Source organism: Leucoraja erinacea, chromosome 3 (genome assembly GCF_028641065.1).
Source record: "Leucoraja erinacea ecotype New England chromosome 3, Leri_hhj_1, whole genome shotgun sequence".
NCBI lineage: Eukaryota > Metazoa > Chordata > Chondrichthyes > Rajiformes > Rajidae > Leucoraja > Leucoraja erinaceus.
In genome coordinates this window covers 101,058,429-101,194,479 of record NC_073379.1, presented here as the reverse complement: position 1 = coordinate 101,194,479, position 136,051 = coordinate 101,058,429, and the positions used below count along the sequence as shown (strand labels likewise).

Here is a 136,051-nt window from a genome sequence, read left to right as displayed (position 1 = left end):
CTCCATATTTGTTATATAATAACTCTGGTAATCCTTTTCTTTATTCATGGTACGCATTTGAATTTTAACTTTCTCTCCAGTAATGTCCAACCTTCTCATCAAATTCTCTGTGCAAAAAGTAGCTGAACTCCCATGATCCAGAAATGCATATGTTTGCAATACTACATTAGTTTCCCTATTTCTCACTTGTACTGGTAAAATAGAGAAAATGCATGCTTTCTCTCCGGCCCCAATATGTGCAGTTACTTGAGGCGAGGTGATAGCATTTACATCCGCTGACTCCTTTTTCTGCTCAGTAAGATCTGGCTCTTTCTTTACAGTATGAAGCACATCAGGATGATTTTGCTTACATTTGTCACAAATTATTGGACACTTACAGTCTTTTACCATGTGCCCCTTCTTTAAACATCCATAGCAGATTCCATTCCTTTTTAAAAGGTCCGTCTTTTTTTCATATTTCTTTTCCTTAAATTTACGACACCATCTTATGGTGTGACCTACTTCATCACAAAATGGACAGAATTCATTCTTTCTGGTCGGTGCATCCTCTTTGGCACCACCCAACACCTTCTCAGGTATTATATTGGTAGCAAAATTGTTTTTTGTTTAGTTTTGACATAGGTAGAACCCTTATAAATTGCAAGTGACTTGGCTTCTTCAATAATCCCGCTGCATGAATCTGACATGTACCGTACTTCTCTTTCTAAATATTCCACCAGGTCTGGTAGCCTGGCTACTTGTTTGCTCTTATCACGTATTTCACCTGCCCTATCTCTCCACTTTTCTCTCATTCTTCTGGGCAACTTGCTAATGATGATTCTCATATTACTTGAAAGATTAATTTCCTCCATATAGCCAAGATTTTTCATCGAGCTGCAACATCTTCTCAGAAATATTGCATATTCACTCAATTTATCCACATCTTCTGGCTTGATTTCTCTCCAATCATGGGCCTTTTCAATGTATGCATTCGCAATCCTCTGTTCATCACCAAAACGTTCCTTCAATAATCTTCTCGCCTTTTTATAGCCCTGGTTGTCTGGCTCCATCTGACAACTTTCCACAAGCCCCTTCACCTTTCCTTGTGTGTACTTCACCAGAAACCGTAAGCGCTCTTTTTCATCCTCAACTTTCTTCTCTAATACCTCTTCCAGTGCCCTCACGAAAGTTTCATATTCTAAAGGATCTCCAGCATATGTAGGAATTTCAACTGGTGGCAAAATGAGAGATTTATTTTGTCGAGCTATAATCTCGTTGAATTCAGATTGCTTATGCAGCAGTGCCAATAGACCAACCTGGCTCCCTTCTCCTTGGTCCACTGGTCCTTCTCGAGTTTGTACGGATGTTCTTATAGTAGCTAGTTTCGGTCTAGCACCCATTTGCTGAGCTGAAGGTTCACTCAACCTATTTAGGTTTTCCAATCCAAGGTATCCTGTGGACTTTGACCGTGGAATCGATTCAACTGCCAATTCACTCTGAGCAGGTCTGGCTCTCTGTCTAGAGCTTATCGCCTTTGATGATCTAGAGCTGCATCTAGACCCTTCACTTTCCAGTATGTCCCTTCTGGCTTTAGCCACCTTCAACTTTGTATCTAATTCCAGTTGTTCCTGACATCGCGCCATTTCTTCTTGCTGACGGGCCATCTGTTGCATCATCTCCTCTTGCTGTCGCTTTGTCTCATCTTGCTGTCGGGCCATCTCATGTTTCTTCTTCATAGCATCCGCTTCTATTGAGAGCGCTGCTAACTCAGCCTTTGCTCCCAAACGAGCAGAAGCCCTCGAAACCGAACTGGCTAAGCTACCAGATTTACGGCCTGATCTTTGTGAAGATACATTTGAGATACTATCTCCCGGTTCTATTTCATCACCTTCTTCTTCTGGCTTAGTATCTTCTTTTCTGCTACCTTTACTTTTGCTAACTTGCTCTAACCATCCTTCTACAACTTCTTTGGATTCATCATAATACTCCGTATTTTCACAATCCCACTTAAAATGTCTTTCACGCTCCTCTTGAGAACGCTCTGCCTCCAGCAGTGTGTCCTGCTTCTCTTTCAGCTCATGGTTAAGGCTACTTATCAGGCGTAATTTCTCTTCCACCTTGTCCTGGTTCTCTTCTGATTCCATGAGTGTCTTCACACTTTCAAACAGCCTTCTAATCTTCTTCCCCAACTTGTTCCTATCCAATTCAGCCTCCTTGAGAACATGACTTCGACCTTTCTCAGTGAGTTTAAGTTGTCTGGCTGGTCTTTCTTCACCACCATGTGGCTCTTCTGGCATAGCTCTGCCCTCATCTTCCTTCATGATTTAAAAGAGGTCTTGGCAGATTGCCAAGTCTTTAAATTAGTCGAAAAAAGTCTCTGCTTCTGAGTGACTTTATTATTATCAACAATTTCTTCCAAAACTAAAACATACTGATAATGTAGAGAACATCTCTCTAATTCCAGGTGCAAAATAAATGATGCTAATTCCAATGGAATGCTCCTTTATCTCTTTGATTCAAAACAATCCAAGGTCGGTCTGCCTTTCCCAGACACGCTGGAGAAAACAGCTTGTTGAGCTCTGTTACAGAATTCTTTCAATTAAAACCGTAATTTTAATTCAAAAGGTAATAATCAATTCGTACTCACAATCCAGTGATACGTCTTCCGATGCGTTCCGATGCTGTTGATAGACCTCAAGGCTCTTCCTGGCCGAGATCTTCTTCAGTTCCACGATTGGAACCAATCTTCTTTGGCTGCACCTCTCCTAGGTCTTAGCCTTCGTCCTGCTCTGGCCGCACCTCTCCTAGGTCTTAGCCTTCGCACTTCGATCTTCTGTCCCTATCTCAGGGACTGGTATTTACCCCCGCCGGAGGTTCGCTTTTACTTATCTTCTTCTTCTTCTTCTGTCCCAATCTCTGGGACTGGCAATTACCCCCTGCCGGAGGTATCCTTCGACTTAATGTAGCGGCAGATTTTTCAGATCTTTCAGGAAATTAACTCCCTAGCCACTAATTGGACGAGAGGGGATAAGGGGAATATCTTCGGTACGCATGCAAGCTGCCTCAGAGACTTTCAGAGCTTCTACTTTCATAAAGCTTCAGCACACAGTCTTTTAATGAATATTTTCTTTATTGTAGATATAAAACAGTAAGATACATCCAAGGTTTTCCGACTTGTTCCAGCAATCTTCTTCGAACTCCAGCGCATTGCTTCAGATACTAGAAAACTCCTCGTGTCTTCTTCTTCACATGAGGCTTGACATGCTTGACCTGGACATGGTCGACATGGGATAAACCTTCTCCCTCTCCTGTCCAAAACGAATCCCCAACTAAACTAACACGCAAGCAGTTAAGCTGCATAAACACGCCCCAAGACACGTCATAAAATCCCACCCACATTATAACGGGCTGGCTAAAATTTAAAGAAACATGCCATCCACAATGACATGCAAAATAGGCCAAATGGCACTCCAGCTTGCTCTCTGGGCACAACAGGTTCTACCAGTGGAGACACCCTGGCAAGCAGGAGGCGCTCAAACAGCTTGTAGGTTGTGCACGAGGGAGATGGGTCAGTAACTGGCTGGATCATCAGCAGATTTGCCAGGCTTGAGGATGGTGGTGACTTTAGACACTCTCCAGGCCTTAGGGATAATTCCACTACAATGGACATGGGTGGTCATAGGAGATTGCAACCCGACGTGCACAAACAACTAGATGTAGTGTTTTGGTGTCACTTTTGACCTTGCAATGAAGTGTCATCCCTTCTACCTCCCATGGGAATTCACCTCCATCATTGTGACTGCAGACTACATTCCACACATGTGGAGGTGAGTGTGTCCTTACCAAGACCTTACGAGTGTTCCCTAACCAGATGCCGTGTATGAACCAGGAGATCCTCAAGCTACTAAGGAGCAAATCTGCGGCGTTCAGGTGAGGTGATCCAGAGACATACGAGAGGTCCAGGTATGACCACCAGAAAGTAAACGAGAATGTTAATCGCCTGCAGAACATTCTCTAGGGGGAGTAGGAGCAGCCGGAAGTTGTTGTGCAGATTGGCACAAATGATATAGATAGGAAAAGGGACAAGGTCCTGCAGAGTGAATACAGGGAGCGAGGAAAATAGTTCTAAAGGACGACCTGGAGGATTGCTCCCAGAGCCAAGCACAAGTCAGGGTGGGAAATGGAAGATAGATTAATTTGTGACTGAGGAGTTGGTGCAAGAGGCAAGGATTCAGATTTTTGATCCATTGGGATCTCCTCTGGGGCACAGGTTACCTGTACAAGAGGGGTGGTTTGCACCTGAACTGCAAGAGACCAATATCCCGGAGGCCAGGTTTGCTAATGCTGTTTGATTGGATTTGGATTGGCAGGATGGTGGGATCCAATGCAGGAGTGAGGAAGGTGAGAGGCTGGAAGACAGTAAACAAGGCGATAAAAAACAAGTTCAACAGATGGGAGAGGTGGGAGGATGGCAGGCAGCGAGGAAGGACTGGTGGATTGTTGCATTTATTTCAATGCCTGATGGGTACGGCAGATGAACTCAGTGCGTGGGTAGGTACGTGCGACTGGGACATTATAGCTGTATATAAACCTGGTTCGGGAGGGACAGGACTGGCATCTTAATGTTCCAGGGCACAGGTGCTGCAGATGAAATAGAGGTGAAAGTAAAAGAGTCAAGTCAAGTCAAGTCAAGTCAAGTTTATTTGTCACATACACATACGAGATGTGCAGTGAAATGAAAGTGGCAATGCTCGCGGAACAACAAAACAACCAAACAAATTATAAACACAATCATAACACACATATTATTTTACATAATAAATAATAGAAGGAAAAACGTTCTGTACAGTTAGTCCCTGGTGAGAAAGGCGTTTACAGTCCGAATTGCCTCTGGGAAGAAACTCCTTCTCAACCTCTCCGTTCTCACTGCATGGCAACGGAGGCGTTTGCCTGACAGTAGCGGCTGGAACAGTCCGTTGCAGGGGTGGAAGAGGTCTCTCATGATTTTGTTTGCTCTGGAGTTGCACCTCCTGTTGTATAGTTCCTGCAGGGGGGTGAGTGAAGTTCCCATAGTGCGTTCGGCCGAACGCACTACTCTCTGCAGAGCCTTCTTGTCCTTGGCAGAGCAATTCCCGAACCAGATGGTAATGTTCCCGGACAAGATGCTTTCCACCGCCGCTGCGTAGAAGCACTGGAGGATCCTCGGAGACACTCTGAATTTCCTCAATTGCCTGAGGTGGTAAAGGCGCTGCCTTGCCTTACTCACCAGTGCTGAGGCGTGTGATGACCATGTCATATCCTCAGAGATGTGGACTCCCAGATATTTAAAACAGTTCACCCTATCCACAGGATCCCCATTTATACTCAATGGAGTGTACGTCCTCGGATGATGTGCCCTCCTAAAGTCCATGATCAGCTCCTTTTTGTTTTTTTGATGTTCAAGAGGAGGCTGTTCTCCTGGCACCAGAGTGCTAGATCAGCCACCTCCTCCCGGTAGGCCGGGGTAGGGGAGGGGTAGTTGCGTTACTGACTAAGGACAATGTAAGGCAGTAGTTAGAGATGACATTACTGGTGGTTTGTCTAGTGAGGCCAGAGCTGAACAAATAAAAAGTGGATGATCACCTTATTGGGAGGTGGGCAAAATTGCTGGAGAAACTCAGCGGGTGAGGCAGCATCTGTGGAGCAAAGGAATAAGTGACGTTTCGGGTCGAGACCCTTCTTTAGACTGATGTGGGGGTGGGGGGGGCGGGATGAAGAATGGAAGAGGAGGAGACAGTGGGCTGAGGGAGAGCTGGGAAGGGGAGGAGAAAGCAGGGACTACCTGAAATTGGAGGTCAATGTTCATACCGCTGGGGTGTAAACTGCCCAAGCAAAATATGAGGTGCTGCTCCTCCAATTTGCGGTGGGACTCACTCTGGCCATGGAGGCCCAGGAGGGAAAGGTCGGATTCGGAATGGGAGGGGGAGTTGAATTGTTGAGCCACCGAGAGATCAGGTTGGTCAATGCGAACTGTGCGGAGGTGTTGGGCGAAGCGATCGCCAAGCCTGCGCTTGGTCTCACCGATGTAGAGCAGTTGACACCTAGAGCAGCGGATGCAATAGATGAGGTTGGAGAAGGTGCAGGTGAACCTCTGCCGCACCTGGAAAGACTGCTTGGGTCCTTGGATGGAGTCAAGGGAGGAGTTAAAGTGACAGGTGTAGCATTTCTTGCGGTTGCAAGGGAAAGTACCAGGGGAGGGGGTGGTTTGGGTGGGAAGGGACGAATTGACCAGGGAGTTACGGAGGGAGCGGTCTCTGCGGAAAGCCAAAATGGGAGGAGATGGGAAGTTGTAGCCAGTGGTGGGATCCAGTTGGAGGTGGCAAAAATGTCGGAGGATTATCTATGTGAGAGCTGGTGGGGTGGAAAATGAGGACAAGAGGGACTGCCCTTGTTATAAGTGGGGGGAGGGGGGGGGGTCGGTGAGAGAGCAGAGTTACGGGGTATAGGACAGACCCTGGTGAGAGCCTCATCTATAGTCGAAGAGGGGAACCCCTGTTCCCTTAAGTATGAGGACATCTCCAATGCCCTCGTGTGGAACACCTCATCCTGGGTGCAGATGCAGCGTAGACAGAGGAATTGGGAGTAGGGGATAGAGTCCTTACAGGAAGCAGGGTGAAAATAAATGTAGTCCAGATAGCCATGGGAGTCAGTGGGTTTGTAATTGGGAGTGTACTATATACTTCTGAATAGTCAATACGAATTAAAGGAACAAATATGCTGCCAGATTGCAAGGATCAGCAAGACTAATAGGGTTAAACATAGAAAATAGGTGGAGGAGTAGGCCATTTGGCCCTTCGAGCTGCACCGCCATTCAATATGATCATGGCTAATCATCCAACTCAGTATCCTGTACCTGCCTTCTCTCCATACCCCCTGATACCTTTAGCCACAAGGGCCACATCTAACTCCCTCTTAAATATAGCCAATGAACTGGCCTCAACTACCTTCTGTGGCAGAGAATTCCACAGATTCACCACTCTCTGTGTGAAAAATGTTTTTCTCATCTCAGTCCTAAAAGATTTCCCCCTTATCCTTAAACTGTGACCCCTTGTTCTGGACTTCCCCAACATCGGGAACAATCTTCCTGCATCTAGCCTGTCCAACCCGTTAAGAATTTTGTAAGTTTCTATAAGATCCCCCCTCAATCTTCTAAATTCTTATCTGAACAGGGAATAATTGTAACTTTCCCAATATAGACTGGGACTGCCATTGTGCCAAGGCCTCAGACCAGGTGCAACTTATCAAATGTGCTCAGGAAAGTTTCCTTAGGCAATATGTGGAGGGCCTACAAAGGAGAGGGCAAAAACTGGTCTTACTCCTGGGAAATTGGGAAGGGCAAGTGGCTGAAGTGTCAGCGGGTGTGCCTTTTGGGACCTGTGACCACAGTTCCATTTGGTTACAAAACAGCTCTGGAAAAAGACAAGGTGGGCCCTCAAGCTAAAGGTCTAAAATAGGACAAGGCCAACTTTGATGGTATTGGACAGGAACTTGCTAAAGTTGATTGGAGGAGGATGTTTCCAGGCAAAGGGACATCTGGAAAGTAAGGTGCTTGTGAAAGAGTAGTGGTGAAATTTCAATACATGCATGTCCCTGTTAGCAGCTCTCTAAGACATTGATTAGGCCACATTTGGAGTATTGCGTGCAGCTCTGGTCTCCCCCATTATAGGAAGGATATGGAGGTTTTGGTGAGGGTGTAGAGGAGGTTTACAAGAATGTTGCCTGGACTAGGTGGTTTCAGCTAGAGATTTGATAAACCTGGATTGTTTTCTCTGGAATGTCAGAGGTTGAGGGGATACTTGATCGAAGTATTTTAAAATTTTGAGAGGCTTAGGTAGGGTAGACAGAACCTTTCTCCCAGTGTGGAAATGTCAAATAATAGGGCATTTAGCTATAGTTGAAGAAAGGGCCACCATTTTCATTCCTGTGCTGTACTGTTCTATGTTCTATAAATCTCCTGGGCCTAATCAGATGCATCTGAGGATGCTATTGGAAGACACTGGAGAAATTGAAAGAGGCCCGGATGAGATATATGAATCATTAGATGGATAAAGTGCCGGATGACTGGAGGGTGATTAATGATGTATCTCAATTTAAAAAGGAAAAGCCTAGGAACTCTCAAAAAGTGACCTTAACGTCTATGTTAGGTAAGTTACTGGACATAATTCTGAGGGATAAAATATATATATGTATTTGGATAGACGGTTTGATTAGGCGCAGTCAGCATGATTTTGTATGTGGGAGATCATATCTTACAATTTTGATTGAATATTTTTGGGAAGTATCTAATAAAGGTTGACAAGGGCAGGACCATAGATATGGAATATCTGTATGGAATATAGCAAGGCCTATGATAAGGTTTTGCATGGTAGGCTGCTCTGGAAGGTTAGATTGCATGGGATCCAGGGAGAGGAAGTTAACTGGATACAGAATTGGCGTCATGGAACAACACGTGGGTGGTGGAGGGTTGTTGCTCGGACTGGAGGCCCGTTACTAGTGGTGTGCCTCAGAGATCGGTTCTGGGTCTATGCTGTTTGTGGTTAGTATCTACAGCTTAGATTAGATTGTACAGGTGTAATTAGTAAGTTTGCTGAGGACCCTAAAGTAGGTAATATTATAGACAGTGAAGTTGGTTATCAAAAATTACAGCAAGTTCTTGATCAACTGGGCAAGTGGACTGGGGAATGGCTAACGGAATGTAATGCAGATGAGTGCGAGGGCAAGCTTGCATTTTGGGAAGATAAACCAGGAAGGACCTTAGCAGTAAAAGGTAGGGACCTGGAAACGTTTGTGGAACAGAGGAAACTAGAAGTACAGATGCATTGTTCTCTGAAAGTGGCATTGCAGGTGGATAGGGTGGTAAAGAAGGATTTTGGTAGAATGGCTTCCATCAGTCAGGGTATTGAGTACAGAAGTTGCGTTACACATTACGTTACAGTTGTAGAAGACATCGCTGAGGCCACATTTAGAGCACTGTACTCACTTTTGGTTACACTGCTGTAGGGACAATGTCATGAAGCTGGAAAGAACGCAGAGAGGATTTAAGAGGATATTGCTAAGGATGGCCTGCGCTATTGGGAGAAGTTAGGCAGGCTTGGACTTAATTCCTTGGCGCCCAGGAGGCAGAGGGGTGATCTTCTGGAGGTGCATAACATTATGAAGGGGAAGAGAAGGATGAATGCACAGAGTCCTTTACCTAGGGTAGGGGTATCAAACATGAGAACATGGGTATAAGGTGCAAGAGGCAAGATATAATGGGAATCAGAGGGGTCACTTTAATTTAGTTTAGAAATACAGTGCGGATCTATTTAATCTAAACCTTTTCACACAGAGGATGAATGGTATATGGATCGGTTGTCAGATAAATTATTAAGGCAGGTACAATAACATTTAAAAACCATTAGGACAGGTTAATGGATATGAATGATTTAGAGGCACAAGAGCCAAATACAGGCAAATTGGATCATTAGGCTGAAGGGCTGAAGGGCTGTTTTACGTGCTGTATGACCTGTGATAAATATCCCGGTCTATCCTTTGACAACCTTCTTCACTTTCAACAATCCAAGTTCAAGTTCAAGTGAGTTTATTGTCATGTGTCCCTGATAGGACAATGAAATTCTTACTTTGCTTCAGCACACAGAACATAGTAGGCATTTACTACAAAACAGATTAATGTGTCCATATACTATAATATAAATATATACACACATGAATAAATAAAATGATAAAGTGCAAATAACAGATAATTGGTTATTAATAATTAAAGTTTTGTCCGAGCCAGGTTTAATAGCCTGATGGCTGTGGGGAAGTAGCTATTCCTGAACCTGGTTGTTACAGTCTTCAGGCTCCTGTACCTTCTACCTGAAGGTAGCAGGGAGATGAGTGTGTGGCCAGGATGGTGTGGGTCTTTGATTATACTGCCAGCCTTTTTGAGGCAGCAACTGCGATAAATCCCCTCGATGGAAGGAAGGTCAGAGCCGATGATGGACTGGGCAGTGTTTACTACTTTTTGTAGTCTTTTCCTCTCCAGGGCACTCAAGTTTCTGAACCAAGCCACGATGCAACCGGTCAGCATGCTCTCGACTGTGCACCTGTAGAAGTTAGAGAGAGTCTTCCTTGACAAACCGACTCTCCGTAATCTTCTCAGGAAGTAGAGGCGCTGATGAGCTGATGAAAATCCCATTAATTTTTGTGTCATCTGCAAACATTCATCAGCTCATCTACATTTTTGTCCAAGTTATTTATCTATACCACAAACAACAGAGACGTGGTAGATTAAATTCAAAATTGGCTTAGCCACAGCAGTGAAGGGTCTTATTCTGATGTCTTCCACAAAGATCAATACTGGTACATTTTCTATTTGTGTTATATATCCAAATGATTTGGACCAAATTATCGTTTAGTAAACTTAAAGGTGACACAAAATTGGGCGGTTATCTCCAGAGCACCAGAGGCTAAAGGAGTAACTTGATAGAAATGTATATAATTATCAAAGGCATGAATAGGGTAGAGTATTTTCCTCCAGAGTAAAATGTCAAATACAATAGAACTCAGCTTTAAGGTGATTGGGAAAATATTTAAAGGAGATTAAAGGTTTTAAAACACCCAAAGTCTGGAAAAGAGTCCCAACCTAAAATATCACCTATCCATTTTCTCCAGAGGTGGTGCCCAACACATTGAGTTACTCCAGCACTGTGTCCTTTCCTGGAAAGCACAGCCCAGAGAAGTGGTGGAAGCAGATACGATAGTAATGTTAAGAGGCATTGAGACAGAGGTAGGGAATGGAGGGATATAGGGCATGGCTGTATGGTAACTCAAATGTCACTGTACATTAACTGGTATATGTGACATTAAACAGACCTTGAAACCTTGAGCAGGCAGATGTGCAGTTTAAATGGGTGTTATGGCCACGACAGACATCAGGGGCCAAAGGGCCTGTTGTTGTGCTATACAGTTCTACATCCAATGACGTTAACGTCACAGTTAACCAAAGGTCCTGAGGGATGCAACACCCATCATTTTCTTAATATTAAATAAAAATGCCGTTTACTTTTCAAACAGTGTGCCTTTAAACAGACTCAAAATCTCCTGACAACTTGAGAAACCTTTTTCTTAAAGGCAAATCAGTAACAGCTAAAAAATAAATGCCAGCAGATGGCACTATAAGCATTACATATTATTCCAAGTTGACCAAAAACTGCTTCATGAAATAATTTTCTGTACCTTCAATCAAACTTGAGTTCTCTTGTCATTTTAAATCTGAACCAAAACTAAGTTTGTTTCATCCCAGAATAGAATACTTCAACTAGCTCTTAATAAAATAGACTAATTTAATGAATGTATAACTAAATAAACAGATCTTGGTGAAAAACAAACAGCTGGAGATCAGGCCAAATCTGTGGAGAGCAAAACAAAACCAACTATTGAAGTCAATGCCCTTCATCAAAGCTGGGAAGGTGTGTTGCAGACAATTATTTTTAAATTATGGCAGTAAGATAGAAAAGAAAAAGAACAAATTAAAATAAAATATTCAGCAACATCTGCGGATAAGTAAAAAAATGGATCCTTGAAAATGTTGTATTTTATTGAGGCATAAGGTACTAAGTTGGAATAAAACATAATTTTATTACTGATTGGTCCTTAGAATTTTTTTTCATGATTCATCAAGATCAGTGGGGTCATTATCCACAGGAACAATTTCATAATCTACACAATCTTGGAAGACAAAAAGTAAAGCATCCTTTAGATCCAAAGCCATTGTTCACACTCCAGTAGTGTAGAATATCATATCCTTGAGAATTAACCTTCAGTCTTTGGTATTATTCAGCTGTTTTTTTTTTTAACATACTTAGTACCACATTCACACCAGATCCGTGATTCTCCAATGTATCTTGCAGGTTTTGTGTATCTCCTTCCATGAAGACAGGTATATACTTCCATTGCCATCAGTTTATTCTCTATTAATAACTTGGCCTCTTAGCATCAGCTCTAAGAGGCCTGCATTTAGTTTAGAGATACAATACAGAAACAGGGCCTTCGGCCTACCAAGTTCACGTCACCATTGACCACTCACTCACACTCATTTCTATGTTATAGGTCAGTGGGGGCCACCTGGTGGGGGCGCTGCAAGCCGGAGCAGTGCCAGCAGTGTGTCAGTTTTGTTTCAACTTTTATAATTTTTTTAGTGTGTTTAAATGTATGTTTAAATGTTTCCTTGTGCGTTTTGTGTGGGGTTGGTGTAGGGGGGGGGTAAGGGGGAAACCGTTTCAGTTCTCCTCCTCCACGGAGAGTCGACTTTTTCCACGTCGCCTCCCCTGTGGCCTAACAGCAAGGATCGGTGCGGCCTTTCCTGGAGACGCTCCCGGGGCTTCAGCGGCGGGCGCAGCGTGGACTCTCAGCGTGGAGCGGGCGAGCCCTCGTTGGGGGTCGCTGGAGGGGAGCACTCTGATTCGTTGGACTGCGGCAGCCGGCAGCCTGAAGCCGTGGTCGGCGGAGCTCCAGCTGGCGCGGCATCTGCAGCCCGTGATCTCACGTTGGGGACCTGGGGGAAGAAGAAGCTTCCACTGCAACTGCCGGCCCCCTGCCTACTTCTACCGCGGGCGCGGCATGGACTTACCATCGGGAGCGGGGTCCCTTGCTGGGGATCCCCGGAGGGGAGCTTCGACTTCGACTGCCGGCCCTGCAGTCTGTGGTGCTTCTGGCTGCGGCGCAAACTTTAAATCTTCGACCGCCGGCCTGCGGCCTACACCAGCCTGAAGCTGTGGTCTCCGGTGGGGGAGGCACCGATTCAGGACTTGCCTTTGGCCTCCCATCCATCTGGACGCCCGCAGCGGCGACTGCGGAGGGTTGAGGTCCCGACCACGGGGGAAAATGGAGGAGGACTGGCCAATTTTTGTGTCTTCCACCACAGCGATGAATGCTGTGGTGGATGTTTGTGTTAAATTGTTATTGTGTTTTGGTGTGTTCTTCCTCATTGTACCGCTGCTGGCAAATTCATTTCACTTGCACTTTATGTGCGATGTAACAAATAAAACCGTATTGTATTGTATCTCACTCTCAACACATTAAGGGAAATTTTATGGAGGCCAATAAACCTACATACATGCACATAGTTGGGATGTGGGAAGAAATTGGAATGCCCCCAGGGAGAACGTACAAACTACACACAGACAACAGCCAAGATCAGGATTGAACCTTGGTCTCTGATGCTATGAGGCCACAGGCCTACCGACTGTACCATTGTGCTGTCCTTGCTAGTCTTTTAACTTTTCCATACCTATGAAATGAACTGCTATTTTCTGAACTAGTTTGTTCCAACAATGTCCAATGCAAGTGGTCAAAGGTCAAGGCAAGACTGGGATGGAAGCTGCTGATGACTGGAAGCTCAATTGCTCTAGTGAATTAATTAAAGGTATTTAACCAAGCAGCCACTGATGTGTATTTGGTTTCCCAGTGTCGAAGAGACCACATCATGAGCATGAACAGCCCCGTTGCAGATGCGTCCACATTGTGGGGCTGGAAACTGGAAGTATCCTAAGCTAATTCTGCTACCACCATCATCTATTGCAACAAGTGTTGGCTCCCACTGATTGTCGCCGGAAGCTTCCATCCTTTTCAGGACAGAAAATGACAGCGATATCAACATTTGAAACATGGAAGATGGACACAAAAGCAGCATTAATACAATGCCCTAAACCGGATACAGCTCAAAATGATATGCTGCTCAACTGGAAGTCATGTTATAGACAATAAACAATACATGCAGGAGTAGGCCATTCAATGTGATCATGGCTGATCATCCCCAATCAGTACCCCATTCCTGCCTTCTCCCCATATCCCCTGACTCCGCTATCTTTAAGAACCCCATCTAGCTCTCTCTTGAAAGTATCCAGAGAACCGAACTTCACCCCCATCTGAGGCAGAGAATTCCACAGACTCACAACTCTGTGTGAAAAAGTTTTTCCTCATCTCTGTTCTAAATGGCTTACCCCTTATTCTTAAACTGTGGCCCCTGGTTCTGGATCCCCCCAACATCAGAAACATGTTTCCTGTCTCTAGCGTGTCTAATCCCTTAATAATCGTATATGTTTCAATAAGATCCCCTCGCATCCTTCCAAATTCCAGAGTATACAAGCCCAGTTGCTCCAGTCTATCAACATATGAGTCCCGTCATTCCAGGAATTAACCTTGTGAACCTACGCTGCACTCCCACAATGACATGAATGTCCTTCCTCAAATTTGGAGACCAAAACTGCACACAATACTCCAGGTGTGGTCTCACTAGGGCCCTGTACAACTGCAGAAGGACCTCTTTGCTCCTATACTCAACTCCTCTTGTTCTGAAGGCCAACATGCCATTCACTTTCTTCACTGCCTACTGTACCTGCATGCTTACTTTCAGTGACTGATGAACAAGGACCCCCCAGATCCCATTGTACTTCCCCTTTTCCTGACGACACCATTTAGATAATAATCTGCCTTCCTGTTTTTGCCTCCAAAGTGGATAACCTCACATTCATCCACATTAAACTGTATCTGCCATGCATCTGCCCACTCACCCAACCTGTCCAAGTCACCCTGCATCCTCATAGCATACTTTTCTCAGTTCACACGGCAACCCAGCTTTGTGTCATCTGCAAATTTGCTAATGTTACTTTGAATCCCTTCATCTAGATCATTAATGTATATTGTAAATAGCTGCAGTCCCAGCACTGAGCCTTGCGGTACCCCACTCGACACTGCCTACCATTCTGAAAGGGACCCGTTAATCCCTACTCTTTGTTTCCTGTCAGCCAACCAATTTTCTATCCATGTCAGCACCCTATCCCCAATACCATGTGCTCTAATTTTGCCCACTAATCTCCTATGTGGGGACTTTATCAAATGCTTTCTGAAAGTCCAGGTACACTACATCCACTGGCTCTCCCTTGTCCATTTTCCTAGTTACATCCTCAAAAAAATTCCAGATCAGTCAAGCATGATTTCCCCTTCGTAAATCCATGCCGACTTGGACCGATCCTGCTACTGCTATCCAAATGTGGTGCTATTTCATCTTTTATAATTGACTCCAGCATCTTCCTCACCACCGATGTCAGGCTAATTTTGCCTACAGCGCTACAGGTCTCTCCGATGCCGAACCAGCAGGTCGAGGAACAGCTTCTTTCCGGCGGCTGTCACTCTACTCAACAACGTACCTCGGTGACTGCCAATCACCACCACCCCCCCCCCGGACGCTTATTATTATTTATTCAAATCGTTTGCTATGTCGCTCTTCCAGGGAGATGCTAAATGCATTTCGTTGTCTCTGTACTGTACACTGACAATGACAATTAAAATTGAATCTGAATCTGAATCTGAATCTAACTGGTCTATAAATCCGTTTTCTCTCTCGAACCTTTCTTAAAAAGTGGATACCATTAACTACCCTCCAATCCACAGGAACTGATCCTGAATCTATAGAACATTGAAAAATGATCATCAATGCATCCATGATTTCCAGAGTCCCCTCCTTAAGTACCCTGGGATGCAGACCATCAGGCCTTGGGGATTTATCAGTCTTCAGTCCCATCAGTCTACCCAATGCCATTTCCTGCCTAATGTGCATTTCCTTCAGTTCCTCCATCACCCTAGATCCTCTGGCCCCTAGTACATCAGGGAGATTTGACCCCTCTTCAGTGAGGACTCAAACAAAGTACCTGTTTGGCCGCATGTGGTGGAAAGGGATAAAAGGGCAGGTGTTGCATCTCCTGCAATTGCTTGGGAGAATGCAACAAGGAATTGTCCCTTCAAAATGGTAAAAGCATTGGAGGGGATGTGTCAAGTGATGGAATTCTGTTGAGAGAGGAAAAAAAAATAAAAATAATGGAGGATAATCTGTTCAATATTGGGTTGGTGGAAGGAGAGGTCATGTAGTTCAAGTTGTAGGTAGATGAGTATATAATGCAGGAAATAAAGGAGACACTATTGAAAGCCCCATCTAGTTTGGTAGAGAAGCTAGAATAACAGGAAAACAATGAGATATCTCAAAATCATATCATCAGAACTAACAGAAATAAAGAAACTAGGTAAATTGAAAGGAGTCCAAGGTGGAAGGAGTTGTAATTGTGTATCTCAAATCTCCCATCATTAGCATTAGGGGTGGGGGTGGTGTCACGGTTGACCTGAAATTTACCAAGAGGAGCAACATAAATTCCGTAGCTATTGTTGTTAGTTTAAGAATGACTGCCAGCAGCGAAAGCATTTCTCCGCGCCACAAGAAACATTGGGTATGTGATGGAACACACACCACTTATCACAACAGTACTAAAGCTACTCAACACCAAAGATCTTAGTGCAGAGCAAGATAGTTCAGTCCGTGAAAAAGCCGTAGTAGGTCATGGGTAATCTTTAGCGCCATTTCTGTAACCGACCTCCGTCTCCGCTCTAGTATCTTTGCTTTGGTCATGACTGAGTCAGGGGAAAGAGGAACAAGAGATATAGACGGTACTAAGGCCAAATGAATGGAAGATATGCCTATAAATCCCATTTCCCTTTCCCTTGACTGTCAGTCTGAAGAAGGGTCTCGACCCAAAATGTCACCTATTCCACTCTATGACCGTTGCTTTTGTCGATCTGTCCGCGCGTTCGCTCGCTCTTGGTGCCAGCGCTTCTCCGCTCAGACTCCGCCAAACATACACATACAGCATGTCCGGCAGATCGTTGTGGGCCGAGACCAGGAGCAGGGCGAAGGATGACATCAAACGGGTCATGGCAGCTATCGAAAAGGTCGACCCAACATATCACCTATTCCTTCTCTCCAGAGATGATGCCTGATCTGCTGATTTACTCCAGCCTTTTGTGTCTGTCTTCGGTTTAAACCAGCATCTGCAGTTCCTCCCTGTGCAAGGTACGTGCCGTTTTAACTGAACGCATAACTGAAGTCGGGTTGGGTCAAAGATAGGGTTGGGTTTACTGAAATTACACTTGTGTTTATACATAGTTCCCCCCATCTCAGGGCGCCATAATATTTCGGACACATGGCTACGCAGGTGTTTGTAATTGCTCAGGTGTGTTTAATTACCTCCTTAATGAGTACAAGAGAGCTCTCAGCACCTAGTCTTTCCTCCAGTCTTTCCATCACCTTTGGAAACTTATAGTGCTGTTTATCAACATGAGGACCAAAGTTGCGCCAATGAAAGTTAAAGAAACCATTATGAAACTGAGAAACAAGAATAAAACTGTCAGAGACATCAGCCAAACCTTGGGCTTCCCAAAATCAATTGTTTGAAACATTGTTAGGAGGAAAGAACACTGGTGAGCTTACTAATCGCAAAGGGACTCACAGGCCAAGGAAGACCTCCACAGCTGATGACAGAAGTATTCTCTCTATAATAAAGAAAAATCTCCAACACCTGTCTGACATCAGATGGTCAGGTTACAGTTTGTCAAGAAGTACTTAAAAGAGCAACCACAGTTCTGGAAAAAGGTCTTGAGGATATCAGAGTGACGGCAAGAGCAAAGTATGGAGGAGAGAAGGAATTGTCCAAGATCCAAAGCATACCACCTCATCTGTGAAACATGGTGATGGGGGTGTTACGGCCTGGGCATGTACGGCTGCTGAAGGTACTACCTCACTTATCTTCATTGATGATACAACTGCTGATTGTAGTAGCATAATGAATTATGAAGTGTATAGACACATCCTTTCTGCTCAAGTTCAAACAAATGCCTCAAAACCCATTGGCCGGCGGTTCATTCTACAGCAAGACAATGATCCCAAACATACTGCCAAAGCAACAAAGGAGTTTTTCAAAGCTAAAAAATTGTCAATTTTGGAGTGGCCAAGTCAATCGCCCGATCTGAGCCCAATTGAGCATGCCTTTTATATGCTGAAAGGAAAACAGAAGCATGAGCTAAAGATTGCTGCAATGCAGGTCTGGCAGAGCATCTTCAGAGAAGCCATGCATCAGACTTCAAGCAGTCATTGCATGCAAAGGATATGCAACAAAATACTAAACATGCCTCCTTTCATTTACATGACATTGCTGTGTCAAAAAACTTTATGGTGTCCTGAAATGGGGGGGACTATGTATAAACAGTTGCAATTTATACATGGTGAAATTAAAATGTATAAAAATGGCCTTTATTAAAATCTGACAATGTGCACTTCAACCACATGTGATTTTTTTTTTCCTATTACAAATCTCAAATTGTGGAGTACGGGGACAAATAAATAAATGATGGGTCTTTGTCCCAAACATCATGGAGAGCACTGTGCATCAGCTGCTCACCATTCATTGATAAGCAATTAGTGATGGCCACATTCCATGCACACATACATTTTGCTTGGCTTACAGCATAATAAATAAAAGCCATTTTCCCCAGAAAGAATACTTCGAGGTTGCTGTTTTAAGTCAAGAACATTTTCTTATACTATGAAAACATGGAAAGTTGCACAATGATTATCACATTTTAATAGTTGTACAAAATGTACTAATTTAATAAATCACAAGACTTCTCACATATGCAAAGTTGACATTTTAATGTATATTTTAAATAAACTGCTTACATTACATGTGGAATGGAGGCATTGTGGCTCATTTTTTTTTAAATCAGTATAAACACTCCTGCGGTATTTCCAGTTTCAATGGTCCAAACTAAAGATTTACTGTGCAATTCCAAAATCAAAGACATTCACAACTGCTATAAGAGGCCAATGAGAATTTTACACATTCCTGTTAGGTTTTAATTCCATCCATTCTTATCAAGTGTAGCATGTGTTTCCCAAACAACTTGAACAACTGGCTTTTAACTGCATTTATCGGGGATATGAAAGGAAGATAATAAAATTATCAATGAGGATTTCAAAGCATTAAGTCAATCATTTTACCTGGCACACTTTAATACCAAGACTATAAGAACGACATACATAAAATGGAAATACTACAAGAATTTATTTTGGGGGCTAGGAACATGGAAGCTATCAGTTTCAAATAAATTGTTTTACAAGGATTGAAATTTCACTTTACTAATTTTTCTCAAAATTAAATACTGTGATATGTTTATACCAAGGTCTTTGTATTAGTATAATACAAATATTCTATATGCAAGTATATAGCATTTGTTATAATTTTGAAAAAGCCATCTTTATTTTTTGAATTAATTGCAAAGTTTTTGAGTTTGTTGAAACTAAGTGGACATTAAATATCTATTTAGGTGCTACATATGTTGCCACTGTGTCAATGATGAACATCTTGCATTGATTACAATTTGTCATCCACTGCTTTGATTTTAAATTAGAAATGGGGCACTTGAATGTGATTTTGGAACAGTGATTTCTATTTTCCAACAGAGAACTTTGATTGAAATGTACAAAAACAATGTAACACAAAAAAAAATATTGGAGCATTTTTTTTGAACTATTATACAACATATGAGGTCAGGCCTCTAATATGCAATGCAACTCATTGGAGATAAGACAGACACTTGCAATAATGTATGCTTGTTTCAACAAAGGCTTGAACACACCAATTTTACAGTACAACTAACATCTTTCCAAAAATTTAATGGATTAGATGTAAAAAGCAAGACATCTTCATGCTTTAAAGTACTGATTACCAAGTACACAAAACTGAATAAATTAAGACAAGTACTGGGCTCCTGCACAAAGCATCAATCCAGTAGGTGCTACACAACACATTTTAAATTGGTGAAGGCAGCTTTGGTGTAAACAGTGTGGTCAATTAATATTTAAATTTGCTACAACAACTGCAGAATGGTTTCCGAAATTCAAATCAAATTGCAATATAACTTTTAATGCTAAAAATCTACTTTAGTGTGGTTGCTAAGGAACAAGTGCTGAAGTATTTTGTGGTTTGAGGTTTGAATTTGGCATCGAATCAAAATTGGGATCCTCTAAATAGAATCAAAAATTAGAGTCAAACTGTAATTATACATAAAAATACAAAAGTTCCCTAACCATATGTTATTAGTGTTTATGGACATGTCCCTTCATTTTACAAAGGAAGTTTGCTAACAAAGATTTGGATTTACAGGCACTCTAACATCCATGGAACTGATATGAAAAAAATCTGGTTGCAGACCAATCTGCAATCCTATCACAAAATCTTCATCCTATCACAAAAGACCTGCAAATTTTGCAAGGCTACATTTGCATTACTCAGTTATTGTTGAACAGCTTAAAAAAACAAAAAAACAGGCAACTCAGTGATGTTAGGCACCTCAAATTTAATTTCCCCCAAAATGGTTAACAGCATGGCACTTATTCTAATAAAATTGTAAATACCCATGAAACTGCCAATTAAATTTAATTTTAATTTTGGACAAGTAGTCAGTACTAGAAATATCTCACGTTTCAGAGTTTGCACCAGAGTAACTTCACAGACATTAGAGAACTATAACACTAAAAGTTACCAATTCTCAAAATTAACATTTAAGCACATGCTCATTGCATAATGGGACGGTTGAAGTAGACACATGCGACAGTGATTGCAACACTGGAAATTCCAAATCTCTCGACTGACATTATAATTAAGACAATTTATATTTTAACAGCTGGCTTCAAAGCCTTCCAGAACAGGTCAAAGTTTTGATGTTGCAGTAAGTTAATATTTTGTGGGATCTGAGGATGTATAGATCTAAAGCAAGTAAGCAACATCACTGGTTGATTGTTTATGACTGCATGAGATGTACGAAGCAACATACCATAAATTAAATTTAAAATTAAGTAATAATTACATTGCTGGTGTCAAATACTATCCTGCATCATTGATAATACAATTTATCAATGTAGATAGTAGTTTCCTGACTTCGGGTCTATTTGAATAATGATAAAAACATATCCAAATCAGGATATGATGATTTAAGCTTTTTGTAGATAATGGATCCATAAATTATGAATGCAAATGCATCTAACATAATAGTTCTAACTATTTGACAAATAATCTTCTTTTGTGGAATAGAGAATGTCTAAAACGGGAATAAACCATCCATATAAAATGACTGAAGTGCAAATCAAGCTCAGTGTGAATCACTTCAGTGAAGAGTACCGGATGGATGCCATGAATAATTTGGCCTTGTTTTCATTCGCACCTAAATTTAGATTAGAAGAGCAGGTACTATAGGTACAGCATGGCTGAAGATAACAGAATTTGACCAGATTCAACCAAACAATTTGGCAAGTTTTCCAAGATTCATTTGTAAACATAATGCTTCCACTTTCAATTGGCAGCATTTTGAAAAGACAGAGAAATACAAATTATTCATCTTAATATTTATCCAAAACATTTCATCTTTCAACCAAATAACTTAAATGTTCCCACATGATACATTATCCATTATATCAACTGAAATACAATGCACTGGTTTAAGTACAGAGGCTTCACAAATTCAAATAATTTCTTTGTGCTGTTTGATGGTTGCAGTGTTGTTAAATACATGTTTTCAATTAATTTCTGGCACAGGAGAACATATCTTAAATAAACTAGTACATGCAGGTGACTGGTTCTTTGTATATATTTTTTTTCTCCAAAAATACTTTAAAGTAGTATACAAATAAGTCTCCTACATGAAGATTAATTTTCCCAAAACTATAGATCTCTTTCAAATTTTGCACGATAGCAATATTTCCTTGTTAATAAAGCTGATAAATCACTTGAAATGGAAAGGCTTCAATTTCCGAGGAAGTGGTACATTTATCGGAAAATACCTACAGTAACACAGGTGTTTTGTCCTGAGCATTTGGTTACTGAGAGTAGATTTCTCTTTTACCTCTCGAGACACACACAGACACACACACACATACACAGACACACACACAGGGAGAGAGAGAGACACACACACACACACACAAACAAGAAAGAAAGGCCACTGTTAGTTTCCCAATTGCATCGGAAAATGGGAAGCCTTATGTGGCTAATGGTCACTATATTAAGTATACATAAGCAAATATTTTAAGGCATGGGGCACAGGGGCTGATAATGTTGTATTCATTTTAGCCTATGGTTTGAAATTGCAGCACATTGTAAAGATTCAGGCAGTTTGTGGTGCCCGTCATTTTGTTCATTCTTTAAATCTCCCAACATTTCTATGAATACTCCAAGAAGGTGCAAATTGCCTTAGGAAGCTTCCATCACTTAAGGCAAATGTTTAAATCAGTAAAATACATAGAAAGTTTTACATACATGTACTGATTCAACTGTTGCAGTGTTTGTTAGTGCTATCAATTGTTAATGTACAAATCAAATCAGGAGATAAAGGTCAGTCCAAGTATTTTGTCTAATGTGATGAATTTGAATAAACAAAAATGAGTAAATGAGTAAAAAGGATGGAAATTCTAAAACAAAAAGCATTTCACAAGAAGGGTGTGGCATAGTTCAGGTGTTTCAGGAAGTAACAGAACTCAAAATAATAAAACCTCTGAAAACATTCAGAAATTTCAGACACCATTCCTAGTATAATGTTTCCCAAAAATTCAAAATAAATTAGCTTATTACACATCTCCTTCTAATCACGTGTCAATATTGCAAATGTCCAGCGAGTTGTAATGCCATTACTGCTGTTGTTGCTGGTCATAATCAGCTATTAGTCTCTTTATGTGAGCCAGCTTGTTATGCAGATATTCACATCTTTGTTTCTCTTCATGGTAGTTGGGACTATTCTGAAGACAAAAAAAAATGGCAATCAAATTTTAAGGTATGTTTCTTGTTTCAATCCATGTCATCAGTTATCAAAAACAAACATTATCCATGACAAATATTGATTATATTTTTAATGGCTGGGCACTTTTAAAAGGTATTATAATGATGATAATTAGATGCCATTCGATACACAAATAATAGGAAGAAACAAATTAACAAATTACTCAACTTTAGGATTTCTCTCTCCAATTCCCTGCACCAAACACAACTATTATTCTTCACACTCAAATATTCATTTTTTAGTAGATATTTCATAGACCATCCAATTGTTCTGCAATTAGTATGTTTTGTGCATTTTAAACACTCCATGGGGTTTGGTAATTTTATGACGCACATTTATTTTTAATATTCTTTCCCACTATTTAGTCGTTCAATCATATTATATATTTATTTATATAATTCAATGTCAATTATTTTATTATATAAAAATTAAAAAATGAATTAAAAAAATTGCAAGTCATCTTTCTCTAACACAGATTTTATTATTTATTTTTTGAACAATAGATTCTTTTAATAATCAGGTAGCAATATTTTTTAAGTTAAATCTCTTTGTAGCAGGGGGATTTAATGCTAAAATTAATATAATATATTTTAATTTTCACGGTCTCTACACGGTTTGTTATTTGTTGCTCATCAAAACTGCAATTCACATAATTAAAAATCATTTTGCATTTTGAAGTTTTCAAAATTTCAATCCATGTTGCACATTAGGTCTGATTGTGCTGATGCCCAACCTGCATGTCCTTCCAGAACAACCACAATGTGGTTGCAACATGCGGCAATGTGCATGTTAGCTATTGCGTTGTTGCAGTGCTGAATAGACCATGGAGGTCAAATTGTGTCAGAACTACCTTCGGTTGTCCTTAAAACTGCACTGCATAAGATTGCACCTCCCCTGTGGTTGCAAAGAAAGAACACAAGAAACATGTGCCAAATCTAGCACTATAGTTTCTATAGAATGGAATTCAAATTAAGGATCTCCTCATCCAAGTATATGGCCATTTACATCAAACAGTGATTTGTAACATTGCAATTGGACAAAGAAGAGTGGAATTGGCAAACATTGGCACTCATTGACAAACATCTGAATTAAAGTGACAGCAAAAATGTTTACTTTTGTGGATTGGGTAATTATGTTCTGAAATGCATTGGGTTTGTCAAGAAATAGTCAACCGTGCAATCAAAAGGGAATTGAATTAGTTAAAAAGGCAAAAAAAATAATCAGGAGTAAGGAGAGTCGGATTAATTGGATTGATCCAATTAGGCTCATAATTTACACTATGGCCAAAGAGCTTTCTTTATTGATCTAATTAGTGATTCCGTAACCCAAAACTCCCTCTGTGCTGCAAAAGAATGCTGTGTTTTATTTGGCATTCATACCTTAAATTGATTCAGGCAGGGGCTAATTAATGCACAAACATTTTTAGGAAAATCTGCATATACTTCAAAGAATGTAGTATAGCGATTTGATACTAACGCAATACAACCTGGAAATGACAATGTGAAAAGAGTGCATTATTTCAAAAATAATCATCAACCTTTGTAATTTTCCAGTATTCTTGCAAAACTTCTTCATCAATAACCTGCAAACAAGAAGAGATTGATTACATGATCCATAATATTGCAGAGTTAAGGATATTACACAGACCTTCAGCATCAATGTACCATTGTTTAAAGCAAGAATGCATTGCCTATTTTATATTTTCTAAGGCACTGACTTGGAAATGAATACAAATTACCAGTGATGTGAACATCGAGAAACATTTATTGGAAAAGCTCTAAATACCTCTCCTGCAATTTATGTTTACATAATTTGTATTTGTTTCTCCTTCATGTTTACAATTTGAGTGAACTACACTTGGCTTGATAACACAGGAGAGAATTTTTAATTCTGTCATGCATGTGAACGATTCCTAGTATCTCCTTACTGGGTTACAAAATGTATAATTTTTTTACAGATACTAGGACATTAAAGCAAAATGTTAGTTTCATGATATATCCAATAGAATGTTTATCATCAATATTATTTAATGTACTTTAAGAGCACATCTTGGGTAACCAGATTTAAGGGATAGAAGCTGATGAAAGTATTAGGATGATGTTGTGCATGTGGACTTCCAGAAAGATTTTGATCAGGTTCAGAAAGATTTAATCAGGAAAGTTAAAGCACATGATGCAAAAGATAGATTAACAGATGAGAAAACTTGGTAGTATTGTGAACTGTGAAGAGGATTGTGATAGAAGGTAGACAAAAATGCTGGAGAAACTCAGCTGGTGAGGCAGCATCTATGGAGCTAAGGAATAGGTGATGTTTCGGGTCAAGACCCTTCTTCAGATTGATTCTGATAAATCGCAGCAGGTTGTAACCAGAATGGTGGAATGCGCAGATCCACAGAAGTAGTTTATATGGACAAATGGGAGGTGGTGCATTTTGATAAGAACGAAGAGCTGCAATATAGAATAAAGGTTTAGTCCAAAGGGTGCGTGTGAGCAGTGGACCAGGGATATTTAGGTTTATTTTTCTCATGTATACAAAGGTACAAGGAAAAGCTTTTGCTTGCTTGCTATCCAATCAAATCAGATAATGCTATACACAAATACAATGAAGCCAAACACATGTACAAAAAGTAGAACAAAGAGAACAATACCAGAGTGCAGAATGTCATCCATAGGCACAAGATGGAATGAATGAATACTTCCTGCTACAATTTCTGTTTGTTTTGCTATTGAAAGAATGTCATTAAGCTGATAGAGGTGCAAACAGATTTGAGGATGTCACTGGGACGGAAATGTTTGAGTTGTGAGGGGGCTGCATTAACTCGGATATTTCTCCCTGCAGCACACAGTGCCTTTCATAATGTTAGGGACAGGCCCATCATTTATTTATTTGCCTCTGTACTCAATAATTTGAGATTTGTAATAGAAAAAATCCCATGTGGTTAAAGTGCACATTGCCAGATTTTAATAAAGGGCATGTTTATACGTTTTAATTTCACCACGTACAGCTGTGTTTATATAAAGTCCCCTCCATTTCAGGGCACCTTAATGTTTGGGACACAGCAACGTCATGTAAATGAAAGTAGTTATGCTTAGTATTTTGTTGCATATCCTTTGCAATGACTGCTTGAAGTCTGTGATTCATGGACATCACCAGTTGCTGGGTGTCTTATCTGGTGATGCTCTGCCAGGTCTGTATTGCAGCCATCTTTAGCTTGTGCTTGTTTTGGGGGCTTGTCCCCTTCAATTTTCCCTTCAGCATATAAAAGGCATGTTCAATTGGGTTCAGACTGGGTGATTGACTTGGCCACTCAAGAATTTACCATTTTTTAGTTTTAAAAAACTCCTTTGTTGCTTCAGCAGTATGTTTGGGATCATTGTCTTGCTGTAGAATGAACCGCCGGCCAATGAGTTTTCAGGCATTTGGTTGAACCCGAGTAGATAGGATGTGTCTATACACTTCAGAATTCATCATGCTACTACCATCAGCAGTTGTATCATCAATGAAGATAAATGAGCCAGTACCTTTAGCAAGCAGCCATACATGCCCAGGCCATAACACCATGGGGAGAAGGCAGGCACGGGTTATTGATAGGGAACAATCAGCCATGATCACAATGAATGACGGTGCTGGCTCAAAGGGCCGAATGGCCTCCTCCTGCAACTATTGCAGTATAATGTGGATAAATGTGAGGTTATCCATTTTGGTGGCAAAAACAGGAAAGCAGACTATTATCTAAATGGTGGCCGTTTGGGAAAGGGGGAGATGCAGCGAGACCTGGGTGTCATGGTACACCAGTCATTGAAGGTAGGCATGCAGGTGCAGCAGGCAGTAAAGAAAGCGAATGGTATGTTAGCTTTCATTGCAAAAGGATTTGAGTATAGGAGCAGAGAGGTTCTACTGCAGTTGTACAGGGTCTTGGTGAGACCACACCTGGAGTATTGCGTACAGTTTTGGTCTCCAAATCTGAGGAAGGACATTATTGCCATAGAGGGAGTGCAGAGACGGTTCACCAGACTGATTCCTGGGATGTCAGGACTGTCTTATGAATTCAAATATTTGGGAATTGAAATTACTAGAAATTACCAGGATATGTTTAAAGCCAATTATAATCCTTTACTCAAGAAATTGAATAATCTGATTAAATTCTGGAAAACACTTCCGATGTCCTTAATAGGCAGAATAAATGCTATTAAAATGGTTTTCTTACCACAAATTCTATACCTATTTCAATCAATACCTATATACCTCCCAAAAAAGTTTTTCAAAAAATTGGACTCAGACATTACAAATTTTATATGGGATTATAAATCCCATAGAATACAAATAGCACACCTTAATAAACGAAAAGAGCTGGGGGGTCTAGCGCTCCCTAATTTTATGTATTATAACTGGGCAGTAAATATTAAAAATATGATTCACCTGCTGGACAATTCTGCACAGCAGGCGGACTGGATGGTAATGGAAAAAGGGGACTGCTCCCCGAGTAATATAGGAGCGATCATCCTCTCACCAACAAATTTGAATAATAAAAATTATAATAAAAATCCAATTATACATAACACAATAAGAACATGGAAACAAATAAAACAGACTCTAAAATTAAGAAACCTATCTTTTTTAATACCAATAGTCAATAATCCATCGTTTAAACCATCAATCATAGACAAATCATTTATACAATGGGAAAGAATGGGAATTAAAACGCTCGAAGATCTGTAGGAATTAGGGAATTTACTGTCATTTCAACAACTACAACTGAAATATAATTTGAAAAATAACCAATATTTTAAATATCTTCAAATCTGTGATTATTTGAAAAAATACACAAAAGACTATCATAATATGGCTTCCGACTTATTGGATGAAGCAATGAAGACCAAGGCGGAATCAGCTAATTTAATATCGTACTTATATAACATCATTTTAAACATAGAAATACCCACAACAGATGGAATTAGAAAAGATTGGGAACAAGAATTAGCTATAAAAATCTCAAAAGGGACCTGGGATAATCATTTACTACAGGTGCATAAATGTTCGATCAACGTACGGCATACGCTCATCCAATTTAAAACATTACATAGATTATATTATTCAAAAACTAAATTAAATAAAATCTTCCCTAATGTTTCACCAATCTGTGATAAATGCCTATGTCAAGAAGCTACCATAGCGCACTCTTTTGTTTTTTGTACAAAAATCCAAAAATTCTGGTATGAAATATTTGATATTTTTTCAAAATTGATCAAAATAAAACTGGTACCAAAACCAGAATGGATTATCTTCGGAATATCGGAAGATAACCCTGAATTAAACGTGTTTCAGAAGAATTTATTTAATTACGGGCTAATAATGGGAAAAAAAAAGCTTATACTTAAATTCTGGAAAAATGCGCCGACACCAACAATAAAAATGTGGATATCAAATATGTTTGAAACATTACACCTGGAAGAGATGAGATTCCTCCTAGCAGGTAAAGCAGACCAATTTCAAAAGACGTGGTCTATGTTTCTGGACCTATTACAAGTATGAGGTGCAATAGTAATCTAAAAAAAAAACCAAATATATAAATGAGCGGAATCAGGACCTGGTAACGGGAGGTAAAATAACAAAAACAGACTTGGTTGGTAGTCCCCTCTCTGCGGAGTTTAATGTTATAATAGAGCGATTGTTTCTACTTTCTCCTTCTTTTCTTTCTAGGGTCTATTTTCTCACTTTACTTCCTTCTCTAACTTCTTTCCTAAGGGGCTTTCTTTTCCTTACACTCTCGCACTGCACGATTCTCTTGCACTTTCTTTACTTTCCTAACTTCTACTTTTTTTCTTAAAGCTCTAAAAAAAAAAAAAAAAAAATGAAGCGGTATAAAAAATGTATCAAGATATATGTGTTGTGTAGAATTGTAATTTACCGTACTTCTAATAAAAAAATAAAAAAAAAAAAAAAAAAAAAAAAAAAAAAAAGGACTGTCTTATGAAGAAAGACTGGATAGACTTGGTTTATACTCTCTAGAATTTAGAAGATTGAGAGGGGATCTTATAGAAATTTACAAAATTCTTAAGGGGTTGGACAGGCTAGATGCAGGAAGATTGTTCCCGATGTTGGGGAAGTTCAGGACAAGGGGTCACAGCTTAAGGATAAAGGGGAAATCCTTTAAAACCGAGATGAGAAGAACTTTTTTCACACAGAGAGTGGTGAATCTCTGGAACTCTGCCACAGAGGGTAGTTGAGGCCAGTTCATTGGCTATATTTAAGAGGGAGTTAGATGTGGCCCTTGTGGCTAAGGGGATCAGGGGGTATGGAGAGAAGGCAGGTACGGGATACTGAGTTGGATGATCAGCCATGATCATATTGAATGGCGGTGCAGGCTCGAAGGGCCGAATGGCCTACTCCTGCACCTAATTTCTATGTTTCTATGTTTCTATTTTCTATGTGATTTTTTTCTATTACAAATCTCAAATAGTGGAGTACAGGGGCAAACAAATAAATGTTGGGTCTTTGTCCCAAACGTTATGGAGGACACTGTATGAAGCTGAAAAATGACCATAGTTATATAACATTTTGAATGGCATTGAAGTGAATAGCCTGTCACAACTCCAGTGCAGAGGAATCTAAAACTAGATAGTTTTAGATTCACCTGAAATCATAGGTTTCAGGTGAGAGGGTAAAGATTTAAAAGGCACAAGTTTGTCCACACAGAATATGGTGAGCATGTAGAATAAGCTGCCAGATGAGGTGGTAGAGGTGGTTACAATTATGACATTTTAGAAATTTGAATGGGTTTGTGGATCAGAAAGGTTTAGAGAGATATGGGGTGGAAACAGGCAAGTGGAACTTGGCTGGCATGGACGAGTTAGGCTGAAGGACCATTTCCACATCATATGACTCCATGACTGGGATTGAAGTTGTGCTTTGAAGACTTATTTGAAAAATTATGTTTTGAAAAATTGTACTTAGTGTCAAATCAACCAATTTCAAACAAAATTACAAAGCTCATTTATGGCAAAATTAGAAGACCTAAATATGTAATTTGATTTTAATTACAACTAGACAAATAGCCCAAATAATCATAATGACAGACAGTGTTTCAATTTCCGTAACTAAGCTTATGTGAAAGAGTTTTGCATGGTTATTATAACTGTTTCCAAAATTTTTTTTTGGCCATTTCAATATTTATTGGAAGGTAAATATATACATCATTAATTCCATATTTCAGTGAATTTGAGCAAGGCTAAGAGCCAATGTTGTCTATTGCAAATTGCAATAACTGCAACACAAAATGGTTATAATTTCCACCATCAAATTAAGCTGGTTGGTTTCAACACTCACCCATTACCCCAAGGTCCAGAATGGAGTCTTATATGAAACAATAGACTATATACTTGTTCAAACTTTGCTTACTCACAAATGCATTGTGATGTGGGAAAATTGTAGTAAAGGTTTGTTCCTATGAATTACTAAACCCCATCTGTTATTTAGCAGAATGCTGGCACTTGACAGGATAAAAAGAAAAATATCTTGTTGCCGTGCACTAGAACCATTGTTACACTTTCAATAGATTTGTTTAAAAGCGAGAAGAAATTCTGAAGTCAGCTACTTGACCACTAGGCTGACATGTAAAGTGAGTTTGGTTCAATTAGTCTCATTTGCACTTGGATTCAGAAGATCAAAGGAACTCAAACCAAAAAAAAATCTATTTGACTAGACAGGTTAAATGCAGCAACGATGTTTCCAGTGGCCAGGGAGTCCAGAACCAGGGGTCAGCCCAAGGCTAAGCAAGCCATTTATGACTGAGATTAAAACAAATTTATTGCAGAGTGTTGAAATCTCTACGACAGAAAGGAACTGATTTTTTGTTTTTGGTTTTATATAAACGGTCTAGTGATCAAGAGATACAGTGGGAAACCTGGATCAACATATTGAACTTGGAAGATAAACGACGATCACTTTGCCCGAGGGAGTGGACTCAAAGCCAAATGGTATTCTGCTTCTGTTTTTCAAAGTTTCTCTATTGGCGCTTTAGTATGGGTTGACTGGTCTGTGACAACCACAAGAATGAAAAAAAATAAAATCATACCAATTTTCCCTCAAAGATTTAAAAAAAAACAAAAGCTTTCACATCTATTCCATTTCACCCAGAATAAACATGCATGTACTTCATCAGAACCCGAGTGTTTACTTCATCATTCTCTCTTTTGTCACATGGTGAAATATACATGTGAAAATCTGAATTTAATATGAATGAAACAAATTCTGTTCAGTAACATTGGGTCACAGAAACATAGAAAATATGTGCAGGATGAGGCCATTCAGCCCTTCGAGCCAGCACCGCCATTCATTGTGATCATCCCCAATCAATAACCCGCGCCTGCCTTCTCCCCATATCCCTTGACCCCACTAGCCCCTAGAAATCTAACTCTCTCTTAAATCCATCCAGTGATTTGGCCTCCTGTGGCAGGGAATTCCATAAATTCACAACTCTCTGGGTGAAAAAGATTTTTCTCGCCTCAGTCTTAAATGACCTTCCCTTTATTCTAAGACTGTGGCCCCTGGTTCTGGACTTGCCCAACATTGGGAATATTTTTCCTGCATCTAGCTTGTCCAGTCCTTTTATGTTTCTATAAGATCCCCCCCTCATCCTTCTAAACTCCAGTGAATACAAGCCTAGTCTTTTCAATCTTTCCTCATACGACAGTCCCGCCATATCAGGGATTAATCTCATGAACCTACGCTGCACTGCCTCAATCACAAGGATGTCCTTCCTCAAATTTGGGTCCTTGGACCATGACCCCACAGACAAGCATCAGACCTTAATATCACACATCATTTCTGATTTTATTACTTCCGGCTCCGCCCTCTAAAGCATCCAACCTTATTGTTCCCCAGCCCCGCACGGCCCGATTTTATCTTCACCCCAAAATCCACAAACAGAACTGTCCTGGCAGACCCATTGTTTCTGCTTGTTCATGTCCCACCAAATTAATTTCCACATACCTCAACTCCATCCTATCCAACATCATCTGCTGTATCCACTATTCCAGGTGTCAACTTCTGTACATCGTCGAGACCAAGCGCAGGCTTGGCGATTGTTTCCCTGAACACCTCCGCTCAGTCCGCCTTAACCCACCTGATCTCCCGGTTGCTCAGCACTTTAACTCCACCTTCTATTCCCAATTTGACCTTTCTGTCCTGGGCATCCTCCATTGTCAGTGGTACACCCCAGCTATATGAACATTGACTTCAAATAGCCCTTGCTTCCCCCCTCTCTCTCCATCCCCTCCCCCTTCCCAGTTTTCCCACCAGTCTTACTGTCTCCGACTACATTCTATCTCTGTCCCGCCCACTCCCCTGACATCAGTCTGAAGAAGGGTCTCAACCCAGAATGTCACCCATTCCTTCTCTCCAGCAATGCTGCCTGTCCTGCTGAGTTACTCCAGCATTTTGTGTCTACCTAACCCACACTGAGAAATTAGTTTGTGTCTGGAAGACAGCCTCAACAGCTTTGCACATAAGGAGATTATAACCTGGAATGACACTTAACCAATTTAGATGTTGTTATACCAAAAGTGTGGAAGAGCTTGTACCAATACCTTGTACTCTTCAGTGTTAGGAGAGAGACGCCTCCGTTCTGCATCCAATTGCAAAAATCGCTTGGTTACCCTCTCTAATCTGGCATGCAAACTTCGATATTCACCATACTCTGCATTAAAGTCCTCTTTGTAGTTTTGTCTCTGTTCATGTGACACAATAGTTGCATATTTGCTGTTGGAGAAAATAAAATAATTATGAATGTTACACAGTAAGTATCTATTTGCTTTGTCATCTACATTACAAAGGTTTGTTTTTCATTACTTTGGATAAATGACGATGGCAAGAAACAAGTTATAAAAAACACTTTGCACACTAGGTGGCTCCTCTATTCTTCTGAATATTTCCAACGTGTGATGACACTAACAAAAAAATGCATTCAAAGAACATGTAATTAATAATTGTTGCTCATTATGGAATTTTGATCCAATCTTGAGGAAGTGTGGATGTTTCAATTACCTAGATGAGCCAAATTGCTACCAAGTTTATTTCAATACCAAGAACAAGACAAAAACATGGGTGTTATGGCATTGGCTTTATGGATGCAATAACAACTTTTTAACTCTTGTAAGAATAACCCATACCAATTTCATAAACACATTACTGGAAGCAGGGTATTTTTATTGAGTTTTATTGATACTTGTATACTAGCATACTAGTATAGATGCCGTTTGAAGAAAAAACAAAACAAAACAAAGAGTTAAATTGTAGGCAACCTGCTAAAAGCTAAAATCTACCAGGGTTATTTGCTCTAGATGTCATTAGTCGGTCCAAATTTAGTAATGGTGATTTTTTTTCTCCATTACTTAATCCAAAATCTTTATTCGTCAGAGTTTAAAGAACTTACAGGAAATAAGGGTGTCATTCTGGCTGGAGGTCTGTGACCAGTAGTATTATGCAGGGATTAGTGTTGGGACCTGTTGTTTGTGATATTAATTACTGATGAAAATGTGGGTTGATTAGCAAGTTTGCAGACGACACAAAAATATTGCTGGAGTTGCAGACAGTCAAAGATTACAAGATTACAACATAGAAACACAGAAAATAGGTGCAGGAGTAGGCCAATCGGCCCTTCGAGCCTGCACCGCTATTCAATATGATCATGGCTGATCATCCAGCTCAGTATCCTGTACCTGCCTTCTCTCCATACCCCCTGATCCCTTTAGCCACAAGGGCCACATCTAACTCCCTCTTAAATATAGCCAATGAACTGGCCTCAACTACCTTCTGTGGCAGAGAATTCCAGAGATTCACCACTCTCTCTCTGTAAAAAATGTTTTTCTCATCTCAGTCCTAAAATATTTCCCCTTTATCCTTAAGCTGTGACCCCCTTGTTCTGGACTTCCCCAACATCAGAAACAATCTTCCTGCATCTAGCCTGTCCAACCCCTTAAGAATGTTGTAAGTTTCTATAAGATCCCCCCCTCAATCTTCTAAATTCTAGCGAGTACAAGCCGAGTCTATCCAGTCTTTCTTCATATGGAAGTCCTGACATCCCAGGAATCAGTCTGGTATAACATAGACCAGTTATAGATATGGGTGGAGAAATACCAAACAGACTAATCTAGGCAAGTGTGAAGTGTTGCACTTGAAAGGTCAAATGCAAGGGAAAAATGTAACTAGAGGACCCTTAACAGTATTGGCACAATATGGATCTTGGGATACACATCCAATGAAGTAACACAAATAGATAGAGTGGAAAAGGCAGAATTGTTAAGCTTGGCATCTTGGTTCAAGCATTTTGTATCAGCAGCAAGACACCATGTTGCAGCTTGAAATCTTTGGTTAGGCAATATTTGGAGTATTGTGTGTAGTTCTGACACATCCATTACATGAACGATGTGGAGGCTTTGGAGAGGGTACAGAAGAGGCTTACATGGATTACAGAGTTGAAGTATAAGGAGAGGTTAGACAAACTTGGATAGTTTTCTTTGGTGTGTTAAGAGGCCGGGGAGTAATCCGATAGAAGAAAAAAAATCACGATGGACGTACATAAATTAAATAGTCAGTCTTTTTTTTACAGGGTAGAAATGTCAAATTAGCCTCACTTTAAACAGAGAGGAATTAAGTTTTAGGGTGTGTGCAGGGCACATTTTATTTAAAAATACAGGATGAATGGTGCCTGGATGTGCTGCCAGGGAGGGTGGTGGTGGAATTAGATATGATCATGGTGTTTAAGCAGCTTTAGAAATGCAGGGTTGAGGAATATTGATCTTGTGCAGGCAGAAGGGATTAGTCTAATGTGGCATCATGCTAGGCACAGACATCATGGGCTGAAGGGCCTGTCCCTGTGCTGCACTGATTTCTGCTCACTGTTGCCCGACTAGCTAAGTGTTTCCCAGATGTTGGTTTTATATTTCAGATACCCAGCATCTTTGCACTTAAAAAAAAAATCAAAATCAAAATGTTTACACTCGCTCAGCAGATCTGTCTGCACCTGTTGCAGAGAAACAGAGCCAACATTCGCAGGCTTATAAGGTTAAAAAAAAAGATCCATTCAATTGTAGCAGAGGGCAGGACCCGAGCATATAGTTTCAGAATAAGATACTCCGCATTTAAGACCAAGAAATATTTTTTTGTCACAGAGAGTTGCCAGTCACTGGAATTCTTTGCCCCCGAAAGGTTGGAGATCAAATTCTTGAATGCATTTAAAACAGACAGATTTTTAATCTGTAAAGGAGTTAGGAATTGTGGGGATAGGACAGGATAGTGTATAGCTATGATCTTATTGAAATCCCTGGAATCTGAATGGTATACACATATACCTATTTCTTCTGGTCTAGATTCACAAGGCTATTTTAAGGGAAAATTGTCCATTCATCTAAATAGTCACAATAACCTTTTATAAGATATTAATAATATCTATCATTCACATGAGGCATCATATTGCATGAAAATGGGGTGCCACACTTCTCTACTTTACAACAATGACGTTTTCAAAAGGACTGCATTGGTTATGAAATGTGTGTGGTCCTGAGATGTTGTAGTCCTGTGAAAGGAACTTATTTTGCATACAGATAAGAAAGAACAAGATCAAAGAGCCTGTTCATCAAGTCCCATTTTTAATAAGCTACTAGACCAGGTGCGGACTTGTTGGGCCCCGTCCCCCACTGCAATATTCCCCCACTCACCCATAGCCCCAAACTGTGCACGCACGGCTGAGGGGTTCCCTTTGTGACGCAAGTCATGGCAACCCTCCCCACCTGCGCCTCACCATCCCTCTTCCTACCCCTGTCCTCCTCCATTCCACCTCATCCCCAGCACTCCCACCCCCTCCTATTCACCCTCCCTCTTCTTTCCCCTCTCCTCCATTCCTTCTCTCCCTCCCTCTCCTTTCCCCAACCCTCAAGTCACTCCCTCCCTCCATAATCCCTCCCCTCCCTCTATCTCCCTGCTCCCCCACTCCTCCTTCCCCTATCCCACTCCCCCACTCTCCTCTCACTTCCCCCTGCCCTCCTCTCCCTCTCTCCCCACTGCCTACCCCCCCACACCCCCCCTCTCCCTCTATCCCCCCCCCCCTCCACTCTCACTTTTCCCCACTCCCCTCCTCTCTCTCTATCCCCGTTCCCCCACTCCTACCCCCCCCTACACAATGAAAATCCAGATTTTTTTTTTTAATGAACCCCCCCCCCCCCCCCCCCCCCCCCATCGAAATCCCTCACAATGAAAATCACGATTTTTCTTTAAAACAAGCTAAACACGATGTTAGCTGTTAATGAAAACACAAGAATTTGAAAATTGCGATTTTTTTAAATGTAAATGAGATTCGGGATCCCATTGTGATGTCGAACTTGGCAGGGCAAGTGGAAAAGTGGTTTGAAAAATGAAACTTGTTTTTTTTACATCCCAGGACAATGGTAAGGTGGGCCATTTCTGCCAAACCTTTCTATATTTAATAAGTCTGCATGGGATCACTTCCTTAATTTCCCAGCCAGTTTCATTTTAGTCTTGAGATCATCAATATTCTAATGTTAATAACTTTTTTCTAATTAAAATTTTTTATCATACAAATACCAACTTTTTGATGATCCATGTACAGTAAGTGTACAATGTCAATTCTCTATACCTGTAAATAACTATTATTAAGACAAATAAAATGAATCAAGATAAAGATATGGGAACTAGTAGGTCAACTAAAACAGTGCATACAATTTTAATAGTTAAAATTATTTTAATACATTTAAACATCTAAAGCAGACCAAATTAAGTAACCAATAGCAGTTTACTTATTTTACTTAATTGAGGAAAGTGCAAAAAATTTACTCACACCAAATAGTCAGGTTTTTTGGTTGGTAATGTAGAATTGCTGGAACCAGTGCACTTTATGTTCAATGCTGTAAAGAGATTTGGGTACACAAGTCAAAATACAGCAGAAGGCACACACAAAAAAAGCAGTAAACCTTTGACCTTTGTCACTGCAGCTAAAACATGTGGGAATATTTTTTATGCTTTTGCATTGCTCTTTTTTCAAATGGAAATAAGGCACTAGTTTTAAACTCTGCAGATTACAAACAGCAGCAGCCATATGGTCAGTTCAGTCACCACCAATAACTGCTCACAAGTCTGTAACGGCATTAAATGAATTACCTACACAATAGAGGTCAAAGAATTAAGATCTCCACCCACGGTCAGTCTCCTACTGTTTCCAAATCCTGCAGACAAGGGACCATTCAGGGATTAATTTATTAAAAGCAGCAGATGTGACTATAATGATGAAGAATGCAATTTCAGGACCCTTTCCCACCCTATGTGTTGCAGGAATGAACAAAGATAACACAGCACGCTTATTAACTAAAATTGGCTTAAAGTACATAGGTCTCACGCTGACACCATTTTATTATGGCTGTAAAATCCAAATAGTGTTAGATCCAGCAACACGAATCGACAAGCCAGAAATTCACTTCTGGATCAATGCCAACTTCTAACAGCAAGTTATTTAAAAATACTGACATTTTGATTACTGACTAATGACCAAGTAATACATCAGATGCAAACATACCAATGACAATTTCTCATAAGCTTGTAATATCCACTTTAAACAAAACCCATCCTTGAACATCTTGCTTGTACAATGTTTGTGAATGAATTACAGAAATATACTGCAGTTACTCTGGATGGTAATTATAGGTTAAAATAGCTTTTCATTGATTTCTGGGATTCAGAAAGGCTTGGAATTGTGAAGTCCTGCCTTATATTTGAGATCACTATCCAATTACAATTCCATATGCATTATAGGATATAGTCAAAATAAATCTAAAAAACTACACAGATAGGACAAGAAAACAGTGCAGGAAAGTCATTGGCACAAGGATAACCATGTTCTATCAGGCAGGGTAGGACATTTAAAATGTTGTAATGAATGCACAGAGTATTTATAACAAAATGAACACATTAACAATACAGATAAATGTAAAAGAATACAATATAATTGCCATTACTGAGTTATGGCTGTAGAGTGGCCAAGGCTGGGGACCGAATATTCACGGATATTGGATATTTAGGTTGGATAGTCGAAATGGAAAAAAGTTAGGTGGAATTGTTAGGAAACCTAAAAATCAGAAAAATAGTGAAAACGAGTATTGCCATTAATAATAATCGAGATGTAGAATCAGTCTGGGCAGAAGCACACAGCACATAGAAAACATTGTGGGAGCTGTTTTTAGATCTTCAAACAGTAGCAGTAATGTTGGGAATCGAGATGCAGTTAATAAGAGTACAACACAACCATGGGCATCTTGAACATAAAGATAGACCAATAAAGATAGTCAAACCAAATAAGTACATGAAGGGAAGGTGGTTCTTTTGGATTGGGTGCAATATAATGAAAAGGGGTTAACTGTTTAGAATTAAGGGAAGAATGACCTTACAATTGTTAATCAAGATGCATAGTGTAGACCAAAACAAGGGCACCAAGTTTAAACAAAATAAATCATGAGGCATGAGAAATGGATTGCCATCAGAGTGGGAAGCTCCGTTTAAAAGGTATGGCAGATTGGCAATTGACAACAATGTAATTTTCAGGGTGCAGTGCAGAGAAAAGTGCTTGGGAGCCAGTTATTCGCTATTTAGATCAACAATTTTGTTTGAAGCAACTGAATGTAATATTTCTAAGTTGTCTAGTTAACCATGAAGCCTCATTTGATCGTAATCGTGATCAACTCGTAATCTTACTCAGTTTCCTGTAGTTAGCAAAGTTGTGAAGTGGCCAAATATGTGGGAGATGCAGTTTAATAGGAAGGATGCTAACATTATCCACTTTGGTAGAAAAAACAATGGCAGAATATCATTTAAATGGGGAAAGATTAGGAAATGTTGTACAAAGACATCGAATTTTCCTTGTATACCAATCATGCAAAGCAAACATGCAGATGTCATGAGCAATAAAGAAGGGAAATGGTATGTTATTCATTGCAATATTTTTTTGTACAACAGCAAGGAAGTCCTGTGACAAATTACAATCACACAGGGCCCCAAGGGTTACGACTTTGGCATATGGGGCAAGTTGGGTTCTGAAATTCACCTGTGGAATTTCCTACCACACAAGTGCTGTCTGAATGGAGTTTGGACGTTATCCGCACGACTGAATGGGTTTTCTCTGGGTGCTCCGGTTTCCTCCTACACTCTTGGTGAGACCACACCTGGAGTATTGCGTACAATTTTGGTCTCCTAATCTGAGGAAGGACATTCTTGCCATAGAGGGAGTACAGAGAAGGTTCACCAGACTGATTCCTGGGATGTCAGGACTTTCATATGAAGAAAGACTCGGATAGTACTCGCTAGAATTTAGAAGATTGAGGGGGGATCTTATAGAAACTTACAAAATTCTTAAGGGGTTGGACAGGCTAGATGCAGGAAGATTGTTCCCAGTGTTGGGGAAGTCCAGAACAAGGGGGCACAGTTTAAGGATAAAGGGGAAATCTTTTAGGACTGAGATGAGAAAAACATTTTTTACACAGAGAGTGGTGAATCTCTTGAATTCTCTGCCACAGAATGTAGTTGAGGCCAGTTCAATGGCTATATTTAAGAGGGAGTTAGATGTGGCCCTTGTGGCTAAAGGGATCGAGGGTATGGAGAGAAAGCAGGTACAGGATACCGAGTTGGATGATCAGCCATGATCATATTGAATGGCTCGAAGGGTCGAATGGCCTACTCCTGCACCTATTCTCTATGTTACTCCAGCAATTTATGTCCACCTGTGTATTTGATGGTTGGCATGGACATGCAAGCTGAAGAGCTTGTTTTGTGCTGTATGACCCAGTGTCAGAAATGGAGAAATACATCTTAGTCTTAGTGACACAGAAGGAGACAATTGGTCAATCGAGTCAATGTCAGCTTCTGGGGCGCAAACTTAGTCATCCCATTCCCCTCTCCTTATTTCCCTGTACCCTTGCAGCTTATTCTGTCCACCACATACTCATCGCCTCTCTTTTGTTCCTTTTTGCCATTAACGTACACTGGTGAGCGACATATCATAACCAAGTATCCTACTCATACATCTTTGGGATGTGGGAGGAAACCAGATCACCTAAGGAAATACAGGAAAGAACTGAACCCAGGTACCTGGATAAGAGGCCGCAACACTAACTGCTGATCTGCTTGTCACAGGTAATTTAAAAAATAATTTCAGGATATTATGATGATTACAAACATTCTATAAACATGAATAATGTAATCAGATGTGTCTTGATTAGATGGCTTACCATACAGACACAAGAGACTACAGTTACAGGTATCTAGAGCAGAATGCTAGTTGCAGGAGGAACTTACAAGGTCAGGCAGCACATGTGGAGGCAAAGGGAACGTAATTTTGGCTCAGTCCTAAACAGTCTTGTAGTGAAACAACATCTACCCCTTTGCTCCACAGATCGTGCCCAATCTGAGTTCCTCTGAAAGCTTGTTTTTTGCTTAACATTTTATATGTCTGACTAAACACAGTCAAATCATTTTTTTTACTAGTCCTAGAGATATTCTTTTCTTGCTGGTCCCCATAACTCTCATCAGCTTGACCAATGACACTTGTAGGCAAACTGTTAAGAGGGTTGTACCTTAAGATAAAGCAACTCATAGCTTCAACCTGCAATGGTGCTTATGGTCCAGACAGGAATTAACTTCCTGTACAGGAACAGACAAAGGGAGGATGTGAAACACCTTTTTAAAAAAAAAAACTCAGTTACTTGTCAGTACCTTCAAGCCTTGCTCAGCGTTCCATAATGTGTCTTCAAGTAACAATTGCTAATTCATATCTTACAGGCTGGTCATAACACAACATTCCACATTTATAAATATTGCAGTTATTAACTACTCAAAATATAAATTGTCCTTTTACTGTACATAGCCACTAATCATATATAACTTCATCACATACCTGAATCAGAATTGGCATCCTTAACTTTAATGGGTTTGTGCTCTCCAATTTCACCTCTATATTCTCTGCTATCACACTCATTTTTCACTTGGTTCTTTTCCTTTTCTCTTTCCTTGTCTTTGTGTTTTTTAGCTTTCTTTTTAAATTTTCCATTAGAAGAACAGTCCTTATTGATAATTTCCGAGCACTTTGTTTGGTGTGGTGGACTTTCCACTGTAGTCCTAGAGATATGCTTTTCTTGCTGGTCCTCATATCTCTCATCAGCTTGGCCAATGACATCAATTGGCAAATCTTGAGTTCCCCTTCCTTCAGGTGTGCATGGGGAATTGGAGTTAGAATTCACAGTATGAACATTTGAAACTGGAAGTGGCACAGGCGGTGGTGCAGGGGGAGAAGCTGGTGGAGGTGGAGGATGAGGAAGGACGACTGGTGCAGTAATAGTGCTTTTCTCACTGGAGGGATTTAAATCACCATTAAAGGTCGGCTGTACACGATTGGTCAAGTGAGATATCCTGGGCTTCTTACTTGCTAGCGGATCAATGAAATCGGAAGGTAGCAATCGCTTCTGCAAAAACATTGATGATAATATTGGTTAATTTTTCAAAAGCAAATGCCACATGTGGTGGTTTAATTCACATGAATACTTTATAGCAATTTCCCTTAACTTTCAGATAATTAAACAGAAATCAATAGCAATATAATGAATAAGTGCAGTGAGCTATAATAATGCTTCCTGTTGGTCAGAATCAAGCCCAGAACTAGGAGTTAAAAAAAAAAAAATCAGCAAGCTTTTTAAAATTAAGAGTTGAAACCATTCATTGAATAGTCATTGAAGTGTGTTACTGAAGACATGTCTGCCAATGAATAAAGTCCAAGCAGAATGATCTCAGTATTTGGAACATTTAAAGGACGATAATTTATGCTCATCTAAAACTGGATGCCGTACATACAGTTGGACAAAATAGCAGCAAAGGAAAGGTCGAGAGATGGTAGTGCTGTTACAAAGTAATAGTGTCTTATGAAGTGTTTTGGGTAGGAATTTACAGAAAATAGGAAGGAGCTATTATGTTGTCGGTTGGAACCCAAGCCGACAACATAATAGGTCTAAGAATAGAAGCCATTTCAGGCAACTTTCTGTTGGCATAAAAATGGTATCAGTGCAACCCATGATCATCGCCATCATTTGAAGCGTGATTCTCCTCCTGGTGGGTCCTTTCTATGGGTCATGAGATAGCTGTAGAGGCCGTTCATGGTGCTACAGACTTTATTGGGGAACCTCCAGGTAGACGTCAGTGTGTGAAAAGTCTATTAACATAGAGAAACCACATGGTCCTCAACAGCGAAGGAGTCAGGTCATGGGCTCCACGACGGTTGGAAGTCATTCACTCCCTGCTCAGTAGACATGGTGCTCTACCTGCTGCCAGTCACCAGCCTCCACCTGCATCACTGTTGAGATTTTCTTCCCGGGCTGTGCTTTGTCAGAAACCTCCCCCTCGGCCTGCTCGCTATGGGTGACCTTTCCAGCAGCATAGCTCCAGAAAGTTTAGCTCTCAGGATTTTAGGCACACACAAGTTTCTGACCCTCGGCATGCAAGGATAACGTCTCACAAAGGAGGCATTCATGATATACAAGGTAGTCATGTGTGTCAAATGCTGCAAACAGTTTGAGAGAAATAAAAAAGAAAAGTTTCCCATATTCACTGTCATGTAAAATCTAATTTGTGATTAGGCCATTTCAGTACTATGGCCACAGAGAGAAGTTAGAAGGCTCAAACATGATGCTGTGAGGGGAAGTTATAGTATATTCATGGACTTGACAGGAAAGCGTAGGTTATCTTGAAGTCCCTCCCATATTCACATTGCTTGGAAAGGTAACGGAAGCATGCATAGGAATGCTACTTTCTGGTGTACCCCTCCAACTCTCACCACAAGGAAATTGGAAAAAAGTCATAACTACAATGGGTTTTCTTGCGTGAGTGCTGTCTGAACTGCTTAATAGTATAATTTAATAGATAAGATCAGTCAAATTTATCAGTGCCATTATTGCAAACTTCTCAACTGATTTTTACCCACCTCTGATGGGGATGCAGATTCTCTACCTTTCGGGGAGCTTGATGGAACAGGTTCTGTTGAATGGCTGTTGGAATTCTGCAGCTGAGATAATTTCCTGTTTTAATAATTCAGAGAACAAAAATGTTAGAGCCTTTTTCTCACCATGCTGTCATGCATTTAGCATTGGGGGGGAAAGCCATTTAGCTTCCCCCCCCAATGCATTCTTAGAAGCAAAATTAGCCCTTGTTACATTACCATCCTTGGTTTAGCACAATATTTTCAAAGTGAAAAAAATGTACAACACTGCCAAAGTCAGCAATTTGATCCAAGGCTGCATTAGAGAGAATACCAAGCCTTCCCTTTACCAGAATTAAAATTACCAATTACCAATCATTCAGAAAGTGAATACCTTCTTATTGTATAATACAAATCACTACAAAACAGAACGACAATTGCAATTCATGTCTGCTGACCATGCATTACATTCCAAAATAATGATCAGGAAAGAACTTTTAAAATCATTTTGTGAACTTATTGTTCACAATAGCTATCGTGAACATTAATTTTCCCCATCAACCAGCTTCACTCCCAAACCAAATCAATTTAGTTTAAATCTTTTACAGCTTGGTGGGTTGCATATCTCAATACTGAAGACGGTAATTATTCTACCTGTAATGAACTGGAGATCATAAACATAGCATACAGAATAAGGTTGAATGGAGAATAGTTCAATATAGCGTTAAATAAAAAGTTAACCAGCGTATTCTCACAACACAAATCAAGCATCGAGTTTCAATGCATATTCAGTTCAAATAGTGAACTAGCATAAAATGATATACTGCAATTATTGTTAAGAAATCCCAAGAAAATGTAAGTTAATTGCTGAAGATTTAAAAATGTATATACATCTACACTATGGCAAACAAATATGGAAATATTAAATTGTTTTCAGCTATATTTATTTGCATCATTAGTACAGCACCTTTATATCTTAGAATTTACTTTTGTTTGAAATAAGAGATCATCAGATTGTGCTCTCAACCTTGCATCCCTATCCATTTTTAAGAGGTACAGCGTGGAAATGGGCCCTTCGGCCCACCCAGTCCGCATCAACCAGTGATCTTTGTACACTAGTTCCATCCTACACACAAGGATCAATTTACAGAAGCCAATTAACCTACAAAACTGCACATCTTTGGAATGTGGATGGAAACCAGAGCACCTGGTGAAAACCCACGCGGTCACAGAGAACATAGAAACTCCGCACAGACTAGCACCCGTAATCCAGGATCCAGGCGATCTGATGCTGTAAGGCAGCAATTCTACTGCAGCACCAATGTGCCGCCCCAAACCTTTAACCAAGCATCTACCTACTCTACTTCTAAATCCGTGGAGTATAAATTCATGAAGTGTGTCGAGATGGTTTGCCAAATCAATTAGGGAACAGGATATTTTAGATTGTTTATGCAGTAACAAATTTAATTGATGATCTGATACGCAAGGGATCTTTAAGGGAAAAAAAATCAAAATATGATAGAAATTTATATAAAAATTGAAAGTGATTTGCTTCAATCCAAAACCAGAGTGGCGAATCGAAAAAAAATCAGACAAGATACGAGTTGACTATAGATTGGGGGAACTTGATGAATAGGTTTGAGCATAAACAAGCACGTACATCAATGATTTGCATGAGAGGATGCGTTGCATGTCCAAGTTTGTTGATGACACAAAGTTGGGTGGTTACTGTGAGGAGGATGAAGGGGTGCCTCAAAGCAATTCAGACAGGTGAATCCAAAAGGATCTAGCACACATACCAAAGAGAAAAGTAGAGTATTTTTTTTCAATTTCGAGACGGAAAGATTAGTGTTTAAAGAGATCAAGGTGCTCTTGTACACATATCAAAGTTGCAAATACAGTTAGCAACTGGGAAGCCAGACTGTTAACTGGCCCTTCTTGCAAAATGAGAATGTTCTCAAGTGCAGTCATGAGCACTCTCATTAAATGATTAAGATGGACGAAATAAAAGGCGATTTATATTTAAAGAAGGAGAGCTTCTGAATTAGTAACAATATTTAATGTAGCAAATCATTAAGTTGCACTGGAGAACACATGCCATTAAAAAATAATCTCTTTCCATCGCCAATGAAGATGCAAAACCACAGTATTGACTATTGTTTTGTCTCTGGACTCTGGTCTTGTCCACGGGGGGGGGGGGGGGGGGGTGTAAATGGAGGAGGACGGCCAAAATTTTTTGTGCCTTCCACCACAGTGATGAATGCTGTGGTGGATGTTTATGTTACATGTTGTGTCCTGTTTATGCATTTTATTATTTTGTTAACCCATCTTTATGCTTTGTATGGAACTGATTTTTAAATTATGTAAAGCACTTTGGGGTCAATGAAAATTGACTATAAATGTGCTATATAAATAAACTTATTATTATTATTATTATCATCATTATTATTATTATTGTATTAAATAGTAGTATGCTGGTTGGCTCCAATGATCTTCCCTCTTGCTTGTCATGTACAAAGGATTATGAAAAATCAGATATGTTAATAAAATGGACATCCCCTCAGTATTTGAACTTACTTTAATTTCCTTGAAATACTTTTCAGAACTAATCCGTTGCTTCTCAGTAATGAAGGTTAGAGAAATTTACTAACCCAGATTTGATTTACCTGGAAACCACTTTGTCAAATAACTGCCGATCCTCTTCCGAGTAGCCAGGCCAGTCCCGGTGGACCTCCTTATACACAAAATCTTTCACAGTATAGGAGTTGTCTTTTGGGTTTATATTAGCCACCTATTTAGAAAGGAAACTTTTTAAAAAAACTCAATGGGTCAATGACTCAGGATTAACAATTAAAAGCAGAGATACAAGCACATACAATAAAATACTGAAGTACAAACATATTTAGGTCTTGCTTAATGTGCTTGCAGCATAACTTAGTGATACAAACAGGTATCTCCGCAAAATACACTAATTTAACACAGAATATTTCACCAGCACAACAACAGCAGTCCTTCAATTAATAAGCAACTTTACCATTAAGATTTACTGAAAACTTTGTCAAAAATCACAGGATTGAAAGTGTGAGAGATGATGTGAAGTAAATTTGATTTTGCATTAACTAATGACTAAATGGCTCATAAAATAAGTTATTTAATATGCAGTAATGCAAAAAGTAATGGGTCAAATGGGCAGTTAGAAAAACCTTTTCAGCCTGGTCTATCAACCCTTTTGAGCTTGGTCCACCACTCAATACGATCATGGGTAATAATTACAATTCAGTACCTCGTTCAAGTTTTTTTCACACACTCCTTAGTATCTTTAGACTTTTGAACTACATCCAGTTTAAGATAATTAATGATTTGGCCTCAAGTACCTGTTTTTTAGTTTAGTTTAAAGATACAGCACGGAAACAGGCCCTTCGGTCCACCAGGTCTTCACTGGCCAGCGATCCCCGCACATTAACACTATCTATGTCCTGCTCAGTAATTAGTGACCATGATGAAATAACACACGGGGTTCAGAAAATGTAGAAGAGATTATAAACAAATATTTCAAGAAACACTCGCTATTGCTTTCTATTGCAACAATAATTCTTGAGCACCTAAAAGTGGCAAACCATAAATCAGTTCCATTCAGTTGGTAGAGGGCGTTCTACAAAGGTTATGGATTTATAGACTAATCAAGATTTAGCATGCCACCTAGTTCATCTCAGTGCAACACTTTGGTTAAAACAGTATCCCATACATCAATCAGGTAGATTTAATGAAGCTGTTTGACAAATGTTCTCTCTTTCATGTTGCATCTATTATCATCCCTAATGATAATTCACTGTCCATCACAATGCTATTTACGTCTATTCGCTTAACGGTTTCCATTTCAAATGTGTGTATAAGACGTAAAATGTAAAAGGCAAGGGAACTAAAATGCTTTAGTTCTTAGTTCTTAAACCTACACCCAGAAACCAAATCTTCAGTAAATAAGCTTAAAAATTTAGAATAAGAGATGTAATGGCGTGAGAGACAAATGTTCAACCCAAGGATTTGAGTTAGTTTAGAGATGTAGCATGGAAACAGGCCCTTTGGCCCACCGAGTCCACAATGACCATCAAAATCACACATTGACACAAGTTGAACGAATGAAGTTTATTGGCCAAGTATGTACACAAACAAGGAATTTGCCTTGGTGCTCCACTCGCAAATAACAACACCACATACAGCAACAATTAAGAATGACCCATAAAACATTAATAATAAAACATTATATTTTAAACATGTGACATGTTGTCACATAATGTCTAAACATAGAACATGTTTAAACATTATAGTTTAAAAATGTTCTATGTTATCCTACATTCTCATCCAATTCTTACACACTAGGGGGAATATATAGAGGGCAAATTAACCTACAAACACACGTCTTTGAATTGTGGGAGGAAGCCGGAGCCAGAGGAACCCCATACGGTCCCAGGGAGAATGTGAAAACTCCACAGATAGCATCCAAGGTCAGGATTGAACTCGGGTCTCTGTCGCTCTGAGGCAGAAGCTCTACCAGCTGTGTCCCAGTGCTGGCCAATCTGACTTGGTTCTCCAAAGAATAATTTAAAGCCCCTGTCCCACTTAGGCGATTTTATCGGTGACTACAGGCGACTAGGCCATCGCCACATGGTCGCGGGGTGACTCCTGTATTGTCGTGAGTAGTCTCCTCAAGTCTCCAAGAGTCCAAACGTTTTTCTGGTTGCCGCTGGATTTTGAAATATTCAAAATTTTTTGGCGATTGTGGGCTTGACGTAGCTTGTCTTCTCCTGTCGTAGGTGCTGTCATAGGTTGTGGCCAGGATGACACGGGTTGTTGCCAGACGACGTTGGTTGTCGCCGGGTGCTGACCTCAGTGAATTCCATTGGCGACTACCTATGTCAACCGGCGACAGATACCTGCGACTGAATTGTCTTAGTTGTCACTGACAGGGTCGTCGATGCTTGTCGTGGGTGGACGTAGGTTGACTTCGGTTGAAGCCTGTATGGCCGTAAGTTGTCGTAGGTGTGGTCGTAGGTGGACGTCCTAATGGGCCCCTGGTTGTCGGTAGCTTTCCGTAGCTTGACGTCGACTAGGAGGTAGGTTGACGTAGACATTATCGCAGGTGCGGGACCAGTCGGCGCTTTTTCGGCGACCTGCTACGACTGTGACAGTCGCCGAAAAAAAAATCGCCTAAGTGGGACAGGCCCTTGAGTAGTTCTCCAATTCTGCTCAGTGGCTTACCCCATTTCCTCTTCAGCAGCCCTCATTGTCAGTGTTTTCCAGATAATTAGTATTTATTGCACAAAACAAACTTCCTCATAAAGCACAAGCATTTCTTGTAAAAAAACGGAATTTCTGCCCTTCCAGTTATTAAATAAATATGAACAGCTTGTGTGCTTTATTTAAATGCATCATTATCTGCGCACCTCTACCCTGCCGTCCCCCCCCCCCCCCCCCCCCCCCCACCCAAATTAATGTCCCTTGCTTCAATTAAAATCCCAGCAGCTCCAACTTAACACTAATTTAAAATTCCGCATATCCTGAACTATTCTGGTATATTTCATTTGCGTCCTGGTGAAACTTTACATTCTTTCCACAGTGTGGAGACCAGAAATAATATTTACAACCTGGTAATATTTATTGTAAACAAGCACATAATCAAACTGGTGCAACATTAACTATTGAGAAACTGATTAAAAAAAATGTTTTAAACACATTTAATAACAATTTTTTTTTTTTTTTTAATAACTGCATGAAAAAGTACAATCCCTTACAAAGTGATTGGCTAACAGATTTTATACCTCACACGTCATTAGCTTTTACACTGAAAATCATTAGGAAAAAACTCAAAATGGCTACTCCAACTTCTTTGGCTGAATCTTGTGTTCAGATATTGAAATAGGACTTCTTTAACACAGACTATCCTCGTACCATCTTGAAACTTGGAGAATTATGGCCACCATCTCCAAAATGCTCTTTCACTGCACTTCATTCACTTGCTCTGCTACATTCTATGATTAGGGTCAGTATTGACCCTTTACTAAGTGGGACTATGTATTGGCTCAAAAAGCTTTCCTACATGCATCTTAAAAATCCAAGCCTTTCACAAAAGGGTAATCCAAGTTCATATTAGGAAAGTTAAAATGCCCTTCTATGATAATCCTATTATCTTGCTATTTTGTCTACATATCTGCCATTATAAATGCCTGGAATTAAAACATCATCTAGATCACTAAAACTCCACTAAAAATGAAGGTTCATGAATAATGTAATTTAACCTATCGTGTGCCAATGGTAGATCAAAATATGGAGACAAGGCCAGAAAGAAAAAATGCCATGTTGTAATGCAAGAATTAAAAAAAAGTCAAAATAAGGCATGTTCCTGCATGGAACGTTATAACAACAAATTACCTAAACTTGTGTATTACACACAGGTAGTTAAACACAAAATCGTGGAACTGCTGCCAAAGAAGCCATTCATCAATGTGCACAGCTTTGTTAAACAAACCTTGAGAAATGAGAATAATACATTTACAAATGATACTCAAAATCCCCAGAAAATATACATTGTTGAATGTCAGTTTTTTTGAAAATTGTACTAAATCAATTACTGCGTAACGTTTAACTGCGTAACTAACTCCCAGGTCTTAAAAAGTGTGGATGTGGTAATTCCCCTAAAAACGGCAAAATAGAATGTTTAAAAAATAAAGTTTGTCATACCTCGTTATATCCTAATGTTTTATTATGTGAAATGTAAAAGTACTGTTAATTTAAAATGTCATTTAGTTTTTTTTTTAAAACTTCCTAGAAACCTAGCGTTTTTCAACATGAACCATGTATTCCCAATGACACATAAAACTAAGATGAAGATGAAAATTAACTCTGACAAGTGTGAAGTGATTTATTTTGTCACGTCAAACCAGGGCAGAACTTGTATAGTAAATGGTAGGTCTCTGGAGTGTTTTGAGAGTGCAGAGAGACCTAGGGATACACTTGAAAGTGGCACAGGTAGATGGGATAGTGAAGGAGGTTTTTGGCACACTTGCATGCATTGTTAAAGGTACAGAGTACAAGAACGGGAACTTCATGCTATTGATGTACAAGACACTGATGATTTGAAATATTATATGCAGTTTTGGCCATGCTGCTATAGGAAGGAGGTCATTAAGCTGGGAAGAGAGCAGAAATGATTCACCACAATGTTACCAGAACTTGATAGCTTGAGTTATAAGTAGAGGCTGGAACTTTTTTTCCTGGAGTGTAGGAGGCTGAGAGGTGACCTTATATAGGTATACAAAATCACGAGAGGCATAGACAAGGTTAATGGTCACAATCTTTTTCCAATGTTAGAAAAGTACAGAACGAGAGAGCATGGAATTGCAAGAGGAGAAGATTTAAAAGAGACGTGAAGGGCAATTTTTCTTTTTTAATTCAATTTTATTTTTTATTTTTATTTCATTTAGACAGGTACACAAACAGGAAAGAGTTTAGATGTATATGGGCTATACACAGGCAGATGGAACAAGCTCAGCTGTTAGCCTGATTGGGACTGGTAAATTGGTTCGCAGGACCTGTTTCTGTTCTGAATGACTATTACAGCATCAAACAGACAGGCTCACGCGAATGAGGCAGGGTAATTTCCGTTGGCCAGGTGCCCCACAAGGATCCATTCTCAGTTCCTTGCTTTTGTCCCTATAAACTTAAATCTGTGACCAAATTCTGTTCTAATTGCATCTACAAGTTTGCAGATGACACTACCATGACAGGCTGGGTCTTGAACAATGACTAGACAGAGTACGGGAAAATATATAACTTGGTAACAATGTGTCAAGACAATAACCTCTCCTTTAAAGTCAGCATTAAGGAGGAGATAGTTATTGACATCAGGAAACGAGATGATGTAAACATCTCACTCAACGTCAATGGTTCTGAAGTAGAAATTGTTCACAGCTTCAGGTTTCTAGGGGTAAATATCACCAATAATTTGTCCTGGGTCAACCATATTGTAGCTACTGCCAAGAAAGCACACTAACAGCATGTCCCCAATAACTTATCAATTTTCACAGATGCACTATAGATAGCATCCTATCAGGATGCTGCAACTTGGTTCAGCAACAAATCTTACCAAAATAGGAAGAAATTGCAGAGGGTCGTGGATGTAGTCAGGTCCATCATGCAAACTATTCTCTATCTTCATTTTACGATGCCTCAGGAAAGCAGCCAACATAAGAGGTTCATATACAACCTGTTTATTCCCTCCCTCTCCTTTTGAGCTGGAGATACACACGTTTGAAAAAACATACCACTGCATTCAGGAACAGCTTCTTCCCTACTGTAATCATACTACTAAATGATCCTCTCATAAGCCGAGGTGTAGTCCTGATCTCCAGCCTACCTAATTGTGGCCCTTGCACTTTTTGTAAATTTGCACTTTCCCTTATTTAATGTTGTTACATTATATTTTGCACGCTTTGATACTTTTCTTTTAGCACTATGTAAGGGCAGCACAGTGGCGGAGCTGCTACCTCACAGTGTCAGAGACCAGAGTTCGATCCTGACTTTGAGTGCTGTCTGTGTAGAGTTTGCACGTTCTTCCTGTGACCATGTGGGTTTCCTCAGGTTATCCGTTTCCTCCCACATCCCAGCGACACGCAGGGTTGTAGGTTAATTGGTCTTTGTAAATTTCTCCTAGCTTGTAGGGAACAGGTCTAGTTTGAAAAGATAATTGATGAATGGACTCAGTATGGACTCAGTAGGCCGAAGAGCCTGTTACCACGCTGTATCTCTAAACTACCCATTGTACTTGTATAATTGTACCACTGCATAACCTAATTGCACTCATGTATAGGATGAATTGATTGAATAGCGCACAACGTTTTCTCTATCCTAGTGCACAACAATAATAAACTAATACCAACACCATGTTATATTGAAGCAGACATATTAGCGCAAGATACATTGAAGCACAAATCATGGTGTTTTTAACCAGGCGTAAATTTTAGAAGTGCTAATAACTAGCTGCAATAAACAATTATATCTGACTATACAAAAATGCACTTCGCTAGTGCATCTGAAGTAAATCAAATTACTTTGGCTATAAATAAACTGCATGAATACTTGACCGCAAGTTGGCCTACAGCAATAGTAGCAGCACATGGGACAGTTGAGAAGTCAGAAAAGACTACGCTTTACAATTCAACACTTCCAAACATGGCAAAAACCAAGCCCATTGGCAATACAGATTAATATAATATATAGTTACACGATGACAGTCATGACTCTGCAAATATTCTATACGATTTACACATCTCTGGTATAGAAGGCATAACCAATGTTACTTAAACAAATGATAAATCTTTTCTCAGAGCTTAGAATATATTTGAGGAAATTATGTATTGAATATAAAGAGATAGTTGTTAATTTGGTATCGAAACAATTGCAATGTAGAACAATCGCAGCAACAATTCACCCACAAATAATCTGAAGTATTTTTGATTGCATGTATTTTCTTTTAAAGAAGAGCATTATGCTGGACAATGAATTACTTAAATTTGATGTTGCACCAAATATCTTGCCGTTCTTTAAGGTAATGAGTTTATAATATATATTAGAAGTTGTAAATTAAGTTTCAATTCAGATACCTAATCTAGCCTATCTGACACAATCACCACGACATTTTTGACAAATGTAGCAAGATTTACATCTATCTAGGTGGACTAGAATAACTCAATGATCAGATCTATTGCTTAACATCCCTCTCCTTCACTTAATAGAATCAGATATAAGAATATAACGCTTATTTAGGTACTAATAAGGAAAAAAAAATTGTTCGGCACGGACTTGTAGGGCCGAGATGGCCTGTTTCCGTGCTGTAATTGTTATATGGTTATATGGTACGTGAAGAGGAAAAAATTAGTTAAGACCAAAATTGGACCCTTGCAGACTGAACAGGGCAAATTTATTATGGGGAACAGTAAATGGCAGACAAGTTGAACAGGTACTTTGGATCCGTCTTCACGAAGGAGGACACAAACAATCTCCCTGATGTACTAGTGGACAGAGGATCTAGGGTGATGGAGGAACTGAAGGAAATTCACATTAGGCAGGAAATGGTGTTGGGTAGACTGATGGGACTGAAGGCTGATAAATCCCCAGGGCCTGATGGTCTGCATCCCAGGGTACTTAAGGGAGTGGCTCTAGAAATCATGGACGCATTGGTGATCATTTTCCAATGTTCTATAGATTCAGGATCAGTTCCTGTGGATTGGACGGTAATGTTATCCCACTTTTTAAGAACGGCGGGAGAGAGAAAACAGGGAATTATAGACCAGTTAGCCTGACATCGGTGGTGGGGAAGATGGAGTCAAAGATGAATTAGCGGCACATTTGGATAGCAGTAGCAGGATCGGTCCGAGTCAGCATGGACTTACGAAGGGGAAATCATGCTCGACTAATCTTCTGGAAATTTTTGAGGAAGTAACTGGGAAAATGGACAAGGGGGAAGCCAGTGTATGTAGTGTACCTGGACTTTCAGAAAGCATTTGATAAGGTCACACATAGGAGATTAGTGGGCAAAATTAGGACACATGGTATTGGGGATAGAGTGCTGACATGGATAGAAAATTGGTTGGCAGACAGGAAACAAAGAGTAGGGATTAACGGGTCCCTTTCAGAATAGCAGACAGGCTCGGTGCTGGGACCGCAGCTATTTACAATATATATTAATGAATTAGATGAAGGAATTAAAAGTAACATTAGCAAATTTGCAGATGACACAAAGCTGGGTGGCACTGTGAACTGTGAGGAGGATGCTATGAGGATGAAGGATGACTTGGACAGGTTGGGTGAGTGGGCAGATGCAGTTTAATGTAGATAAATGTGAGGTTATCCACTGGAGGCAAAAACAGGAAGGCAGATTATAATCTAAATGGTGTCAAGTTGGGAAAAGGGGAAGTACACTGGGATCTGGGGGTCCTTGTTCATCAGTCACTGAAAGTAAGCAGGCAGTGAAGAAAGCGAATGGCATGTTGGCCTTCATAACATGAGGAGTTGAGTATAGGAGCAAAGAGGTCCTTCTGCTGTTGTACATGGCACTAGTGAGACCACACCTGGAGTATTGTGTGCAGATTTGGTATCCAAGTTTGAGGAAGGACATTCTTGCTATTGAGGGAGTGCAGCGTAGGTTCACAAGGTTAATTCCTGGGATGGCGGGACTGTCATATGTTGATAGAATGGAGCAGCTGGGCTTGTATACTCTGAAATTTAGAAGGATGAGAGGGAATCTTATTGAAAATAAGATTATTAAGGATTTGGACACGCTAGAGGCAGGAAACATGTTCCCGATGTTGGGGGAGTCCTGTTTAAGAATAAGGGGTAAGCATTTAGAACGGAGATGAGGAAATACCTTTTCACACAGAGAGTTGTGCGTCTATGGAATTCTCTGCCTCAGAGGGTGGTAGAGGCCAGTTCTCTGAATGCTTTCAAGAGAGAATTAGATCGAGCTCTTAAAGATAGCAGAATCAAGGGATATGGGGAGAAGGCAGGAACGGGGTACTGATTATGGATGATCAGCCATGATCACATTGAATGGCGGTGCTGGCTCGAAGGGCCGAATGACCTACTCCTGCACCTATTGCTATTATCTCACTCATGTCCATCGAAAAATTGTCCCTAATTCTTAATGATCAAGAATAAGTCCCGAAACGCAGCAAAAATTGTGAATTTCTATCTATAGATAACATTGCAGAGGTTGAGTAAACTGAACCCTAATCATTTGTTGGACACAAAATGGTGGAGTAACTGCCTCAGTCAGACAGCATGTCTAGAGAATATGGTTGTGATGGTTCGAGTCGAGACTAAAGGGCCTTGACTCAAATCGTGATGTCGCCATGTTCTCTAAACATGCTGCCTGATCCACTGGGTTACTCCACCATTTTGTTTCCTTTTCTATATTAAACAGCATCTGTCGTTCCTCATTTCTATCCAATCATTTGTTGATTTACAAATCCTCCGTATATCCAATAAACTAATTTCCATTTTTACAATAACCATTCTTCGGGAGAGATCATTCCGCATAGCTTTTTCAGATTATATCCAACTAAAATTGCAAAGATAATCCAACTGAGGGGGTCTATGATTTAAGAAGAAAAAGGAATCAGGGTATATTCAAGATTTAAAATTCAGAATTATGCAACGAATATGAAGATTTAAAAGTGCAGAGGAACCTGGGAGAAAATATAACCAAAAATACTGTTTGACCTTAAATTAATCCAAAGTATTTAAATATGTTGAATAGTATTTCATTTATCCATTTGGTGAGGAAGGCCTGCACCAAACTAATAATTTTAGAGACAGGCCGTACTGAAATGAAACAGGAAACAGCTCTACCAAAGAGCTAGTGGAAACCTATAACTCTCTCCAAACTGGCTTTGACTGCTGAAACATTGGTCAATTGGAATTTTCGCAGTGGAGGTCAATATATTTCCACTTGAAAACTGCCTTAAAAGGATGACCTTAAGGCAGGTGACTGGGTTCACACAAAGATCAGATATTATCTCACAGATATTACCAAGCAAGTTGTAGGGCTAAAGGTTATACTCTGCCGTGCTGCTAAAGTTAGTTATCTTGGAAATTAGGTTGCACATTTCAAATGGAATGATTCAGACAGAAAGATGAAATTTATGCTGCAAAAATTTTGCAATAATTGACAAAACACGTGTGCTTATTAATTGAAAGGCACCAAAAATTATTCTAACAATATAAAATGCAATATCGAGTGTCCAAAGCATACAAGTAAAAGCAAATTACTTTTCTGGTTATTGCAGAAATTGGCATGAGAGAGTAATCCGCTTTACTCAGTATTAATTCAATGCATAAAAACTTGCAACATTCATTAAGTTGCAATCAATATGTTACAGTTTTTATAATACTGATGCACTGGCCATCATTCCTTTCCTCATGATTATTGCAAATTTTTCATTTTGATTTGAACAACTGATCGTTAAACTTTACTCAAATTACCAAATGAATCAAAATTGGAAAAAAATACAAGTTTAGACAGGAAAGTGTATATAGTCTGTGAAAATATTGCTTTAACTGTGCCAGCTTTACTAGCTAGAAAATTCACAGGTAGGATTCAAACGTTTACAATTAACATACCATCAGATGATGCATTTAGAAAAAAATCTGTCAAAATGGAAGACAATGTGTTAATCAATTGAGAATTTCAATTATTCCTTCTATGAACAACTAATTTGAAGAGTGATATGAAAACTGCACCTGTAACTACTGGGTACACAAAAATGCTGGAGAAACTCAGCGGGTGCAGCAGCATCTATGGAGCGAAGGAAATAGGCGACGTTTCGGGCCGAAACCCTTCTTCAGACTGAACTACTGACCTGTTGTAGAATTGGTCCAAGGGAATTCTTGTCTTTCTGATTAACACCATCTTTCTGTAATCGAGCCAGAAGCTCAGGTTTCTTGAAAGGTTTTAGTACCAATAAGTGGATCGCCCTATCCCTATATGACCGTTGGGAAACACTGTTTGCATTGATGCATTTCCTTAGTGTACTTGCAGGATTAATAGGGGTTGACCGTTTCCGTTCAGGTACAGCATCTGGGATGCCTGGTGCTGGTTTACGAATCTGCACTCGTTTACCTAGAAATAGTACAAAAACTTCTAAATTAAAAGAAAACTAAATCACAACAAACTCAAATACTATATTTTTGTTAACTTAACAATTGTTTCATTCCAAAGTAAATGTATACTTAAAATAATAATTGGTCAAAGCTATTTCAGCAGTGTTTTTGTTGACATTGTAAATAGCTATATTCAAATTCAAATGAACTTTATTTTTCTGTTAGGACCTTTGGTTTCTGCAGCCATACAACACAAAGAAACAATTTTACAAATCCACAGACCTCCATCACAGTGAATCTCCTCCTCACTGTGATGGAAGGCAAAGTCATGTCTCTCCCCTGCTCTCCATCCTCTCCCGATGTTAAAGCCCCGCAATTAATTCCACGCCGGGCGATGTCAGCCCCGCAACTCGGGCGGGAGAAGCTGCTGCCGCGGGAGCTCCGAAAAGCGGTCTCCCACTAGGGACCCGCGAGCTCCCGATGTCACCGTCCACAGGCCCATATATATTTTTAACATTTTCCTTGTTTTTAATTTGAGACTGAACATATATTCCCCAATAACATGGAGAACCCTTCAAAGTGCCTAGTAGCAAACAAAGGAATGAATTTTAATTTTCCATCAACAAAAACTGTCGAGTATAATTGTAGGTCAACTTTCCGTAACACTGTTAAAGCATGGGCCTTTTAAGGCAGATATTTCCACATCTAACCATAGCATAGTCAAATAATTAATTTTAATAGCAGAATAAATGACCAATTTTCATTGATATTATTTATAGAAAACTGAAACCACACCAAAAACAAAATTGTTGCAGTTGATTAATGTTTCTGAACAAGTCATGTAAATAGTTCACTCACTTCAGGTTTTTCCATCATCTTACTTTATCTTCTCCCCCATCAGATTCCTCACTCCCAATAACAACAGACATTTAATTGCCTCAAACAATGCTAAATCTGTTCCATTCCACACGAATGTCATTGAGAAAGCATCAATAACTGACAAAAATTATATACATTGAGTGATTCAGAATGCAACCAGAATTTAACACCCAGTTTGCCAATTGTCATCAGATCAAGATCAAAAAATACTGTTAACAAATTTATATTATATTTCGAAGGGCCGAATAGCCTACTCCTGCACCTATTGTCTATTGTCTATTATACAAATTACAATATTTAATTCTTTCAACAAAGCCTACTTTCAAAATTGTGTGCAGCTCTTGTAAAAAGTAAGCGCATAGAAACAAATGTGAAACTGATGCTCATTTTACAGGTTGATGCAATCTTCACACAATTAGCACTTTGATTTGTCCAGCCGCATTTACTTAATAATACAATATTATATTAATACAATAAATGTAAAAAAGAAATCTGCAAACTCGGGTAATTCTCGGTTAATTGTGCTTGAGCAAATTTTACATTCGACAAATTTTTGGTTAATAGAGATTCAGAGTCATATAGCATGGAAATAGGCCCTTCGGCCCAACTTGTCCACACCGGCCAACATATCCCAGCTACACTAGTCCCACCTGCCTGCGATTAGCCCATATCCCTCCAAACCTGACCTATCCATGTACCTGTCCAACGATTTCTTAAATGTTGGGGTAGTCCCTGCCTCAACTACCTCCTCTGGGAGCTCGTTCCATATACCCACCATCCTTTGTGTGAAAAAGTTACCCCTCAGATTTCTATTAAATCTTTTCCCCTTCACCTTAAGCCTTTGTCCTCTGGTCTTCGGTTCCCCCACTCTGAGACCTTTCCAGTTTAACAACATCTTTCCTATAATATGGTGCCCAGAACTGAACACAATACTCTAAAGGTGGTCTCACCAATGTCTTATATAACTGCAACATGACCTCCCAACTTCTATACTTAATACTCTGATGAAGGCTAATTTGCCAAAAGCCATTTTGAACCACCCTGTCTCTCTGCAACTCCACCTTCAAGGAACCATGCGTTTGCACTTCCAAATCCCTCTGTTCCACAAGGAGGCCTACCATTCACTGTGTAGGTCTTACACATGTTAGACTTCACATTTTTCTGTATTAAATTCCATCAACAATTCCTTGGCCCACCTGGCCAACTGATCAAGAACTTGGTGCAATTTTTCACAACCGTCTTCACTATCTGCCAAACCACCAACTTTTGGATCTTCTGCAAACTTGCTAATCTTGCCATGTACATTCTCATCCAAATCATTGATATAGATGACAAACAGTAACGGGCCCAGCACCAGGCCTCTAGTCCGAGAAGCAACCTTCCACCATCACCCTCTGTTTCCTTGCAGGAAGCCAATTTTTTATCCATCCATCTCATTGTACCCCATACGATCTAACCTCCCAGAGCAGCCTACCATGTGGAACCTTGTCAAATGCTTTGCTGAAATATACTGATTCAGACGAAACCTGATGGTCACCTGTATTGCAATGTGAAGAAAACTTGACCATCATTAACTGCCGATATGCCCACCCAACAGAATTAAAAATAAAACTATTTGCTTGATGTCTTTTCAAGAGTTTTTTTTGCCAGCTGAATTGTCAACATTGGGATGAAATCCATAAAGACGTGTTTGCTTCAACCAGTTCCAAAAGCACCAGATCCTGGGATGCAGTGTCAACTCTAATATTATTGGTCAGATTAATGCTAGCTTTTAACCTAATGCTCAGCCATAAGATCATGTGATAGGAACAGAATTAGGTAATTCGGCCCATCTAGTCAACTCCACCATTCAATCATGGTTCTCTTTCCCTCCTAACTGCATTTTCCTACATTCTCCCTTTCACTCCTGACACCCGCAATAATCAAGAATCTATCTTAAGAACATCAATTGACTTGGCCTCCACAGACTTCTGTGGCAATGAATTCCACAGATTCACCACCCTGTGACTAAAGGCCGACTCAGTAGCAGCAGGTGTGAAAAAAAGGTGAACACACCATGGTTCTTTTTTGTGTGTGGGGAGTTTACGGTCAGTAGCAAGTAAATGACTTCAATATGCACACCAGTTGCTACTAAATAATTTTAAATGTGTCACACTAGTTTAAACCAGTATGCCGTTCGAGTTCAGAGTGCAGATAAGTGTAATTTAAACTAATGTCTTAAATGAAAAAAGTCAGCCATAATTGGAAATGTTTTATTCGCACAAACAGAATATACATGACGGGTCTCATTTTCACTCAACATCACTGCTCTCAAAATTGTGAAGAATTTTAATCAACTGGCAGTAACGCATGAGATGCGGTATAGCTAACAGGGTTACTGCCTCATAGCATCAGAGTCCCTGGTTCAATCTTGACCTCAGATGCTGTCTTTATGGTCCGCACATTTTCCCTGTGAAGGCGAGAGCTTCTGGTTTCCTCGCATATCCCCGAAATGTACAGGTTTGTAAGTTAATTGGCCTCTGTAAATTGCCCCTAATATGTTGGCAGTGGATGAAGAACTCTTTTGACATAGTATTAGCATAAACAAGTAATTGATGGTCAGCATGGACACTGTGGACCCCAAGGGCCCGTTTCCATGCTGTATTTCTAAACTAAAGATGCCGCTGCCAGTTAATCGAAGATTATAAATGCTAACAATGTCATCTTTGATCCTGCAAAATTGGAGATAATTATTGTTAGTTCCAATTTTGAGACGGACAAAATTGTTAGCAGTCATCATCCTCATTTAACTGGCAGCAGCATCAACATGACTGTCATTTGATCAACAAACTTCACAATTGTGCATGTATACATAAAGATAGATAGATAGATACTTTATTGTCATTCAGACCTTTCGGTCTGAACGAAATTATGTTGCCTGCAGTCATACACAGAATCAATAATAACAAAACATACAATTAACCCAAATTAAACATCCACCACAGTGAGTTCACCAAGCACATCCTCACTGTGATGGAGGCAAAGTCTTAGTCTCCGTCTCTTCCCTCCTTGTTCTCCCTCTGCGCTGAGGCGATCGATCCAGGCCGAAGATGCCGCTCTCCAGTCCAGCGGACCTCCGTGGTGATGTCGCCGCCGCCGAAAGCTGGAACGCTGTCTCCACTCCGAGATAAACACAGAAGTACAGAAGATGCCATCAGTTTGATGCTGATCGGCACTCTGTACTGGACTTCACCAGGTGGCACCACCAGCCTCGCCAACAGTCTACCTGTCCTTTATTCTTTTTTGTCATTTTTAGTATGTGTTAAAAGTATGTGTTTTAGTGTTCCTTGGTTTGTTTTATGTGGGGGGCGGGGGGGGGGGAACATTTTTTTCAATCTCTTACCTTGACGGAGATGCAATTTTTTTCCGTATCGTATCTCCGTCCCCAATGTGGCTTAACATGGTGGAGCCCAACGACCACTCCAAGTCGCGGGAGACTGCGGGATTTGAACATCTCGGAGCTTGCGACCCCTTTGCTGGGGATCGAACCTCCATCTGCGTGACTTTAACACCATGAAGCCCGTGGTCTCTGGTAAGAATAGGCCGACTCGGGAGCTCCATGCGCGGAGGGAGTTTCAATCGCCCCGACACATGAGTTTTGATCACCCTGACGGGGGCATTAATTGTTGGCTGCAGGAGCTTTGATCGCCCCGACTGCGGATGGGTTGACTGCCCCCATCGTGGGAAAACAAAGACGGGGATTGAACTTTATTGCCTTCCATCACAGAGGAATGTGGAATCCTCGTAGTGGATGTTTGTGTTAACTTTTAGGTGGTGTGTCTTGTTGCCTTTCACTTATTATGGCTGTATGGTAACTCAAATTTCACTGTACTTAACCGGTACATGTGACAATAAACTGACCTTGACCGTGACTCCACACTCGGTTCAGAGCGGGTGAGGGAATTTAAATGCTGATCCCGACTATGGGTGCTGACTGTATGAGGTTTGTACGTTCTCACCGTGACCCGCATGGGTTTTCTCCGAGATCTTCAGTTTCCTCCCACAATCCAAAGACGTACGGGTTTGTAGGTTCATTGGCTATGTAAAAATTGTCCCTCGTGTGTGTAGGATAGTGTTAATGTGCGGTGATCACAGGTTGGCACAGACCCGGTGGGCCGAAGGGCCTGTTTCCGCGCTATATCTCTAAACTAAAATAAACAAAACATTAGAAAAAGAGTTGGTTGCAAAACTGCTGTTTCAATAGACAATAGGTGCAGGAGTAGGCCATTTGGCCCTTCGAGCCATTCAATGTGATCATGGCTGATCATCCCCCGATCAGTACCCCGTTCCTGCCTTCTCCCCATATCCCCTGACTCTGCTATTTTTAAGAGCCCCATCTTGCTCTCTCTTGAAAGCATCCAGAGAACCTTCCACCACCGCCCTCTGAGGCAGAGAATTCCACAGATTCACCACTCTCTGCGCGAAAAGGTTCCTTGTCTCCATTCGAAATGGCTTACTCGTTTATTCTTAAACTGTGGCCCCTGGTTCTGGACTCCCCCAACATCAGGAACATGTTTCCTGCCTCTAGCGTGTCCAAGCCCTTTACAATCTTATATGTTTCAATGAGATACCCCCTCATCCTTCTAAACTTCAGAGTGTACAAGCCCAGCTGCTCCATTCTCTCAGCATATGACAGTCCCGCCATCACGGGAATTAACCTTGTAAACCTACGTTGCACTCCCTCAATAGCAAGAATGTCCTTCCTCAAATTAGGTGTCCTTCCTCAAATTAGGCTAAGTGCCTTATATTTCACACACCTCCCGGCTTTGGTGGTACACACGAGTTTACAAAATCCTAGAATCCCATATGTTTTCACACAACATTCAACAGTGCTAAACGTCCCACTGACCTTTCTGTCCTAAACCTCCATTGTCAGAATGAGGCCAAACGCAAATTGGACCAACAGCATCTCATATTTTGCTTTGGCAGCTTACAACCCAGTGGTATGAATATTGATTTATCGAACTTCAAGTAACCTTTGCATCCCCTCTCTCTCCATCCCTCCCCAGCACAAGTCATACCAGCTTCAGTTGTCTTGTTGAGTCTCATTGTCTGTACTCATTTTCACCTAGCATACAACTAACAATGGCCCATTTCCTTTATCATTGTTACTTTTTTTGCATATCTTTCATCCATTTGCTCTGTATCTCTCTGATAGAGATAGATAGATAATTATTATATGACTAAAACTCTCATCTTATTTGTTTGTATGCTTGTCCGTGATAAGTGTGATCCTGACATTACGCCAAGACGGTACATGATAGTGCTACAATGTTTGGCCCACCTTACTCACCATTCTCCTGTGGTGTGCTGTATCAAGTTTCATTCAGATTGATGGTATATTTTACAAGTTTTTCACATTTTAAACTTTAGAAAAACCACTTTGACAAAAATCACTTCCATCTGCACTGCCTGTTATGCACATATACATAGCCAAGTCCAGTTTTTTAGAAACATGACAGTCAATCATTGCCTTTTATGAGAAAATGCATCAATTCACTCTCCTGTATTAAATTTCGTCTACTGTTTTCCCATTCTTCCAGGTTACCAAGATATTATTTTATCTTGCCTACCTATTTCCAAGTCATTCATTTTTCATCAAGAGAGATCCATATTTAAACTAACATATTAACAGGTTTCAGACTGCTGCAAGACATTTTCAGAGGGAACCGATTCAACTTTACTAAAATCATTTTCTCCATAACTCCATGCGAACCACTATATTACTGGTGTTAATATTAGTAACAAGCCTGTCCTTACAAGCCTTACAATATCTTTGAAGACCAAAATAGGCATGAGATCTTAGACACAACAATATTAAGAAAAGATGGTCAGAAGCAACATGGGCACTTTGAAAACTGACACCTTGAAAATTGATACTAATCATAATCTGACTGGCACATATGGCAGTTATGAAAACCTATAATTAAATACAATTCTTAAATAGAAATTTCCAGATGACAGTCCACCACCATGGATTTATGATCGACAGTGTAGACCCAAAGGAAATAATCACATTTTTTAAAAGTGGAATGTAAAATTATGGACAGAGGAAGATCCATGGCCGTTAAGGAACTAAACCTCATGGATTTGAAGTCAATGGTAATGGAACTGGTAAGAAACTTGGCAGGTACATTCATTGATAGTGACACCCAGCAATTATTCTTTTATAAATGGTGGTACAGGGGCGCAGTGGTAAAGTTTCTGCCTTACAGAACCAGAGACCCAGGTTCGAAGCTGACTACGGGTGCTGTCTGTGTGCAGTTTGCACATTCAACCTGTGAACACGCGAGTTTGGTATTCCAACTGGGCATGCCCAGGTCACTCGCAGTGATGGAAATGGGTTTTAGGAATTAGGGGTACTCTAAGGTCCGTGAGGCTGAGGTTGGGAAGGAAGGGGGGGATTTTTTTATGTGCGGTCATACCCATGTAAGAGTACAAGAATGCACAACTTGTATATTGTGTATTTATAATATAGTTTATTGTGTATTATATGTCATATCTGCTTTCTTGCATCTCTCTCTCTCTCTCTCGCTCTGATGGACGAAAGCATAGAGCGGCATAGATGACATTTTGGGTCGAGACCCTTCTTCAGACTGACAGTCAAGGGAAAGGGAAACGGGAGATATAGGCACATCTTCCATCATTTGTCCTTAGTACCGTCTATATCTCTTGTCCCCTTTTCCCCTGACTCAGTCTGAAGGGTCTCGACCCGAAATGTCATCTATTCCACTCTATTTTCGTTGCTTTCATCCGTCTGACCGCTTGTCACGCCATTTCCCTCCCATTCCCAATCTGACCTTTCTGTCCTGGGCCTTCTCCATTGTCAGAGTGAGGCCCAGTGCAAATTGGAGGAACAGCACCTCCTATTTCACTTGGGTAGCTTACACCCCAGCGGTATGAACATTGACTTCTCTAACTTCAAATAGCCCTTGCTTTCCCTCTTTCTCCATCCCGTCTCCCTTCCCAGTTCTCCCACCAGTCTTACTGTCTCCGACTGCATTCTATTCTGTCCAACTCATCCATGACATCAGTATGAAAAAGGGTCTCGACCTGCAATGTCACCCATTTCTTCTCTCCAGAGATGCTGCCTGTCTGTTGAGTTATTCCAGCATTTTACATAGATACATAGAAAATAGGTGCAGGAGTAGGCCATTCGGCCCTTCGAGCCATTCAATGCGATCATGGCTGATCATCCACAATCAGTACCCCATTCCTGCCTTCTCCCCAAATCTCTTGATTCCACTAGCCCTAAGAGCTCTATATAACTCTTTTGAATGCATCCAATGAGTCGGCCTCCACTGCCTTCTGAGGCAGATAATTCCACAAATTCACAACACTCTGGGTGAAAAGGTTTTTCCTCATCTCAGTTCTAAATGGCCTACCCTGTATTCTTAAACTGTGGCCCTTGGTTCTGGACTCCTCCAACATCAGGAACACGTTTCCTGCATCTAGCGTGTCCAATCCCTTAATAATGTTATGTTTCCTTAAGATATCCTCTCATCCTTCTAAATTCCAGTGGATACAAGCCCATAGTTCCATTTTTTCATCATATGACATTTCTGCCATCTTGGGAATTAACCTCGTGAACCTACGTTGCACTCCCTCAATAGCAAGAATGACCTTCCTCAAATTAGGAGACCAAAACTGCACACAATACTCCAGGTGTGGTCTCACCAGGGCCCTGTACAACTGCAGAAGGACCTTTTTGCTCCCATACTCAAATCTTATCATTATGAAGGCCAACATGCCATTAGTTTTCTTCACTGCCTGCTGTTTCTTGCATGCTTGCTTTCAGTAACTGATGTACAAGTACACCCAGGTCTCGTTGCACTTCCCCTTTTCCTAATCTGACACCATACAGAAGAAGGGTCTCGACCCGAAACGTTACCCATTCCTTTGCCCCAGAAATGCTGCCTGACCCGCTGAGTTACTCCAGCATTTTGTGTCTACCTGCCATTTAAATTATAACTTGCCTCTTGTTCTTGCCACTAAAGTGGATAACCTCATTTATCCATATTACACTGCATTTGCCATGCATCTTCCCACTCACCCAACCTATCCAAGTCACCTTGTATCCTCATAGCATCCTCTTCACAGTTCACACTGCCATCCAGCTTTGTGTCATCTGCAAATTTGCTAATGTTACTTTTAATTCATTCATCTAAATCATTCATATATATTGTGAATAACTGCGGTCCCAGCACAGAGCCTTGAGGCACCCCACTAGTCACTACCTGCCATTCTGAAAGGGAACTGTTAATTCCTACTCTTTGTTTCCTGTCTGCCAACCAATTTTCTATCCATGTCTAATACCCTACCCCCAATACCATGTGCTCTGATTTTGCCCACTAATCCGTGTGGGACCTTATGAAAGGCTTTCTGAAAGTCCAGGTACACTACATTCACTGGTTCTCCCTTATCCATGTTACTGTCTTGCTGAAATTAGTTATTAGGGATAACATTCATTTCCTTTCATTCATTTATGAATGACAAATAATTTCAATTCAATTCATAATGTACAGGACTATAACCAAGAAGATCTTGGAACATTTCACATTGTTTGTCAATGCTCTGCATAGTCTACTCTTCTGCCTCACTTTCCCAAAGTTGGCAGTCCCCAGACCGTCGGGGAGTGGGTTCCTTGGGAGTTGGGCTGGAGTTGGAGTTTCATCTCCGCGCTGGCTGTGGGGCTGGGGTCTGCCGCTGCTCCGGTCCGGTGTTCTGTCGATCCAGGGTTGCCCCGGATGTCTCCGGTCGTCTGGCAGCGCTCGAGGCGCCGGGGACCCGGGTTCAATCCTGGCTGCGGATGAGACGCAGGTCTGTGTGCACACAGCAGCCGAGAATGTCTCTTCCCTGTCTCCCATGTGCATCAACCCCCTCTCTCGCTGTTATACCCCGCTCTCCCACTATCTGGCAGCCCCGTTCCTCAGATTAAATATATTTTTACACATAAATTATGAATAAAGATAAGAATTTATACACAGTTTATACAGCCAGCGCTTCGTCAGCTTTTTCTTTTTGGCGAATAACCGTTGACAAATCCCATGATTCCTTGTGTTTATCGGAATACCGAAGCTCGCTCATACAGATAAGACAGAGCTTTCATGATCACACTCAATGGTAGAACAGGATCAAGGGGCCTACGGTGATCCTACATTATCTCAAAAAGTTCTGTTCAATGAAAAAGTTAAATTTACTCTTACCTACATATCTCCCACCAGGTTTAATAACTTTGGTACTTCGACTACGGGTTTCCTCCTCTGCTTGAGTCATGCGTTCTCGAGTGATCAGATAAGAATCATTTGTTGCACATATTGTAATTTTATCCTGTATGCTCCCAGAGCAATCCAGTTCTGCAACACCATCACTACAGACAGAGAATTTGGAATGTTAAATTAAACATGGTAGAAGCTGCAGTTAGGCTTAAATGGTTCAAAGCTGATGAAATGCAAAGCTATTTTTGAACATAATTTCTGACAGTTTATGCTGAATTACATATACTGACCTGTGCTTTTTATTGCATTTCCTACAATTAGATTATTGCGCATTTTTAAATGCGTTAACTAATGGAATGGCAGATACACTGCCAATACACTTTCAGATGCATCCATCTGGAGGAGTGGATAACATCATTTTGCAGCCTAGCAATTTAATTGTGTGACCATCTTTCCACTTTTCACTGGATGAGTAATCCAGAGGGTTATATTCACAAATTCCACAGTAGAAGATGGGACATTTAAATTGTTATCTAATTTAATATGACAGAGAAACACCAACCACAAAACCAGCAGAGAGATTATCCCTCAAGTACGTCAAAGGTCCAGAGAAGGAAATCTACTACAATGCCTTGCTTGTCATTCTAAGACCATGGTAATGTGGTTGACCCCGACTTGGCCTAGAAAGTTACTCATTAGGGAGAGTTAATAGATCCTACCCCTGAGGCATGTGCATAATAACTTAAAGAATCAGAGTTCTTTAATGTGAATTAATGACAACACAAATTTGTCGGGACATATTATTCCTTAACATTACTGTGTCAATATTAATGAATGGGGGGGAAAAAATGTTTGATTGGGCAGATCTTTCTCTGTCACAATAATTGATGTCTACCTGCATCTGTGCCTCAGATGTTAGTTTCAGCGAGACCTGCACTGTTCTACTAGGTAGATTTCCCACTGAGTTCCCCGAAGAGTCTGCTGGTGGTGTGCAGCCCTATTTCTCTGAATGCAATCAGACTTGTAGCTTCAATAAAACGCAATAGGTTAGTTCTAATTTGTATAAAATGTCCTAAAATGTCCATATTTTCTATCCACTTAACAAATATGTGGAGGACTTCACGAACAGAAAAAAAAAAACTAATTTCACCAATTCAGACTCCAGAGGCAAAATTAATTAGTTTTATGGGCCTGTCCCACTTGGGTGACGTTTGGACGACTGCAGAGCATCAGTGACTGACACCCATAAAACCATCGAGTTGCACGTCATACACGCTGATGTATGCTGTCATGCAGGTGATGCCCAGTTAGGGTTGAGGCTGTAAAATATTCTTCCTTCAATGCATGGATTTTAAACATTAATATATTACATTTAATACAATAAAATCAATTGTGCAAGTGAAAAGATGTCCAAGTCATTCCGTTTTATTTATAGATGTATTGGTCCACTTCCAGATCCGATCACCAGGAATAGATTCAATGAGTGTAGACTGAACTCCTGTCTCCTCTTCCCCCCTCTCGTCCCCATCCCTCGTTCTCCCCTCCCCTCATCATCCCTACTCCCCGCTCCACTCTTCTCCCCCTTATCCACTACCCCCTCCCATCCCCTTCTCCACGCCCCCCCCCCCCCCCCATCTCTGGACCCAGCCTGCAACCAGCGATCCCCCGCACACTAACCCACACAAGCTAGGGACAATTTACACAAACCTGTGCGCCTTTGCTAACCCCAGCCCGAGCCTTAATGCCTAACCCTAACTCTAGCTTGACAGTTTTGTATAAGCATAAATTGCCCCTAGCCTGTGTGGGGGATCGCTGGTCGGTGTGGACTCGGTGGGACGAAGGGCACTGTATCGCTGAACTAAATGTCACACAGGGGCCCCAGGGGTTGGACTCGAACCTCCAATGTTCTGCCTGCTCTTCAAGGGAACTAAACTGTTGACCACGAGTTGTCCCAGAGGCATACTCTCTTCCAATGGTCTCTCCAAACCCCCAGAGGCAGCGGGCTTTTCAACTGGGTACAGGCAATGTTGTCAATGTACTCCCACACTCGCCACCCACCTGCTCCGGCCACTGAGTCTAGATACCCACCACCCATTTTGAAGCAAGACGAGGGGGCGGATGGGGGGGTGGGGGGGGTGTTCCCAAAGTCTGCATTTATCCCATAGTCAATGTTACTAAAACAGATGATATGGCCTTTGTGCAGACTTATTAGTGGAATCTAGCTGTCACAGGCTGTGTCCACAATTGGGAGGCATTGGGGAAAGTGGGGGGGGGGGGGGGGTTGGAGAATGGGAGAAGGTAGTGAGAGGGGGAGAAGAGGATGTGAGGGGAAGGGGGTAGTGGATAAGGGGGAGAAGAGTGGGAGCGGGGAGAAGCCTGGACCCAGCCTGTGACAGCTAGATCCCACTAACAACCTGCTGCCAACAGTTTAGTTCCCATGAGGAGCAGGCAGGAGCTAGGGTTAGCGTTTCCTCCCGTACTCCAAAGGCGCACAGCTTTGTATAAATTGTCCGTAGGATAGTGTTTGGGGATCGCTGGTCAGGTGGAGAATGGGAGAAGGGAGGGAGAGGGGGAGAATGGGATGTGAGGAGAGGAGGTAGTGGATAAGGGGGAGAAGAGTGGAGCGGGGAGAAGGTAGGAAGAGGAAGGAAGGGAAGAAGGAGAGGGGAGGGGTGAAGGGTAGGGGGAGTGGAGAAGGAGGGGGAGAGGGATGGTGGCGGGAGGGGGGGGGGGGGGGGGGGAGAAAAGAGGGGGGAGAGAGGAGTTCAGTCTACACTCACTGAATACATCCCTGAGAAAAGAGACAGTGATCGGATCGGGAAGCGGATCAATACATCCATAAATAAAATGGAACAAATTGATTTTATTGTATTAATTTTTAATATATCAATGTTTAAAATCCATGCATTGAAGGAAGAATATTTTACACCCCATCTGTGGTCCCCAACCCCAACCTGGCATCACCCACAGGACAGCATATGCCAGCGTGTGACAGGGCGTACGACATGATGAGACACCATAATGTTGCCCCAGGATTTTGACCATTCCAAAATCCTGGGGCGACAAGGAAGCACCGTACGTCACCACGCTCACGACGTGCTAACCTATTTTTAGGCCATCGCATAAATGACGCGCAAATGTCGCCCAAGTGGGCCAGGCACTTTACTGTTGCATCATCCTCAGCTAAAATGATAATTAACTGAAAGGCAACTGTTTGTGCATTATTCAGAATGTCCGTGCTTGTCAAGTTCATGTTCCTGGAGTATAATTAGGCCACTCGGCCCATTCAATCATGGCTGATCTATCTTTCCCTCTAAACCCCATTCTCCTGCCTTCTCCGCATAACCCTTACTGATCAAGAATCTGTCAATCTCTTAAAATATCCATTGACTTGGCATCCTCAGCTGCCCGTGGTAATGAATTGCACAGATTCACCACCCTCTGACTAAAGAAATTCCTCCTCATCTCCTTTCTAAACGTATGCCCTTTTGTTCTGCAGCTGTGGCCTCTGGCCCTAGACTCTCCCACTTGTGGAACATCCTCTCCACATTCACTCTATCCTGGCCTTTCACTATTTGATAAGTTTTAATGAGGCCCACTACTCATTCTTCTAAACTCCAACAAGTACAGGACCAGTGCCTTTAAACACTCATCATATGTTAACCTAATCATCCCAGGTATCATTCTCATAAAATAAAAAAATTAAAAAATTGCTTTTGCTTTGATTGAATTTGAAGCAAATTTGGCTGAACACTTAAGTTAGGCATAGCTATTATTTTGCAAAAGAAAAAATTGTTAAGAATGCTAGATATAAGAAAATTAGATCAGATCAGCAAGTTGAGGCTCTTGAAATGAAATAACTAAGTAGCCTGCAAGATTCATCCCAAAGCCTGTAAATCCCTACCATTTAGAACAGTCAAATCAAAATACAGACCATGATATCTGTCTAATGGAAAAATAAATGATACCTTCAAATAAAGGATGATCCAACATTTGAATGCTACGAGATGACTAGGACATTGCATTTAAGAGGGATTTAAGGGATGGAATGAAAAATAGTGTTAAAATGAAACAAATTTCATTCCAGTCATTCAATATGCTATATGAAAAAGCTAGTTTAGAATACCTGGAGACATACTGCTGAACACATTCAAAGCTTCCCTGAGGGTTATCTTTTCCAACATTGGATACATAAAAATCAAAATTTCGTCCTTCATTATGGTTATCTGTTCTTGGAATCTTTATCAACTATGGAGAAAGGAAAACAAATTTACATTAGCATTTTTGATGTGAAACAGACTTTCCTTGGATGAATTAATACACTATTCCTACATAATGCCTGAAGAGCAATGGAACCAAATATTACAACTATTTGCTCAAAAATTGAATTCCAAGCCCTCTGTTCCAAGCACATACACACTGGAACCCCAACTCACACTCTAAACAAATATATGAACCAGGTGTTGGTCCATCAGGGTTGCCAGTCAAATGAATATCATATTAGAGTCACTGTAATACTTTTATTCCCAGCATTGACATAGGGTAAAACACTTGTCAATGTTGACTATAGCTACAATTATACATTGTATTTTAATTATTAGATAATAAACACAGTTAGATTATCAACCTTGGTTGTTTCTTAAGGGTCTCCGACTTTGTGACTCTGACACTCGTTACTCCTGAATTCCACATCGCTCCTTAGATATTACCCATTTCAAAGTTGCAAAGTCATCCCCTCTGACTTTCCCTATCTACAATATCCCCAATGCTTGCGATTCTGTCATAATGTATTTTAGTCATCCTGTATCAGGTTGACAGCAATTCTGTGCCTGGTGACTTTTCTCACAGGATCTTTCAAATTTTAGAAACTTCCAGTAACGCATCCAATATGATCAACAACACAGGCCATTTGGTAACTAAACATAAGGACATAGAGTTTTTCTCTAACGCAGTTACATCTGCAGCATTACTATCTGTGCCATCTGAACCAAATGCAAATTAAATTCTCAGTGCGTTCTCCCTTACCCGAGAAGTTGCATAACGGCACACCAGTCACAAATCCCCAAGTCTGAAGAAGGGTTTCGGCCCGAAACGTTGCCCATTTCCTTCGCTCCACAGATGCTGCCTCACCCGCTGAGTTTCTCCAGCATTTTCGTCTACCCCAGTGAATGTTGCTTATACCGTCCAAATATATTGTCCTTACTCTGATCTACTTGTTGAGAGTATTCTTATTGGCACAAAAAATTGTTAATTACTGCACAAGCAATCCTCTAGCTCAGATTGGTAATCACCAACTGTAATTTACTTTGGGACATCTCACCAGTATCCATTTCTTGGCCCATTTGCTACCTTCCTTTGCAGGCTATTTTTGCAAGCATGTGGAGGGCTTCTGTAATGGACACAATCAGCCCAGGTAAACTCAGCCAAAAAGAAGCTCTATACATATTTTTTGCTTTCACACACTGTTGCTGTCAGTGTCCATTTTTGCAGCAGCTAAGCTGTTGGTTATGTTTGCTTCTTTTTTCTAACATGGAGTATTATTCAAACTTGGTCAAACTGCCATTGATAACTGGCCCTGTCTCCATAGACTATCAATATTTTAACCAAGTTGAAGTACCGCATTGCCACCTACAACACAAATTATTTTGGCAAATAACCAATTCGCTTTAACTAAACTAAAGGATTATCAATTGCTATCCATTCTGATTTTTATCTTCCCATTTTACAAATTTTAAAATATTCATCCATTTTCCACAATAATATTTATTAGAATTGCATGCCCAGTGACTTCATCCATTTCTCTTATTAAATCATAATACAACTATATTTGTAATTTTCTAAGATTGGCCATTAAATGACATTTTGAATATTAATCTTAGTTCCACTGAAACGAATTGCAAGTTAAATAAGAAATTCATGGTATTTACTGAAAATATTCCAGGTTTTGAAGGCAGTAATTTACAAGCTTCCAGGTATCTCAATTACAAAGTGGTTGCCACGTATGCAAGAAAATCAGGAGTCTTTGCCACAGACACCACACCAGCTCCAAGAAGAAATATACAGATCATTCTCCCACTCCACAAAAGCTGATTTGCTCAGTGCTACTACTAACCACTACCCACCAATAATAATAATAATAATAATAATAATGTTTTGTTTATAGGGACCGTGCATATTAATTAACATTTGCATGCAAATATGCGAGATTGTAGCTAATCAGCAGCTAATTTCCGTCTCTAGTCCCAGGCAAAGGTAAGTGAAGTGTCTAGCCCAAGGACACAACGACAGTACACACTCCAAGCAGGATTCGAACCGGCCACCTTCAGGTTGCCAGCCGAACACTTAGCCCATTGCGCCATCTGTCACCCAGATAAACTAAAAGGTGGAAACGCTTGGAAAATTAGAATTTTTTACTGTTCATAATGTCCATATTTGGTGCTTTTTATACAGGAACGTGTATGTTTTTATTGTGTTATGGACATCCAGATTCTAGCGCCACAGTGGTGCAGCAGCAGAGTTGCTGCCTTACAGCGCAGGTATGTGGGTGAATTAGCGTCTGTATATAGTCCCTAGTTTGTAGCATTGACTAGTGTACAGCGTGGACTCGATTGTTGGGCAGCGTGGACGCGATTGTTGGGCAGCGTGGACTCGATTGTTGGGCAGCGTGGACTCGATTGTTGGGCAGCGTGGACTCGATTGTTGGGCAGCGTGGACTCGATTGTTGGGCAGCGTGGACTCGATAGGCCAAAGGGCCTGTTTCCACACCGTACCTATAAAGTAAACTAAATGCAATGACCAGCTAAGTAACACTGAGGTTTCTAAAAGTTTGGCTCAACCCCATTAGTTGATGAACTAATCAGTGACTAGGGAAGAGATTATGGTGGAAATCAAAGATCATGGCCCAGATTATATAGCAATAATCGTAAAAATACTATACATCTAATATTTTAAAATTAAGCTTCACATGTGAAGATCCTGAAATTAAGCCATTAATTTGGCACATTGCCAAAAAATGCTCATTTCCATTTCTGTCCAATACAAACAAACTTAAATAGTTTGAAATTACACAAATTTTGGTAATGTGGTATCATAGTAAAACACAAAGAAAATAGACACCTAATTATACACGATTTTAAAAATGAGTCACTTGGCTATGTCCTACTACAAGATCATGACCCAAAACATCGACCATCCCTTGGCTCCACAGATGCTGCTCGAGTTCCTTCAGTTGTTTTGGCTCCAGATTCCAGCATCTGCAGTCTCCTGTCTGCACTAGGTTATAATTACTGCTTAACAAATTGTATACCTCAAAAAAAAAACGAACCATAAATTGCAATGGAGTAATATTAAAATTAAAGTTCATGATATTTAAGATTCTACTTTAATCCAGTGTGTGTCTGAACTTTACTTGGCACTTTATATGATTAAAATGATAATTTTCTTCTGGCTTTATTTAATGGGACACTGCTCAGTCTGCTGGTAGGCATTGCAGCCTGCAAAGTACCAAGGACTCCTTTGAACTCTTGTGACCATCAAAAAAGGGTGAATTCTTACTACAGCAGATCACAAGGTTATTGCAGGAAACTACATTCCCAATCATTGTAAAGCACTATCACTTAATCACTACAGGTGCACAACCTTTTATCCGAAAGCCTTGGGACCAGACACTTGTCGGATTTCGGACATTTTCGGATTTCCGAATGGAAGGTTTTTAGCGTAGATTAGGTAGGTAGCGCGGGCGGCTTGAAAAGTCTGGAGCGGCTGCCTCCTCCCCGGAGACCGGGGAATCATTGTAAATCATTGCATAAATGTTAGTCAGTTAGTTTGGAGGGATTTTATGTGGTGGTGGTGGAGTAGGGGTGAAGGGGGAAACTTTAATTCTTAGTCCCCTACCTGGTCGGCGACTCCCAACCTCGCGGAGCTGGGGGCTCCGTCCGGCCGCGGGCGGCGCCGGTTGGAGCTCCGACCCCGGCAACTCTACCCCTGGCTGCGCGGCTCCAAATCCAGCGACGCTCCGCGATGTTGTGTGTCGGTGGCCACAGCGCTCCGGAGCTTGCCGCACGGCGACCCGGTAAGGCATTGCCCGCTCCCCGCTGGTATCCCAGCGCTGCGACGCCGCCGACTCCCAACATTCGCCGGTTAGCTAGCCAAATGGATACAAAGTTGGCTTGGTGGAAGGAGGCAGAGTTTGCATGTGGGAGTTTTTTCAGATTGGAGGCTGCTGTGCCACAGGGAGGGGTGCTCGATGCTCATGTATATCAGTAATTTTAATGAATGTAGGTAGTCCGATTGGTTAGTTTGTGGATGACACCAGAATTGGTGGTGTGCTGGTGAGAGTAGGTTGGCAGGTAACGGTCAACTCCAGATACTGATTGTTGAACACACCAAGTTAATCCAAAACCTCTTGTTTCAATTTAAATCAAGTCTATTTCATGCGCAGTGTTAGAGTCGGGGTCAAAGAAATACAATCCATGAGTTCATGCATAGCATCAAACATCAATTTTTGCAACAACCCTGCCATAGCCCATTTTATCCTTCCTACATAACTACTCCAAATAATTATTGTAAATTACTCCAGATTCTGCCGGTCACCCATACACCAGTGGCTAATGAATCTAACAATCCACCACACATTTTGGATTGTGGGAAGAAACCCATGCATTCACAGAAAATATGTACATTCGATACAGCACACTGGAGGTCAAGATTGAACCCAGGACACTGGGGGAATTCCACTTGCTCTGTCCTCTGTTGCTCTTGGATCTTGAATCTAAATCCAAGTGGCATTATGTTTTATTTAATCTAAAATCTGAGAATATTGCTTTTATTTTAAAAGCGCGTCTCTGTTCTCCCCAGGGTTTGTCACCACAGTCAAACTAATTCTTGCAAAAGGGCACAGGACTATTTTTTGAGCTGGGAAAATGTGAGACCATGCTGCTGCACACTTTTCCTTTTGGGGAAACAATCCTACCTTCAATCTTTTCCATAATGCATGTCTTTCATTCCTGGAATTAACCTGCAAATTATCTGCTCTGAACCCCTGGCATGGATGCCAGAATTGGATGCAGTAGTCCATTTGTGCCTGAACTGCTCGAATACTGTAAAGTTGCACTACAGGCGCACAACCTTTTATCCGAAATTCCGGAAACCGAAAAGCTCCGAAAACCGGACATTTTTTCCAGGATGTCGTCTGCACACCAAAGTTCGCGTTTGGCGCCAAACTTGACCCGAAACGACCCACGGTCAACCCAGGTCTATACTACTGTAGCAGCTGCCTCCGCCCCGGAGACCGGGGAGACACTTAAACATCTGTAAATCATTGCTTAAATGTTAGTCAGTTAGTTTGGATGGCTTTTATGTGAAGGGGGTGGGGGGTGAAGGGGGGGGAAACTTTAATTATTAGTCCCCTACCTGGTCGGAGAGGCAGGGAGCGGGCAATGCCTTACCGGGTCACCATGCAGTAAGCTCCGGAGTGCTGTGGCCGCCGACCCCCAACATTGCGGAGCTGGGGCTGCCGGCGTCCGGCCGTGAGCCGCGCTGGATTTGGAGCGCCGCGCAGGCAGGGGTAGAGTTCGCCTGGGTTGGAGCCGGTAAGGCATTGCCAGCTCCCCGCCTCTCCGACCAGGTAGGGGACTAAGAATTAAAGTTTCCCCCTTCATTTCCCCCCCCCCCCCACCACCACCACATAAAATCCCTCCAAACTAACTGACTAACATTTAAGCAATGATTTACAATGATTCCCTGGTCTCCGGGGAGGAGGCAGCCGCTCCAGACTTTTCAAGCCGCCGGCGCTACCTACCTAATCTACGCTAAAAATCTAACATTCGGAAATCCGAAAAATTCCGAAATACGAGAAGTTTCTGGTCCCAAGGCTTTCGGATAAAAGGTTGTGTACCTGTATTTCGTTTTTGTGCTCTTTTCCTCAATCTTTTAAATCTCATGACTATTTTTTTTTTCTTTCTCAACCGGCCCTTCAAAGATTTATGTACTTAACCACTTAGTTAAATCTGGTCCACCTTCATTCTTTGTAAGATTTACCCATTGTATTATATTTCCTTCTTCATTTTCCTTATCAAAATGTATAATTTTGCATCTTCTTTCCATTAAATTCCATCTGCCTTCTCCTTCATATGCTCCTGTCACTTTACAACCGGCGCCGCCCGCAGCCCCACCGGCCACAGCGCTGCGGAGCTTACTGCACGGCGACCCGGTAAGGCATTGACCGCTCCCCGCCTCTCCGACCAGGTAGGGGACTAAGAATTAAAGTTTACCCCTTCAACCCCCCCCTTCACATAAAAGCCCTCCAAACTAACTGACTAACATTTAAGCAATGATTTACAGATGTTTAAGCGTCTCCCGGTCTTCGGGGAGGAGGCAGACGCTACAGTAGTACAGACCTGGGTTGACCGTGGGTCGTTTCGGGTCAAGTTTGGCGCCAAAAGCGAGCTTTGGTGCGCAGACGACATCCTGGAAAAAATGGCCGGTTTTTGGAGTTTTTCGGTTTCGCGAACACCGGATAAAAGGTTGTGCACCTGTACCAATAAATTCTGGGTGAGTGCCACTAGTCTTTCCAGAATGTAGTTGTAGGGAATTTCTGCCCTTCAGTTTCAGGTGGCACAAAGACAATGCAGCAGTCGAGAAAGAATGCAGTGTTAGAGGGAGATGATACATTGCTGCCAACCAAGCATCAGTAAAAGGGGATCAGTATTGGTCCACAATACATTTCAATAGGTTTTAAACCTCCTGCAAACTTAAAGTTTCTCCCTAATAACTAAAATAGTACAAGTTACAGGAATAGTATGCAGGACTCAAAATATGGAAACATGCCCTTCAGCCAACTGAATCAACACTGACCATCCAGTAGCATTTTACACTAATTCCATTTCATTCAATCCCCTTTCCAACTTTCCATCAGCTCTCCCAAATTGTCTACCACTTCCCTACAAGTTATGGTGGACACTTAACCGAGAAGGCTGCTCAACTTTGCTATGAGAGGGGAAACTAGATCATCTAAAGGAAATGCCAGCATTCAAAGTGAGAATGTACACAGAGGTCAGGATTGAATGTACATCACTGGCACAACGAGGCAGTAGCTCCATTAGCTACGCCACTCGCAAGTGGAATCAAGTGGCTTAAAAGAAATGATAAAAATTAAGATTCAAATGGGAAGCTACAAATGAAATGGCTGGATATTTAAAATGCATCAAGGGAACATTGAATATTTTACCAAGTGCAACTGGTAAATAGAGCTGTGGTTCTGCCATATTAAGCTCAAATCAAATTACCTACAAGCATTTTGTAACATGACGATGTGAATACATTAATGCATGCATCTACGCCAATCTACCTTTTAGAAAGTTCAGTTTACGTGGCCAATGATATTAAGTTTGAACAAAAGCTATTGCAATTAAAAATATTGTAAAAGCACAATAAATTAGAACTCCTTGCTACCCGATGAAAGAAATAATTTCACTTTCTCCATGAAGCTTTGGGTCTTTTCCTCCAAAATATAATACTACAACAGATCAGTGATCCATTTGCAGCAATACATTCTTGATGGCCAATTTACTTTTTCTTCAGTTGGTCCTTTAGCCTCCAGGCACTAGGCGATCAAGTACTCAAAAACTAGATTCTATACTTGTGCTAACTTTAAATGGTTGGTCAGTGTGTCTTGTCTCCAAAGATGTGGCAAAAACAGGAAAGCAGACTATTATCTAAATGGTGGCCGAGTGGGAAAGGGGGAGATGCAGCGAGACCTGGGTGTCATGGTACACCAGTCGTTGAAGGTAGGCATGCAGGTGCAGCAGGCAGTAAAGAAAGCGAATGGTATGTTAGCTTTCATTGCAAAAGGATTTGAGTATAGGAGCAGGGAGGTTCTACTGCAGTTGTACAGGGTCTTGATGAGACCGCACCTGGAGTATTGCGTACAGTTTTGGTCTCCAAATCTGAGGAAGGACATTATTGCCATAGCGGGAGTGCAGAGAAGGTTCACCAGACTGATTCCTGGGATGTCAGGACTGTCTTTATGAAGAAAGACTGGATAGACTTGGTTTATACTCTCTAGAATTTAGGAGATTGAGAGGGGATCTTATAGAAACTTGCAAAATTCTTAAGGGGTTGGACAGGCTAGATGCAGGAAGATTGTTCCCGATGTTGGGGAAGTCCACGACAAGAGGTCACAGCTTAAGGATAAGGGGGAAATCCTTTAAAACCGAGATGAGAAGAACTTTTTTCACACAGAGAGTGGTGAGTCTCTGGAACTCTCTGCCACAGAGGGTAGTTGAGGCCAGTTCATTGGCTATATTTAAGAGGGAGTTAGATGTGGCCCTTGTGGCTAAGGGGATCAGGGGGTATGGAGAGAAAGCAGGTACGGGATACTGAGTTGGATGATCAGCCATGATCATATTGAATGGCGGTGCAGGCTCGAAGGGCCGAATGGCCTACTCCTGCACCTAATTTCTATGTTTCTATGTACAGGTATGTAGGTTAATTGGCTTGCTAAATGTAAAAAAAAAAAAAAAAAATTGTTCCTAGTGTGTGTAAGATAGTGTTAATGTGCGGGGATCGCTGGTTGGCGTGGACCCGGTGGGCCGAAGGGCCTGTTTCTGCGCTGTATCTCTAAACAATACTAAACAAATAGTTCAGACAGCAGTCCAAGACCCCTCCAATGGACTCCTTATGGAAGCAATCGGAAAAGAATGGATGGAGCGAAAAGAATTGCGCAACATCCTCCATTTATAACTTACCAAGGGAAAATCTACAGCATTTGTAAGTAATGTTTCAGATAAAAGTGTCTCCCAGAAAACTGAATACCAAATTTTGCTAGTCATTTAAAACAGAAGATTTGTAATAACATTCAAACAAAAAGGAAACAGCTATGGTTTTATAGGCATCTAGGTTTTAAGAATATACCCATGATAATTGAGATTTAAACAGATCTAGAGCAAAATAAGGCTTCCACACAGAAAATAGGATGATTTATCAGAATTATCACAGATTTCTTAAATGGTCATCATAAATTGTACAAGAGTAATCTTATTGCCCTCACACTGTTGGCAGTAAACAGTGATACTAGCCAATAATGCCATTTACTGAGATGCAAGGTATATTTTCTAAGTTGCAAATGTAAATTTAAGAACATTTCATATTCAAGTTTCAGGCTAGCATCAACCAAACCTTCAATATATTCTACTGATCCAAGGGCAACAAGACCACATGACACATTACTACTGGTGCCTTAGTCAAAGTTCTTAACTCTGGGAAGGAAAGAGGTAATAGGTAAAATTTGCAGAGTGCAAAATTTGAGTACACTTTGAACTGAAAAGACGACTGTGCTGAACTTCAAAGTGACAGGAGCATATGAAGGAGAAGGCAGATGGAATTTAATGGAAAGAAGATGCAAAATTATACATTTTGATAAGGAAAATGAAGAAGGAAATATAATACAATGGGTAAATCTTACAAAGAATGAAGGTGGACCAGATTTAACTAAGTGGTTAAGTACATAAATCTTTGAAGGGCCGGTTGAGAAAGAAAAAAAAAATAGTCATGAGATTTAAAAGATTGAGGAAAAGAGCACAAAAACGAAATACAGGTACACAACCTTTTATCCGAAAGCCTTGGGACCAGAAACTTCTCGTATTTCGGAATTTTTCGGATTTCCGAATGTTAGATTTTTAGCGTAGATTAGGTAGGTAGCGCCGGCGGCTTGAAAAGTCTGGAGCGGCTGCCTCCTCCCCGGAGACCAGGGAATCATTGTAAATCATTGCTTAAATGTTAGTCAGTTAGTTTGGAGGGATTTTATGTGGTGGTGGGGGGGGGGGGGAAATGAAGGGGGAAACTTTAATTCTTAGTCCCCTACCTGGTCGGAGAGGCGGGGAGCTGGCAATGCCTTACCGGCTCCAACCCAGGCGAACTCTACCCCTGCCTGCGCGGCGCTCCAAATCCAGCGCGGCCCACGGCCGGACGCCTGCAGCCCCAGCTCCGCAATGTTGGGAGTCGGCGGCCACAGCACTCCGGAGCTTACTGCATGGTGACCCGGTAAGGCATTGCCCGCTCCCTGCCTCTCCGACCAGGTAGGGGACTAAGAATTAAAGTTTCCCCCTTCACCACCCCCCCCCCCCTTCACATAAAAGCCCTCCAAACTAACTGACTAACATTTAAGCAATGATTTACAGATGTTTAAGTGTCTCCCCAGTCTCTGGGGAGGAGGCAGCTGCTACAGTAGTACAGACCAGGGTTGACCGTGGGTCGTTTCGGGTCAAGTTTGGCGCCAAACGCGAACTTTGGTGTGCAGACGACATCCTGGAAAAAATGTCCGGTTTTCGGAGCTTTTCGGTTTCCGGAATTTCGGATAAAAGGTTGTGCGCCTGTAGTGCAACTTTACAGTATTCGAGCAGTTCAGGCACAAATGGACTACTGCATCCAATTCTGGCATCCATGCCAGGGGTTCAGAGCAGATAATTTGCAGGTTAATTCCAGGAATGAAAGACATGCATTATGGAAAAGATTGAAGGTAGGATTGTTTCCCCAAAAGGAAAAGTGTGCAGCAGCATGGTCTCACATTTTCCCAGCTCAAAAAATAGTCCTGTGCCCTTTTGCAAGAATTAGTTTGACTGTGGTGACAAACCCTGGGGAGAACAGAGACGCGCTTTTAAAATAAAAGCAATATTCTCAGATTTTAGATTAAATAAAACATAATGCCACTTGGATTTAGATTCAAGATCCAAGAGCAACAGAGGACAGAGCAAGTGGAATTCCCCCAGTGTCCTGGGTTCAATCTTGACCTCCAGTGTGCTGTATCGAATGTACATATTTTCTGTGAATGCATGGGTTTCTTCCCACAATCCAAAATGTGTGGTGGATTGTTAGATTCATTAGCCACTGGTGTATGGGTGACCGGCAGAATCTGGAGTAATTTACAATAATTATTTGGAGTAGTTATGTAGGAAGGATAAAATGGGCTATGGCAGGGTTGTTGCAAAAATTGATGTTTGATGCTATGCATGAACTCATGGATTGTATTTCTTTGACCCCGACTCTAACACTGCGCATGAAATAGACTTGATTTAAATTGAAACAAGAGGTTTTGGATTAACTTGGTGTGTTCAACAATCAGTATCTGGAGTTGACCGTTACCTGCCAACCTACTCTCACCAGCACACCACCAATTCTGGTGTCATCCACAAACTAACCAATCGGGCTACCTACATTCATTAAAATTACTGATATACATGAGCATCGAGCACCCCTCCCTGTGGCACAGCAGCCTCCAATCTGAAAAAACTCCCACTTGCAACCTCTGCCTCCTTCCACCAAGCCAATTTTGTATCCATTTGGCTAGCTAATCCTCATTGATCACCCTTTTGGACAACCTACCATGTAAGACCTAATCAAAGGCCTTGCTGAAGTCAGTGTTGACAGTGTTTACCGCCCTGCTCTCGTCATCGGGAGCAAACCACCCACAATACTTCACTGGGCTCAAATTTTTGACAATAATATCTCATTCCAGAATTGAACACGAACTGCAAGAAAAATGTGTTTTTTTTTTTAAATAAAAAGGTTGGTTTCTCAAAATTATAAGTTCTCCTTACCCCTTGAAGTCCTTGGAATTGTATTGTTGGTTGCGAGATAGAGGAATTCTGGGGGAAAAAAAAAAATCATAATTAGTTTCAATTAAACTAAAAGAGAAAATACAAAAACTCAGTAATGCTGCCCAATCTGAGTATTTGCGTTATTTTCATATTTCATGCATCTACATTTTGCTTTCGCAAGCAGTTAATTATTTAAAGTTCAACTTAAAAGATATTTTCTAAGTAATTGCAGTTAAGTTCACATATTATAATCACAATTTGCATTTCTATGTATTTCTAGTTACACAATTAATATTGTCAATATAAAGAGTAAAAGGCAAAAGTTAACACCAAACTATATTATGACAGCAGGGTTGCGCATACGAGAATCAGTACAGGCAAAAATAATATTTTTGGAAGGAGACAAGAGTACTAGATCTGAAACTGAACAAATTATCCAGTTGACAAAAGCATCTTTTGCAATTCTATCTTTGCACAACAGTGACATTTTATTCATTACGAAACACGTGTTCATTACTAATTTTTACTACCCCAAAATTTAGTAAGCACCAGCTCTCTGCAAAGACCATAAATTCTTACCTGCATCATGCAGTGCTGAATTGCCTGGTGCCCAAAGAACAATATTGCTTCTAATCCATAAACGGGAAAGTAAACCTTCAACTGATATTCCCACCAAAGCATCAACTTTTTACTGGGTATAAGGTATGAAAATGCCATGACCCCTGCTGTACCTTACCCAAATACCCATCGTACATATATAAAGCCCAACACAACCAAGCCTAATGACATATTCAACTCTGAAAATTGGCACAAAGCAAAACAATCTATGGGAGCTGGAAACAGCAAATATAAATCAAACTACTGCAAGATTATAATCAGACAACATTTATGGATGTAGGAGTATAGAATTTCAAAATGAAGCTTCATCAGAATTAACTTGATGCAAGGTCATCAAACAAGCAGATTCTCAATCCATAAACGCTCCCTTACATGCTAAGTATTTGCAGTTTTTATTATAGCAGCATTGCTTATCCATGCGTGATACACATGTGCAGGTTACAAGGAAGCAGTAAATCAGGAGAGGTACCACAGACAACAATCAACCAGCAAGGCATTTGATGAGAATCTGCATTGGAGGCTGTTCCCCGTCCTGATAAGCAAGTTTACAGTTGCTTTTATTATTTGTTTTGTTAATGCAGCTCGGAAGCACAAAAGTCCTAAAAAAAAGCACCTATACCACATACATTCAAGCTGTCATGACTGCACATACAAGATCAATATGTTTTACACACAATCAACATTTAGAACAGGTTGCGTTTATCTTCTCATCACACTGACCTCTGAGAACTTTTCCCATTAATTTTACACAGAGGTAAACTTGGCCATCTTAAATTAGTTTACTATGACTACTTTTGTTTATTCAACTGTTGCAATATCAGTTTGCAGCCTGACAAGTAAAATGTATTTGCATACATGCACCAGTCCAAACAGGAAAGACACATTATGTTGAGACTATATTTGTCATCTATGTAAGTACCTCAAAAATTATGCAAGAAAAAAAATTACATTAAGCCTCCAAAAGGTTACGCTGACCTTGTATTTTGTAATACTTTGCATTCATCATGTTAACAACTCACCATGTTTGCCTAAACAATAACCCTACCAGAGAAAGATTTCCTACGTCTTTACGGACAAAGATCAATCTGTATATTTTGTTAACCAATGAGTCATTCATATACGTGCCGGTTGGGAAACTAATCTATAACTTTGTTGCAAGTACTGCCCTCTGAAGATAAATAAAACACATCACTTGTACATTTATTTTGCCAAAGGCTGTTTGACAGTATTAAAGTATGAAATTCCTTATCTAGTCAAGGGTTACAGGGTCACTAAAAACACCAAGAAGTTCATTTTGTTGTTTTCCCCATTCATCTGATGAGAAAATCAAAAGGTCAAAATATTTCCTGCTGCAAAGTGTCATATTCCCTTCTCCCCATCTCTATAAATACTAAATCTCTTCCCATTGTTTGTGTTTGTGCCGACAGTGTCAATCTGCTTTTCCTATCTTCTTCCACACGTTAGGCCACAGCCTTCCCATTGTCACATTTCCTACTCACATTTTTCCCCATTGTGGCAATAAACATCTTCCCGTCGCATTCCCACCTGTATCTTCGATGACATTAATCCTTTAAGTTTAACAGCCCCAAAAAGTCACTAATTTAAAAAAAAACGAGTGACGTCACAATGCACTCGCAAGGCAGGACGGGACACGCCGGGTGGGATGGGCACTCCAGCGCTCGTGCAGCGGCCGCTGGCACCCGACACCTGGTGGCGAGGGTGGTGCCTCGGGCCCTGGCTGGAGCCAAGCCTGGTGCTCGAGCTGGAGTGACTGCCGAGCTTGGGATAGGGATAGGGCTGTGACCGGGGTGAAGAAAGAAGCCGCCGCTGGAACCAAGGACAAGTCTGGTCAGGGACGAGCACAGAGATGGAGTCGGGGTCAGCAGTGGAGTCCAGGCGGCGGCTCCTCCCTCTCAGTCCCACCTTCGCCACCCCCCTCCCTCGCCCTCTCCACCCCCCACTCTACCCCCTCCCACTCTGCCCCTCTCCCTCTCTAGGGATTGAAGGAGGGTGAAGAGGGGGAGGGAGTGCTGGGGGATGAGGAGAAAAGAGCCACGCCTGCGCAGTTCGGGGCTATGCGTGAGTGGTGCAATATTGCTTTGGGGGAACGGCTTGCATTGGGGGAACGGGTGAGTGGTGGAATCTTGCATTGGGGGAGCAGACCCAACGGGTCGGCACTTGGTCTCGTCTGAAAATAAAATGATATCTCATATCACATTAGACTGAACATGAAAATACCATTGCTGCTATAATACACAATAGCAAAATGATACCACTATTACATTTATAGCAATGGCACAGTACTTATAAATACTCACAAAAGTCAATACTTCAGGATCCCCTATTCCTTCCATTGTATATTTTTTGTTTTAAATTTACTATTCTCAAATTCATTTGTGCATTTACTCAAATTCCAGTTACACTGCTCAATGATTCCCCCGCCATTGTAAAAAAAAAAAAAATAGGTAAAGAAAGCCAAAAAGGGCCTTCATTGGAGAAACTCAGGACAATGCAAAACAAAGATACATATCGCACACAACTGAGAAAATTTAAAAAATACTAGAAATACTCAGGTTAGGTAGCTTCTGTAGGAGAAACAGTCCATACTTGTTACCTGACAATGTTTCCCCCTCTACTCTTAAGCTCTGTACAGACATTTTTAACCAGTCCCTGCAAACATGTACTGTCCCTGCCTGCTTCAAAGTCTCCACTATTGTCCCTGTACCCAAAAAGGCAAGGATTACTTGTCTTAATGACTACAGGCCTGTCGCACTGACCTCTGTAGTCATGAAGACACTCAAAAGGCTTGTGCTGGCCAAGCTCAAAAATATCACAAACTCCCTGCTGGACCCTCTGCAGTTTGCATATTGGGCCAATAGATCTGTGGATGATGCAGTCAACCAGGGCCTGCACTTCATCCAGCAGCACCTAGACCGCCAGGGGACCTACGAGAGGATCCTGTTTGTTGATTTTAGCTCTACGTTCAACACCATTGTGCCAGAGCTACTACACTCCAAACTTTCCGAGTTGACTGTGCCTGAACCCTTCTGTCAGTGGATCACCAACTTCCTAACAGACAGGAAGCAGCATGTGAGGCTGGGAAAGCACATCTCGGACCCGCAAACCCTCAGCATAGGAGCAACGCAAGGCTGTGTACTCTCTCCTCTCTCTACACCAACGACTGTACCTCCACAGACACCTCTGTCAAGCTTCTCAAGTTTACGGACGACACAACCCTGATTGGACTGATCCAGGATGGGGAGGAATCTGCCTACAGACAGGAAGTGTCACAGCTAGCGTCCTGGTGCCGTAGCAACAACCTAGAGCTCCATGCTCTTAAGACAGTGGAATTGATTGTAGACTTTAGGAGAGCTCCCCCTCCCCTCACCCCACTCATCATCAACAACACCAAAGTCACATCTGCGGAGTCTTTTAAGTTCCTGGGATCCATCATCTCAAGGACCTTAAGTGGGGGGCCACCATCGACTCCACAGTCAAAAAGGCACAACAGAGGATGTACTTCCTGCGGCAGCTGAGGAAGCACAATCTGCCACAGGCAATGATGGTCCAATTCTACACGGCCATCGTAGAGTCTGTTCTCACCTTCTCCATCATGGTCTGGTTTGGCTTAACCACCAAGCACAACACCTGGAGGCTGCAGCGAATCGTCCGATCAGCAGAGAAGATTATTGGCTGCAACCTTCCCTCCATTGATGAACTGTACACTGCAAGGGCCAGGAAGCGAGCGGGCAAGATCATCTCTGGCCCCTCTCACCCTGGCCACAAACTCTTTGAATCACTTCTCTCTGGAAGGCGACTCCGGATGGTCAAAGCTGCCACAGCCAGACATATAAACAGTTTTTATCCACGAGTAGTTGCTCTACTCAACAGCCAAAAATCTTTAGCCTCCCTTTGATCTGGTATTTTGTTGGTTCACATGCTTGATCAATGGTGTTTTATCATTAATGTTTTATTATTATTATTACTGTTTAGTGTTTTCCGAGTCATTCGTAACTGTCACTGTATGTCATGGTGTTACTTGTGTGCGGAGCACCAAGGCAAATTCCTTGTATGTGAATACTTGGCCAATAAACTTACTTACTTAAGGTCAAATTGATATGCAGTAACTACTGGAGTACAATCTGGTTTAATGTAAAACATGTCACACAAGGATTGAAACGTATTCTTAATCCTGCTACCAGATAACATTCTTAGCTCAAAGTTTAATTATGCAATGGGATAAGTGTGTTACGTTATCGGTTGTTTCAGTGTGAAAGAGTCACAGACAGAACAACTTGCTGACTTCAATGCCAGTATGAAGTGCTTTATAATTGTTTTAAGAAAGCAAGCATTACCTCTAATTGCATGAATGAAAGTAGTGAAAAGTGACCATTTAAATGTCTATGCAACATAATAACAAATATAAGAATTTGAACTTTAATCAATAACTTTAAAAAAGAAAGAAATTTAAACACAAGCCACAATTCAGGAGCAAGTTTAAGAGAAAAGGAATAAGCCTGCCTCAAAAGCTGGGCAAACTGCCATTTAGAAACTAGGATATCTGAGCAGAACGTAGTGTTCTTACAAAATTAGATGAATGGTGAAGCCAAGCAAATAATTTCCATTGGTGACCTTTGCATAATAAGAAGAATCAACTGTTAACAGAAATAAACATTGGAAAACGTTAATTCATTTTTATACTCCAGCAGTTCATACCAAAATAAACTAAGCAGTTAAACCAAGCAACCTTTCCAGGGCCCATTTTGTGCTGAATACAATGGGCTGTTTAAATATTTTTGCTTAAACTAATTCATGTCATAGTTCATAAGATCATATATTAGTAAATTAGCTTCATGATTAATGCACAATGGGAATAAATCTTTCAAAACTTAATTTTTTATTAAATGTTTAAATCAGAGATTAGCCATTAGTAGGTGAAAGTCCAATAAACCATTTCAGAGTGACACATGATCAGAATCTTATTAAAGCACATTGTTGAGAAAAGTACTTTTCACAGTGCGAGAAAAATCAACATTTACATTGGAAGCCAACTGGAATGTCTTGAATCTTGGAAATTAACTTGCCATTTATTTACATTATTCAAAATACCTATTTAAGCCCAACAGACAAATTAGCTAATTTTGCATTTGGTGATGAGCCATAACCCAACCCAGGGACTCTCAACATCTCGACCCGAAACATCACCCATTCCTTCTCTCCAGAGATGATGCCTGTCCTGCTGAGTTACTCCAGCATTTTGTGTCTCCACTCAAACTATATTCATGTCCAAGTGTCTTGAGAGATGCAATTCAGTCCATTATAAAATGTATCCAAATTAATGAACTTCCCGTTTCATCTGCTGCTCTCAGACTTCACTTCAACTTTTCTATATTCTTTGGTAAATCACAACCTAACAATATGAACATTGAATTTTCCCAATTTCAAATAATAACCTCCCCTCTTTCTCCTGCCCCCCCTCCCCACTCCAGTGTGCACTAACTTCTCCCACACCCTGGTCACCCTGCTCCTTTCCCCTCTGCGCACTCATCACCCCCAAGTCTTATATTTCTCCTTTCTTCTCTTTTTTCCCGTCCCCTCATATCCTTATCTGGCTTTACATTTCACTCTTCTCTCCTTATCCGACATTCATGCCGTCTTTTCACCTCTAGCCGTTATCACTTACACCACCAATCTGCCAATCACCCCCTCAGCTGCATCCACTTATCCCATACCACACTTTTGTCTCAGCCCCACCTCTTTCCCAGTTTTCTCTCTCCCTTTTCCACCAATTCGAAGAAGGGTCCCAACACAAATTATTACCTGTCCGTTCCCTCCACAAATGCTGCCTGACCCGCTGAGTGCCTTCAGCCTTTTGCTCTTTGCTCGAGATTCCAGTATCTGCGGTTTCTGTGTCTCTAGGTAGCTCTCTGTTATCTGTCAGATAGTTTCAAGGAAATGTTGTTTCTGATTAAGTTGACTAAATCAAATTATTTTGTGGGATGTACACCTTGTAGTCAAAGCCAGTATTTTACACACATGTATAATTCATTATTGACAAAGGCATCAATGAGCATTTACTTTGGACAGTTACAATTCTGGTGATGGCACTCCTGAAGGATTGCTAAAAATCAGTTTCCCAGTGACAGTGAATAAACAATGCATTTCTAACTCGAGAAGGTATAAAACATGCAGATGATCCCATAAACTATGGACCCTGTACTTCTAGTAATTCCAGATGTTGGGAACTGCTGAAGAAGTATTGGCAAGTTGCTAGCAACATCAGTTATGGCACACGATGAGAAAGGACATCAGGAATTTAGTGAACATTTATGTTGCAGGATTGGTTGGCAAAATGGTTCCCTTGCTGTACATCCTTGTGTTGTTGGAACATCCAACAATTAGCAAATATTTTACCTTGCACACAAATTACACCAAGTAAATATGAAACTATTAGAACTATATGAAACAAGTTAAAATACCTCGCCTCTGTACCAGCGGCTATCAGCAGGTCAAGTGGCTGCTGCAATTAAGTTTCTGGACAATTGTCAAAGTCGGGATATTGATGGAAATACTGCTTTCTAATGCTCATGTCAGAGATAGTAATTGTCTAGTGCTGTGGAAACGATTGTGAATATCAACCAATTCCACCATTTGTCCAGGTTTCTGTACATTCAGGCACAGATTTCATTATGTAATGGACATTAAAGCCTCATCCTCTTTCCCATTAGCCAAATAACTGTCCACCATCAATTCATAACTGTCTCCTAGGATATTGCAGAACTTTGATACGATCTAGTGGCTGTGGAATTGCTAATCGCAATGTCATAGAAACATAGAAAATAGGTGCAGGAGTAGGCTATCTGGCCTTTCGAGCCTGCACTGCCATTCAATATGATCATGGCTGATCATCCAACTCAGTATCCTGTACCTGCCTTCTCTCCATAGCACCTGATCCCTTTAGCCACAAGGGCCACATCTAACTCCCTCTTAAATATAGCCAATGAACTGGCCTCAACTACCTTCCGTGGCAGAGAAATCCAGAGATTCACCACAATGTCATGCCGCTTCTTCATAGGAAAGGTTTGGAGAGATATAGGGAGCAAAGGGGCAACTAGTTTCGATGGAGCATCGCAGCTGGCATGGAAGAATTGTTCTGAAGGGCCTTTTTCCAGTTTCCTAACTGGACCAAAGCCTGCTCACTCTCACCCCAGATGCTGCCTCACCACTGAGTTTTGCCAGTATTGTGTTTTGCTCAAGATTCCAGCATCTGCAATTTCTTTGCTTCTTTGTTTCTGCTGTGTAGCCTGTAGACAGGACTACAAAATTGATAGAAGATAGACAATAGTGAAGCCAAAATTTCATTTTTATCACAAAGATTATCGAGAGTCATTCACACCAGTAATTAAGCAACTGACTGAGGCAAGTATTTCCTTGGCACTTAATTTTCACGACCAGCTGAGAATCGGTCTGTTAGCCATTTCCTTTGAAACTTAGCCAGTGATGGTACCTGTACTACCATGTCAATATTTGCTGAGGTGTTCAATAAATGGGGAAAGGTTTGGATAGAAGTCCAAGATGTTGGTTGAAGATTTTTCTAAGAGCATGCTTATCATAATGTTGCTAGGGGACAGGTCAACCAATTCAGGTATAGGTAATTGAAGAGGCAATATTGAAAAAGCTTTACTTTCTTAGCAGATTTTATTTTAAACAAGACTTTTGATGAGGTATACGTCTAAATCCAGTTCAGTGATAGGAGGAAGGATAATGGCAGACATGTGTTTTAGTGCCTGGATGTATAGTTTTGGATGATTACTGCAGGCCTAAGTGCTATGTCTCTTCCATGCTGTGTTTCTAACATGTTTATTTGCAACAGTACAACATGAGCCCAGTTAGATGATTGTGAAGAAAACAAGCTGTGGCCTTATTATATTATGAACTGTTCAGGTGATCAGAAACCATCTGGATGGACAAAAGTATGTGCCAAAGTATGTGGCAGAGCTATCAAAAGCTAAAAGGGGAAATCAATATATAGTCAATTGTATGATTTTGAGGAACATTGGGGCTCTGCAATGTTCATTTACATATTATTCGAAGGACCAAGACAGGTGTATATATTTTAAGGATTCTTGCCTTTATTGATTAAGACAAAGAAGCAGAAAATCATGCCAAAATTGAACAAAACTGCAATTAGGCCAAAGATATTGTCCTGCATTCTCAACTTTGTTCCAGTCAACAGGACCGCATAATTTTATTTATAAAGAAACAATGGATAGGCTGGGATTATTCTCTTTGATTTTGATTCAATTTATTGTCATTGCACTTTTTAGTGCAACAAAATGGTTTAGCCTGCAGCCATAACATAGAATAAATAACAAACACTCAACACAGTTTAAAGTCCCAAAGTCATTGTCTCTTCCCTCCTTGCTCTCCCTCTTCAACCACGATTTACGTTGGTAGCAAGATGACAAGAGTAAAGGAGTCTACAACTCACTTATTTGAAAGGGCATGAGGCAAAAACTCATTACATTCAAAAATCACTTGGATGAGCAATTGATATGCTTAACTAACAAAAGGTACGTCAAGAACAGGGAAGCAGGAATAGGCTGGATATCTTTGTCATGTGTGGAAATTGTTTTCTTCTATGCCACAACTTCTATTTAGAGAATATAATTTAGACCACAATCACATACTATACAAACTCTAAAATAACTCAGCTAAAATTATTTTTTGCTATTACTGACATAAGGAAGAATGTCATGGTATCTCTTTACACTTTTTGAACGTTGTGAGTTTTTGTCTTCTGCCCTTAAAAGAAGCAAATTCTATGTGTCAAGGTAGCAACTGCAAACGCTGATAATTATACAGAGCATTCACATTAACTTTGTATTGTGCAGTCAATAGTGCTTTGTATAATCTTAAACTGAATGCATTTTGTGTTGAGACCCAAATTAATGTTGATGATATCATGCAGAGTTCACACTCAAGTCAGATGCATGCAGCAGAGGCAAAGCACAAAACTTTGCTTCACGGACACAATTATATTGCAAATTCACTTTATCTTAACAAGCATTTATTTTAAAAAGACTGATTTTCTAGAAACTTAGCTTTTTGATTTTCCAGTTTACAAAATCCTGTTTATAAATCTTTTTAGTTGGAATTGGACACACCAAATTGGCTAAAGGGTCAAATTGGCCAAAGGGTTCATCGTTACTGTCAAAATGAATTATAATATTTAACCTGAATACTGTACTGATATCAATTCTACACATGCATCTGATTCCTTAGTAAATGATTTATTTATATATACTAAACTCAGAACTTCATATAAAGAAGGCCTTAATATAGCAGTTAGGTAGGTACAGAAGACATCACCGTATTGACAGTTACAATACTATTTGCATCTGTTTGGTTTTCAATTACCTGAATGAAATCAGGGAAATGAAGTCCAAGAAATAGTCTAACATTTCCTATTTTGATATGCCTAATAATATTTCTTCACAGTGACAGGCAAAAAATAATAATTGTTTTTATTTTTTTTAATCTTCAGGTTGCAGTGTGAAAAGAGAAGGAAAGATCCAATACAGAAAACCCTTGCAAATAAATGCTGACTAGTTCGGCTCTACCTTTAACTCCCTATTGAGCTTCTGCAACATTAAATCTTTGCATTTATTTTTCCAACTTATTTCTTCACAATGTACACACGTTTTTACTTAAAATCAACTGACAATAATCCATAACAAGCAGGCATTTCACAGCCAATTTTATGCATTTTAAAACAAGACTTCACTTACACTGAAAGCAAATGGTACAACGGGGAGGAAAACAGCACCAGGAATTCAGTCAAAATTGTACTCCAATATACTTAATAATCTTTCAATATTTTAACGTACAGGAATTATCAAAATGCAAATATTGCTTGAAGCTGAATTTGCTAAAGTTGCCAAAATATTTCTAATCAGATATATCTTTGTAAGTTTGATCAAAATTGACTGCCACAATTTACCTTCTATTTAATATATCAATCACATGCTAAGTGATTGATAATTACTAGAATGTTGCCTTCGTTTCAGCACCTACGTTACAGAGAAAGGTTGAACAAGTTAGGTCTTTATTCTTTGGAGCGCAGAAGGTTAAGGTGGGACTTGATAGAGGTCTTTAAAATTATGAGAGGGATAGACAGAGTTGACGTGGATAAGCTTTTTCCATTGAGTAGGGAAGATTCAAACAAGAGGACATGATTTAAGGGACAGAAGTTTAAGGGCAACATGAGGGGGAACTTCTATACTCAAGAGAGTGGCAGCTGTGTGGAATGAGCTTCCAGTGGAAGTGGTGGAGGCAGGTTCGATTTTATAATTTAAAAATAAATTGGATAGGTATATGGACGGGAAAGGAATGGAGGGTTATGGTCTGAGTGCAGGTAGATGGGACTAGGTGAGTGTAAGTGTTCAGCACGGACTAGTAGGGCCGAGATGGACTGTTTCTGTGCTGTAATTGTTATATGGTTATATGGTTAGGTAATAAATTAATTGGGATTATATCCATAAAAAGGGTTTACGTTTTAACACTGAAAAAAATAGCCCAAGTAGTTATATTTGCTGCAATGATTCCCATTCAGAAAAGTTTAAAATGTGTCAAAAAGAACACATGCATATAATTTAAATATAGTTTTCATCACAATACAAACATATTAGTTCCCTTCTTTAACTTCCTATTAATGATGGGGAGATTCAGAATGAAAAAAAAGGATTGATCCAACTATGCACCATTCTCACTTTTGTTAACAGAATGAGTGTTAGCCTGTTCAAAAGATACAAAATTGCCCAAAACAAAATCATACCGTTATCTACCATCGACTGTAATTATAAATAGGTAGATCAGAGTAGATTATGGCACTGCATTACATTACATTAAATTAAAACTCTTTTGTATTAGGTAGGTTAAAAAACATCAGCAACACACAAGAACAAGCTACATCATATTTAATGTTTTTTTAAACTGAGTTATATACCTTTTGTAAACTTTAGCACAGGACTGCATTAGGACAGGTGATCAAAAACATGGTTAAAATGTTTTAATGAGCATGATAGGGAAAAATACTAAAGTGAATTAGACATTATCCAAGGGCTTAGGACCCAAGCTGCAAAAAAAAGCAGGACAATATTCAAAAGGTCTGAAACAGATTTGAATAGGCCATATCATTCAGGGAATTTAATTCAGCTCTGATTGTGATCCACAACAATACAGTCCTTTTAATGCACCACTAACCCATTATGTACAATTATGATAATTGCTGGGCAACATCCACATCCTAAGAATGAATGTTTAAAAAAGCACCATCAAACAAGGAGAAATAAAATATCATACCAAGAGACCAGAAATAGAGTGACACGGATCTCAGAACATTGACAAGTGCATTTGAACACAATAATGAAAAATTCATGTCAGTAAATGCAAGAGTGAGAGGAAGATCATTGTGCAAATTAGCATACAGAAATAACTTATTAACTTGAGTGTATCCAGAGATGATGGTACCTGTACTACCAAGTAAGAAGTAGGCATGGCAATATTAGAAAAGTCAGAATAAAACGGCGATAAGAACAAGTATGAGGGTTAAAGTATATCTGAGATATCATAGAGTCAGTGGGTGTAACCAATTACTTTGCTGGATTTAATTTAATCTTAACCTTGTCAAAAAGATGTTTCAATTAGCTTCACAATCCTGTAGGAAATGGGGTCAGAGAAGCAGGAAAAAAAAATAAGCTTGTGTGAAAAGTGCATGCATTGCAGTTTTGGCTCACAGAGAGAAAAATAAGAGGACTTTGTCATAATAATCCAAACTCAGTGCAAACTGGCCCCTTAATGGAATTATGTCCTGCAAAAGAAAAAGCAGCATCCTTTGGTAACGTAGTAACTAATTCTTGTCAAAGTGTCCGAGCGGCGGCTGAGGGCAGAAGGTTGGAGGGAGAGTCGGGTTGCAGGGTGGCCGAGCAGTTTGTGCAAAGTTTAACTCACACACATACACACAATGCAAACTGGTCCAATCGTCAAGTCAACGGGATCTAAACACAGCTAACAATGAATAAACTGCAGATGCTGCTTTTTATGGATGGAGGGAGGGAGGGAGGGAGAGCCTTCTGGGTGCAGAATGTTAGGACATCACAGCCAAACTACAGTTCGCAGGATATAGAAAGCAAACGAAACACTACCAACCAGAACTGGAAACCCAAAATGATTTCCCCCATTGAGCACCAATGCCCATAACCACCAATTACACAAATCAATTAACACAGATCCTATTTGAAAGTGGAATTTGTAGACTAGAAAATTGGCTAACATCGTAACAAAAAACAGAAATAATAATATTAGTACACAAAAGCTTTTCACTGTACCTCGGTACACATGACAATAAACAAAACTAAATAAATTGCAGGTCTTAAGTGACATTTCTGCGTAAATTTTAAAAGTTAGGGCAGCCAGCTCTCTTCATAATATTAAAGAATAAATATTCATTCTTGGTCCACGTTAACAGATGGTGTTAATTGGCAACTGAAATTTTGTGGGTCTGCAGTCTTTGCTTGGATTTTCCACATCCAGAAAAGGAAGATCAAGGAGTTTTAAACAGATTTGAAATGGATACAGATACACAAGACTACAGCTGTTGAAATCATGTTGAGTAAAAAAACAAACCAGTGGAGAAATTTGGTGGAGAACCAAGGTACTGCAGATGCTGGTTTAGAAAAAAGACACAAAGTGCTAGAATATAGTGGGTCAGGCAGCATCTTGGAGAACATGGTGGAGCAGTTGTGGAGGGAAGTGTCAGAGCATGGAAACAGGCCCTTTGGCTTAACTTGCCTATGCCGGTCAGCATGCCCCGTGTACACTAGTTCCACCCGAGTATTCTGCCAATATCCCTCTAAATCTATCCCTACACCTGTCCAAATGTTTTTTGAAATGTTGCTATAGTACTGGCCTCAACTACCTCCTTTGGCAAATTGTTCCATATACCTACCACCTTGTGTGAACAGGTTGCCCCTCAGGTTCCTATTAAATCTTTTCCCCTTCACTTTAAAACTATGTCCTTTGGTTTTTGATTTCCGGACTCTGAGTAAAAGACTATGGATTCACCCTTTCCATTCACCTCATGATCTTATACACCTCTATAAGATCACCCCTCATCCTCTTGTATTCCAAGGAATAAAGTCCTAGCTAGCTCAACCTCTCCCTTTAGTTCCGGCCCTTGAACCTTGCAACATCCCCATTAATCTTCTCTGCACCCATTCCAGCTTAACAAAATTTTTCCGATAACAGGGTGACCAAAACGGAACACAATACTCTAAATTGAACCTCACCAAATACAACTGTTACATGACTTCCCAACTTCTATACTCAATATTCTGACTTATGAAGGCTAATGTGCAGAATGCCTTCTTGATCACCCTGTCTACCTGTGATGCAACTGTCAAGGAACTATGTACCTGCACTCCTTCATCCCTCTTCTCTACAACACTTTCCAGAACCCTGCCATTCACACTGCAGGTCCTGCCCTGGTAAGGCACGTCAGAAGTAAACATCTTGCACCTATGTATTAAATTCCATGAACCATTCATCAGCCCACCCAATCAAGATCCTGCTGCAATTTTTGACCAACCATCTTCATACAATACTTTAGCATCATCTGCAAACTTGTTAATCATACTATCTGATCTCATCCAAATCATTGATATAGATGACAAACAGTAATGGGCTCAGCACTAAATCCTGATGCACACCATTAGTCGCAGGCCTCCAATCCGAAAAACATCCTTCCACCAACACTTTCTGCTTCCTTCCATGAAGCCAATTTTCTATCCTATTGGCTACCGCTCCTTGGATCCCATGCCATTTAACCTTCCATAGCAGCCTACCATGAGGAACATTGTCAAATGCCTTGCTTAAAGTGGACAGACGATGTTTCAGGCTGATGTCAGCAAACGCAATGTTTAGAGAACTTATAAAACAGAGATGTAATGCGGAGGCTCATGGTCAGGCCGCATTTGGAATATTGTGAGCAATTTTGGGCACCATATCGGAGGAAGGGCGTGCTGTTTCTGGAGAGGGACCAGAGGAAGTTTACAAGAATTATTCCAGGAATGAGTAGGTTAACATATGATGAGCGTTTAATGAGCCACAGAAGGTAGTTGAGGCCAGTTCATTGGCTATATTTAAGAGGGAGTTAGATGTGGCCCTTGTGGCTAAAGGGATCAGGGGGTATGGAGAGAAGGCAGGTACAGGATACCGAGTTGGATGATCAGCCATGATCATATTGAATGGCAGTGTGGGCTCGAAGGGCCGAATGGCCTACTCCTGCGCCTATTTTCTATGTTTGACAGCACTGGGCCTATACTCGCAGTAGCTTAGAAGAATGAGGGGGGACCTCATTGAAACATATAGAATGGCGAAAGGCTTGGATAGAGTAGATGTGGAGAGGATGTTTCCACTAGTGGGAGAGTCTAGGACTAGAGGTCATAGCCTCATCATTAAAGGATGTTCTTTTAGGAAGGAGATGAAGAGGAATGTATTTAGTCAGAGGGTGGTGAATCTGTGGAATTCTTTGCCCGAGAAGGCTGTGGAGGCAAAGTTAGTGGATATATTTAAGGCAGAAAATTTCTTTATTAGGGTGTCAGAGGTTATGGGGAGAAGGCAGAAGAATAGGGTTAGACGGGAGAGATAGATCAGCCATGATTGAATGGTAGAATAGACTTGATGGGCCAAACGGCCTTATTCTACTCCTATCACTCATAGCACCTTCACATTTTCCTCCAGATGCTGCCTGATCCATTGAAAGTGGTCTGTTTATTTACTCAAATGGATGCAATCTGAAAACCTTGGATGAGCTCTAAAGTTATATTTTACACAAGGGTTAGGCCAAGAAATGCATTTAATTTTTTTTGTTATTAATTCAAAAACATGTTATGGAGTACCATATTAATGAATAAATACTGTATTTCAACAGAATTAAATTGAAGTACTGCTGCAGTATTTTAAATAGCATACTCAGATCAAGTTTGCTGACACAGCAGGAAGATAGCGCAAACTGTCTCCCAACCCAATCACACACACAGAAGGCCAAAAGATAGCTACGCCTAACAATATTTGCAATAAGCCATAGTACTCGGATTTGAAATACTGTGCACCCAAAACCTGTCAACAGTTCATCATAAGCATGTGTTCTGCAAGTTATTTCCCTTCAGCTTTCAACAAACTTCAAAATATGCCATGCTCTACGTTTAAAAACCAAGCAAAGCTAAAAACAAAACTGAGGAACCCGGCAGAGATATCAAACATTTGCGTCCCAACTAAAGGACGCTCTTATGAACTGAAGATACGACTGGAGAATTCGACGTAGACATTTTTTTTTAATGGACGGAACAGCAATTTTAGGTCAGCCTGGCGTCTGGGCAGGTTAAGCAGTCAATGCAATGACAGACGGCTTCTTCATAAATTATTCATGAAATTAGAAACGGCAAATATTCATTTAATTAATAATAACATTTAAAGAATAGCAACTAAAAGATAAAACGTTCTATACTTTTGCAAGAAGACTCATACACCAATGAGGCCACGTTTGCTGTGTCAATACTACCTACGCAAATTGATCGGTAAAATGACCGCCTGCAGGAAAAAAATGTTAGTCTCAGCCAATCAAATGAACATGACAAGTGAAAAAAAAACTCACTCATCTCTCAACCGAACGACCACCAAAGGTAAAAGAAAATGGAATAAATGGAGATTCAGTATTTGTGGTTAATTAAGTCTGTGTGTATTCGGTTAGACTTAGCCACCCTGCTGGGCTGGCTGCTGTTGCCAGGCCCAGGGGAACCTGCCCCCCCCCCCCACCCACCATATTTTAGATACGGTTTTGCAAGTTTGTCTCGGGATCAAAAATCCTGCCAGATATTTCGAACGGTTAAGCGAAATTAATTTGTTTTAATGCACTGAAATTGACATTACCCAAGCATCGCGATTTAATATTTATATGAAATACGCCTGGAGCTGCTATGCAAACACAGTATGTCGCGATTGAAATGGCTACTGCAGAGGTTAATCAGCCTCGCCTAATCGCTTCCCAACACACATCACGTACTCGGAATCTCCATTTAATAATGCAGTTAGAGAATCGTCTGGAGTCACATTAAACTAAGCAATGAAGTTTGTTATTTCAATTTCAAAATCATACCAATATATCCAAACTTTACCCGTTGCTGGCTGCTGCTAGAATTCCAAAATGTGTATGACATTTAATATTTGAAATTAAATGTCAATTAACATCTGTTAACGAAATAGCAGCAGCAGTGGGCGACAGAGACACCGAATATACTGTCTGTTGAGTTTTGTTCATGGGAACAATCTCAGTTGGTCAAGTTTTACTTTAGCTACGATGGCAAGTTATCGGTTCAGAAAAAAAATAGGATAGAAACAAATGCATTAAACAAAATTATCAGTGTTTTTCCTTTGCTACTGGAAACTACGATCCAGTGCTAAATAACATTAAAAATTGGGGAGTAGTCGTAGGTTTTTTTTTCCAGAACGCGAAGGTTTAGATATATATCATGAATTAGAAAGAACAGCTCACAGTAAGTTTTAAACTTTTTAATCCCCCCCCCCACCCCCCGGCTTTCACTGTCGGCATCTGAACTGTCAGTCACCACTTGTCCCGTAAACGAAAAGTTGAAATATAGCGTTTAAAGAAATTATAAACCTTCCCCAACCCGCACCTTTGCGTTTTGAAAGGCTTCCAGCGCTCGAAAGGCTGTCTCTGTCAATTTAACATGAAATACGGTGATTTTGCCGGGATTCTCTTTCCCACACGACAGCCCGTAACGTTGATCCACAGCGAGCGCTGCTGCCGCTGCCGCTGCCGCTGCCGCCATCTTGGACTCGGCCCTCCGGCATCAGTTTACTGTCCCTCTCATCGTCCACCTTCTCCCTGCCGTCCCGTCCCTTCCCTTCCCTTCCCCGGGCTCTGAGGGAACCATCCAGCGGAGCAACCGAGGGGGTAACTGTGGGGCAAATGCCTGCCACCCAACTTCTTTGGACAAGCACATCCCGCCCAGCTCGCAGCCTCTCCGACCCTCTCATTGGCTCACCCCGTCCCGACCTCCCCTCTCGCTGGCGCATGGTCTCCGCTGCCCGGTTGGCTGGGCGCGACGTCCATCACCCTCGCCCGGACCAATGGGGATGGGGCCCTTCGGCCGGGCGGAGGCGGGAGCTGAGCTAACCTCAGACGCGGCTGACGTCACGCCGCAGCTGGCAATCGGACCCCGGGAAGCGTGACCGCCCTCCGGTCCCGCCGGCGCTGATTGACGCGCAGACGTCACGCACCGGGTTCCAGCGGTCCAACTGTCATCTCGGTTGCCCGTCGCATGACGTACATGGCTGACCGTGTAAATATGTAAATGAGATGGCGTCACGGGCCGGCCCGGCCGGGCGGGGCAGCCAGCGGGGGGGTGGGGGGGACCTGGGCCTCTTCGCCAAGTGACGTCCATTGAGGTAAGGTCGCGTAAGGGGATGTTTGTCTGATTACCCACGTCTTGCATTGCATTGCATTGCCACAGTGACAGTGACTGCACATCACTGGTGCTCCACGTCCACCCTCTAATGCGCTTTGGGACGTGTGGCAGATGTGAATGCTGCCCTCCCCGCTGAGTTACTCTAGCATTTCACGTCTATCTAATCTTCGGTGTAAAGCAGCATATTCTGCTGCAGTTCATTCCTACACTTTATAAATAAGAATCAGTCTTCCTTGTGTTATTTAACCGATCCGAAAAACCCCTCAGAAGCTTTGCTGCTTTGCTTCCATTTCCACGTCACTTAGAGAGGATGTGTAAGAAGAAACTGCAGATGCTGGTTTAAACCGAAGATAGACACAACATGCTGGAGTAACTCAGTGGGACAGGCAGGATCTCTGAAGAGAAGGAATGGGTGATCGAAGAAAGATCTCGACCTGAAACCTCACTTGGTTTCTTGGTCCTCCAAAATATTCCAAATGGAATTTAAACTGGAGGTGGTGAAGGGAGGGCTTAAGCCAGAAAGGGTTATTGGGAAGAAAGAGCTACTTTAAATTTAGTTGCATCTGGTTGGGTAACTATAGTTGGGTGGAGATTATTCCATTGTGGAATAATTGTGCGGGGGAAGAACGAATTGCTGTATACATCTGTCTTTGTAGCTGGGATCACAAATTGGATCGAATGCCCTCGTCTGCTCCTAATTGGTTTGGGTTTGGTGTAGGTCTTGTAGTCTATGTCACCCATTCCTTCTCAGTCCTGCTGCCTGTCCCGCTGAGTTACTCCAGCATTTTGTGGCCATCTTAGAGAGGATGTCCTGGAACAGCAGGACTGAACCTATTTGTTTAGAATTATGAATCAGCGGAGGTCTAATTACAAGAACTGAGGCAATTCAAACGACTGCCAACTAATGGGAAGAATATGGAGAAACAAATTTTGGGGGGAAATTACAGAGATGAGCAAAAGCAGTAGTGGTGATAATGAAAGATTTCAATGATGCGTAGATAGTCTGCAATAGCAGTTAGTGAAAGGACAAAGAAGGTATGGAGTTTCGTATCTGTATTTAGGAGATCTTAAACAAGAGACACAAGTATCTACAGATGACAAAAATGTAAAATAAAACAAAATGCTGGAGATACTCAGCAGTTCAGGCAGCAGATGTGGAAAGATTCAAATGTAATTGTTTCAGGTGAATGATTCAAGAGAGAGTTAGGGCTAAGGGAATCAAGGGATATGGGGAATAGAATAGAATAGTTTCTTTATTGTCATTGTACATGAACCATGTACAACGAAATTTAAAAATGTCAGCCAGTCAGTGCACCATTCAAACATTTCTAAAAGCTAACGATACATACAAGATAAAATATTAAAAGATAAACAACTAAAATAAATATCACGAAAATATCACACATAAACACACAACCCTCCATCCTTCTGTCGATTTCACAGTGTACCACAGTCCCTTAGTATGTATCGCCCCTGCGTTCCTTGGCGGCTACATTTAGTGCTTTTATAGCAGTGGGGTAAAAACCGTTTTTTAGTCTGTTCGTCCTTGTCCTTGTAGATCTGTACCGTCTGCCTGACGGCAACAGTTCAAACAGGGAGTATCCGGGGTGGGAAATGTCCTTTATGATACTCTGGGATTTTTTGATGCAGCGGGAACTGTGTAAGTCCTCCAAGGTAAGGAGAGGGCAGCCGACAATCCTCTGGGCGTTGTCAATGGCCCTCTGGAGCGCTTTCCTCTGAGCCGCTGTGCCGCTGGTGTACCACACGCATACACAGTATGTTAGTATGCTCTCAATGGAGCACCGATAAAAGGACAGCAGCAGTCTCTGAGTGATGTTATTCTTCCTGAGCACCCTCAGGAAGTGCAGTCTCTGCTGGACCTTTTTCAGCAGCGCAGTGGTGTTCACGCTCCACGTCAGGTCCTCCTCAATATGGATTCCCAGGAAGCGGAAATCCGCCACCCTCTCCACACAGGGAAAAAGTCAGAACAGGGTACTGATTTTGGGTGATCACCCAAAATCATATTGAATGGCGGTGCTGGCTTGAAGGGCCAAATAGCCTACTCTTGGACCTATTTTCCATGTTTCTATGATTCTCCACCAGTTCTCATCAAGGGTTATTGACCAGAAATGTTAAATCTGTTTCCCTCTTAAAATTATTTTAAGAGAGTAGTTACTGAATCATTTTGGATATTGGGTTTCATGAATTAATTAACAAAATTGGAGAATGAGAACCTTTTGAAACTTTGGAGCAGCAATTAGATTACTGCATCTAATTCTGAGCTTCATACTTAAGGAAGGAGGTGTAGGTCCCAAGAGGGTGCATAATGATTTACTGAAAGTTCCAGGGCTGTGCAAACTGGAATCATTCTCATATAAGTAAGTAAGTTTATTGGCCAAGTATTCACATACAAGGAATTTCCCTTAGTGCTCCGCCCACAAGTAACAACATGACACACAGTGACAGTTACGAATGACTCAGAAAACACTAAACATTAATAATAATAAAACATTAATGATAAAACACCATTGATCAAGCATGTGAACCAACAAAATACCAGATCAAAGGGAGGCTACAGATTTTTGGTGTCGAGTAGAGCAACTACACGTGGATAAAAACATTTTATGTCTGGCTGTGGCAGCTTTGACGCCTTCCAGAGGGAAGTGATTCAAAGAGTTTGTGGCCAGGGTGAGAGGGGTCAGAGATGATCTTGCCTGCTCGCTTCCTGGCCCTTGCAGTGTACAGTTCATCAATGGAGGGAAGGTTGCAGCCAATAATCTTCTCTGCTGATCGAACGATTCGCTGCAGCCTCCAGGTGTCGTGCTGCGTGGCTGAGCCAAACCAGACCATGATGGAGAAGGTGAGAACAGACTCTACGATGGCCGTGTAGAATTGGACCATCATTACCTGTGGTAAATTGTGCTTCCTTAGCTGCCGCAGGAAGTATATCCTCTGTTGTGCTTTTTTGACTGTGTAGTCGATGATAGCCCCCCATTTAAGGTCCTTGAAGATGATGGTTTCCAGGAATGTAAAATACTCCACTGATGTGACTGTGGTGTTGTTGATGGTGAGTGGGGAACGGGAGGGAGAAGATCTCCTAAAGACTACAATCAATTCCACTGTCTAAAGAGCATTGAGCTCTAGGTTGTTGCGATGGCACCAGGACGCCAGCTGTGACACTTCCTGTCTGTAGGCAGATTCCTCCCCATCCTGGATCAGTCCAATCAGGGTTGTGTCGTCCGCAAACTTGAGAAGCTTGACAGAGGTGTCTGTGGAGGTCCAGTCGTTGGTGTAGAGAGAGGAGAGAGTACGCACTCCTATGATGAGTGTTTGCGATATCTGGACTAAAATAAATTAAGCAGGAATTGGAAAAGATGTACAAGATGGAGAGACGTATAACCGAGGTAGATACGTAAAACCTGTTGCCCTTTGCTGATGCTACTGATTATAGATTTGAGGTATTAAATAAGAACTGTGTGGTGGATGTGAAGATTGACTTTAATGCAGATTGTGGAAGGTGTTGTCACATCATTTGAGCATTTTCTGCAATCTTCTTATTTTAGAATTCCATTATCAAGGTATTTTACCTTTATACTGGTGTAATGTAGACCTAGGTGTCAATTTAGACATGGAAACTAGCTTGTGGCTTTTGATATCATCCAGGGATACCATGTAGATGAAATCAAGAATCAAGTCAATGGATATGTTTAAGGCAAAGATGGTTAGATTATTGATCAGTACAGGTGTCAGGGGTTATGGCTAGAAGGCAAGAGAATGGAGTTAGGAGGGAGAGATCGATCAGCCATGATTGAAACATAGAAACATAGAAAATAGGTGCAGGAGTAGGCCATTCGGCCATTCGAGCCTGCACCGCCATTCAATATGATCATGGCTGATCATCCAACTCAGTATCCTGTACCTGCCTTCTTTCCATACCCCCTGATCCCTTTAGCCACAAGGGCCACATCTAACTCCCTCTTAAATGTAGCTAATTAACTGGCCTCAACTACCTTCTTTGGCAGAGAATTCCACAGATTCACCACTCTCTGTGTAAAAAATGATTTTCTCATCTCGGTCCTAAAAGACTTCCCTCTTATCCTTAAACTGTGACCCGTAGTTCTGGACTTCCCCAACATCGGGAACAATCTTCCTGCATCTAGCCTGTCCAACCCCTTAAGAATTTTGTAAGTTTCTATAAGATCCCCCCCTCAATCGTCTAAATTCTAGCGTGTACAAGCCAAGTCTATCCAGTCTTTCTTCATAAGAATGGGGGAGTAGACTTGATGGGCCGAATGGCCTAATTCTGCTTCTATAAGATGACCTTGTGAGGAAGCTGCAACCATGGACAAAATAATATTACAAAAATAAAGCATTTGTGTAGATGATGTGCTGTGAATGGAGAGATAAGTGAATATTTGCTTGCTTTGAATTTGCTGCACGTATTTGCAAACCTTATCAGTGGTTATTTTCATCTCTGATCATCTTAATGAAACTGATGTTGCAAAGTAAACTACAAAAACCCAGTCTAAGTGTGCTACAGGTATTGCAGGAACTCCATCTGCCTATTTAAATATGGTTTATATTGTAAGCCCAACAAAACTCTGATGGCAGACAGGAAGGACTCCATGGAAGTGTCTAGTATTCATACTGGGGTTTTACGATATCGTATAATTGCTCTTGAAACCTCCAACTTTTCTCGTGCTATCTGTTCAAATTTCCTCAGAATCTTTCTCTTTCATTGTGTATTTGCAGACTTAATCATCCATGAAAAGCACCTCAGTATATTCAATTAAGTAAACGGATTTATTCAAATGCAATTTGATCTGTTTGCTTTAAATACACCAAGCTGCTTTAAAATATCTGTGACTTCAAAATGAACTGATGTTTTTGAATATCTTGGAGAAAATCATTGTTCTTTTGCTAGGGTTAATTATAGTTTTGAAATTTTACTGTACCTGTAAAGGGTGATGGTGATTGGGGGCTCTGCTAGCTTTCTGTAGGCTCACTGGTAATTAATTTGTACTGCTCACAATGCTTAATGGGGAGCTGGCAGAAGAAGTCTAGTACAGTTCAGTTTAGTTTATTGTCAAGTGTAAGTAAGTAAGTAAGTAAGTTTATTGGCCAAGTATTCACATACAAGGAATTTGCCTTGGTGCTCCGCCGCCCACAGGTAACAACATGACATACAGTGACAGTTACGAATGACTCAGAAAACACTAAGCATTAATAATAATAAAACATTAATGATAAAACACCGTTGATCAAGCATGTGAACCAATAAAATACCAGATCAAAGGGAGGCTACAGATTTTTGGCTGTTGAGTAGAGCAACTACTCGTGGATAAAAACTGTTTTTATGTCTGGCTGTGGCAGCTTTGACAGTCTGAAGTTGCCTTCCAGAGGGAAGTGATTCAAAGAGTTTGTGGCTAGGGTGATATACGGAACCGCATGGGGAGCCAGTAGAGAGAGGCCAGGATCGGGGTGATGTGGTCCCTTTCTCGGATGCCCGTCAGGTGTCTCGCTGCGGCGTTTTGGACCAGTTGCAGGCGGGACAGGGAAGATTGGCTGATGCCAGTGTAAAGGGAGTTGCAGTAATCTAGGCGGGAGGAGATGAATGTGTGGATGATCTTTTCCAGGTCATCAAACTGGAGGAAGCAAGGCTGTTAAATATGGTGTTTTGGGGGCTAATATGTATACACAAAAGGTGGTTTAAAAGGAGGTAAATTAGTGAGGATTCAGCCAGAATTGAAATAATCAATGAAAATGTGAGTTGGAAAGAGAAGTGGGTAGAATCAGTGATAGTCTGTAAAATCAGGAGGTTCAAAGTTAATTATAGGACTGTAGGTCAGGGGGGTGAGTTGCAGGTGGGATTGAGAGCAAAAGAGGTTGGTAACATGTGAGATCAGATGTTTGGGAGGCGGTTGTCAATAGGAACAGGTATTTGGGTTGAAACATAACATAGACATAGAAACATAGAAATTAGGTGCAGGAGTAGGCCATTCGGCCCTTCGAGCCTGCACCGCCATTCAATATGATCATGGCTGATCATCCAACTCAGTATCCCGTACCTGCCTTCTCTCCATACCCCCTGATCCCCTTAGCCACAAGGGCCACATCTAACTCCCTCTTAAATATAGCCAATGAACTGGCCTCAACTACCCTCTGTGGCAGAGAGTTCCAGAGATTCACCACTCTCTGTGTGAAAAAAGTTCTTCTCATCTCGGTTTTAAAGGATTTCCCCTTATCCTTAAGCTGTGACCCCTTGTCCTGGACTTCCCCAACATCGGGAACAATCTTCCTGCATCTAGCCTGTCCAACCCCTTAAGAATTTTGTAAGTTTCTATAAGATTCCTTCTCAATCTTCTAAATTCTAGAGAGTATAAACCAAGTCTATCCAGTCTTTCTTCATAAGACAGTTCTGACATCCCAGGAATCAGTCTGGTGAACCGTCTCTGCACTCCCTCTATGGCAATAATGTCCTTCCTCAGATTTGGAGACCAAAACTGCACGCAATACTCCAGGTGTGGTCTCACCAAGACCCTGTACAACTGCAGTAGAACCTCCCTGCTCCTATACTCAAATCCTCTTGCTATGAAAGCCAACATACCATTCGCTTTCTTTACTGCCTGCCGCACCTGCATGCCTACCTTCAATGACTGGTATACCATGACACCCAGGTCTCGCTGCATCTACCCCTTTCCCAATCGGCCACCATTTAGATAGTAAATTTTGCCACATGTGGTATTGGAGGCTCATGGAGCTTGGAAGCAGATAAAATTAGATTGAAGGATTGATTTCAGATATGGTTACGGATCAGATTTGGTCAGATATGCATATCTTGGGATAATAGAAATTTAGAAAATAGTCGATGCCTTTATAACTACTACCAAAATGCATGACACCATACCGTGCTACTCTATTCCACCTGCCATTTATTTCCCCTCTCTACCAATCTGTCCAAGTCGTTCTGCAGAGTACCTGCTTTCTCTACACTGTGGCCTCCACCTACATGGCCACCACCTGTCATTCCTTCATTCAGCATTACTCTGGTAGCGGATGGACAGGTCAGTGTGAGAAAGGGAAGGAGTTTGAAATGGCATGCAAATAAGACAGAACTATTCCTTACACAGTTTCTGACCAGCTGAGCGTCACTTCATTGAGGGCTATGGACATTATAGACAATAGGTGCCGGAGTAGGCCATTCGGCCCTTTGAGCCAGCACCAATGATCATTCAATGTGATCATCATGGCTGATAATCCCCAATCAGTACCCCTTTCCTGCCTTCTCCCCATATCCCCTATCTAGCTCTCTCTTGAAAGTATCCAGAGAACTGGCCTCCACCGCCCACTGAGGCAGAGAATTCCACAGACTCACAACTCTCTGTGTGAAAAAGTGTTTCCTCAGCTCCGTTCTAAATGTCATACCCCTTATTCTTAAACAGTGGCCCCTGGTTCTGGACTTCCCCCAAATCGGTAACATGTTTCCAGCTTCTTGTGTGTCCAAACCCTCAATAATCTTCAGCTTCAGATTCAGATTCAATATTAATTGTCATTGTCAGTGTACAGTACAGAGACAACGAAATGCATTTAGCATCTCCCTTGAAGAGCGACATAGCAAACGATTTGAATAAAAAATAAATAATAAGTGTCCGGGGGGGGGGGGGGGGGGGGGGATTGGCAGTCACCGAGGTACGTTGTTTAGTAGAGTGACAGCCGCCGGAAAGAAGCTGTTCCTCGACCTGCTGGTTCGGCAACGGAGAGACCTGTAGCGCCTCCCGGATGGTAGGAGGGTAAACAGTCCATGGTTGGGGTGAGAGCAGTCCTTGGCGATGCTGAGCGCCCTCCGCAGACAGCGCTTGCTTTGGACAGACTCAATGGAGGGGAGCGTGGAACCGGTGATGCGTTGGGCAATTTTCACCACCCTCTGCAGTGCCTTCCGGTCGGAGACAGAGCAGTTGCCATACCATACTGTGATGCAGTTGGTAAGGATGCTCTCGATGGTGCAGCGGTAGAAGTTCACCAGGATCTGAGGAGACAGATGGACCTTCTTCAGTCTCCTCAGGAAGAAGAGACGCTGATGAGCCTTCTTGATCAGAGTAGAGGTATTGTGGGTCCAAGAGAGGTCATCGGAGATGTTGACTCCCAGGAACCGGAAGCTAGAAACACGTTCCACCTCCGTCCCGTTAATGTGGATGGGGGTGTGCGTGCCACCTCTGGACTTCCTGAAGTCTACAATGAGCTCCTTGGTCTTCTTGGAGTTAAGGGCCAGGTTGTTGTCAGCGCACCATGCTGCTAAGTGCTGGACCTCCTCCCTGTAGGCCAGCTCATCGTTGTTGCTGATGAGGCCAATCACCGTTGTATCATCTGCATACTTGATGATGGTGTTAGTACCATGTACAGGTGTGCAGTCATAGGTGAAGAGGGAGTAGAGGAGGGGGCTCAGCACACAGCCCTGAGGAACACCGGTGTTCAGGGTGAGGGTTGAAGAGGTGTGCTTGTCTAACCTCACAGACTGGGGTCTGTTGGTTAGAAAGTCCAGTATCCAGTTGCAGAGGGAGGGGTCGATGCCCAGGTTACCGAGTTTGGTGATCAGTTTTGATGGAATAATGGTGTTGAATGCTGAGCTGTAATCGATGAACAGCATTCTTACATAAGTGTCTCTGTTGTCAAGGTGGGAGAGGGCGGAGTGAAGTGCCGTTGAGATGGCATCCTCCGTACTCCTGTTCTTGCGGTAGGCAAACTGATAGGGATCCAGTGTGGGGGGTAGGCAGCTTTTGAGGTGTGCCAGGACCAGCCTCTCGAAGCACTTGGTGATGATGGGGGTAAGTGCAACTGGGCGGAAGTCGTTGAGGCTTGCCGCAGTGGAGTGTTTTGGCACTGGCACGATGGAGGTGGCTTTAAGGCAAGTGGGGACAACTGCTTGGGCAAGTGACAAGTTGAAGATGTCAGTCCAGACGTCTGTCAGCTGCGCAGCACAGGCACTGAGCACGCGCCCGGGGATGCCGTCAGGGCCAGCAGCCTTACGTGCATTAGTCCTACTCAGTGCCACGTACACGTCGTAGGGGGTGAGTGTGAGGGGTTGGTGATCGGCAGGTAGCACAGCCTTGATGGCTGTCTCTAGATTGTCCCTGTCGAAGCGGCCATAGAAGTGGTTAAGCTCCTCAAGGAAGGAGGCGTCGCTGGATGTGGGGGTGATGTTGGAGGGTCTGTAGTCCGTGATGGCCTGGATGCCTTGCCACATGCGTCTTATATGTTTCAATAAGATTCCCTCTCATCCTTCTAAATTCCAGTGTATACAATCCCGGCCGCTCCATTCTCTCAGCATATGACAGTCCCGTCCTCCCGGGAATTAACCTTGTATACCTACGCTGCACTCCCTCAATAGCAATAATGTCCTTCCTCAAATTAGGGGACCAGAACTGCACACAATACTCCAGGTGTGGTCTCACTAGGGCCCTTACAACTGCAGAAGGACCTCTTTGCTCCTATACTCAACTCTTCTTGTTATGAAGGCCAACATGCCATTCTCTTTCTTCACTGCCTGCTGTATCTGCATGCTTACTTTCATAGACTGATGAACAAGGACCCCCAGATGCCGTAGTACTTCCCCTTGCCCCTTTAGTAAATGAAGCATTCCCAATATGAAATTCTGGTGTTTTACACCAGTTTGGGGGTGCACTGCAGGTTATACTTACAAAGGTGAAGACAATGGCTGTGTCTGTGATCCAGGTTCAATCCTGAACTTCGGGGCTACCTGTGAGGAGTGTGTGCATTCTCTAAATGTGTTTTAGTGGGTTCTTCAGTTTCATCCCACAAGGCTCGCAACCCAAAACATTATCTATCCATGTTCTCCAGAGATGATACCTGACCCGCTGAGTTACTCCGGCACTTTGTGTCATTCTTGTAAACCAACATCTTCAGTTTTGGTGAACTTTAGTAACTTTGTCGGCGACATATGGCGACACTGATGTACTGCCTAGGTGAGGTCTGCTGTACGATTTTACCAGGTTGCATGCAAAACTAAGCATTTCACTGTACCTAGACACATGTGACAAAGTATCATTAAGCCATTGAATCGAATTCTTGTGAGTATATCCTAAAGTTTGTGTGTTGAATAACTAATGAGTCTCCCCATTGGATTGCAACCTTGTTGTGGTCGGGGAGCTTGTGTGTCTCAGTGACCCCTAGAGCTATGCCAGCGGGAGATTCGTCTCCTGTTCGGGTCTCCCATGCTGGACAGGTCGAAGGGTAGAGACGAGACGAAGAGCGATCGACTGGTCCTCCAGCTTGGAGGTTGAGCACAGGGCTAACAACCCTGCATCGTAAAACAAGTATGTTACAGAAACAGCGACTGAAGGAATCAACACTACTGGGCGTGATGGACTTCCAGGGTTATCGGCAGATTCTTGCCATAGAGGGAGTGCGGAGAAGGTTCACCAGACTGATTCCTGGGATGTCAGGACTTTCATATGAAGAAAGACTGGCCAGACTCGGCTTGTACTCGCTAGAATTTAGAAGATTGAGGGGGGATCTTGTAGAAACGTACAAAATTCTTAAGGGGTTGGACAGGCTAGATGCAGGAAGATTGTTCCCGATGTTGGGGAAGTCCAGAACAAGGGGTCACAGTTTAAGAATAAGGGGGAAGTCTTTTAGGACCGAGATGATATAAACATTTTTCACACAGAGAGTGGTGAAACTGTGGAATTCTCTGCCACAGAAGGTGGTTGAGGCCAGTTCATTGGCTATATTTAAGAGGGATTTAGATGTGGCCCTTGTTGCTAAAGGGATCAGGGGGTATGGAGAGAAGGCAGGTACAGGATACTGAGTTGGATGATCAGCCATGATCATATTGGATGACGGTGCAGGCTCGAAGGGCCGAATGGCCTACTCCTGCGCCTATTTTCTGTGTTTCAATGTTAGGATGAATGTCAATGGTGAAAGAAGAGAACCAGACAGTATCCCACGAATAGCCCTGCACTGGACACCGGAAGGGAAAGGAAAAGAGGGAGATCCAAAACCACCTGGTGTCGAACTGTAGAGGAGGAAATTAAAACAATGGACCTGACCTGGGGTAGTGTGCAGAAGCTAGCCCGGAACACACAGGAGTGGAAGACCTTCATTGCTGCCCTGCATGCCAGGAGGCATCATAGGCAGTCAGTAAGTAAGTAAGTAAGTAAGCGTGGATGAGTGGTAGAACTGGAAATTATTGAGAAAACAAGGAAATAAAAATAATTAATGTGAGAATGCAGCTCTGCGCATTATGAAAACATAAAAAGGGATATATACAGCATAGACACCTGTGTATTGCAGGATGCAGTTGCACAGTTGAAAACATGTAGCTGTCCTACCTCTGACATGCTAAGGAAATCATCTATCAACTCACATTTTCTACATCTGCAGGCTATGTTTTGTGTCAAAATGATACATTTCATAAAGCTCTCTCATCTGCATACATTAGATTCCTTCAGAACATCTACTTGGTTACAGGACCAATTGGTTAAACAGCTTCATTTGTTGGTCTTAATAACTATTTATGAGGGCAGGTGAATAGGTGAGACTGCAGCTGAGAGTAAAGGGCATTCAATTAAATGAGAAGAAGGGGATACAGTGCTGATTATTTCTAGTCAACCATAACATTAAATTGAACCTACTAAGAAAAGTGATGGTCTTCTAATGATCCAGAATCTGGACCAGCATCATAGGTTTTCACTCACTTTACACTAATCAGATACTAATGCTTATTTAGGAAGGATCCTTGTGGATAGCACTTTTTGCATAGTGGAACAATTAAGCATAATTCCTTATTTTTTTTAGAAGCATATTTCATTGGGAAGGATGTCATTTGGGAACTATTGATACATGGACTCAAATGCTTTCCAGTTGCAAACATAGCCAATGAAGGATGAAAAACTGAGTAATGCCGCCACTTTGTTTGATTTATGGAAGTTTATATTCTATAGTCTGGAAATTCATCATTAAATAATGGCCTGAGTGTGCTCATCGTGACATCCTCTCATACACAAGTTTAAAGCATCCTGACATTTCTGACTGAAGTACTGCTAATAAACTGCAAATGTAAAATATAACAGCATAGTGAATCTTGGTCACCGAGACACTGCCTCAGAACATACCTTCATCAGAATTTGGCTAGATCTGCATTTTGACATATCATAAGGGACTGCAATGTGTCATTCACAATAAGTATTTGAAACATCATTTGCAAGTGCAAACAATGCCCTATACACACATGACTGCTTGCCCCATCACCCCGCAAATAGGATCATAACATTTGCGGACGATACAACCGTGGTGGGGCTCATCTCAAATGGGAACGAGGTCGCCTATAGAGAGGAGGTGCACAGACTTTCTGAGTGGTGTGCTCACAACAATCTCTCTCTGAACACTAAAAAGACAAAGGAGATCATCACTGATTTCAGGTGACATAGAGCGGAGCTCAGGCCACTGGAGATAGGGGGCGAGGAGGTGGAGAGGGTGCCTAGTTTTACATTTCTGGGGATCAACATCAGTGAGGATCTTAAATGGTCTGTGAACTCTGCTGTAGTTGTAAAAAAGGCGCAACAGAGACTTTACTTCCTCAGAACACTGAGGAAGGCCCATCTGTCTGCTAAACTGCTGGAGTCTTTCCACCGCTGTTCGGTAGAAAGCATACGGACTTACTGCATAACTGCCTGGTTTGGGAACTGTTCAGCAGCTGACAGAGCAGCTCTCCAGAGGGTGATAAAAACTGCCCAGGGTATCATTGGACTCCCCCTGCCCCCTCTGGAGGACATTTACCACTCCAGATGCCGCAGCAGGACCTGTAATATGGTGAAAGACATTACACATCCTTGTCACCATCTTTTCACACTGCTGCCCTCAGGAAAAAGGTACAGGTCGCTAAAGTCACGCACTGCCAGACTCAAGAACAGCTTTTACCCATCAGCAATCTTGGAACTGAACTCTGTCTCGGGAGTGGGTTATGGGGAAGGAGGGGAGGGGGGGTGGGAGAGAGTGTTAATTTATGTAAATGTGAATCCATAGGTGGGTTTGGGGAGGGAGGGAGTGTAAAAAGTATGAGTATGTGAATGTTTGAAGTTCTTTTAAATGGAGAGACACAGTAATCTCGTTGTATGTGACACATGCAATGACAATAAAGCATTCTGATTCTGATCTGATGACGTCAATGTAATGCAGATTTTTTAAAGCAGGTTCTTTATGATCATCTTAGAGCCAGTCTTCACTGGCCTAACATGGGCAAGGCTATGAGTCAGCTTCCTTTCTTAAATTGATCTCTTACTGAAATAGAGTAATTGAGTCAAATATACATTTGGCCCAACTCTCCCCTACCAAACAACATGTCCCATCTAAGCAAGATGCCTCATGTTTGAAATGGTGGGAAAAAAACTCCTTGAACACTGCAGTAAAGACTTTGCTTGAATTCTCTCAGTCGTCAGTTTGCTAAAGCAGTAATCTTGCAAGACCCAATAAAAAAACATCTGGAAATTACATCTGCAGTGTAATCACTAACCACTTCGTCCAATTGACGATGTTAGACTTGCACTTCTCTGAAATCAATGGTGTCCTTTCAAGGTTTTTCCTTGCATGAAACCTCATCCAAAATGTATGGCATGAGTAGATTCGCCAACGTCTCATGTCTCCACACATACCAACAGTAACAGTATCATCTTCTTCTTGCACATCATCACATTTGTCTGTCCTCACCCCCTCACATAAAACATAGAAAATAGGTGCAGTAGTAAGCTATTCGGCCCTTCGAGCCAGCACCGCCATTCAATATAATAGAAACATAGAAACATAGAAAATAGATGCAGGAGTAGGCCATTCGGCCCTTCGAGCCTGCACCGCCATTCAATATGATCATGGCTGATCATCCAACTCAGTATCCTGTACCTGCCTTCTCTCTATACCCCCTGATCCCTTTAGCCACAAGGGCCACATCTAACTCCCTCTTAAATATAGCCAATGAACTGGCCTCAACTACCTTCCGTGGCAGAGAGTTCCAGAGACTCACCACTCTCTGTGTGAAAATGATCATGACTTTTTCCCCATATCCCTTGATTCCCTTAGCCCTAAGAGCTAAATCTAACTCTCTCTTGAGAACATGCAGTGAATTAGCCTCCACATTCTTATCTGAATGGAACGGGGTACTGATTGGGGATGATCAGCCATGATCACATTGAATGGCGGTGCTGGCTCGAAGGGCCAAATGGCCTACTCCTGCACCTATTGTCTATTGTCTACTGCCTTCTGTAGCAGAGAATTCCACAGATTCACAATTCTCTGGGTGAAAAAGTTTTTCCTCATCACAGTCCTAAATGGCCTACTGCTTATTCTTAAACTGTGACCCCTGGTTCTGGACTCCCCCAACATCGGGAACATTTTTCCTGCATATACTCTGTCCAATCCCCTAAGAATTTTATATGTTTCCATAAGATCCCCTCTCATCCATCTAAATTCCAGTAAATATAAGCCCAGTCGATCCATTCTTGCATCATATAACCATATAACCATATAACAATTACAGCACGCAAACAGGCCATCTCGACCCTTCTAGTCCATGCCGAACACATATTCTCCCCTAGTCCCATATACCTGCGCTCAGACCATAACCTTCTATTCCCTTCCCGTCCATATAACTATCCAATTTATTTTTAAATGATAAAAACGAACCTGCCTCCACCACCTTCACTGGAAGCTCATTCCACACAGCCACCACTCTCTGAGTAAAGAAGTTCCCCCTTCATGTTACCCCTAAACTTCAGTCCCTTAATTCTCAAGTCATGTCCCCTTGTTTGAATCTTCCCTACTCTCAGTGGGAAAAGCTTTTCCACGTCAACTCTGTCTATCCCTCTCATCATTTTAAAAACCTCTATCAAATCCCCCCTTAACTTTCTGCGCTCCAAAGAATAAAGCCCTAACTTGTTCAACCTTTCTCTGTAACCTTTATATGTCAGTCCCGCCATCCCGGGAATTAACCTGGTGAACCTACGCTCAATAGCAATAATATCCTTCCTTAAATTAGGAGACCAAAATTGTATACAATACTTCATGTGCGGTCTCATGAGCGCTCTGTATAACTGCACATAGGTCCTCCTTGCTCGTAAACTCAAATCCACTTGCAATAAAGACAATAGACAATAGGTGCAGAAGTAGGTCATTCGGCCCTTCGAGCCAGCACCGCCATTTAATGTCTGATCATCCCCAAAATGCCATGGCTGATCATCCCCAAAATGCCATTTGTTTTATTCACTGCCTGCTGCACCTGCATGCTTACTTTCAGTGACTGATGTACATGCACACCCAGGTCTCGTTGCACCTCCCCTTCTCCTAATCTGACACCATTCAGATAATAATCTGCCTTCCTGTTCTTGCCACCAAAGTGGATAACCTCACATGTATCCACATTATACTGCATCTGCCATTCTTCTGCCCATTCACCCAACTTATCCAAGTCGCCCTGGAGCCTCATAGCATCCTCCTTGCTGCTCACACTGCCACCTAGCTTACTACCCAGCTTTGTGTCATCCGCAAACTTGGAGATGTTACATTTAATTCCCTTGTCTAAATCATTAATATATATGTTGCATATAACTGGGACACCACCACCGAGCCTTGCAGCACCCCATGAGACACTGCCTGCCATTCTTAAAAAGACCCGTTAATTCCTACTCTTTGCTTCCTGTCTGCCAACCAGTTCTCCATCCATGTCAATACTCTACCCCAACACCATGTGCTCTAATTTTGCACACCTTGCTCACCTCACCTCAATTTTTCTCACCTGACCTCACATGAGTCCTTAACAATTTTATTATGTCTTACAAACATTTCCACTCAATTCATGTAAATGGACAATGACTGAGTTCACTCAAATTTCTACATCAGTCTGAAGAAGGGTTTCGGCCCGAAACGTTGCCTATTTCCTTTGCTCCATAGATGCTGCCGCCGCACCCGCTGAGTTTCTCCTGCACTTTTGTCTACCTTCGATTTTCCAGCATGTGCAGTTCCTTCTTAAACAACACTCAAATATCTCCAGGGTTGCTGAACTAGCCAACACATCCATCACTGGCCATCATCACTGTTCCACACCTAATGGCATTATAATAACTGAGCTATTCTGTGCTGATTGCATAAATAAGTGGCAGAGTTTCAGTTTCAGTTTTGTTTCTGTTTCAGTCTAGTTTATTGCCACGTGTACCGAGATACAGTGAAAAGCTTTTGTTGCGTGCTATCCAGTCAGCAGAAAGATAATACATGATTCCAATCGAGCCATTACAGTGTATAGATATATGATAAGTTGTACAGGGTCTTGCAGTTGTACAGGGTCTTGGTGAGACCACACCTGGAGTATTGCGTACAGTTTTGGTCTCCAAATCTGAGGAAGGACATTATTGCCATAGAGGGAGTACAGAGAAGGTTCACCAGACTGATTCCTGGGATGGCAGGACTTTCTTATGAAGAAAGACTGGATAGACTCGGATTGTACTCGCTAGAATTTAGGAGGGATCAGGGGGTATGGAGAGAAGGCTGGTACGGGATACTGAGTTGGATGATCAGCCATGATCAACTCAAAACCCACAATTCAAGAGAAGTCTGGAAACATCTACAGAGGATGACGGACTACGAAAAACGTCCTGTTCCCATCCCAGACGCGGAGCCGGATTTACCGGAAAAACTGAACACTTTTTATGCACGCTTTGATAATGCCACCCCGCCATCCATGCCTCCCCCCCCACCTAACTCAGCACCATTCACCATCTCTGAGGAGGTGGTTAGGGCGGCCTTCAAAAATCTTAATAAAAGCAAAGCGGCAGGGCCTGACAACCTCAGCCCCGCTGCTCTCAACCACTGTGCAGCTCAGCTGGCCCCTGTGTTCACCTCCATCTTTAACACCTCCCTCAGCCAATGTAGAGTCTCGCAGTGTTTTAAATCATCCATTATCATCCCTGTGCCCAAGTCCTCCAAGGTGAGCTGCCTGAACGATTATAGACCTGTGGCATTAACATCAGTCGCCATGAAGGCCTTTGAGCACATAGTCCTCACCCATCTGAAAACTCACACTGCCCCCATCATGGACCCTTTCCAATTTGCATATAGTGCCAACCGGTCTGTTGAGGATGCTATCAACTTAGCTCTTCACTATTCCCTACATCATCTGGAATCACCGAACACCTATGCACGCATCCTGTTTATAGATTTTAGTTTGGTCTTTAATACTATACACCCAATTAAACTCTGCAATAAAATGTTGGACATGAGCATTCACCCAGCCATGTGCCATTGGATTCTACACTTTCTAACAAACAGACAGCAAAGAGTCAAGGTGGGTGAAAAACTCTCCAGCCCTCTGACTCTCAACATAGGAGCCCCCCAAGGGTGCGTTCTGTCACCCCAGCTCTTCTCACTTTACACCAACAACCTCACATCCCAATGCAGCTCAGTTAAAAATTTTAAATATGCAGACGACACAACAATAATTGGCCTCATCTCAGACAACAAAGAATCACAATACCATCAAACAGTCGACAGCGCAGTCAAATGGTGCGCCGACAACAACCTCCAGCTTAATACTTCAAAAACCTTAGAAATCATCATAGATTTCAGACGCAATCAAAACCACAAACCCCCGGTCCATGTCAACTCTCACCCCATTACCTCCACAAACTCATTTAAGTTTCTAGGCACCTATATCTCCAATAATCTAAAATGGCACATCAATGCAGACCACGTCATCAAGAAAGGTCAACAACGCCTATATTTCCTCAGACAGCTCAAAAAGTTCAGAGTCCATAAACACCTCCTGGTCCGTTTCTATCAATCAATCATTGAAAGCATCATCACCTCCTCAATCACAGTCTGGTACGGTAACACCGATAGTCACTCACTACACAGAATACAGCGCATTGTCTCCAAGGCCTCCAGGATCATCAACTCCCCCCTCCCCTCAATCCATTCCATTTATCTCCAACGTACCTCAAAACGGGCAAAAAAGATCATCTCGGACCACTCCCATCCAGCAAATCACCTTTTTCAGTCTCTCCCTTCAGGGAGGAGCCTCAGGTCACTTGCTACTAAAACCACCCGCTTTAAAAACAGTTTCTTCCCCTCAGCAATAAGAACTCTTAATTCCGTCCAATAATCAGACAATAATATGACTTTTGATGTATACAGTGTCTTGTCTATGGTCTTTGTTTGTTCTTTTGCACTATGTATTGTTGGTGAGATTTGTGATTTGTGATGTGGTATGGATGCACTTTATTACGGTGATCTGTGTTATTAGTGGTATGTAACTAATAGCAGTGTATCATCATGTACCGAACCCAAATACCACCAACCCTGGTTGCGTGGCAAATAAAGATTCTATCTATTAATTTTCTTTGTCTTGCACAACATCACATGATGCATTTACCTTCTTCGTGGTTGAAATTTCAATCTTAGGGGTTTTTTGTTGAGATATTATCAGCTATGGAAAATGATATATGTTTCACAAGGTATGAAAAGAGAGGAGAACATTATTATCCTTTTCCAACTTCAAAATAACAGCTAGGTTGTGACAAAGAAACTGAGCATGACGGTCTGCCCTGGGACGGGTGATCCACCCGGACCAAACCTGTGCTGTACCTGGAAGGAAAATCTCAGACAGCCTGGCGCTGCTGAGAGATACCATTGCCTATGTGCAGGACAGATGTGTGGATGCCTGCCTAGTCAGCTTGGACCAGGAGAAGGCCTTCGACAGGATAACGCACACCTACATGAGGGACGTGCTCTCCAAAATGGGATTTGGGGAGGGGATTAGAAATTGGATCAAACTGCTCTACACCAATATCTGTAGCGCAGTCCAAATCAATGGGTGGGAAACAGCCAGCTTCCGCGTCAGGTCTGGAGTCGGGGAGGGTTGCCCTCTCTCCCCTGTCTTGTTCATATACGATTGTTAAGGGTTTGGACACGCTAGAGGCAGGAAACATGTTCCCGATGTTGGGGGAGACCAGAACCAGGGGCCACAGTTTAAGAATAAGGAGTAAGCCAGGAAACACTTTTTCTCACAGAGAGTGGTGAGTCTGTGGAACTGTGCCTCAGAGGGCGGTGGAGGCAGATTCTCTGGATGCTTTCAAGAGAGAGCTAGATAGGGCTAGTGGAGTCAGGGGTTACTGATTGGGGATGATCAGCCATGGTCACATTGAATGGCGGTGCTGGCTTGAAGGGCCAAATGGCCTACTCCTGCACCTATTGTCTATTGTCTATCTGTTGTATTGAACCTTTTGCTGAGTCCATCGGGAAGGACGCGAGCATAAGAGGAGTGACATTGCCAGGCAGTGGGAGCACTCAGGTCAAAACCTCCCCTTACATGGACGCTGTCGCCGTCTTCTGCTTGGATCCAAGGTCGGCCGGCAGATTGATCAGCATCTGCGACCAGTTTGAGTCGGCCACGGGAGCCAGGGTGAACCGCAGGAAGAGCGAGGCCATGCTCTTTGGCAACTGGCCCGACCGATCTTCCATCCCCTTCACCATCAAGCCTGACTTCTTGAAGGTGCTGGGGATCTGGTTCAGGGGGGCTGAGGCGAGTAACAAGAATTGGCTGGAGCGGATAGCCAAGGTGGGAAGTAAGCTGGAGCTGTGGAGGCAACGCTCCCTCTCCATAACGGGGAAAAATGTGGTCATCAGGTGTGAGGTGCTCTTGGGGCTGCTGTACTTGGCGCAAGTGTGGCCTGTCCCTCCCTCCTACGCCACAGGGATCACCCGGGCCGTCTTCCAGTTCATCTGGGGGTCGAGGATTGACCGGGTGCGACGGGCCACAATGTACAAGTCGGCAGACAACGGGGGTAAAAGCGTGCCCAACGTCGCCCTCACCCTGATGGCCACCTTCGTGTGTGGCTGCATCAGGCGGAGTGTAGAGCCAAGGCACGTGGGCACCAAGTGTCACTACCTGCTGAGGTTCTACCTGTCCCCGGTGTTGCGAAGGATGGGCCTGGCGCAGATGCCACGCAATGTGCCAGTCAGCTGGACATTGCCGCCCCATCTGTCGTCTGTGGAAAGCTTCTTCCGGACCAACACCTTTGACCACAAGTCCATCGGGCAGTGGTCAGCACGGAACGTCCTGCAGGCACTGCAGGGAAAGGACTCGATGGATCCGGTGGCGTGGTTCCCAGAGCAGACTGCCCAGCTTGTCTGGCAAAATGCCTCATCGCCAGAACTGACCAACAAGCACCAAGACCTGGCTTGGCTGGCGGTGAGGGGAGCCCTCCCAGTCAGATCCTTCCTGCACCTTCAGAACTTCACTAACAGCGCACGCTGCCCTCGGGACGGCTGCTATGGAGAGGAGACGGTTGCCCACCTCTTTGCAGAGTGTGGATTCGCAAAGAGAGTCTGGAGCGGTCTGCAAGGGTCCCTGTCACGTTTTATTCCAAACAGTTCCATCACAGAGGACTCTGATTTACGGACTGTTCCCAGGGACGCATTCAGAGACTGACATCGAGTGCTGCTGGAAGGTCATCAACTCGGTGAAAGACGCTCTTTGGTCTGCCCGAGCGTTGTTCACTACCCAGCGGAGCAAGATGTCCGTCGGGGAATGTTGCCGACTGGCCCACTACAGACTGCAGGAGTAAGTGCTGAGGGATGCACTGAAGCTTGGTGCAGCCAACGCCAAGGCTCGGTGGGGGAGAACCACAGTTTAGGGTTCTTCCGTTACTGGACATGGGGGGAAAGGTGTGGTGGAGACGCCCCTCAAAATAAGGGAAAGGACCCCACGGCAGTGGGACCACATGGGTGGCAAGGGTGGGGATAAACTCGTGAAATTTGAGCAATGTATGTAGACTGTATTGAAAAATTTGCATAGCCTCCGAAAATGTTGGATGAATTTGTTCCTCCGCTCATGTATTGTACATTTTTATTACCTGAATAAAGTCTATTTTGAAATGTAGAAAAAAATGTTGGTATATCCTTTGTTGCAAGGGAAGATGATGAGCAATGTGATTGGCAGTGTAATTGAAGATATATGGATATCTGGCTCAGGATCGTTGACATCAGGTATTTGAACATGTGTAGTGTATTCATAAACTATTGGAATTGTGTGCAAGGAAATGGAAATAATGGAATAAAAGGAAACCTTTTTACGTTGCATTTCTACACACCTTTTTTCCTTTAAGATGTTTCTTAAATCTTGTTGATCAACTTCTTCAAAGATGAAACTTTATGTGCTTATCAATCCCCTTGTTGCTCAGTGAAAAGCTCCAGAACCAGGGGCCACAGTCTCCCGAACCAGGGGCCACAGTCTCCCGAACCAGGGGCCACAGTTTAAGAATAAGGAGTAAACCATTTAGAATTGAGACGGGGGAAACACTTTTTCTCACAGAGAGTGGTGAGTCTGTGGAATTCTCTGCCTCAGGCAGGTTCTCTGGATGCTTTCAAGAGAGAGCTAGATAGGGCTCTTAAAAATAGTGGAGTCAGGGGATATGGGGAGAAGGCAGGAACAGGGTACTGATTGAGGATGATCAGTCATGATCACATTGAATGGCGGTGCTGGCTCGAAGGGCCAAATGTCTGCACCTTTTGTCTATTGTCTATTCAATTGACCTATTGTCTATTAGAAACATAGAAACATGGAAAATAGGTGCAGGAGTAGGCCATTCGGCCCTTCGAGCCTGCACCGCCATTCAATATGATCATGGCTGATCATCCAACTCAGTATCCTGTTCCTGCCTTCTCTCCATACCCCTTGATCCCTTTAGCCACAAGGGCCACATCTAACTCCCTCTTAAATATAGTCAATGAACTGGCCTCAACTACCTCAACTCTGTGGCAGAGAATTCCAGAGATCCACCACTCTCTGTGTGAAAAAAGTTTTCCTCATCTCGGTCCTAAAAGATTTCCCCCTTATCCTTAAACTATGACCCCTTGTTCTGGACTTCCCCAACATCGGGAACAATCTTCCTGCATCTAGCCTGTCCAACCCCTTAAGAATTTTGTAAGTTTCTATAAGATCCCCCCTCAATCTTCTAAATTCTAGCGAGTACAAACCGAGTCTATCCAGTCTTTCTTCATATGAAAGTCCTGACATCCCAGGAATCAGCCTGGTGAACCTTATCTGTACTCCCTCTATGGCAAGAATGTCTTTCCTCAGATTAAGAGACCAAAACTGTACGCAATACTCCAGGTGTGGTCTCACCAAGACCCTGTACAACTGCAGTAGAACCTCCCTGCTCCTATACTCAAATCCTTTTGCTATGAATGCTAACATACCATTCGCCTTCTTCACTGCCTGCTGCATCTGCATGCCTACTTTTAATGACTGGTGTACCATGACACCCAGGTCTCGTTGCATCTCCCCCTTTCCTAATCGGCCACCATTCAGATAATAATCTACTTTCCTGTTTTTGCCACCAAAGTTTAATGATAATTCCTAAGAAATACTTTATCATTTTGCTGCAGATGATTTCTGTTTGGAAAATCTCCGTCCTGCCTGTAGCAGGGAAATAATTTGAGGCTTCTCAGATGCTAATGTGAGAATAAGTCAGGAACTAGAAGGAAAGCCTGCTTGAAACTGATGACCCCCAGGACCTAGGACAGCCATTGTGATAAAGTGGAGAAAGATTATAAAATGACTCCATGTGTAGGAAGGAACTGCAGATGCTGGTTTAAACCAAAGATAGACACAAAATGCTGGAGTAACGCAGCGGGACAGGCAGCATCTCTGGAGAGAAGGAATGGGTGGCATTTCGGGTCGGGACCCTTCTTCAGACTGGGTCTGAAGTAGGTAGGAGGACTACTACCCTGATTCCAATGTTTTATAACATCGACATCATGCCCCAAATGTTAAATGACTCTTAACCAACTTTATTAAAATATGAAGACCCAGCTAACTCTTCCAAGAAGACATTATGTCCAGCACATCCAACTATTTATTTTTCAGTCCATTAAATAGCCCCACAAGGTTTTCATTCATATCCTTATAATAATAATAATAATAATAATAATAATAATAATAATAATAATAATAATAATAATAATAATTTTATTTATAGAGCACTTTAAAAACAAACATAGCTGCAACAAAGTGCTGTACATCACTAATCATTGCCAAAAAGTTAATACACACCAAAAATAACAATCAAAAGAAATAGTAGGAAAAGACATGTAAAATAAAGAAACATCAAAAACACCACAAACAGAAGCAAAGCCTCAGGCATGGTCAAAAGCCAGGGAGTACAAATGCGTTTTAACACTTATGATAATACGGTGCCATTTACATCCTTAGTATTCACTGAATTATCTTACTGAATGCCTTTCATGGAATGGAATTTATAATAGTTTCATCCACCTGAAAACGCACATTATGAATTTTCAGAGGGCAGTACTATTTCAATGTATCTTAGCTACTATTACCATAGTAGCTAAGATATGCATTATGCTTCTTTTCTTTTGGGGCAAAATGCATGGGAAGAAAGGCTAGTGGTCCAACTATGTCTCATCTTCCCTGTTAAGACATTAGTTTTGATCATCTGAGAAAATAGATTTAGTTGATTAAAAACAAAAGTATGGGAGCAGAAGCTGGCTATTGTTTATAAGAAAACAGTCTGCTATTCTTTCTTCTCTGCGATCTCTGCAACCCTCAATAGCTTACTGATCTCTTTCAGAGTTAGGAAGACATTGCCTCTCAGTCAGGTAAAATGCAGAATAACCTGAAAATGATAGGCAATATGCCAAATAACTGATTTGGAAAGAGTGTTATTAATTGGCAAACCTGGTTAACATTGTTCATTTCAGGATTCTGGGATCTTAAGATCTATATGGGTTTTGCTCATGAGTGCTTTTCCCAACTTCTCAACAATTAATTGGTACTTTTCTCGCTCAAAATAATTTTCTGCCAGTCCTTGAGAGAAGGAATTTGCATTTGATCACTTTACAGCAAAATCTTTTTGAATAAGAATTTCAAGTCCTTAAGATATTGGCATTTCAAATCCTGAAGAAATTTGATAAATCAGATTAATTGATCTGTTAGTTGCACCAGGGAGAAATTGGACATTCCCCTTGCAATATGCTAACAACAGAATAATTTGACATCTGACTTTATTGAGCAATGTTATGTGACAGAATAGGTGGTAAATTTTCACTTCCATGGTTAATATTTGACTGGAAAGAACAATGGTGAAAAAATATTGATGGGGAAAAGCATAATCAAAATGAAGCTCCTCTTGCATCTAAATTAATGGAAGTAGAATTAGGCAGGCCACATTTTAGCTGTACACTGCTCTCCTTTCCTCCCTGCATTGCAACCAGATATTGTTTTATGTCCAGAGGTTAAAAATCGATGATTCAATGATACTTCCAAATCAAAATCAAAATCCAGCTCTTCATATTTACATGTCGATTTGTTCAATAAAATGAAACTGATTACAAATTAAAATGCTGTGTTACCCATTTTGCAAGTCAGCTTCATTACTATCATGTTTCTCTTGGCTTTACTTGGTCTGCCATTTTCTCTCAGCTGCCACATCAGCAGCAACAGGGGTGATTATTTACAGTGGAGCTGCTACTCACATCGAGTGTTTAAAAAAATGATAAATAAATAGCTTGTACAGCTGAATTAGGCAGTTATAAATAAAATCACATTTTATCTGGAGACCAGGTTGGTAATTGTACAATATGGTTTCTCTGGATTTGGCGACCATTTTCTATACACAATTGCAGGTGCACAAAGTATATACAGATTAAATGCCTCGGGTTCACCCTATTACTTGTGCATTTCTCACTTCAGAAATTGAAATAGCTAATTTCTATTAAATGTTCTCGTGTGTTGATAGCCATATGTGAGAGAATAAATTATGGTGCAACAGGGGAAAAGGACTTGGATTTGCTGTGCATGGCATGCACCTAATGGCCGCGATATCCCCTCTACCCTGATTGAAAATCTAATTACTACATGGCGGAAAATCTGAAATAGTAACAGAAAATATGAATAATCCTCTCTGCTCTCCTCCTATTCATTCTCTATCCTCCTTTAATAAGAGTCTTACAGTGTGGAAACAGGCCCTTCAGCCCAACTTGCTTATGCCGACCAACATGCCCAATCTACAGTAGTCCTACCTGCCTGCACTTGGCCCATAACCCTCAAAACCTATCCTATCCATGTACCTGTTCAGGTGTATGTTATGATAGTACCTGCCTCAACTACCTCCTCCAGCAGCTCATTCAATATACCCACCAAGCTTTGTGTAAAGAGGTTACTTTTCAGGTTCCTATTAAATAATTCCGCCCTCACCTTAAACCTATGTCCTCTTGTTCTCGATTCCCCTACTCTGGTCATAAGTAATAGGAGCAGAATTAGGCCATTCGGCCTACCAAGCCTATTTTGACATGGCTGATCTATACTCCCTAACCCCATTATCCTGCCTTTTTCCTGTAACTCCTGACACCCGTACTTATGAATTTATCCATTTCTGCCTTAAATATATCCATTGACTTGGCCTCCACAGCCTTCTGTCGCAAAGAATTCCATAGATTCCCCACCCTCTGACTAAAGAAATTTCTCTCATCTTCCTAAAGGACCATCCTTTAATTCTGGGCTATGACTTCTAATCGTAGACCCTCCCACTAGTGGAAACATCCCCTTCACATCCACTCTACCCAAGCATTATACTATTCTGTACATTTCAGGTCCCCCTCCCATACTTCTAAACTCCAGTGGGTACAGGTCCAGTGCCGTCAAATGCTCATCAGCCTGACCACCGCCTTATTCGACTTGCAGATGAACTTTTTGGGAATCCTGCACCAAATTCTCAAATTTCTGGATTCTCCCCCCATTTAGAAAATAGTCAATGCCTTTATTCCTACTACCAAAATGCATGGCTACACATTTTGCTACACTATATTCCATCTGCCACTTCTCTCCCCACTCTCCCAACCTGTCCAAGTCCTTCTGCAGAGTCCCTGCTTTCTCTACACTACCTGCCCCTCCACCTATTTTCGTATCATCTGCAAACTTGGCCACAAAGCCTTCAAGCCTTCAATTCCCTCATCCAAATCATTAATATACAACGTGAAGAGTAGCGGCCCCAGCACCGACCCATGCGCAACTCCGCTAGTGACTGGCAACCAACCAGAAAAACCAGAACACACACACACGCACACACACAGAACACACACACACACACACACGCACACACACACACACACACACACACACACACACACACACACACACAGGCACACACACACACACAGCACACACACACACACACACACACACACACACACACACACACACACACACACCAACCACTAATCACACACACACACCCACACACACACACACACACACACACAGACACACACACCACACACATACACCACACACACATACATACACACACACACCACACACACATACAGACACACTGCCATGAACAGGAAGGTTGGCGCTTACTGCTTACGTTTTTTCCCCCCAATGAGCCAATGAAATTCATCGGTCACCACCGGCTGTGAACCGAGAACCTAAGAGAACCTCCGACCTCCTGGCAACCCACTAGGACCTCCTGGCGACCGACCTTCCTGCTCGAGAATTCTCGCTACTCTCCATGGAGGCTTCATTCTGGTCACTGCTAATTTTTTAACATGTTGAAAAATTCACAACGACCATAATGATGCTGCGACTAGTTCCCAGAATGAGGGAACTCCTCACGACCATGAAGGCGACTCCCCGGCAACCACCCGCGAACATGTGGTGACCATGTGGCGACTGCATAGTCTCCTGCAGTTGCCTAAAAAGTCATTATCTATTCCTCTCTAGTCCTATCTGCAGTCCTATCTATTCCTCTCATAATCTTGTAAACCTCTGTAAGATCACCCCTCATCCTCTTACACTCCAAGAAATAAAGTCCTAGTCTGTTCAAGCTCTCCCTATAGTTCAGGCCCTCGAGACCTGACAACGTTCTCGTAAGTCTTCTCTGCACCCTTTCCAGCTTGACAACATCTTTCCTGTAACATGGTGACTAAACCTGAACACAATACTTTAAATATAGCCTGACCAGCATCTTATATAACTGAAACATGACCTCCCAAATTCTGTGTGTAGGAAGGAATTCAGATGCTGGTTTACACCAAAGATAGACACAAAATGCTGGAGTAACTCTCACAGGGCAGGTAGAATCTCTGGAGATAAGGAATGGGTGATGTTTCGGGTCGACCCTTCTTCCGAAGAAGGGTCTCGACCTGAAACGTTACCCATTCCTTCGGTCCAGAGATGCTGCTTGTCTCGCTGAGTTACTCCAGAATTGTGTCTATCTCCCAATTTCTATACTCAATACTCTGACTGATGATGCCTTCTTGACCAGCCTATCTATCTGTGATGCCACTTTCCTGTGATCCTCTCTATCCCCCTACTGCTGCAAGACTTCCCCATAACCTGCAATTCTCCCAATCTCTCTGATCCTTTGTTTGATTCCTTTGTGTTCTTCTGAATCTTTTTAACCTCAAAACTCTTCATTTGTCTTCCTGCTTACAATGTTCCCCAAGACCTCTCGTCCACTCTTCTTCCTGTGATCATCTTTAGCATTTTCTCACGATCTTTCCTGTCCACTTTCCTCCATTCCCCATCAGCTTCATTCTTTCCTCCATTCACCCCACCTTCTTTCCCCTGCTGAACTCTCTACCTTCCTCCATGATCCTCTCGATTTTCCTTTACCTTCTGCCCTCTCTATATGCCTTGAAAGTGATGTTTTTTTAAATCTTACTCTCCCAGCGGTCCTATCCCATTTATCTCTTTGATCTTCTGCTCCTGTGGATTATTTATCCTTTCATCCACAATCTTCTCTGCCCTCTGAGCCTTGATGCTCTTGATCTATCTTCTCCCTGTAAACATTTCCATGTCCTCCCCATGTTCCTTTCTCATCCCTCTATCCCTTCCCCTGTTTCCTTCTCTTTGTCCATTCTTCCATATTCTTCCTTATCCCCTTGCACCCACAATACTCTTCCCTTATTCACTACAATCTCTCTCTCTCTCTCTCTCTCTCTCTCTCTCTCTCTCTCTCTCTCTCTCTCTCTCTCTCTCTCTCTCTCTCTCTCTCTCTCTCTCTCTCTCTCTCTCTTCTCTCTTATTCTCTACTATATCTACTCCCCTTTCTAGCCAATGCAATCACACCTTCTCCTGCAATCCTTTTTCTCCCCTTCTATCCCCCTTGCCCCATGTTGATTTCCATTCCACTATTCAGTGAATCTCTTTAACTCCTACATATCTCAATCAAGATTCCTCTTGTGATATTATCCCTTTCTCCACAATCCTCACAATCCCATTTCTCTGTGCTCCTTTCCCATTTTTTGTTGTCCCAGGTCCCTACTCCGATCTGTGTTCCCACTTTTTGCTTAACACCCCATTCCCCATACATTCTCATCCCCAGCAATACTCCCTGCTGCCTTTTCCTGTGATCCTTACTCCTCTTCTTCCCCCTGGCACCCATAACCTCTTTCCAGGCAGCAGCTGGGGAACTCTGCAATATTAACCAGGTGCAGCCTGTTCCTGCACAAGGCAGGTCGTGGACACTCTGTTTCGCTAAGCAAGGGTTTTTAATTCATTTTGGCATGACTCCTTGCCAACATCTTGGCAGGATTAAACACATTAAGGTGTGTTTCGCTTCTTCAAGTTACACAGAGCTGTAAATGTGACCATCATCACCACACAGGACCTCAATTTCTAAGTATTCTGAAGTTCCTCAGCAGGACGGAATGTATCTCCCCAGTGTCTATCCAGTCCACCAACAATGCACTCTCTATGTCAGTGTCTTTGTTGTTATTTGATTAATTCCTCAGATACACAGTTCAGCTTGTCACCTAGTTTAAGTAAAGACCTATCCTCTGTTTTAATAGCATAAAGGCATGTGTCTACCCATGCAGCACTAGAAGCCCCCACTTATACAAGCACCTATCACTTAAAGATATCTTAAAAATTTCAAACCAGCCCATTTCAAGTGATTCAAAGATAATTGCTTTGAATGAATAATAAATAGGGAAAACATAGATTGTAAGCACAGGCTGGCAAGAAATCTAGGGGTCAGTAAGACCTTCAAGTACATATAAAGGAAGATTGCTATTACCTTAGAGGATAATACCAGATGATTAACAATGTGGCGGCACCAGGACAGAGCTGCTGCTTCACAGTGCCAGATATCTGGGTTCAATTCTGGCCTTGGGAGCAGTCTGTTGTGTATCCTCCGGGCGCTCCGGTTTCCTCTCACATACCAAAGACGTTTGGGTTTGTAGGTTAATTGGCTTCTGTAAATTGCCTTGAATATGTTGGGAGTGGATGGCAGTGGGATAACATAGAACTAGCGTGAACAGGTGATTCATGAATTTAATCATGAATCACGAAAAGGTATTTGATTCACGTGGACTTAAGGGGCTGTCCCACTGCGGCGACCTAATTTGAGAGTTTGGAAGAGTTTGGGAGAGTTTGAAAAATGTCATGTTGAAGACCTCCTTCGACTATGTAGAAGACCTCCTTTGACCTCCTTCAACTACGTTGAAGACTAGCTTCGGGAAAATTGGACTCTGAATAGTGGAGAGTGAAGCCGACCTCCTTCAATCTCCTTCGACCTCCCTTTGACTATTTTGAAGACTAGCTATGACTACCTTCGACTACCTTCGATTACCTTCGACTACCCTCGATTACTTACAAATAACATGCCGACCTACTACGACCTACTTCGACTAAACCTACGAGTAAAGAAAGTATCAATTTTCTCCATGGCGACTTTTTTTTACTCATAGGCATTTTTCAACATGTTGAAAAATACGCCGCAACCTAGCTGAGGCCTCGAGTACGCGGGGATTACTCTCGAGCATGAAGGAGAGTTGCAAAGACCTCCCAGGACCTCGTGTCGACCATGCGGCAAGTATGAGTCGAGGGCAAACTCGCCAGAACTCCCAGATTAGGTCGCCGCAGCGGGACAGCCACTTTACTGCGCCGAAGGGCCCGTTTTCATGCTCTATCTCTAAATTAAACTAAATTAAATAGGGAATTGGGAAGTGGTCAAAAGTTTGAAGGATAAATCAAATGTTATCACCCAAATTCAATCTATCTAGAGGTTGTAGACAAGGATGCCCACTATCTCCGTTACTATTTGCCTTAGCTATCGAACCACTTGCAGAAAGTATCAAAGCTCATCCAGAAATTTATGGGTACAATACTAAAGATACAGTTAATAAAATGTCTTTATATGCAGATGATGTATTATTATACATCACAAATTCAGAAACTAGTATTCCAAATTTATTAAATCTTATAACGCAATTTAGCTCATTCTCGGGATACAGAATTAATTGGAATAAAAGTGAAATTGTGCCAGTAACAGGACAAAACCCACATATATTGCAACAATCTCCTTTTAAAATAGTCTACAAAAAGTTTAAATACCTTGATATTTATATGACTAAGAAATATGCGTCTTTATTTAAATCAAACTTTCCTCCTCTACTTAATAAACTACATAAGAATATTCAATATTCAAAAACACTCCCCATTTCAATTTGGTAGAATTAATGCCATCAAAATGATTTTCATTCCACAATTACTGTACTTATTTCAATCAATCCCGATCTATCTTCCCAAAACATTTTTTTTTAAACTTGACTACCCATTTATTTATCTATTTATTTATTTATTTATTCATGTATTTGTTCCGAACAAGTAAAGACATAATAGGAATAAATAACAACAACAAAATCGAAATAGTCAAACAATTGGACTTTCCAGGCAATATTTACAAAGCAATGAAAAACATAAAGCAAAATTTAAATGTCCAACACTTTTTCTTTACAAGCTCGAAAAGGAGTGAGAGAAGAATAACTTATTTAATCTCACCCCTTCTCCCTAAACCCTTCTTCCATATTTAATAATTAATTAATTAATAATATTAATACCCCAGACAATTTTTAGAGATGCATACAGGCATATATATACATACAACTGATATTCCCCTACAAGTAGCAATGTTACAAAATTTTGAGATTTAAAAAATCAAGTCTGCAATTTATCCCATCAGATAAAGCATAACAATAAGTTTAATTTGACACCAAATTCACTTTCATATCTCAAGTATTAAAAAAGTTATGGCCATTTTCATACTCGGAAATTAGCATCTTGTTCCCTATTGATTTTCAATGGACATTACAAAAAAGCTGTGATCTTGGATAGTCAAAAGCCATTTCTTAAGGAAAGATTAACATTTTTAAATAGTCTAAGTGTCCAAAGATTATTCACAAATAATTCACAATATAACATGATTTTTATATCTAATTTACATTAATTTATAGGCCAAATGGAAGGAATTTAGTGTTCAATTGCTGTAAATAAATGCCCATTTAAATCGTCTTTCTAGTGGGTTCATGTGAACGCGCTGGTTTAGAACGTTGACATCACGCTGGATTAGTGCCCTCAAATGCCGAGAAAAATACTGCGGGATATAAAAAGCCCAAAATGAACTACTCGCTATAGATAACTTGATATATAGGGTTATATATATGCCCCATTTAATGTAAAAATAAGGTACATACCTTTAATTGTTTGCTTTATAAAACCCTGGGGCTGCGAGAGGTTGCGGAATGAGACAGTAATTTTAAAATTATTATAACTATATTATCGAGGCCTATAAAACTAATAATACCTTTTGCGACCGGGTCTTGCAGCGATTTTTCGTTAATGATTTACTAGGCTGAACATCTGCGATTAGTACAGCCTAGTAAAAATCGCGATTTAAACCCGCCCCCTCCAAACAGCGCCAAAATCGCGGACCTGGCTGTGGGCAGATTCCCAATGACGATTCAGGTAGGTTTTGTAACATACCTACTACAAGTAATATCTATGAAGTAACCAAAAAACATAAATAAATAATAAATAAAATAATAAATAAACTATTGTTACAAGTTTTATTTGGGACTACAAGAACCATAGAATAAGTTAAAAAAACGCCTGTGTAAATCTAAGATGAATGGAGGATTAGTTTTACCAAATTTTCTATTTTATTTTTGGGCAGTTAATATCAAAAATATGAACTTCTGGTTGGAGGATATGGATCAACAACCAGAATGGTGAAAGATGGAAAAAGAAGACTGCCTACTTTTTGAAATTGGCTCGATTTTGTTAAAACCTACAAAATTGTTTAAAAAAATGTAGTGGAAACCAGATAATACATATTGGAATGCGAATCTGGAAACAATTAAAAAATACTTTAAAATTGGATAATTTATCACTTCTTCTTCCTATCTTAAATAACCCCTCATTTAAACCGTCCGTGTTAGATAAAGGATTTGCAAAATGGAAAAGCTATGGAATTACAAAAGTGGGACACCTTTATCAACAGGGTATCCTTCTTTCATTCCAGGAGCTACAACAGAATTATGGACTACATCAAAATAATTTGTTTAGATACTTGCAACTTGGAGATTATATAAAATCACATACACAAGTATATAGAACTAAGGACCCAGAAATCCTTGATGAATGTTTGAATAAACATCCCAACACAGATAAATTAATATCCTACATTTATAATATCCTGTTAGACACTGAGGTACCGTCGACGGAACCACACAGACAAGCATGGGAAAATGAATTGGCTCAATCCATAATGAAGGATATATGGGATGAAAACTTACAACATATACATTACTGTTCGTTAAACGCCAGACACTCTTTAATGCAATTTAAAGTACTACATAGATTATATTACTCCAAAACAAAATTAAACAGAATTTTTCCAAATATCTCACCTATCTGTGATAAATGACAATATCTAGAAGCCAACTTAACTCATACCTTGGTAAATTGCATAAAAATTAAAAAAGTTTGGATGGATATTTTTAAAATTATTTCTGAAGTTGTTAATATTCAATTGAATCTCAATCCAAAATTAATAATATTGGGAATATCAGAACAAAGTATAAAACTTACAACAAATCAAAGACGTTTTCTTGATTACAGAATAATTACTGGGAAAAAATTAATACTAAGATTTTGGAAAAATTTAACAACCCGCACAATTACAATGTGGATTACAGAAATGTCTGAGAGCTTACACTTGGAAAAAATTAGATTTGTCTTAATTGACAAACCAGTATTATTTGTTAGAATATGGTCTCCATTTATTGATTTTCTAAAGAGGTAGATTGGTTCAACACAGAAACTGGACTGAAACTTGCGTTCAGGATTGGATGAATAATTACACCTTATAATCCTCAGACCGATCTCCAAAATTATTGTTGGTAATTCTCTTTGTTTATTGTGTTTTTTCTTTCTACCCTTTTTTTTCTCTTTTCCCTTCCTTTCTATTAGTTCTTTATAGATCTTTCTTATCAGTTCTATCTTTTTAAAAATTCTATAAATAGAACAGAAGTTTTGTATGAATGTAATTGATGAACAAATCGTGTTGCTATTATGTGTTTATGCTTCTATTAAAAATATATTTTTTAAAAAAGTTTGAAGGAATATTTTTTATCTTCTTTCATGGCAGGAAATACTAAACGCATCTCAATAATATCAGAAAATTTGGGAGACAAAAGGAGGAACACAATAATAACTCTCTTAAGATGGCAATCTCCTCACTCTTATTAGGAAATAAGGGTGTTGGTGAGCTATGTTTGTGAATTCATCCATGTGCTGGGGTCAAGGACAGATCAGCAGACATATGCGGGTCATTGTGTCTGCAAGTCAGTATGTTCAGAGGAATGTAGGTCCATGAATCACAATAAATTACCTGTTAACACTCCCTTGCCTCCTTCATTGCAAAAGGATTTGAGTATAGGAGCAGGGAGGTTCTACTGCAGTTGTACAGGGTCTTGGTGAGACCACACCTGTAGTATTGCGTGCAGTTTTGGTCTCCAAATCTGAGGAAGGACATTATTGCCATAGAGGGAGTGCAGAGAAGGTTCACCAGACTGATTCCTGGGATGTCAGGACTGTCTTATGAAGAAAGACTGGATAGACTTGGTTTATACTCTCTAGAATTTAGGAGATTGAGAGGATCTTATAGAAACTTACAAAATTCTTAAGGGGTTGGACAGGCTAGATGCAGGAAGATTGTTCCCGATGTTAGGGAAGTCCAGGACAAGGGATCACAGCTTAAGGATAAGGGGGAAATCCTTTAAAACTGAGATGAGAAGAACTTTTTTCACACAGAGAGTGGTGAATCTCTGGAACTCTCTGCCACAGAGGGTAGTTGAGGCCAGTTCATTGGCTATATTTAAGAGGGAGTTAGATGTGGCCCTTGTGGCTAAGGGGATCAGAGGGTATGGAGAGAAGGCAGGTACGGGATACTGAGTTGGATGATCAGCCATGATCATATTGAATGGCGGTGCAGGCTCGAAGGGCCGAATGGCCTACTCCTGCACCTATTTTCTATGTTTCTATGTTTCATTTAACCAGTTCTATAGTTCACCACGTTGTATCCCTCTTGAGATCACACCTTCCTTAGCCAACAATGGGCATACAAGGGCACCATCTTGCCTGAGGTAATTTGTTGCTGACCCTGATTGGTCCTGGTCTTTTCTCACCTCCAGCCTTTCAAGCCCATCTCATCCCCTACTTTCAGCCTGAGGAAGGGTCCCGACCCGACCCGACCCATCACCTATCCTTTTCCTCCAGAGATGCTGCCTGACCCACTGAGTTATTCCAGCAACTTTGTGTCTACCTTTGTTTCTACAAAGAAAATTCTCCTCAAGTTCAAGTTCAAGTGAGTTTATTGTCATGTGTCCCTGATAGGACAATAAAATTCTTGCTTTGCTTCAGCACAACAGAACATTGTAGGCATGACTACAAAACAGATCAATGTGTCCATATACCATTATATAAATATATACACACATGAATAAATAAACTGATAAAGTGCAAATAACAGAAAATGGGCTATTAATGTTCAGAGTTTTGGCCGAGCCAAGTTTAATAGCCCGATAGCTGTGGGGAAGTAGCTATTCCTGAACCAGGTCGTTGCAGTCTTCAGGCTCCTGTACCTTCCACCTGAAGGTAGCAGGGAGATGAGTGTGTGGCCAGGATGGTGTGGGTCCTTGATGATACTGCCGGCCTTTTTGAGGCAGCGACTGCGATAGATCCCCTCGATGGAAGGGAGGTCAGAGCCGATGATGGACTGGGCAGTGTTTACTACTTTTTGTAGTCTTTTCCTCTCCAGGGCACTCAAGTTGCCGAACCAAGCCACGATGCAACCGGTTAGCATGCTTTCTACTGTGCACCTGTAGAAGTTAGAGACTCTCCGTAATCTTCTCAGGAAGTAGAGGCGCTGATGTGCTTTCTTAATAATTGCACTTGATTCCAGTTGACCTTCACCTGGGTTGAGAGGCTATAGGTTTAGAAATATAGGAACTGCAAAAGCTGGCTTTCATTGGAGTACAGTAGTGGTCTTATGCAAACATGTAAGCTTTTTTATGATAGTTTGACAGAATAGACATTGAGAGGTTTCTCGCTGTTCACTAGTCTGAGAGTCATGGATGAGGAAACATAGTTACAAAATAAGAGGAAGGTCAGTTAAAATGAGGTGCATCGAAATTACTACTTTTAAGAGGGCAGTGAATCTCTGGAATTCACTGCCCCTGAGAGTGATGGAGGCCAGAAGATTAGCCCTGTTTAACGATATGATACGATAAAACTTCATTCATTCCTGGAGGGATATTAGTCTGCCAATAGTCACAACACACAAGGTACACAAAAACTTGAAATTAAAAGTGCAACAAAAAGAAAAGGACAAAGCGACTGTTGGCTGG

General features: G+C 41.5%; 1 protein-coding gene across 1 annotated transcript; it reads right to left on the bottom strand.

Annotated features, from left to right (window-relative positions):
• Window positions 1–18,514: 18,514 nt before the first annotated feature.
• ell2 (elongation factor for RNA polymerase II 2) lies at window positions 18,515–99,859 on the bottom strand. The gene is made up of 12 exons (XM_055633314.1): window positions 99,485–99,859; window positions 82,113–82,160; window positions 70,646–70,767; window positions 66,508–66,671; window positions 56,143–56,402; window positions 45,397–45,521; window positions 42,737–42,830; window positions 40,664–41,228; window positions 36,566–36,632; window positions 32,301–32,472; window positions 24,251–24,295; window positions 18,515–22,672 (listed from the first exon to the last, which is right to left on the bottom strand). The coding sequence occupies exons 1-12, from the start codon at window positions 99,638–99,640 to the stop codon at window positions 22,565–22,567; spliced, it is 1,926 nt and encodes a 641-aa protein (XP_055489289.1). The 5' UTR covers window positions 99,641–99,859; the 3' UTR covers window positions 18,515–22,564.
• Window positions 99,860–136,051: the final 36,192 nt, after the last annotated feature.

Excerpts from the sequence above, each read along its gene's own strand:
- ell2 (XM_055633314.1), bottom strand. The coding sequence starts at position 99,640 with ATGGCGGCAGCGGCAGCGGCAGCGGCAGCAGCGCTCGCTGTGGATCAA. Across the intron at positions 66,672-70,645 it reads GTTCAGCAGTATGTCTCCAG|TGATGGTGTTGCAGAACTGG; the intron begins GTATTCTAAACT and ends CTCTGTCTGTAG. Across the intron at positions 42,831-45,396 it reads TTTGACAAAGTGGTTTCCAG|GAAATTATCTCAGCTGCAGA; the intron begins GTAAATCAAATC and ends TTATTAAAACAG.